Raw genomic sequence first — 144,179 nt, 5'->3', positions numbered from 1 at the left:
TTTTAGCTTTAATAGAAATTATTAATCCTTCTTTAAGTCACTCCTTCACACATAGGGAAGAAAACAGCTTACTCCAAAGTAAGAAAATTAGATAACGCTGTACAAAAGCAATGCATTGTGGAGAAATTGGAGAGGGTCCAGAGAAGAGCAACAAGAATGATTAAAGGTCTTGAGAACATGACCTATGAAGGAAGGCTGAAAGAATTGGGTTTGTTTAGTTTGGAAAAGAGAAGACTGAGAGTGGACATGATAGCAGTTTTCAGGTATCTAAAAGGGTGTCATAAGGAGGAGGGATAAAACTTGTTCATCTTAGCCTCTAAGGATAGGACAAGAAGCAATGGGCTTAAACTGCAGCAAGGGAGGTTTAGGTTGGACATTAGGAAAAAGTTCCTAACTGTCATGGTGGTTAAACACTGGAATAAATTGCCTAGGGAGGTTATGGAATCTCCATCTCTGGAGATATTTAAGAATAGTTTAGATAAATGTCTATCAGGGATGGTCTAGACAGTATTTGGTCCTGCCATGCGGGCAAGGGACTGGACTCGATGACCTCTCAAGGTCCCTTCCAGTCCTAGAATCTATGAAAAGGCATCAGCTTATGCACAAAACAAATCTTTTACCAGGGCTCCTTAGTCCAAGGCTTTTGGGGGATTTGTGTATTTTCCCCTCACCCACTCTAAAACTACCTACAGTTTCTTTCCACAACCCATCCAATGTCACAGTCCTTTGCAGCCACAAACAATTTTGGGATTGAGGTTACAGCAAAAAACCCTAAGGCTGCTTTGGTTGCCAAGGGCAAGGAGCTTGTGTACACATGTGGCTGCAGGTGCTGAGCGGGCTTCTTCCCTTCTCCCATCCTTTGCCAAGCACTCGCCTCTGGGCGAGGCTGCTTTAAAAAAAGACCAGACATCCAGCTGCAGAGACCCTGGAATCCTGCGGGGAGGTGGAAGGGAGGGGCACAGAGCAGCTTTGGGACTGAGCAGGATAGAGGCAGCTGCAGGAGGAGGGGAGACGAAGGAAGGGAAAGAGCCCCCCCGTCAGTCCTCGTGGCTTTTTTTTTTTTTTGGCTGCTTGGGGCGGCCAAAACCCTGGAGCCGCCCTGCTCAAAGAGCTCAATCTATTTAACTTAAGAAAGAGAAGGTTAAGGGGTAACTTGATTACAGTCTATAAGTATCTACATGGGGTACAAATATTTGCTAATGTGCTCTTCAGTCTAGCAGAGAAAGGTAGAACAAGATCCAATGGCTGGAAGTTGAAGCTAGACAAATTCAGACTGGAAATAAGGTATACATTTTTAACAGTGAGAGTAATTAACCATTGAACAATTTACCAAGGATTATGGTGAATTCTCCATCACTGGTAATTTTAAAATCAAGATTGGATGTTTTTCTAAAATATATGCTCTAGGAATTATTGTGGGGAAATTCTCTAGCCTGTATTATAGAGTAGATGATCACCATGCTCCCTTCTGGTGTTGGAATCTATGAAGCATATTCAGACTGCCTGGGTTTTTAATGCGATCAAGTTTGATTGTGGACATGTTTTGACACTGTTCCATTCCAGCACCAGTTTAGGAACTAAACTCTCCAATAGGCTGACATTATTGTATTTTTGTTAGCTCAGGGTGTAATACCAGCATCTTGTCTGGCCTGTGCAAGTGTCAACATCTGGGGACCTAGCGTCCTACATGGGAAAACTAAACAAAACTATGTCTTTCTGAACTGAACATTCAGCTTTTAAATATGCCAGTTGTGAATATAAACAGGATGTTTTCAGGGCCCTGGGGAGATAAAACTGCTCCAACAGTCACTCATTTTCATGTGCAACCATACAGTGCTCAATGGAGGAGGCAAAGAGTATGAATCAATGCTCAAGGTTCTGCATTAGTCAGGTTAGTGGCTACAATAACCATCCAGGTACCAGGACATTCACACAAAGTTAAATCAGGGTTTGGTATCAAGAAATTCAAGACACTTCAGTTTGCACCATACATTGTGTGTGATACACACCCTAAATGGTCCTCCCTTTGCTTCTGTCGGCTACACTATAAGGCTACTGTAGCCATGTGGTTTCTCAGCAGTAATTCGTCTCATGACAATGCCCATCTCTTCAGACCGTTTAAGAGACTTATTTACATATATAGTCAAACAAGAGCATCAATAAATGAAGTTCTACAAACATGAAATACCTGCACAAGCTACAAAGGTTATTCACACAGTAGCTAGAACGCAGACCCACCCATCCCTGTTAAAGTTGGTAGTTGGGGGAGGTTCCCCTCTTTAAGGGTTACTAAATCAAAGCCTACTAGAATTGGTGGAGGCTCATGCAGGGACTAATTTTCATGGATAAACAAGACTCCCGCCCTTGGCTTTGAAAATATTCCCGATGTTTTGGCTAATGTAAAAACATTTCCATCTTTTACTTCTCCAAGGCCAAGGAGGTAAAGGAGGATCTTTTTCTGCCACTACAAATGATTTCCCTTCATGCAGGCTCCCAGGCCACTGAGCAACTGTTACAGACACCCGTGGTGCCTGCTGCTGGTGCCCAGTCTGAGAGCGAGGAAATGGGGGCAGACACCACTAACAAAGAGGAAATGATTTTATCACCATTCACCTATTACTTTCCAGTTCAACTTTCCCTGCTGCTCTGGTCTTCTCCTCCCATGTCCATTTCATTGATCTGCCCCATCTAAATCAGACCTCATCCTTGTCTCCAGCACCTGAGCTCATCTCACAGTTATCTGGCTGGTTAACTCTGGGACTATCTTCTATGCTCTGCCTGCCTGGCCTTCCAAACTATCTGCCCACTTGTCTTCTGTTTCAACACCTAATTTTCTACCTTCAGAGATTCTCTCCCTTAGCGGGTTCCCCTCTTTAAGGGTTACTAAATCATAGCCAGCCAGGTCCAGGAATAGGGTGATGGCTTTCTGACTACTGATCCTTTCGGTTCACTAAAAGACATTCACATTATCCAAACTGCGTAAGTGCTGACTAAGGCTATGTCTACACTGCACTTTTGTCGGTCAGGAGTGTGAAAAAAAAACCACGCCCTGACCAACAAAAGTTTTACTGACAAAAAGCACCGGTGTGGACAGCGCTTTGTCGATGGGAGAGGCTCTCCTGCCGACGCAGCTAATGCCGCTCGTTGGGAGTGGTTTTATTCTGCCGGCAGGAAAGCTCTCTCCTGCCAGCTAAGAGCAGCTACGCGGGAGACTTTACAGCGGCACAGCTGTAGCAGCACAACTGTGCCGCTGTAAGGTATGCAGTGTAACATAGCCTAAGAAACAAACAGTTAATTAAGTCAATGATATTCCATGTCACCCAGAGAGGATGGGAGAAAACTCTGCATTTAAAAATCTGGACAAACTACTTCAACACCCCTTCAGATTACAGATAGGTGGCAACCCGAGGAAAAGCAGAGAAACACAAATCAAACTAAAGAATGTTTCCAAATACCACGACTGGAAAACAAACTGTGGACCTCTCACTTTCTACTGTGTAGACACTTGAACCAGTTCACTGACTGTGTTTAAATATGATCAGCAGCCTTTTGGCACTTTAAGAAACTCCTGCTTCGATTGACCGTCCACAAATGATGTCAGTCTAACTTTTGGTTGTTGATTAAAGCAGACATTTTAAGGTTCTTGCTCATGTAAATAACATGCTTTCTTTAAAAATGGATGGGAGGATAGCTAATTCAAAGTTAGAAAGTGGCTCAATTGTACTTTTTATAGTCAATCTTATTAAGCAATCAGATAGATAGTAGCTGCATCTAGTGTTTTAAAAATAGAACCAAGTTAATTGCTGACATACGTATGCTCAAGTCCTTAGATATTGGATATATTTGAAAAGGGGTCTACAGGTCAGGACACTGGCTTACCCCATACTCAGTGTAGATTTTCAGACACCAGTGATGCGAGATCTAAAAGTGTCATGACAGGCTGTGCAAAACACGAGACACTGTCTCTGACCTAGAGAGCTAACATTATAAAATAAGCAAAATAATGTAAATATATAATGAACTTAGTGGCTAGAAGGAGGATTTCTCTCATAGCAGCATTTAAGTAAGATCTGTGCACTGTAAACCATTTAAAAAATATCTTTTGCTGCTGAATTAACATTGGTAGGCTTGGCAGGAAAAATATTTTCTTTGGTCTCAAATGTTACAGGAGGAGAGAATACATGTAGCAGAGAAAGAGCAGAAAGGCCTTGCCACTGGGAGTCTGGCAGCCAAAAGCCAGAAAGTAAGGTGAAGAAAGACAAAGAAGAAACGTGTGACAGACAAAGACATGCAAAAGGATCAGAGAAAGCAAAGGACTACCATGAGCCCACTTATTCATGTAACACTCATGGTGTTTAGACTTGCCTGCGCCTAACCACCTTGATGGCATTTTCCATTGGGCACATTGCCTTTGGCCCAACCACTTCACATCTGTTTGCTATTCATTTTCCTCTGGCTCATGTATCCATTGAGAGTTTTTTCATACTAGAGGAACCCAACACACACACTCTTTCTCTCTGAAAAAATAAAAAAAGACACACAATGGATCTGGCTTTAACTCAAGAGCCAGGAAAGGCAGAGTGAAGATTCCTTCCTCAACTCACTCCCTTGGTGTCTGGTTATTGAAGGGCAGAGTCCTCTTTAAGAGCTATGAGCTGAAAGAACTTGGCACGATTGGCAAAACTCAGGAGACAGTTTTAAGTTTAATGCTGCATTTCCTGTCTTTTGTGGGACTCAGCCAGACCCTTCAAGTTATGCAAGAGACATATATAAGTACTAGGCCTTTCCATCCCTCAGCATACAGAGACACACCATAGACTTTTATAGCCAGATTGTGTTTGTTAAGATCACCGACACCAGAATGTAAATATTGGATTTATCAGGTTGTTCGATCAAAGCTCTCTGCCTTTGTTTTGTAGACATCTGTCTCTAGAATAATTTGCCTTCTATGCAAATCATTTTTCATAAAGTCATATTGATCTAGGGAACCATAATTAACATTTAGAAATGGAGGGTGGAATGTGTTGTTGAAACACAAAGTATTCTTTGTAATCCAGAATTTACACCATCTCTCCAATGTTTGTCGGTCAGTCCATAAAATACATTTTAATCACCTTAATCTTAATTCAAGTAATCCTGCATAGCAATCAGAGTACAGGCTGCTCGGTCCCTATTAGACATAAAAACTTAAAATTCCTACAATGTGTTTTCCTCAGCAAACAGACAGTCCTTGCTACTCCTAGACACTCTTACTCTTCAACCTCTTCACAATGCCTATTGCTTGCTCTATATCTATTAATTCCTTGAAAAAATTTCCAGAGAGGATTAAAGGCAAATATATTCAAATAAGAACCATTACAATGACTAGAAGACACCGGAGAGCATTCTAGTGGCTGAGGCAGAAGAAATCAGAAAATGTGGGTTCTAATTCCTGGTTCCTCTGACCTCTGTATGACAAATCACTTATTGACTATGCCTCTGTTCAGTCCTCTCTCAAATGACCTCTTTGGGGTGTTGTGAGAACTGTTTTAAAGTCCTATCTATTGGCTGGAAATCACTATGTAAGTACAAACATTAATCAAATGCAAAACTATACTAAATGCAACAGTCTGAGTGCCAAATGGTGTAGTCTAACATCAAGAGTTGAAAAGTATAAATTCACACCCTTAACTCTGTCCCTTGGAGTATGTATGCATCAGTCTTTAAATTCATGATCACAGTTAAATAAATAAATAGAGATATCCTATCTCCTAGAACTGGAAGGGACCTTGAAAGGTCACTGAGTCCAGCCCCCTGCCTTCACTAGCAGGACCAAGTACTAATTTTGCCCCAGATCCCTAAGTGGCCCCCTCAAGGATTGAACTCACAACCCTAGATTTAGCAGGCCAATGCTCAAACCACTGAGCTATCCCTCCCCCCCAAGATAAAACTTTTCATTCACATGTCAAGAAAAGAAATGTATTGTATTACTATAGTGGACATAGCAGTGCATTCTAGAGTTAAGGCTGAAATGCAATTCCTAGTAGAATCATCTTTGTCAACTGCTCACAGTTTTCTCAACACAGGTCCCTTTCGGGCTGCTATTTTTCACGCTTGTCGTCATAAGGTGAAATCAGTTTATCAAATGCTGTTCTTCATATATAAACAAAATGCATTTTCTCGTGTTTTGATGAGGATAATCAGTAGTGCAGCATTATGGCTCAACAGTAAGGCATTATGTGCAGCCAGAAAGGGATATTTCTTGTGCCACTGTCAAATGTGTGATTATTTACTTCTCAAGTGTATATTCACACTGTTAAGTCTATTATTGCTCTTCAAGAAGCACCCACTCCCAGGCACCTTAGGCTGGCCTCAAACCGTTCATCTGCCTCACAGAGTGGCAAAAGGAACAGATACAACATGCAAGGGGACTTTGAAGCCCTTTGCGAGCCAGTGAGACATCTTCGGCTGGCCTCCACAATTCACTGAGGGAGCGGTAGGGAGAATTACGGGCACACCATGTTTAATTAGTTATAACGTGTTTTGGGTGGAAGGCCCCACAGGAGTGCAAAGTATTACTAGAGCCTCTAATTGAAATAGCAGTTTTGTAAATCCACATATCTAAGGAAATTATTTTATGTTTACTGGGATCTCCATCCCCTAGGAGCAGAGTAAACTTGAGAAAGCCATTAATTTTGTAACTTTGAAAGGATAGTTGGATAAATGCAGCTAAAACAGGAGCGCACTAATTACTAACTTTGCCTGTAATTTGAATCTTTGTTTAAAACAGATGTTGTGGGAGGCAACTGTCTGAAGGAAACCATCTGAAGCTGCTGGACTCGCCCAAGTTTTTTTTTTTTTTTTTTTTTTTTTTTTTTAAAGCAAAGCAGCACTGTGCTAATGACAAGGGATTAGTTTTGAACTGCAACTTCTCTTCTGATTATAAAATTGAAACCTACAAGGATTCAGGTAAAAGTGCCATCATGGGACTCCCATTTTCTAACTGTTTGGAACTAAAGATTGGAAGAGTCAAATAAAACTAGCTAATCCAGTAAGCAGTATGGCACTTTAGCAGAATGCTAGCTAACTGTTCTGCTCAAGTCACTACTGCTGGTTGTAATGTGGTCTGCTCACACCTCTAGGATTTATTTTAATGATATCCTTGCCATGCACTGTGTGGCCAGCCAGACCATCTGAGTTTGAATGTGGTGCATAAACCCAAAGTATGCTGCATTAGTGCTAAGAATGTATCAAAAGAGTGACCAGTGAAGTAGTTGCTTTGTGCTGCTGCTGATAAACTAGCAGAGTTGAGCTCTTTCAAGCATGAACCATTCATGATTTGGGATTGAGATTTTCGCATGCATGAGGAAAAGGAGCTGCTGCTCACCTTTTAAAAAGTCTTCAGAAGCGGACAGATCTCACATAACAAGCAGTCATAGCCTAACACAGAAGAATTTGAAGATAAAGCTGGAAGACTTGTGCATGAAAATCTGCTGCTAGTTTATAAGGGAGAAAAGTGCCAGACCCCTTTTGTTTTTTTAAATAATTGTTTTTGAAAAGTCTCAGCGTCATGTGATCATTTGATTGCTGCTTTTTGACTTTCAGTGTTTAGGAGCCTGAGTCTTGTAGAAAAACTCAGCCCACTCTACTAGATTGCTATGAAGCAGATCAAGTTTCCATGTCCCATTTAAACATGTGGTAGAAGACAATTAAGTGAGGAGGAAAGTCACAGAACTTTACAAAATGCTGTGTGCATTAGGGCAAGTACAGAAAAAGCTTGATCTTTGATATATCCAATTTTCAATTTATATTTTAGTTATTTTACAGATAAGGGAGTACCCATCACCTACATCCACTTGAGTGGAATTAGGGAAATGTGTAATCTGACACTCCCAATAAAAGATTTAGTAACACTTCGTTCATCAGGCCAGGATGACATTTTAAGGAGTTGTTCTGACCTGGCCAGGTACACACCCAATTCTAAGCAGAAATGGCTAAGGGTAGGAGAATCCACTCAGATAAAATAAGAACGCTGATTCATACCTATGTGAGGCCAATGCATCTTTCCTGAGGTTTAAATAGTTCAATAAGTATTTGTTCACATTTGCATATCTATGCATTTTCTAGTTTTGATGCGAATCAAAAGACACAGAGAGGCTCTTTCCATGGAATATTTGACTCAGCTGGAAATAGAATGCAAGTTTACACTTAGCCAAGATAAAATTATAAGGGCTATCAGACATGTATTGACTAGTTTGGGTCAAGAAGAAAATTCTTACCAATACAGTTTTACAGAAAACATGTTGTGACGGACTTTTAAATAGCATCTGCTGAAGCATACAGTCCTGGCCATTGCCAAGAGATGGACCAATGGTCTGTTCAGGCACAGCAATTCCTACGAAAGAGATATCTGTAGCCTTATTAACTCTGGCATTTTCTAAACTGCCTCTCTAATAAATGAATACTTATGAGGATGGCTGTAGGTTTATTGAACTAGGAACCACTTCCCAAAGTCAGAGTACCCTGTGCATTCTGGTAGACTATTTAATGCCATTAAATATGCCATGTGCAAAGATTAAATCTGTTTCAACCCCTTTAATGGTATAAAAATAATCCTCTTAGATGCTACACTCTCAGGTCAACCATGAGAGACAGAGTAGATCTTGACTCTAACGAAGGTCATAGATCCTGAAAAAGTTAATACATAGTTGGAGAATCAAACATGGTATATTAAGGCACTATGGAAACCTTTACAAGAAAGAGGGAAAATACAGAAATTCATATGTAGAGTCAGTGGTAACTAGGTAACTTGTATGAACACCAAACAATGGAAATGCATTATATTTCCATACCACACCCCCTGCGCTCCTACTTTGCATTTTTTAAGTTTAAAAACTTTATTCAGCTACTTCCATGATAGGCTACTTGTAAGTATCTTACAAGCAAAATTAAAAACAAAAAAGAGCCCAAAACAAAAAATACACAATAGTTATGAATAGTTCCACATAGAGGAACAGACAAAGGGAACTTTCAACTACAACAGTGGTATTGCTCCTGGCAAAATACCAGATGTGACCCAATAAAAAAGGTGATTATAACTTGGGTTATGATTCTAGCATAGCACTCAATCTAGCTGTGATTGGACTCTGATCACCAAATTGATTGGTCTCACAGCAGTAGGCCCTGTATTGCTTTGTCTTGTTACCTAGAGAGAATTCACCAGTATTTTGATCAAATCTTTTAATTTTTTAAGCTTGAAATATAGGGATCTCTGCTCACTTCAAGAAACTCAGGATCATTTCTAATGCTTAAAGTAATGGAATATGCCTAGGTTGACCATCCGTCTCAAACTGGGCAGGATAGTCCCAAAATGCAGAGTTGAAGTCCCGGTCCAGGGCTCAGTGATTCTGGAACAGCATTTGTCCCGGATTCCTTGCCACATCACTCCATGTCCCTACAAGGATCAGGGGCAGCGGCAGCCTCTTCCTGCTGGAGGAGGTGGGGGGCTGAGGTGGGCCTTAGCTCCCCCTTGCCAGAAGGCCCTGACCTCTGTTTCTCCTCTCCCTGCCGAGGCCCCACTCTCTGGCCAGGCTGGAAGTTGGAGCCAGGCCATGGTAAAAGCCTGGGCCACTGTGGGGAGCCCCTGACCCTCCATCTGCCCTGGGCGCATGCTCTGGGAGGGCAGGGACACAGGCCAGGGGTGCTTTTAGGCCCCCTGGCCTCCCACCAAGGTCAGGTGGAGGGTTCAGGGCTCTCCACAGCAGCCCAGTCTCCCTGGGTGGCTCTTATGGACTGGCTTCATCTTCCAACCTGGCCAGGGAGCAGGGCTCCTGCATATGTCCTGATTTTGTTTTTTTGATATATGCATAAATCAGCTCCCCTCTCTTCCCCCAGGTACAGGTTTGAGGGACTTTATGGTCAGGGGAAAGACTGTTTCACCAAGAGAAATTTCACTGTAGATCATAAGCTCATCAACTCTTACAGACCACCAGCACATGAGGTGCTTACAAGTCTGCTAGCCTTTCTGATGAGTTCCAGGCTGCTACCCCCACTGCACTCCTCTGCTCAGAGGCCACCAAAGAGCACTTCTACCTCCCCAGCCTGAAAAAGAGGGAGGGAGCAACAGGATACAGCTCAACAGGATACAGAAACATGTTTGCTAAGCAGTACATTTCTTCAAAAGTGTGTTATTTTAATAACCAAAGATTTGACACTGACAAAGTTTAATGTCCTTTATTTGAACTCAGACCAAACATCTTTAATTACAGCCCTCCTTGGAGTTTGCTGCTATAAATAAATGGGAAAAGACAGGACTCATGTTAAAAAAAAAAAAAAAAAAAAACCACCATTAGTAAGCTATAGCAGTGAGGACTATTTAGGTGATGGTTAGGACTGGACTCTTGTTTTAATGCAAATTCATTAGGGAACTCAGGGCTGGGGTGGGAGGTGGAGGACTTCTCAGTGTTTGTCTGCCGAAAGAGCTGAAACTTATCACTGATCACACTAGAGTTTTAGAGATGCTAGGAACAAAGGCATAACTGCCTTCAAAAGTGTGATCAGAAACACACACACTTCCATCACTTCAGTGCAAAAAATGTAGCATAAAAATAACTTACTGTAGGATGTTCTTCATTTAATCACATTAGCATCATACTATTGTTGCATTAGGAAACAGTTTCATCTTAAGGCCTTTGCAAGGATCAGTAGCCTACAGTGTACCCCCAGTGGGAATTAATTGACTCACGTTCAGTTACTTTCTTCCAAACGCCAGTGAAGACTCCTGTGGCTAAAGTCAAATGCAAAGCAGATGGTTTCCTTACAGCTAAAGCGCAAGCATATAGGAAGAAGGCTTCTTGCAACCAGAGTTTCTAAGTGTCCTTCTATATCAGGGAGAGACTTCCACTGCCAGGACACCAATAAGTTTTTCCTCCTCTCCTCTTACAGAATTCTCATTCTTGAGGGCATAAGCATGCCCAGCTATGTCCAACCCCAATCTCCTGAATCCCTCTGCGGTGCTGTGAGAGTGGGAGACACCTGTTCATTTCTTGCTGTCAAATTAGGGTTTTAACCTTTTCTTTGCCGAACACTGCCAAATCAGTCCTGATTTATGTCCTTAAGGGGAAAAACCACATTGGATCATTTTTGGTGCTTGCTCTCAGCCCAAATGAGGACTGCTCTGGAAAGTTCTGTTCCACTTTTTTGAGATTTGCAAGTCCATATATATATTTTTTCCTCCACTAGTGAAAAACATTGTATGCATTTTATTTCAACTACTCTGCATCAGCTTCTAGTAAACATTTCTACTTTGCCATGAATTTAGGCCAAAGAAAGGGCAAGTACCTTTGTCATGTTTGAAGACATGTGGTTTAAACATGTGTTATGAAATTGTGCAATTTTCTATTATTTTTTTTAAATGCCGAGAGGTGGAATGGGACAGCTGTTACTCTCGCTAACCAGTGAAAATGCCTATTATGTGAAATAAATATCACTGGCAGCACTGGTGCGTGATGTGTCTATACATAAAGAACACATCTTGAACTTTTAGTCTAAAATTACTTCTATTTTAGAGTATGGAAAACAGGTGAAAAAAAGTTAAATTTCTCTATGAGAGAGAAAAACAGACTCTTGTATTGGAATAAAAAGGCTCCTGGATGCAACATAAATGGAGAGATCTTCAAGTACCTACCTTGCTGGTGAATACTCCAACTCCCACTGAAATCCATGCATGATGGATCAGATCCTCAAAGGGATATGGTTTATTAAGCATAATTTGGGGGAGGAGGAAGAACTAAACAGGAGTGTCCTATAACGGTTTCTGGGTGGTGATGTAACAGGTATCTTGTTGCCTTCATTACAATTCAAGAAAAAGGCGTTTGCCAGAAAGTAACCATTGAGAGCTGAATGTGGCCTCCAAGTTTATCAGCCTTCCATGCTTCAGTCTACCCAGGAAGTGCTGGACCTACAGTATTTTATGTCTAATTTTTCCAACGTGTTGGTTGAAACAGTATTTCTCTAAGCTGAAATGATTATCCTTATAGAAGAGGAAGTAGAGGCAGCTTTATAGAGCAAGTTACCAGGCACTGAAGGTGGTAATTCTTTGTGACGGTAAAGACCATCTACCTTCAGCATGTCTACATAACATTACTTACAAAAAGCTATAGTGAATCACACAGTTTCCTTCCATCCCGTCAAGCACGCTATTGTCACTCTTCTGGTCTTTCAGGAAGAGCTGTAAGAAAAACATCTTCACAAAAGAAGAGCCTAAGAAGCAGCCAGAAGAGTTTCTACTAAGATTGTTATTTATACATCTGTGGATCTATGGTGCCTCCAAGGGACTATAAACTCATCTTCTCTCTTAAATTACTCCCCCCTTATACTGTAATGTAGTTCTAAAATGGTCACTGTTCTAATTTCACATTTTTCTGGCAGATGGTAGACAGTTTTATTTACAGATTTACAAACATTGCCTATTGCACTGGCCTGGGGACAACTTACAGCAATTAAAAACAAAAATAAAATGTACTAAATTTAAAATACCTTGCAGCAGGGATGATATCAGCTAAATAAAGGCCTGGCCAAAACAGGTCAATTGTGCATTGATTCCTTATATTTACCCAAGGAAAACTCTGGTCTATTGCCATAGAGAGTGAGTTCCAAAGGCATATTATTACACTCCTGAAAAAAGATTGCTTTACATAGTGTATTTATACTATACTTCACATCTGATTAGGGTGACCAGATAGCAAGTGTGAAAAATTGGAACAAGGGTGGTGGTGGGGGGGGGGCGGGGAGTAGGTGTAGGCACCTATATAAGACACAGCCTCAACTATCGGGACTGTCCCTATAAAATCAGGACATCTGGTCACCCCGGATTGGGTGCAAGATAATGTTATTCCTGTGGAGAGCTTTCACTCTCTGAACATTAGGTGGCCATATTTTTTTTCCACATCTGGGACATATTCACTATACGTTACAGCTCAATATCAAGTAGGATTTTTGATTCCTTTTATAGCCGAGTATGAAACTCTTTGCACACAGTATTTGCATAGCGAGGCTTAGTCATCGTGCAGAGCAATATAAGTGAGCCTCAATGCTTGAAATGAAGTATGCAAATATGAATGGGGCCAAGAGGACACGCCAGAGAGGAGTCAGAAAGGCAAGGACCGAGATACTTAAGTGTAATTCATTGAATAATGTTCATAGCTGCCATTTTTAGTATCTGAAGTTACTGACTGTGACGATGCTGCCTGTGGGAGCCAGCTGAGGTCACTCTATTAGGGTGAACTGCAAACAAAACGGGGCAGACAAACCCCAAAAGCTGGTGGATATTCCAATACTTAGATTTACCAAGCCAGCACAAAACAGCTCCTGTATTACCTCACTGGTTACTCAGAAGTCCAAACAACACAGTTCCCTTAAAATGCCCAGCCTCAGGCCTCCATCCAGACACACATGTCAGATATGATGATGATTACAGAAAATCTTATCTCATCATATAAAAGAAAACGTTCTTCCAATCCCAAAGGATCAGCCACACACCCAGGTCCAATTATAATTTAGATCTTAACCAAAATACACACTTATAGCTAATTCTTGTTAACTAAACTAAAATTTATTTAAAAAGAAAAGAAAGAGTGTTATACTCTGATATATATAAGATCAATATACATACGGACTTGAATTCAATTCTTGAGGTTTAGATACATAGCAGAGATGAGCTTGTAGTTGCCAGTAGTCCTTTTAGATAAAGTCCATAGGTGATAGTCCAATGTCCATATTCAGGGTGACTCCAGTCAGTGACTGGGGATCTCAATTCTTATGGCTTAAGGTTTCTCCCTCTTGAAACCCAAAGCAGATCTGAGATGAAGAAGGATTGTGCCCCAAGGTTTTTATACATTTCCAGCAGGCTTTTGGCCTGAGAAAACTATAGGCTTAACTTTCCTTCTCCCAAACATCATGGCAATTAGTACAGGGTAATTTATCCATTAAACAGTTCAGCTACAGGTTACCACAACCTTCAAAGAGACATATAGACAATAATACTATTTCCCTCAAGTGTCTTCCTAAATACTAATACTCCTTTTTTGATCTTTGAATCAAAGCTATAATAATAGACAAGACTTGTTTGCTTACATCACAAGACCTGAGCAAACAGCTACCCTTCTATCTCTAACAATGCAGGCTTGCATTTCAAAGCTCTATTCATTTACACATCTTCCTAACTAGTCTCTAAAGTTCAGCCATGGGTCAGGTCAGTCTGTGAGTTAATTAACTCTTCCTGGCCCTGTCACCTTTCAATGAGTTATTATATTACACTCCTAACGTCACACTAACTGCCCAGCAAATATTGACTTGACTGCTTAATAATTGCACTTAGACACAAAACAGGCATAAAATACTCCCAGGGCCCTGAGAAAACAGTATTCCATTGAGTGTTTTTGCCAGTCTGCAGAACCCCATTGTTAAGAGAACTGTGAGTGGCAAAGCACCTCTCTGAGCAGCCCTCCAGGTGGCTCAGTGCTGCTCATGGCACTCAGCTGCACTCCAAAGGATTGAGATGTATAGTGCATTTCAGTTCAGCTTTCAAACTCCAGCAAGTTAAACGCTGCCACAGTGCTTTATAAACAAAAGAAGTAGAATAGTTTATAATAATCACTTATACTTTATAGCTTGCAGTTGTATAGCAGCTTTCTTGATAGGATCATAAAGCACTTTACAAACAAACTGAGCAGACTTCATAACATCCCTGGTGACAGGTCAGCATTAACACCATTTCATGGATGGGAGCTTATGTGATTTGCCATATATCAAAAGGTGAGACAGCAACGGAATTAGGGGAAAAAAACCAAACCAAACCAAACCAGGAGACTGGACTCCCTGTTCTGCCCACTAGAATAATTTACCTCAACAGTGGAGGGAAACAGTTTCCAAAAACTTTTGCAATGTTCCTGTACTAATGCCAAATGGGGGTGTGATTGTTTCCTTAGCTGGCCAGACTCACATGAAAAAAAAAAAAAAAAGTGGGTTTGAGCTGCCAGCCAGTCATCAGTGAAAGTGCCCTTTTAACAGGCTTTTTAAACTTCAGGGTTGCATAGAGGGGTGCACATGGCCCTTTTTGTCATTTTCCTTGAACGCGTTAAGCACAAAAGGTGTGTTGTATAGTATAGAATAAAAATAAATTGTGACTCGCCATGAGATTTCCTATTATTCACCTCTCTCAGATATATTTTAGATTTCATCTACCATCAGTTCCTTATAAACTTACATACAAACTGATTATTTGCAGGAACAAAAGTGCTCTCTAGGTTTCTTGGATGATTTAGTCCTTGATGTCTTTTCTTGAATATTGATGGCCATTCCTTAAATAGGAGCAGAGGAACCGCAAGACTATGTAAATTTCCCACTCGTTGGCCTATACATATTGTCCCAGATGATGTTTTGACTGGGGGCAGGGGAGGAGTTTAGCGTGAGCTCTTAAGAAGCATAAACTTACAGCTAGGGTTCAAAATCAGCAGCCTAACCTGGGTATCCCAGCTGAATTGTGTTCAGAGCGAGGAGCCTACATGTTTTGCCAGCAAGGCATATGTTTCCTGAAAGCTGCCAGGAATGCAAAGCAGTGCTAGATGAGTCTGGACTGATCTCAGGATAAATGCAAGAAGCAATGAAGAAAAGGCCCCATCTGCGTGGCAGACAGACAACATTTGTCTGACAAAGGAACTGTTGCAAGCGTTCAGATTAACAGTGGTCCCAAAAGCACTGCTGGTTCTAAGGAACACTTCAGCTCCAATCAGTGAGGAAATACTGCTTGGCTGAATTAGCTTTAGAATTTTGTGTCAGTTTGACCCGCTTCCCCTATTTCTAAAATCAAACATTTTCAGATGCGGAGTAAGGGCCAAGTCCTGGGCCTAGCCAGTGGAAAGCCTACTGAAAAAGACCAAAACAACCCCCCCCCCCACACACACACATTCTCCTGCAAATATTTTCATCCACTTCTTCTAGAAAGCCTTTATCCAGATTGTCACCTTAACTACTACACTCCCCTTCTCTTGGCTCCTAGACGGCCCACTTCCTTACCTTTCACTCAAATCATCTGCTTTGCCCCCCACCCCATCACATCAGCCTTTTTTTCCCCAAACCCCTCCACTGACTTCCCCCAACCTTCCACTTAACACTTAAAGTCCATCCTTGCCTTCAAGACTCTACATAGCTTAGCTTCTCAGTTCTTTCCACTGTGCACCACTGTGCAGCTTGCTACCTGTGTGATGTCCACGCTGACTGACCAGATGTTCCATTCACATCCACTCATTCAGCTCCTAACCGTCTGCCCCACAACCCCTTGTATCTCGAACAAGGTCCTTGACCGATCTCCCTCCTTCCTTCAAATCCATTCCTAAAGCACAAATTCCTCCATCTTGCCTATTAATCTGAATTCTGTGTCTGATTTGTAGTCTATCTTTATATAGGCAACTTTGGCAGAAGCTCAGTCTACTCCATGTTCAGTACAACTCAAAACATATTGTCAGCACTCAAATAAATAGCATGCAATGTACCAGTCAAAGGGTATTGCTGGAAGGATTTTTGTTTTGTTTTGTTTTTTTCTGTTTTTTTTTGCATTTAGGCACAGGCCTGAATATGACAACATCTCAGTATTGTTAACTCCAAACATTCAAAAAATAATAATAAAAAAATCAAGATCCAGGTCTTAAAAAAAATCATAAGATTAGCATTAAAATCAAGAGATTTTTAATAACAAATTTGGAGTATTATCTTTCCTTCGTTTTTTTGAGCCTTTAGATTACATTCAAGTCATGTTTTCTACCTTTTCTCTGCAACTTTTTGGACATTAAAAACATACTTTTTAACGGAAGTGGAGATGCTCATGACTCCAGGAGCTGGGGCTTTAAGAAAAACACCTAATATTGCAAGACTCACAATAAAATTGCAAGTATTGGCGACACTTGTGCCTGCAGTCATGATAGTGCACTGACTTCTCAGTAGGAATAAAATCCTAAAAGTAATACCTATAAACTTTGTTACCACTGTCAATTTATGCCTTTTTTTTTTTCTTTTTCTTTTTCTTTTTTTTTTTTTGGAGTTGCCTATATGTTCTCTAAAGACAGTTTGATTCTCGTTCAGAGAAGTATATTGTGCCCACCTAGTTTTCACATCATCTGTGAAAATAATTTCCATTGTGTAACACACTGGGCCAAATCCTGCCCACAGCTGTTTGTGGCAACTCCTAGTTAAGTCAACGGGATTTACAAACATGTAGTTGAAGGCAGATTTTGGTCGAGTGATGTTGCAGTGTCTCATGCAGCACCCAATTCTCCCTCGGGTACTTATGTGCAGATTCCACTGACTTCAGCGGAGGTCAAACCTGTAGGGTCCCATTTTCCACAGCGCTTTTTTCTGGAAGAAAAGAGGATTAGCAAAATGCTGGAGTTTACATTGGATTTCAGTAGAAGTAGGAGCCTCAGTACTGTGGTCTGCTAATAGAGAGCCTTATAAAGAGGCAACGTTACATATGGATACAGTCATTGCACAATCCTATACCAAGCTAGTACATTTTTAGAAAGTATGCAGTGTAAAATAAGAATCTGTCCAATATACAACTTCTAGTCCTCTGACAATATACCTAGCCAAAATTCCTTGGAAATGACTGAATTACTGGCTTTCAAATATTTTTTAAACGTGTTTGTTTGTGTAACTCTGGAACAGGCCTGCTATTCCTTGGAATTTAATTATTTAAATGTGAAAGCTACAGGAATGATACTACATGGTAGCAGGATTGTTTCGTGGTTAGCCTTAACTGTACAGTTGCCTATTTATAAGGGTATTGATACAGCAGGAAAAATCTCTCTGAAAATGAGTCCAAAATTATCACTCACAGGTCCCATTTAATCTCTGATGAGTAAATCCCATTATATACTTTGACATTACTAAGAGATAACTACTATGATAATATTTATACCTACCTCTTATATAGCACTTTTCATCTGTAGCTCTCCAAGTGTACTACAAAGGCGGTCAGTAGCATTATTCCTTTTTTACAAAATGGGAAACTGAGGCACGCAACAGTGAAGTAACTTGCCCAAGGTCACCCATCAGACCAGTGGCAAAGCTCGGAATAGAACCCAGATCAAGTGCTAATTTGTCTTTACAAACCATGAGATAAATGGAATTGTATTCGTCTCCCACATTCTAGGCCTATGCTGCCATTTGAAAGATGTCAAATGATTGACATATCTATCGGTGGTGCTAGCTGGCATATTTATCACTTCACTGAATCTATTTGAGGGTGTCTGTATTTGCTGGGTGCAGATTGTGTTTTTGGCTGGCAATGTCACTATTTGAACTGACAATATTTGTGAACTAACTAATACAAGTAGCTAGTTTGGAAAATTAATTTTTGGTAGGGCATTTTGACTCAGTTTTGAATTTTGTTAGCACAATTACAGCCCATCCCTGCAGTCCTTACTCCTAGAAAACACCCACTGATTTCAAACAATGGAAGTTTTGTATGAGTAAGGTCCACTATAGCTCTTATTAACAACCCGTGGACTGGTTTCCTGTTTCACATTTCTGGTGCATTGACTTGCTTGAAGTTGTTCTCTTCTGCATTTTGTTTGCAAAGCTGACAGAGGGCTGGGTTGCTACTGAAATTACTTTGGCAGCATGCAAACAAGTGTACAGGTTTATTTGCAGTGTATGAGGACCTTGACATACTGTACTTTAAAGGGCCGCACACTTTACTTTTATCAGTTTGTCTCTAATCTTCGCCAATTTCTTTTCCCTCTTTCCCCAAACAAAGGTAGGATTGTCAAATGTTGACACAACAGAATCTTAACATCTAGATCCAGTTACTCAGTATATTTAATTTGTCATCACTGAATGAAAAAGAAAAAAAATATATATAAAAAAGTCATCAAGGGCCAAAAAAGAATAGCTTGCAATGCAGACACTCAGACCTAATAGATGCTTTTATCTTTTTAAGTCATTCTCAGAAATACTGCCTCCAAAAAGCTGTGCCTCTAAGAATGAGATCATTGCACTAGCAAATAGCTTTGTCCGATCCAGTAATAACATTTTCAGAGGTAACGCTTTAGTTTGTCTTGGCGGTTTGTGTTAGAAGTTTTACCGGCTTTCTTAAAGTAATTACAGCATTAATACAAAAGGGGCGCTTTGCACGAGAACACACACGATCCATCCCTTTCATTTTAACGTCACCTTGGTAGATCTGCATGACAAGTAAAAGGAAAAGTAGCAGAACTATATTAATTGCTGCATTGTGTTCATCTATTTGGCTGGGGATAATACCTCCCTGCTCTGATGTCCCTTTCTACAGATCCTGTAGGCATCCATGTCCTGTAGGGGAAGGGACTGGAATAGCAGGTAGCTTGTAGGTGAAGCAGAGCAGGAGGCAGTAGAGAGTGGAGGAAGAACTGCAGCAAGTATCAGCTCCCCTACTCCAACCTTTAATAGGCTTGCTAGCCTTTCTCACAGCCACACCCTTATTAGGCTCAGCAGATTTTCCCGAGCCTAAATGAGGTTTTCAGCCCCCTTGAACCTAAAGAGCTGGGACACTAATGATCCTATTTAAACTCATCAGTTTATTGGGGACAAAATTGCTAAAATTGGGGGGTGGAAAGGTTAGAAAGTTTGTCCACAAAGGCCACATTAAGGCTTGTAGATGGGCAGGGGCCAGAGAGACTCCCCACAGGATTCCAAGGGTCCATGGGGATCATGGCAAAGACCCTCCTAACACCTGCAGTAGGGGAGGGGAAGGCAAGAGACCGCTGCTGAGACTCTTAAGGCACCAAATGACTGATGCACCCGCTCAGGTGGAGTTGTGTGTCTGCAGCTCCCGTCATGTGGACCTCTGGAGATCTGCAGGAAGGGAGGGGGAAAAGAATGAAAGAGAGAGACAATGAATAAGTCCGGTAAACATTGCAGCTTTTCAAAGCCGTGAGGGTGATGGTAGCACTGCTGTAGGCATTAGGTAGAGTGATTGAGAGTGTGCCACTTTATTAGGATGTAACTTAATTACCAGCACCTTGACTGTGTGAAATGAACATTGAAAAAAGAAGAAACAGAAAGACACAGAAATGAAAGGAAATGAGAAAGGACAGTAAGACAGAGTCAGAGGGGTTACCAATTGCAAAGCCAATAACTTGAGCTGGGGACCTACAATAAAGTGTTTTTGTATGGGGCTTTTATGGTGTGCTTTGGGCTGCAATCCCCGTGGGGACTGGGAGAGTAAGTTTAGGCTCTCCCACTAAGGCAGTCATTTTTTGACTCTACATTTCAGAAAGCGTCAAAGGAAGGCCACTTACAAAGTCATATTTAAATTAGTAACATCAGGCCTATAAATCTAAAAATCTCCATTATGCAAAATCATCCTAAAAAAAGACCTTGTGCCAGTATTTAGCTTAAGCCATCAGGTCAAACAATGAGAGTTTAATTGTAATAATATATTATGCATTTTTAAAGTTTGATTCAACAAGGTTATTAAAAGACAGTCTAAGTTTATAAAAAACTGAAAGATGAAATAAGGACAAGACAATAGCTCTGACGAGATCAACACGGGATGATAAAATCCTTTGTTTTTCAGCAGAGCAGTTATTTTGTTTAATGGTAGCTAAACACCCCAAATTTAGTGTTTGTTAATATAGGTCCATTGTTAATAAAAAATAAATTGATGAATTTTTAGAATATTTTTAATTGAAACAAATGGCTGTTTAGTTTAAAACATTGTTTCCTGAAACGATTCTATTTTTCTTGGTCAAGCTACATTAAATAAAAGAGGAAATAAAGAACAAAAAATGGTGAAATGCAAGTTGAGTTTCTTATAGTCTACTTTTAATAAATTATTACTAACAACAGTTTATTTTTACCTGAGTATTTGTAAAGAGCTAGCAAGTCCTCAAAAAATTAAACAAAAAATTAAACCCAGAAAAATAACAATAGTAATAAAAAGATACTGAGAGACAGAGAGTATGACTACAACAGTCAAACACAAAGGAGAGTATTCTGGGAAAGGCTCCTATCAAAGGGACGGCTGAAGTGCAAGCTCAGTTATTGCTATGGGTTTCAAAGAAGCAGTAGACTAACCAGGTAACTATTAAAAAAACAGTAATGGTAAATTTTAAGCCATAGGAGTATAAGGTATTTTGAATTTTTGTAAGTAATTTTTTTCTTTTATACGCTTTGTGGTGTACCTTCCAGTGGCGGTATCCTATACATCAAAAATGAGGGTTCCTTTAATTACTAATTCTTGTCCAGGATTGGAGTAATTGTACAAATACTTCAACAGACAATGGGGAGAAAATAAGAGGGGTTCTAGATTTTTGTGTTAGAGTAACAGGATCATGTAGTAAATCTCACTGCTTCCTCCTCAGAAATGAGTATCGTGAAATTATCTATAGAACCAAGAGAAGGAAACTTTACAAAAAGATAAGTAAATATTTATTTTGTAAAAAGCAGAAAAATATTGCTACTATAATTGTAATGGAAAAACAATAACTAATTAACTTTTATTATTATAATCAAGTCCTAGCCTATCACTTATTTTTCCATCAGCAATTGAAGTGACACAAAAAAGCTTATGGATTAAATTTTCAAATCTGGGTGGCTAATTAAGGCTTCCATACCCATATTTACGTCCCAGTCCTGAAATCATTTATGTCAGCCAAGGCAGTCATACCCAGTACATTTGTAAACCTTCATGTAAAACCAGTCATTTGGCTCATGAAAGAGGGTGTGGGGGGAGGGGGAGGATGCATCTGGCTCTCAGCCTCTGCACAGTGCATTAGAAGTTCAGACTCTCGAGAGTAATAGGGAAAAATGCTTCCTTCAAATATGAATAAAGCATTTAGGTCTTAGAGTTTATACCAAAAAGGATCATCATGGTCATCTAGTCTGACTTTCCGCACATTGCAGGCCACAGAACCTCACTCACCCACCCAACCCTGTAATCGTAGGCGCCAACTTCTCCTAGGGCCGGTGGGTGCTCGCGCCCCCATGCCCCGGCCATACCTTGACTCCACCCCTGCCCCATCGCCTCCCGTCCATGCCCCCCCATTCCAACCCCTTCCCCAAAGTCCCCACCCCAACTCCGCCCCCTCCCTGGCCCTATTGGACTCCTTCCTCAAATCCCCGCCCCAGCCTTGCCTCTTCCCCACCTCCCCTGAGCGCACCGCATTCCTGCTCCTCCCCCATCCTTCCCACAGCTTGTTACGCCGCGAAACAGCTGTTTCACGGTGGGAAGCGCTGGGAGGAAAAGCGGGGATGGCGCGCTCAGGGGAGGAGGTGGAGGTAAGCTGGGGTGTGGAGCTTGGCTGCCGGTGGGTGCAGAGCACCCACCAATTTTTCCCCGGGGGTACTCCAGCCCTGGAGCACCCACAGAGTCGGCGCCAATGCCTGTAATAGACCCCTAATCTCTGACTGACTCACTGAAGTCCTCAGATCATAATCTAAAGACTGCAAGTTACAGAGAATCCATCTTTTACTCTAGTTCAAACCAGCAAGTAACTCATGCTGCAGAGGAAGGTGAAGAAACCCAGGGTCTCTGCCAATCTGACCTGGGGGAAAATTCCTTCCTGACCCCAAATATGAGGATCGGTTAGACCCTGAGCATGTCTGGCTGGTGGATCTCGCTGACATCTGGGAAAGAATTCACTGTAGTGACTCAGAGCCCTCCCATCTAGTGTCCTGGCCATTCGAGATATTTACTACTAGCAGTTACAAATGGGCAATCTCATTGTACCTTTGCTTTTTGAGGGAGCTGGAAGTAGAATGATCCATCCAGTACACTGTGTTATCAAACCAGCTGAAGGGACTTCAAGACATGCTATTAGAAATAAGATCTTCCAAAAGGGAGCTTTATACAGGTGTGTTAAAACAGTAAGTTATGACTTAATGTGGATATATAGAATATGCTTTAAAGATTTTAGAGACGGAGGTGGAAGATTACACAGAAGTTAATTAACATACTGCTGTGCTGAAGCTTGTTAACTAATAGTGGCACAGTGACAATAAACAATTATGACAATGAACCATGCCTCTCCCAAAAGACTGAATGGGAAATTTTGGTAGATTGGATACAAGTATCTAGGGTTAAAACTGCTGCTCATGATAGAGGTGCCTTGGTATCTTCAATTACCACAAGTTCTCAGGGATCTTGGTCTTAAATATCCTCTACAAGATAAATCTATCATCTGTACCCTAACACCATGCTGTCCAAGCTGAGTCTTGTTCACTAGTGCAGTGGAAAAAACACACTGGCTGGTCTACACTAGTGCTCCCACTGATGGAAATACAGTGGTGCTAGATTAATAAGAGAAGAACTGCACACGTCTGTGTAGTCAAACCAAGAGAAAGTGTCAGTCACTGCATCCTTCGTCAACTACACTGGGTCCTTGCAGTCCTTGGGTTGATAAGCTCACCAGGGTCTCCAGTCCAGCCCAGGCCTGGAGAACTTGTGACCTGTGGTAGAACCATTGAACAAGGTATGTGTTCAGTGAGAAGCCTGAACTCATCTGGCAGAATATTAACATCTAGAAGCATCTAATTTCTAGCTAAAAAAAATGAGTAAGTAAACGATAAGAGAACCAAAAATATATGGAAGTGATGAGCAAGAAATAAACTGATTATGCTTATTGGCAAGATTAAGACATTTATCCTACAGTGAAGGGAAGAAAGAATTTACTAAAAAGTAATGTGTGGGGGGTGGGGTGGGAGGGGGGCATTAAACAGACTAACTTATCCCTTTTCTAGTCACAATTCACAGCCAGAAATACTTCATTAAAACCACCATGCTTTAAAAAAAAAAAAAAAAAAACACTCTCTCTGAAATACTTTGGTATGCATCAAAAGCATGGTTTAAATGACTTAATTTCCAGCTCTTCAGCCCAAGCAGTCAGCTGTTCACACTTATGCTGGCAAGCACAGCCTTGAAATGAGGGACTGATTTTATTCCCTGTCCCCTTTCAAAATACAGAGGCCCAGCCTCCACTGCTCTTATCCCACAGTTCCAGCTTTTCCCTTCTATTTACCTCTGCAGTCTGCTTCTTCAGGCCCAAGGATATAAGCAACTACCTCTAGATCCACTAGCTAAGGATATTCTTTACTCAGGCTAGCAACAATGCAGTTATTGAAAACATGTTTGTCCTCCCTATTGACAAAGGATGCAATCACTTCAGGTCTCTGCCAACTTCCTCCTACCTAGTAACTTGGAATACATGACTGTACAAAACCTGACGTTTTGAATACAGGGACTGTGTAGGAAGACGCCAGTTCAGGACACTACATTTTTTGGTGAATCACACTGAAGTGACTCATGGACAAACACATTCTAATTTCTTTAGTAGCTAAAGCTAGTAGCAAATCATAAGCAGAACACACACGGTGAGGGAGGATTGCCTGTGTCTGAACTCTAAGTTACTCACAGTGCCCTATAGCAGTGGCTCTCAGCCTTTCCGGAGTACTGTGCCCCTTGCAGCAGTCGGATTAGTCTTGCCTACCCCCAAGTTTCACCTCACTTAAAACTACTTGCTTACAAAAATCAGACAAAAATACAAAAGTGCCACAGCGCACGATTACTGAAGAAATGCTTTATTTCTCATTTTTACCATGTAATTGTAAATCAATTGGAATATAAATAAATAGTGTACTTACATTTTAATGTAGAGCATATACAGCAGTATAACAAATCATTGTCTGTATGAAATTTTAGTTTGTACAGACTTCTCTAGTGCTTTTTATGTAGCCTGTTGTAAAACTAGGCAAATGTCTAGATGAATTGATGTACCCCCTGGAAGACCTGTGTACCCCCAGGGGTACATATACCCCTGGTTGAGAGCCACTGCCTTGTATGTATAATGATCAATAGAGCCCTGGCTTCTCTCTGACTATAAGAGATAAGAGGCATTCTGAATTCTTGTCTCCTATTTCCTACATTTAAACATGAAACACAAGGACCTAGCTACTTAGGGTTCCAGACAGGTGCCGATTTCGTACACAAAATGCCTCAAGTGAAAGGAACCCAATATTCAGAACTTGAGTAAATCCCTACTCAGGTAATTGGGCTGTTAGTATACGGTCTCCAGCTTGTATCCATTTTCTATACTTCCCCAAATTAGAGCAAGTCAGTAGGTTATATGCCAAACCAACTAAGGAAGCCAAACTTGATTCCTTAATGCGTGCAGTAAATAAAATGTTACCCTTTCCAGGGACCAACTTGATGCAGGATTGCTCTTGGCCTAGATGGCCTTTTACTTTGTATCCCAAAAGAGCAGTATAGCCTTCCCTAATGTAGGTGACCCTCTTTCAATAAAATTAATACCAAATACTCAGTACAGGAATCTGACATACCATCAGTTTGCAGGAAAAATGAAAGCATATAACAAACAGACCTAGGTTGTATCAATCTGAATAGGAAAGCAGTTATCTCCAGTTTTGAGACTAGAGTTTTGGTTTAATACAAGAAAGGTGGCTCAAGCAATACCCCTAAATGCTCATATTATAATTTGTTGTATTAGTAGCAGAATTTCCTAGTGTCATGCCTGTGACAATCGAGGATACTAATATTCTGACTTGTATGTCCGAAAGGATGGAAGTACCTTTTCCTATTCAGGTCCTACTTGGAAGCAGATACTGGAGCTCCTACTTGTTCTTAATCATATCTTGAACCACCTTCACCGAAGGGGAAAGCAGAGAAGATGGAGTGGTGTATGGTGGTAAGTTAGCACTTTTCCCTGTTGGACAGAGACCCAATGATCTTGATACCAAGATGGGATGTTAGAAGTAGGCATGCTATTCGAAGTACAGGAAGAATGACTTTAATACTGCCAACAGGACACTATGATTAGTCTTATGCCCAAATATGTGTAGAAGCCAAGTTGCATGGAGAGGCAAGGGTAAGATATTGTACCTTATTGTTGAATATTGCAGAGTTAAATAGACAAAAGAAGCCTTTCATGAGCATACATAATAAAGAAAACTCCAAAAACTGGCTGCGGCTACAGTACAGTCGTCATTTTCAATGCTCCAAGTTAAGGGCTAGCTTTAGCCTGGATTTCACCTCTTCTGGATTTGAACTTTCCTAGTGGATTCTCATTACTGAGATGTAACCATTTAGAGAAGATTGAGGAGAAAGTGTTAATTGAACCATGGTAAAAAGTCTGTACTCCATGGATTCACTGTATATAGCTATGACACTCATGACATTTTGAATATACACCATGTCCAGGAAATATCTTCAGATTTGCTTAAAAGTTTAGTTGGGAAAATGACTCTTATACAGCAACACTGGTATCTCTCCTCGTGCGGTTTGGCAGTTGGCATTACCTGGAGGGAAAAAAACAATTATTTAAAACATGGCACAAAAGTAGTAGTCACCATATTAATGGTATGGTTACAGGAGTCATCACCCCATCTACTAGGTGAAAGCACCAGTGCTTCCTTTCATGCACAGAACCTTACTGATGAAAGCAAGAGATGGTACATCAGAAAACCTGGGTTCTGTACCCCACTCTACCACTCACTTGTGGTGATCTTAAGAGTCACTTGAGCAAACTATGCTTCACTGTCTCTAACAGTCAACTGGAGATAACATTTCCCTACCAGTAATGTACTTGGAGGTGCTCTGATTGAAGGCACTACAATGGCCAACTATTTAGTGGACACTCTAATAGACCCATCAGAATTAAGACATTTCTTGGTGAAATGTCTGAGCCAAGGAACAAATCCTAAAAGCTGATAGAGAGGCTTGGCTCACTTTAACTGTGAATAGTACTGTTCAACATGGTTACAAAGCACCTAACATCCATATATTCCCCACAAGCTTTACAAATCATAGAATCATAGACTATTAGGGTTGGAAGAGACCTCAGGAGGTCATCAAGTCCAATCCCCTGCTCAAAGCAGGACCAATATCAACTAATATTGCCAGGTACCCCGAGGAGGACTGGCCAAGCCTGCCCCGGGCCAGGTAGCCCGAGGAGGAGCCGAGCCTGCCCTCCGCTACCTACCCAGAGGAGCCAATGCTGGTGGAGAGCACCGACGTCACTAAGACGGCCCAGGTACCCTACGAGGGGGAGTGTGGAAGTAGCCTGGGGGCAGCCGACCCCAGTCTGGCTGCTGCACTGCCAGAGCCGATGTCAGTGTGTTGCAGCCAAGATCCCCACTGACAGCAGAGAGTTTCTGTCGCTGCTAGGGCCCCGGGCTGGGACGCAGTGGAGTGGGACGGCCTGCATCCCCCCTGCCACCCACTCCTTGGGTGGCAGACTCCCCCTGTTTCCCCTGGCCTAGAGAGGCTGGGTACCTGATTGACTATTTGTTTGCTGCCCCGCCCTGACCTAGGGCCTGGGCTGCCCCAAACTGACCCAGCCCCTGCTTAAGGGCCTGGGTCCCTGACAGACTAGTTGCTTGCTGCCCCGCCCTAATTTAGGGCCTGGGCTGTTATAGACTTTGCCTCAGCCCTTGCTTAAGGGCCTGGGTTTCGGACCTCTTGACTCAGCCCCTGCTTATGGGCCTGAGCCCCTAAACGTGTGCCTGTTGTCCCAGACTGCCGCTGGACCAGAGCAAGGTGGTGGGACACCCCACAGCCCCGCTGAGGGCCGAACCTCGGCCCAAACCTACTACACATCCCAATATGCCGTTGGCCTTTTTAGCAACAAGGGCACACTGCTGACTCATATCCAACTTCACATCCACTGTAATCCCCAGGTCCTTTTCTGCAGAACTGATGCTCAGCCAGTTGGTCCCCAGCCTGTAGCAGTGCATGGGATTCTTCCTTCCCAAGTGCAGAACTCTGCACTTGTCCTTGCTGAACCTCATCAGATTTCTTTTGACCCAATCCTCCAATTTGTCTAGGTCACTCTGGATCCTATCCCTACCCTCCAGAGTATCTACCTCTCCCCCCAGTTTAGTGTCATCTGCAAACTTGCTGAAGGTGCAATTAATCCCATCATCCAGATCATTAATGAAGATGTTGAACAAAACCAGCCCCAGGACTGACCCCTGGGACACTCTGCTTGATACCGGCTGCCAACTAGACATCGAGCCATTGATCACTACCCGTTGAGCCTGACAATCTAGTCAGCTTTCTATCCACCATTAATTCTTACTTCATTTTTGAGAGGTAGGTGAACAATCCCAACTTGAAACGGAGACATGGAGAATAAGTGTCTTCCCCAAAGGTTGCATAGAAGTAACAGAGCTGGGGATAGCACACAGGCATTTTAACTTCCAGTCCCTTGCTCTAACCATTAGAGGTGCTTCCTCTTTGTGGATGCTTTCAAGCACCGTAACAGTCAGACAGCACATAAATACTAAGTATTGCAGGAGCTGCTCCTTTGGGCAATAGTGGCAAAATATCATTTAAGATATAAAAAGGTCACTAGGGTTGACATAATTGAGCAATCACTGATAGGTGGTTGCTCAATGGATCTATCACTATAATTTATTATGCTGCTTGTTTGCTTTAAATAAAACTGTAAACTTTACCCCAGGGAATTTTTTCCTAAAATGGAATATGGACGATGCTGCAGTTTTTGGAAGAAAAAAACAAAAAACAAAAACAAAAACAAAAACAGTATCCACGTATGCAGTGTTGGTGGAGCTGCATTGGTCCCAGGATATGAGAGAGACAAAGGTGGGAAAAGTTATAGGACCAACTTTTGTTGGTGAAAGAGAGAGGAGCTTCTGAGGACCTGAATAAGGGCTCTGTGTAACTCGAAAGCTTCTCTCTCTCACGAGCAGAAGTTGGTGCAATAAAAGATATTATCTCACCCACCTCGTTTCTCAGAGCCTGTGGACTCTCAGAAAAATAAAATTATATAGCTCCAGAGACATGAGGTAACAGAGTTCCGCTTTAACCTCACTGTGTGGGACCAGACTGCAACCTGACGGACACCCCATATCAGTAGGGGGAGGAAGCCAGGGGTAAATGAGCACATGGTAGTCTATAGTGTTGTACAAGACAGTCTTGCACCAATGCTATTTCAGTTCTTCTTCCCCCTCACTTGGGGGCAGGAGCAACTGATACAACTGCAGCTTCTTCACTCAGGGCCCCCTTCTTGGGTAAGGTAGAGATGAAAGGCTGAAGTCTCATTGGGTTACCTTGCAAGTTGTATCTTTGCTGTGCAGTTGCTCACCAACGGTAGCGGATCCAACACTCAGCAGTACCTGCCCCAGGGAGCTCAGCATTATCTCCTGCCCAGGACAGGTTTTACTTCCTGCTGGGCTGCCCCTGAGACATGCCTTTGCACGCTGTTGCTCCACATGCCAGAGAAGGGCTCTCCCTCCTGCTGCAGCTTGCCGCTACTAGGAGACTCCCTTCTAATCTGCTGCAGCTCCAGCACCAAATCCCGCAGGGGGAGGAGGGAGAAGAGCTTCAGTGCAGCCCCTTTCCCCAGAGGAAGAGGAAGAACAGCAGAATCAATTGCTTGAAACTTAAGAGCACAGCCTCTCCCCTTCCTCTCTCATCCCAGCTCTCCCTTCAGTTGCATACGTGACTGGAAGGGCATAAGGAGGGGGTGGCGGAGTGTGCACTCGCAGATGTTGGAGCTCAGCACAGGCATTCATTCATTCCACACATGGGAAAATACTACTTTCCCTCCCTTCTAATAACAGGTGCATGGGGAGGCCCAGTCAGTCCAGTAGAGGACTGTGTTGGGGGCAGGGCCGGCTCCAGGCACCAGCGTAGCAAGCAGGTGCCTGGGGCAGCCAATGAAGAAGGGGGTGGCACGTCTGGCAGTTCGGCGGCAGGGCTGTCACTCTCTGTTGGAGCAAAGGACCTGCCGCCGAATTGCTGCTGTAGAATGAAGCGGCACTAGAGCTGCTGCCAAATTGCCACCGACCGCGCCCCCCCCCCTCCCCCCCGCTTGGGGCGGCAAAAACGCTAGAGCCAGCCCTGGGTGGGGGAAGCCTTACTGCTGTCAACCCATTATGGCTTAGCTAGACTGGCAACCCCCCCCCCCCTCCCCCGCCACCTTTTGCTGTAAAGATGATGGGAAAATAATACACTTAGGTGGATGAGGCCCAAGTCCTCCCTTCATATGCAAAGACCCCACCTAGACGGAGATGAGGAGCAGAGCTCTGGAGAGGGTTGAGGGTGGGCACCCCACCCTAACAAAAGGAGTGTGCAAGGGGCCAACGTAATACTTTTTATTGAACCATGGTTTGTTGGTGACAGAGAAGCTTTTGAGCCATACAGAGCTCTTCCCGGAGTCTGGGAAAGGTACTCTCAGCAAAATGCAAGGTGGAACAGATTGTTTAGCATAAAGTACTTAGCACATATTGTAAGGGACCATTCATAGAGTAGCCCATTAACACCTCTGCAGGCACAGGATAAAACGAGAAGGGTTAGTGGGTTACAGTTCGTTGTAATAATCCATAAATCCAGTGTCTGTTCAGCCCATGATTTTTAGTGTTTAACATGCTAAACAATCTGCTCCAGCATGCATTTTGCTGTGAGGCTAGCAGCCCCACCGTGACCTGAAGAAAAGCTCTGTGTGGCTTGAAAGCTTGTCTGTCTCACTAACAGAAGTGGGTCCCTAAACCTCACCCCCCTTGTCTCCCTAATTTCCGGGGACGGGCACGACTATAACTACACCGCATGCAAAGAGTAGTGTCAGTCTGCACAGTGGTTGAATCCTACGTGCGTGAGTGGACCCTACCACTACTTCCATCCCAGTAGAGCTAGTGCTACGGTGCAGGGCCCCAGGGGTCTCTGTGTGGCCTTGATCCAGCCCTGGGCCTCAGTTTGGTCCATCAGTGCTTCTCAACCTTTCCAGAATACTGTACCCCTTTCAGGAGTCTGATTTGTCTTGTGTACCCCAAAGTTTCACCTCACTTAAGAACTACTTGCTTACAAAAATCAGACAAAAATACGAGTGTCACAGCACACTTACTGAAAAAGAGTAAGTGTTTTTACCATGTAACTATAAATAAATTGATTGGAATATAAATACTTACATTTCAGTGTATAGTATACAGAGCAGTATAAACAAGTCATTGTATGAAATTTAAGCTTGCACTGACTTCCTAGTGCTTTTATGTAGCCTGTTGTAAAACTAGGCAAATATCTAAATGAGCTGATGTACCCCTTTGAAGACCTCTGGATACCCGCAGGGGTATGCATGCCCTAGGTTGAGAACCTCTCTGTTAAACTGCAGGAACAAATAGTAATTTATCTGCAAATCCCACAGCTTTTTTAAAGGGAAACCTAGGCCCGTGTGCACGGTCTCCCTAATCTCATGGGTGATTATTGGAGCATCCTACCTTTCTAGTCCCTCTTGGATAAAGCCAGTTTATTAGGCTGGCAATAGGGGTGGGGGTGGGGGGGGGGGGAAGGGAGGGGAGGGAAAATCCTTCAAGTCTCAGTGGAGACTGAAATTAGAAAATCTGGTCCTCAGGAGCTGTCTGTGACCCCCACTACAAAGAGTCTGGAAGCCAACCCAGACCTAACTATCTATATGTGTTTGGAGATTGAAACAGGCGGGAAAAGTTTGTTCCAAGTCTCCCCCCGCCCCCTTGCATTTCCAGGCAGTTGAGAGCCTCCTTTGAAAATTATTTTCTTTCCACACCCAGTTTGCTTCTGACATCATTCATCCAGGGAGGGAGGGCTGGAGAGAGCCAGAGTCAGACCTTCAAAACAACTCAGAGTCCTGCAGCATCTTCCCCTTGGATCTGCTTTGCTCGCCACCGTCTCCCTGCTCAGATCTCTGGGCAACTCCTGAGGCCACAATCAGCCCGTGAGTAGCCTCGCTGGTTAGTGAGGGAGGGGTTGGTGGCGGTATTGCATTTTATTTTGAGATAAAGGTTTTGCAAGCAGTGCTGGCTGCCAGATGGGATTTAGTGGAGGGGGAGAGGAAAGGGATCTCTACTCTGCTGGAGGGAGAGGAATTGCTTTTCCAGCAAAGAAAGGGAGAGACCAAGAAAGCAGGGGTTTGTCTAGAACAAACATTTCTAGAAATGGCACATCCACCAGTACTTTTTATTTAGGCTGCTGAGCTGGTCCTTCTAAAGTTGGCACTTAAAGAGGTGTTGCCCTTCTCCTGTGAAACACTGCCTGAGGGGTGCTTGAAAACTATTCACTTCCCCAGAGAATGGGGCAGCACTTTGGAAAGCTTTTAATTTCTCTGTCAAGCTATCTTGCTTTTGAAATTTTAGACTTTTTAAAAAAATAAAATTGAGAGAGTCTTCATCGGAAGATATTGCTCAGCCTATCAAAATCCAGGAGGCACTTGGGGGCGGAGAGGGAGGGCAGGAGAAACTTGAAATTCACTTTATTGCAAGTAACTTAAAGCCTGGACAATACAATTGTAAACTTTTTCTGGGATAGTCTCTTTGTATGGGATTCACTGCGGGGTTTGCTAAACTCCAGCAAGACCTCGGGCTGATCTTGACTACTGTGCCCCCCCTAGTGGAAGCACAAAATATTTAAATGTAATTCAGTACAGATTTTTGGCTTATGAAAGTCTTGCTGGTGTTAAATGTTTTTTCCCCTTGAACTAGACTTTAGCTTTTAAAAGCCATCTGCCTTCCTACAGCTGCATGCTGGTGCCTCTTTCCAGATGTGCTGTCCTCTCTCCTTCAGAGGGACTAATTGTCAGATCCAGGCAAAGGGCCTTTAGTAATTTATGTTGTTCATAACCCTCCGTACTATATGTTAGAGGTTGTCTTGTTTGGAGATATCTGCTCAGAATGTTCCACAGCCCTCCCCAATTCAGCCAGATAACACTCAGGAAGCTAACAACTCTCTGTTCATGCTGCCAACAAGAAATTTTCACCTGCACTGAGGCAGGACCAAGTAAACCTAGACCAGTGGTATGCGTAGCCCTAGGGGTAGACAGAGGTCTTCCAGGGGGTACATCACCTCATCTAGATATTTGCCTAGTTTTACAATAGACTATATAAAAAGCACTAGTGAATTCAGTAAAAACTACATAACCTCTCTTTATTAACAATCACCCAAAACAGACTGCACATGCTACACATACAGTGCTCACCACTCCCCATAAAACAGATGAACTTTTCTTGGTGGCCAGTCAGAATCAGGGCCATCTGGGGGACTCCAGTTTCGGCACAGTGTCATTGGCAGAGTGTTGAGATCTGGCAGCTCTGATCTTTGGGGTTATGTCCTGGAGTTGGTTTATAATTGTTTGTACTGCTCTATATACTATACAGTATACACTGAAATGGAAGTACAATATTTATATTCCAATTGATTTTCTAATTATATGGTAAAAATGAAAGTAAGCAATCTTTCTGTAATACTGTGCTGAGTCACTTTTGTATTTTTATGTCTGATTTTGTAAGCAAGTAGTTTTTAAGTGAAGTGAGACTTGGGGGTACTCAAGACAGATCAGATCCCTGAAAGGGGTCCAGTAGTCTGGAAAGGTTGAGAGCCACTGACCTTAACCATCCTTGACATGTATTTGTCCAACCTGTTCTTAAAAGTCTACAAAGATGGGGATTTGACAACCTTCCTTGGAAGACTATTCTAGAGTCTTTATAATCTTTAGAGTTTAAAAGTTTCTCCTAGTATCTAACCTAAATCTCCCTTGCTGCACATTAACCCCATTATTACTTCTCCTGCTTTCAGTGGACTAGAGAACTGATCACTGGCCCCTTTAACAGCCCTTAACATATTTGAAGACTTATCAAGTCTCTTGAGACTTCTCAAGACTAAACATGTGCTGTTTTTTTAACTTTTCCTCATAGGTAAGATTTAGAAAAATCTTTTTTGTTACTATCCTCTGGACTCTCTCTAATTTGTCTACATAGTGTGGAGTAAAGAACAATTATCTACTGTGTCTTATATACAATACACCCCAGAATGAGATTAGTCTTTCACACAACTGTATCATACTGTTGGGTCATATTCAATTTGTGATCCACCATTACCTGGAGATCCTTTCCAGTTATTCCCCATTTTATAGCTATGAATTTGCTTTTTCCTTCTTTGCACTGGTCTCTTGAATTTCATCTTGTTGAATTCAGACCCAATTATCCAATTTGTCAAAGTTGTTTTGATTCTAATCCTGTGCTCCAAAGTTCTTGCAACCCCCTCCCACCTTGGTGTCATCTGCAATTTTTAGAAGCATATTCTCCACTCCATTGTCCAAGTCATTAATTAAAATTTTGACTAGTACCAGACCCAGTACTAACCCCCTGAGGGGCCCCACTAGATACACCCTCTCAGTTTAACAGAAAACCATTGATAGTTACTATTTGAGTATGGTCTTTCAACCAGTTGTGCACCTAGTAACTTCATTGTTCTTACAGATTGTTTAATAATTGGTTCCAGTATCTTTCCAGGTGTTGAAGTTGGTGAATTCATTAATACGCAGTTGACAGTGACTGCTTGTTAACAGGGTGTATAGAGACTTCCCTCAGAAATTTGATTGTGCATCTCTTAAATATTACATGAATGCAGGTTTGAAAGAAGCACCTCCTGCATTTTGTAGATGCCTGAGCATTCTGTTTATTTGCAACCTGGGTTCTCTGAAGCATCTGATGAGGTAGATACGACTATTACTTAAGAGGATACCAGATACTCCTGTGGAACGGCTGTAAAAATGTATGCCAGATCTTTCTTCCTAAATGGGACTGAAAATCCACAACCTTATTTTCAATCTCGATCAACAATGAAAACCAGAATATTATACTCACTTTCAGACTCATCAGCCCGCATTAGTAGGACAGCTATACAGAATAGGACTGATCATCTGCCTAATGAATGCTCTGTTTATTTGCCAAACAAAATATTTGTAATGCATCTTCTGGAACAGCCTGACCTCCAGCTTTGGCGTCAGATGTTCTGGTGTCCAGGCAGGTGCTGCAGTTAGAAAAAGGAAGACATTGTGGACCGTCTTGGGCCAATAGCAGTCTAACATGACAAATGTCTTCAGAGATTAAATGTGGCATAAACATATACGGTGTAGTAGATCCATGAATCTGAGTGGGGGAGCAAACCAGATACTAGTGTGCTATCTTGGGACTTGCTTTCTGATTACCATTAAAAAATGCAATGTTTTCATGCCAAATGAAATGCCAAAGGAATGCAACAATTGTAGGTTTCCCCACCAGTCAAAATGGGAACAGAAGCAATATGTATCTTTCAGATACATCTTAAATCCCCATAAACATTCACTATTATAAAGTTATCCGAAAACTGACATCCTTGTGCAAGGGAAGGTAAAAATTTGAGACTAGAGAAGAACTTGGAATGAAGAGTCACTGATGCCTTTTACATCACTTTGTGCACTTAATTCTTGTTTTGCTGTTTGGGATACCAAATTCTTGAAGGGGAATTCAAGATTCATGATTGCACAATGCTGGATGCATGCCAAGTTGTGCTTATGAACTATTGTGCTAACTCAGTGGTTTTCAACTTTTTTCATTTGCAGACCCCTCAAAAATGTCAAACATCAGCATGGACCCCTTTGGAAATCTTAGGCATAGTCTGTGGAAGCCCAGAGGTCACAGACCATGGGTTGAAAGCCACTGTGCTAACTGAACAATAACCCCTAAAATACTCCAGGTGAAGCATCAGCATGCCATACGTACCTTTAAAGGATGATCAGTTTCTAGGTCATGTGTCTGTAGCATTTGAGATGCACCACTGGCTGATAGTATTATTTCAGACAGAAGCAGCAGAATGCTGGTAGACAGAACCCTGCTAGTGACACCCTTCCTCTGCAGGCCTAGGAGAGACTTATTATAGGCAATAAAGCAGTATTGATTCACAGATCTACTGTTTGGTAATGTTGTTATGCTGTCAGAAAACCTTGGTGAAAGAGGCTGAGGTTCTACAGACACTCATGGGTCACCATTGAGGGCAATTGGATAATGCCAGTAGACCAGAACTCTGCAGTTAAACTCTTCCTCATCTGCTGGTCAGATCACTGCTACTGTTGAAACCACAGCTGGCTCCATTAATTGAAAGGTGCCCCAGCCCAAAGACTGACAATTCTGTGTATGCCTACATCAGCTTTACTTACTGCACTTTTTACTCCCCCCCCCCCTTGCTGTGTCAGGGACTCCTGCTTCATAGCTCCTTCTGTAGCCATCCCCTCATGCTTCCATACTTTTGTTTGTTGTCCCTACTGTGTAAAGCTGGCATGAGTCTGCCCTCACATCTGTTAGGATACAGAAGGTGCTCAGACACTAGAGTGATGAGGCACGCATAGATACCAGAATGAACAAATCCCTCCTTAAGAAACACTTCTGCTAGACTTACCAGTGTCAGTCCACCACAGCTAACAGTGCTGTTTCCATATCCACTTAAAATGGAGACTGCAGTGTCCAGTGAGGACCTCTATTTGGTCAGCTTGGATAAATGGTTTGTGTTACTTATACTGAGGCTGGCATAAAGTCTTCATTTGTGCCTCAAATAGCACCCAGCACCTTGTTAGTTGTTAAATATCAGCTTTAAATTCACTGGTAATCTTCATGACACCATCTAATTGAAAAGATGGCGGCACAGGCTGGCAGCTGATGTTACTTTGGGGTTAGAAGATCTGAAATATGGTTATTTGACATGGGACCTGTCTTTCCAATTGCTACTGTGTCCTGTACTGCCTTGCTTGAAAAGACCACTAAAAGATCACGAAAAAGACCACTGTAAGACCACTAAACTAAAACAAAAAAATGGAAGGAAATGCAGCACTTTGCAGTAGAATCAGATTAAGATCTTTGGAGGAAAATTTAAGACATCACAATAAGGAATTCCCACTGATGAAGTAATTTCATTCCGGCATAGTTTGTCTACATTTTGTTAACTCAAGTGATGGAAAAATGCATGTTTTTAAAATGAACGCAATATGGTATTTGTAGCTATATTGGTCAAAGAAACGAGTAGGAATGGGAGAAAACATGGCTCCTTTGGAGGTTCTAGAACAATGGGGTCCTAGTCCATGACTAGGGTGCCTAGGTACTGTGTAACAGAGAACAGGGCACACAAGTTTAACTAGCTATGTCTGTATATGCTATTGCAGCTCACCAATGAGGAGCACTGAATCTGTATGTGGGGAAGCTTCCAGAGTACCTGACAGCTGTAATAGGGATATATCTATCATGGGCTAGGAACAAAGTTAAGAGACCCATGATTCAACATTATGGATAGAGTTAACAAGTCTATCCCATGGAAAAGTCCTACTGAACTTAAGTGAAAACCTTTCTATTGTGTTTTAAGTGAATATATAAATATATTTTCTAGTAAAATAAATCCAACAGGCTGAGCTGAGGGTACAGTGTTATTGCTGTGTCCTGCCACAGACAAGAGATAGGCATATATCCAGAACTGCAGTCTGTAGGATGAAAAAAGGTAGTCCCACCTAGTAGTAGGGAAAGCAAAGTGCTATCTGAACAGTTGCATCTTGGTTGACAGTGTGCCCAGTTGTACAGGGAGGAGGTAGTGAAGGAAGTAGGCTAGTTTATTCAGTATCATCCTAACTTAATCAATTAACAGTCCTCATGACACTTTCAATTGCACCAGTTCAAAATCAAGATGAGAGAAATAATCACTAAGAATAAAGCTGCTTGTTCTCAATTGAATTTTAATTTGAATCATATGCTACAATAACTCATGGCCCTGACAGGAGCACTATGGAATGAAATATTAGCAGTTGAAGAATCTGCTATCTTCAGTTTATGGCTGATTATTTTGCAGGTAGTAGATGTATTTATCTCCCTTGTTCTTGGCAGTTTAGTTGTAAACTTTACATTAGCTGAAAGCAAAAATTCTTATCTCCAGAATTAGTGTCTGATTATAGCCAAAATCAAAACAGTTTGAAAATTTTATAACCGTGAGCATCAATATTATATATCATTGGCCAAAGTTAAAACAATTATATCTACTCTCTCTTCTACTGAATTAAATGCATTTTCTTAATTTGGGAAGATAGATTTCTGCCTTTGTTTTGGCTAATTAGGTGGAACCACATAAGTGGTACTAGCTGTTCTAGTGCATCTGGAATAAGAGTTTGAATAAACGGCAGTCTGTTTTCAGTAGAGGTCATTTGTTGAACTGTACTCTTACAAATATACTAATAGGTCTAGAATTAGGGCAACAAAAGGTCAGCCTTTTCAGTAGTATTTTGGAGAGTTCACTGGGCCAGACTGACTCCAGATTTCTACCAGCATAGACACTGCTGGAGGGCCTGACAGAACAAAGTCTGACACTTTGCACTGGGGAGATTCTGGAAGAGGGGCCAATCACACCGAAAAAAGTGGCCAAGCTCTGATGGGAAGGAGTGGGGCAGGACATGCATGGATTCATTCACTCCCTTCATGAACTGGCACTCACAAGGCTTTTCTGGAGCTTTTGGGGAGTTACAGCTACTCCCAAGTTTCCCTGCTCCAACTTCAGTAAAAACTGGCCTCAAGTCTCTTGCTCCTCAATGTTAGAAAGACAACTATGCCAGAAGATTCCAAAAAGAGTCCCACATATTTCTTCATGTGACCAAAGTGCAAGATGTGGAAGGGAATCTTTGGAGCTCCTTTAAAAATGGAGAAGACCCCTCCCCAAAAATATAAACCTAAGAAATTCTACAGTTTCTTTGAGATGGTTGTTTTGGGTTAGTGATCAGTTTTAGGTATCACTCCTCATATTGGCCACCCTGCTATATAGTTCAAAATTGAATTTCTAAGATACTTCGTTTGCTCTTTATAGTAATCAGTGGGACTGTAGGTTGAAGGAGTAGGAATAACATATGTGGTTTCTTCCAAAGATAGGAAGGAATTTAGAGGCCTGTGGGTCACTGGAATACAAGAGAAGGATTTTAAAGCATGTGGGGGTAAACTGCTGGAATAACCTGACTGACCTGCCATGGAACTAAAGTGCCTAGTAGAACTTGTTCTGTCCTTGCAAGATAGGTTGTTTGTGCACTGAATAAATTTTTTTTTTTTGGGTAGTAGTAGTGATTTTGGATCTCATTAAGTTAAAACATCAGTTTTGCTCAATTTGATCATGAAGAGATTTCAATGTATGTGTGACCCAAGAACCTCTTTGTGCCAACTGGCAGAGGGCACAGAGGATGTGTAGAATTTTACAGAAGCCAGTAGCCCACTATTCATCATAATCACTGCAAAATGTGTATATGGATAATATTTAAAAAGAGTTGTCCGTACAGGCAGTCCTCGGACTTACGACACAATTGGTTCCTGAAAATTGCATTGTAAGTCGAAACATCTTAACTTGGAACTGCAAACCACTCCATTGCGGGACCGAGTGTCCAAGTCAAAACCAATTGTTGTTAAGTTGAATCAGGGTGTCAATTCAGAAATGTCGTAAGTGCCGTTCATTGTAAGTCAAACATCGTAAAGTCGAGGACTGCCTGTACTGAAAATTGTTAAGGCAGGTAACCAGGAGGCGACATGTCTCAGACAGGACGCTTCTCTCTCTCTGTCCGGTAGCATGTATTGGACATTGTATGTCTGACAGTGAATGCCTGTTGGCATACTGAGCCAAATGCTAATCAAGAGATTGTGAAATCTTTAAGAGGAAATTTACAGGGGAAAAAAAACTGCAGGGAGGAGTACAAGTAAAGACAATGGATTGTTGGGGGGGTATGTCTGACTACTGAGGTACACCCTGGATCCTTCACTAAGGAGACAAGCTAATAGTGTGTTTGTCTTATGAACAGAGGGTCACAGCCAAGCCTGACTATAACACACTGGAAGGACTTTGGGGGAAGCAATGTTCTGTAAGACACAAAAGTATCTAGTTAAGTCAATCTAGGTTCTAGAATGGATATTTCATATGTAACCATTTGATACTTCTACTTGCGATTACTTGAATCTCTACACTTTATTCAACGAACTTACTTGTTTTCACTATAAACATAAGTACTCTGCATTACGTGGCGTAGTGATCTGAGGTGAAACTGCAAGCTGAGGTGTACTGCTTCTTCAGTAGCAGCTAGGGTGACCAGACGTCCCAATTTTATAGGGGCAGTCCCAATATTTGGGGCTTTTTTTATACATGGGCTCCTGTTACTCCCCACCCTGTGTCCTGATTTTTCACAGTTTCTATCTGGTCACCCTAGTAGCAGCAAATATGTGAATACTACGAGTGTCCAGTGGAAGAGGGGTTGGACACTCCAGGGATGCTCAGGGGTTAGAGTGTGCTTATCTCTAACCTATGGGGAGGGGAGGCGGGGGGCTGCATAGGCCTACAGGGCAATACGTGTGTTGCCAATGGAGTTGGGAAGCTGACCCCTGGCAGGCACAGACAAGGACTTCCTCACACTAAGGGCAGGTGATAGCAAGGTGCCTCACAACCCTGGGAACCCCCAGGAAGCACCACAGTACACACCGAAATAGTCTAGAATCTCTCTCAGGACTGATGTGTCCTTTTCTGGCTCGAAGTATTATAGTTAAACTCATTCCACAGGCACTCTTAAAAGTGCAAAAGTCACCAGTGTTTTGCAGGAGATTGTAACTTTTGCCAGTGCCAGTCAGGCCACGTAAGGAACTGAGAACTACAGTACAATACACTAATTCGTATGCTACTGTGAAACTCTCTTGAAGTAGGACTATCTGGAGCAATATCATGCAAACTGATCTTGCTCCATATGCTATGCCCTATTAAGACTAGCTCCCATTAGCTTCTTAAAAAAGGCACGTGACTCCATTTTGAACACAAAGAGAAGAAGCATGTGCTAGTATTGGTTGTGCTGAGCAACATTCTCTGATGAAGAGGCTAGAGGTTTTTTTTTTTTTTTAAAAAAGGCAGGACTCTTACATGTCACAAGGGATTCCTTGCATAGGGAAGAGTCATCTTCCATACTCACTGCAATTAACGGGCAAGCACCTCACCGGAACAGGCCTACCACCACTAACTTCTCCCAACCTCAGGCTTCATTCCTTTGCATGTACTGTTACAAATATACATACAAATAACGAACTACCTACTAATATCCTTGCCAGATAGACACCAATCTTTAGTACAGTAAAATTCTTGACAGATTCAAGGTAGCTTAGCATTTGGAGTGACCAACATAGGATCCTTTTCAGATATTACTTGAGATGCATGAGCCATTTGGAGTTATATCCTGGCTCATTTTGCTTGTGTAGATCTTCCTGTAGTGAATTGGCCTTTCCTCTGAGATATTGTTTGACAATAAGGATCAAATAAGGCCCTGATTCTGATTGGAGGGCTCAGAATGCTACTGGCATACTAAAAAACAAAACAAAAAAAAACACAAAAAAACACACCACACAGGCAAGTGATTTGAGGACATATCTGAAGTAAAGGATAAAAAGTTATGGGATCCAGGCCTATGACTAGGGCTTCCAGGCACTACAGTAATAAGACTATTCAAATGTCAAGAGGCTCTTGAGATACTATGGGAAGAAAGACTAAGTTTTCAATATGTCCCTTTAAATGAAAGCTCTCTGGAGCAGTAGAATATTCTGTTCAACTAAGTAGTTCAAACTTCTGATGTGCTTTGTTGTAACGGAAAAGTGGAGACTGTCCTGCGCCAGGGGGCCAGTGCGCACACACCACAACTTCCTTGACCCAAAAGAAAGCTCTAAATCAGAGCGTCTTTCTCCAACACTTAAGAGGAAACCTCCCTAGATTTCCTCTTACCTCTATCTAACTGAGAAGTCAGAGCTCAGTACCTTACTTGGCCCCCAGCTCACACACACACACACACACACACACACCTTAGTTTGAAGATAGGAAACTCAGGTTTAATGAGAAGGTTAAACTTGTAGCCCTGAGTAAGTAAAGCTAGTTACAGGCGGATTTAAAGAGAGAAATCTGCAGACAACTCACTGCTGAGGGAGATTTTAGTTTGTTCTGTTTAAGGAGCATAAGCACGGTCTTCTGGACAAACACAAACCTTCAGTAGTGGTCACCAGTGTATAGAAAGGACTAAAACTGGACACAGTACTCCAACTGAAGCCTCTGAGCAAGTGGGACTCCTGGGGCCATCTACACTTGGAGCTAGGGCTGTAAGTCCCAGCTTGCATAGATATACCCATGCTAGCGCTCATCATCAAGGTAGCTCACTAAAAAACAGTAGTGTAGCTGGAGTAGCATGGGCTAGTTGCCACAAGTACGCACCGACTAGGTCCAGGTGGAGTTGTACTCAGGGTGGCTAGCCTGTGCTGCCATTCACCGCTGCCCGTGGTACTGCAGCTGCACTACTGTTTTTGAGTGCGCTTGGTTGATGAGAGCTACCATGAGTAGGTCTGCAAAGCTGGGAATCTGCTCCAAGCGTGGACATAATCTTAGTGAAAACAATCAGAGGTGCTGGGTCCTCTCAAGGACAGAGTGCCCACTGCTGTAGCACTCCCTGATTCAAGAGCAGCAGTAAGTTTAGGACCTGGATTTATAGAGCCTGCATAGGATAAGTTGTCCTACATGCTTATGCCACTTAGTACCACATGGGGAGATGCTTCCTTCCAGGACTCATCTCCTGCACAGACCTTGCCCAAGGATCACCCTCACTTTAGCCCTGTTTTAGCACTTTAACATCACGGTCCATTCGTTGCCATGACACTTCTAGCTGCAGACAAATGGCACTCAGTATCTCCCATGGTAGTTTAACAAGCTGAAGGGATCACTACTGTGTGGTAAAAAGCTCTCACTACACCTAGTTCATTTCTTGCATGGCCCCTATCACTGAGCACCCAGACAAGCCAGGATTGAGCCTACACACCCATAGCAAGGCCAGAACACCAGAAGAAAAGCCTTTGAGTCTGCTGCCTTAGACTATCAGCCTACCCTCTCCCCTTGCCTCAGCCCTCCCAGCTTAATGAGAAACGGACTAAGAATGAAATCCAGATCCCCCTTTCAGCTGTGTGGCATGCAATCACTAAACCAGAATCACTTCAAATCAGTCAAGGTACAGGGTTGCGTGGGTGTTTGACAGTTTTATGCACAGGGTTACAAAGTTAGTTCCAAATATGGTTGGCATGTGCACCACATTTAAACCATTCACTGTTCCCAAGTCCTCCAGTAAGTCCAATTCTCTGGGAACCAAGTAGGCATAAGGAAGATTATAGAAGTGGGAGTGTTACATTGGCTCGTAAACAGGAGCAGCAAACTGGGAAGTTTTGCAAGGGAGTTCTCCAGGCTAAGGAGGAGGAGAGACTAAGTGACCCTCCCCCATCTGTTATTAACTCCCCACTGGTCTAGTGAGACTACGATTAGAGTGTTCCTTCTTGCACTTTACTTCCTGGTTTTATACTGCTCAGGCTTCCCCCTGCTGAGTGGGGCTTCAACATCAGTTAGATCAGTGTTTCCCAAACTTGGGATGCTGCTTGTTTAGGGAAAGCCCCTGGCAGGCCGAGCCAATTTGTTTACCTGACGCGTCTGCAGGTCCGGCTGATCGCAGCTCCCACTGGCCACGGTTCACCACTCCAGGCCAATGGGAGCTGCAGGAAGCGGCGTCCAGTATGTCCCTCGGCCCGCGCTGCTTCCCGCAGCTCCCATTGGCCTGGAGCAGTGAACCGCAGCCAGTGGGAGCCATGATAGGCCGGACCTGCGGCAGGTAAACAAACCGGCCCGGCCCACCAGAGGCTTTCCCTACACAAGCAGCGTCCCAAGTTTGGGAAACACTGAGTTAGATCTTATCAGCCCTGACTCTCTTCCAGTGGCAGCCTGTCTCAGGATTAATTGGCTTTTTTTTGCCTCCTCAGGCCTTGTATGGGAGTGGGGGACACACATCACATCCCCCTCCCCACAAAAAGACAAAAAAACCACCCCCACCCCAAGAAACCCTTGTAAGTGTAGATGTGCAGCCAGAAGTCCAGCAGAATGGAGGCTATACAGGGCTGGGCTACACTAGAAAATTAGATCAATTCAGCCACATCACTCAAGTGTGGAAAATCCACACCCGAGCCACATAGTTCAGCCAACTTAAGTCCCCATGCTCCGTGTATCCCAGAAATCTCTGGCTGCCAGAAACTGGGACTTGGTGACAGAGGAGGGATCCTCAAAGTTGTCCTCTTCTGTTCATTCCCTCTGAAGCATCTGGCACGGGCTACTGTCAGAGACAAGATCCTGGCTTAGATGAACCATTTGTCTGACCCAGTATGGCCATTCTTATTAGCGGTAAGGACATTTTTAATTTGTCAAATGAGACTAATTGCAAAATTTCTGTAGAACATGAAACTACACTTTCTATAAAGAAGTGATGAGCAAGTTGCTACAAACCTAACAATAGCAGCTCACTTCTTTGACCAGAGAACTATTGATACAAATACAGAATCCAGCTTGCAGTCTCTTGGAAATGTCTTTACATGTGTAATCAGTACATTGTATTTATTTCCCTGACAACTTTACATATCCTCAGGGCTAATAGTTTGAAGAGTATTCAGAGGCCAACATGTTAAAATCTAGTTGCCTTAAGTAAATTTCCTAATTCAATAGTTAAACACCTAACCTGTTTGTTTTGTTCCTACCCCCTTTATCCCTACCTGCCCTTGTACTCCAAAGGGCGAACATCACCCCAGTGAAGGACTGTGTGGCAGGAGAAGGAGAATGCAGCAGGGCCCGCCCACCCACGCATCCTCCCAAATAGACACATTCTGCCTAAGGGGGTAGGTATGAGGCACAGAGTCCTTGATGCAATCACTGAGTGGAGGTGGGACCCTGTTGTCACTAAGTGGCAGACAGAGCCATTGAGGGTATATGTGGTTTGCCTTATGTAGATTAATTCCAGTCAGGGTTAGATTAAGGTATTCATGGGTAAGGGTTGCATGACTGAGCAAAAGAGTAGATATGAACTTTGGTCCTGTTAAGACACATTCCTGCCCCACTCTGGAATACTTAGAAATGGGTCAAGGGGCCAAATGCTTCTGTTACTCCAGTGTAAATCTAGCATTCTGGATTCACACCAGCGTACCAGGGAGAGGGGAGGGAGAATTGGACCAGAATTTCAGTCTTCACTAAATTCCTCCTAGTAATTATGGATTTAATTTACAGTGTTAAAGTACTAATGAGTACAAATAACTACACATTCAGTCAAATTTTTAATACCCTTGAAGGTTAGTTAAAGTAGAACCACTAACACTTCAATCCCTGGCTTGTTCAAAGTTATCATGGAAGCTGTCAAGTCTAATTCCCGACTCTGGCACTTCAAGTGCAGAAGGTTGGGGCCCGCAAGGATTCTAAAAATTAATATTGGCCACTCCAGGCTTGTATTAAACTCCCAAGGTTACAGGTTCTCTCTGACCTTGGATTGGTAGATGCTGCCACCACCAAATGCAGAACCCCTTTGAGAGCCCAGGAAGGTGCACTTGGGAATTCCTTCCTGTGGGGTACCCTCAAGCCCTTTCACCCCCCCTCTGGGGGGGGGGGGTGCTAAAGGAAAAAAAAAAGGAAGTCATCTGTTACCACCAGCTAATTAAACAACATATGCACAAACCTCTTAAGACACAAAAATCCAATTCTGTTCTTAAACAGGGTATTTTCTTTTTTTTATTAATAAAATTTACACCTGGGAACTCAGGCTATTGCTAAATTTTAAAAGAGGAACTACAAGGATTAAACACCAAGAATAGCTTTCTTGAGGTCCAGCTTAAAGGTTACAAGCAAAACAAAAGCACCTGGGGTTAGCACAGAGGAATCCACAAGCCATAATGAAATAAAAGGGATAAACCTAATCACATCTTCCTAGACATTTCCTGACCTACTTACATATCTGGGGGTTTAAATACATGGGCCAGGTATGAAAAAATCATCAGTATCATACCTAGGAACTAAGCTTCTTACAGCATAACTGCTGCCCTGTCCGCCTCTCCCCAGGAGAGTGAGACAGACAGACAAAAGGGGCGTCTTTTTTTAATTTTCAGTTCTGGCCTTCCCATTGGCTCTTTTTGCCAGGAGTCCACTCATTTCCTTTTGCCTATGCATAGCAGGGAGACTTTTTAACCTTTTACAGGTAGAGTAATTAGAGAACAGCTACTAAGAGGGATTTTATAGCTACTGTCTGGGTGGGTGTCCATAAAAGGGAGGTTCCCCCCCTTTCATTTATCACAGAAGCCCAACCACAGTTGATACTTGCTAGAATACTTTCAATCATCACAGCTGGCTAATGAACAACTTAAGCAAATAGTAGGCCTTTTTTTTCCACTGCCTGGAATTTGTTGTAGTTGCATACTTTGAAGGAGAAAATAACTGCAGAATGTGCTAGGCAGTGTCCCAAAGAACATCTGAGAGGCACTTCTATTTATTTGGTTTTATGATGCTTATTTTAATATTCTAGCCGGTTTTAAAAGTATGATACATTTATCCAAATGGAAAAGCATCCAGAGTCTCCTATTTATCTGTCCCTCATCTCAAGGAATACACTCAATTTAGTCCCAAAAGAGCACCCTGCAAATGTAATGTTAAATAGCTTCAAATAATGAAACTGAAATTTGTTTTCACTAAAGGAATTAATCTAACAGTATTAAGTTTCCTGAATTTTTGTGTCTTGCACATTGTTCCATGTTTAGGCCTCAGCAGGTTGACAAGTGTGCAGAGAAAGCTTTTGCTAGTTTGAAAAAATAATAATAATAATAATCCACTAACTGAACCAGCTTATTTTACTTTTCGAACTGAAGATCATTGGACATGGAAAACAAGTCCAGCATACTAGATTTTAAAAAATGCAAGTTCCCAGTCTGTTCTTACAAACTGGTGAATTTTATACAAGTTTAGACAAAGGTACAATGAAAACATGAACTGGTTTCTATGTTACCATGTCATATGTCACAAGACGCCATGAGATAATCACAAGAACTTATTTTACTCAGAGTTCTTATGCAACAAGTCAAGAATTTTGTGATACATCATAAGGTAGCAAACCTCTCATGCCAATGCATAATTTTTCTTTCCCTTCTAACTTCAAAACATGTAGCCTTTACACTACTTGGAGTTCCTAAATATGGGACAGGCTTCTCCTGATTTAGTTTTGTGCTACTAATGATGTAGAAAATGCAGCTGATGCTTGAAATCAAATTTTAACTCATGGACATTTGCTCTTCTTCCTGCACTTTAAGAAATCTCAAGTGTGTGGGAAGTTCTTTACCAGATGCTGAACAACAAGTTAGGGTAAGCTCCTCTCCCTGTCTTACACTGAATTCGCTCAGTTAGTCAAACTTATTCAATGTCCCTATGAAATTGGGATAATCACCTTGAATTGGAGATGCTTGGGGATTAGAATTTGAAACTCTGAAAAGACTGCACAGAAATACTGTATCTGTGAATTTTGGATTCTGTGTACTCTAAAAACTCAGAGGGTGGTCTTGCTTTCTCCTAAGTACATAGCCCAGATGGAAATGATATGAAGAGCTAGTTTGTGATTAATGGGCAGAGGACAGGAGTTGAAATTGCAGGGTAAAATTACCGTCACCTAAATGCAGTGAGCACAGGATAAAATAACTAGAACATCTTTCCTCGGTAAAGCTCTGTTGGTCATAGAAAATGAAGAATATACAAATAGTGGAAGAGTTTGACAAGCAAAGGGTGGGATGCTGAAGTTGCCTTCCAGAACTCGGGCTTTATTCAATGAAGGTGGTCAAGGTAGATATGTCCAAGCTTTGAACTTCAGTAAAAAACACTGGCCATATGAAGGGGGAGGAACAGTTGATACAGAGGGAGAAAAAAAACCTAAGTGATAAACATCATGGAGTTAAAATTGTACAGGTCTTAAAAGGGGGTTCCAAATAGGAGTAATGGAATTAAGATGAGAAATTGAGGCTGAATATCAGGAAACATCCTGACAGGGAGAAGTCTCTCAGTGGAAAGCGTTATACCACCAGAGAGGACATCTAGACTGGAAAGCAGTGGTAATTCTTTTGCAGAGAAGTCCTGCGTTAGCAGAGATGAACTCTCTTCTCCTTGCTAGTCTAAACATCAAGCAAAATTCAGTTTTTCCTGTATCGTCTTACACTTAAATAATGGAAAACAAGTCAGTAGCCTAAAGCGGCCTTATTTTCTGAGTAAGAGTAAGGGACTGGTATTGATCCCTATACTGCTGCTAACGTGGCATGCAGAGGCAAGCTATTAACCTCTCCAATAATGTGTTTGTTGAAAAACTGTCTGCTAGTTACAATACAAAACAGTTGGGAGTCCTGGGTTCTCTTCCCAGCTCTGTGATTGAGTTGCCGTGACACCTTATACAAGGCACTAACATCTATGCATATCTCACATGATGCACACCCACTTCTTTAAAGCATATCAAGTGGTGATAATAAATGTCTACCAATAGAGTGTAGAACTGAAAAAGCTAGTAAAAGACAAGGAGAAGTGAAAGCTGTATTTAATATTCCTCACTACAGTAGCAAGCTAATGTAGCAGTTGAGCATATCTTCAGGATGAAACAGGGTTATCTAATTTCATGTATTAATTGGAACTTTTTTGCTGTTAATTTAATAAATGAGCTTCTGTTCTCAGCATGTGTTGTGTCCAGCAATTTACGTGAGTATAGCTATAAAAGCTTCTTGTCTCAACAAATCTGTATAGGTTCAGTAGGATTTTAATAACTCATTATTTTGTGATTAATATATTATACAATATTGATTTCGTTAAATTTTGGCACTCAGTTACCCAATTCTAAGTAAAAAGTAACAGAGGGTCCTGTGGCACCTTTAAGACTAACAGATGTATTGGAGCATAATGCCCACTTCATCAGACACAATTCTAAGTGTTTGTACAGTGATGTTAAATATTAGGGCTTGAAATTGAATTCTGGATGCATATTCAATATGCTGTTCCTATTGCAATCCTAAAACATTCAAAATAGGGAACTGGTTTACAAAATATTAGGCACTTCCTTGGTTTTGGGCCCTGCTACTGATGCCAATATTAGAAGTCTGGAAGCAACTAAACATTTTTGGCAACCTGGCTCTTAAAGGCATTTTGAAGTTTTGGCCAGGAGTTAAAATCCAGAATTCTTTCAGGCTTTTGTGATTCTAAGACTATCATGTAAAATAAACAGGTCCATCTGAAAATGTATATAAATATGAACAACTTTCCAGGTGTAACATGACTCTTGCAATATTAGTAGCTATTATTTTTTTATTTATTTTTAAGTGTCATGAAGTAAATCAAATTTTACCAGCATTAGGGTTTCTCCCCCCTCCCCCACCTCTTGGAAGCTTTGTTTAAGATGGATAGGACTATCTATGTGAATAGCATCACATTAACATATGCTGTATGCTAAAAGCAGGGCCGGCTCCAGGGACCAGGCACCCAAGTACATGCTTGGGGCGGCACCTGGTAAGGGGCGGCGGGGGGAGCGTGGCGCGGCGCGGCATTCCACGGGGGGGCGCTCCGGCGGCGCGGGCGCGGCGCTGGGGTTCCGGCGGCGCTGGGCGGGGGCAGGCTCTGGCGGCTCGGGGGGGTGTTCCGGCAGCATGGCGCTCGGGGGTGGGGTGGGGTGGAGTTCGTGGGGTGGTGCTTTTTTTTTGCTGCTTGGGGCAGCAAAAAAGTTAGAGCCGGCCCTGGCTAAAAGCATACTTGTCGAATCCTGCAAATACTTAGGATCAGTAGCTTTATTTGTGACTATTCCCGGTGAGTTCAGTTGGACTCAACTATTTATTTGTGTTGTGTCCATCTAAAATTAACATGTGCAGGGCTTAAAATCAAACAATGTCAAACAAACCAGTGTCTACATTTTGGTTTTGAACATCTCTGAACAGGAAAACTAGGATTTTAATGTAGTGTTAATTTTGGTGGATCTACAAAATAGCAACGTAACGGGGTGCACTCACCTCATGCAAGCAGCCCCAGGTTGAGTTTGTGTGGGCCTGCAGTTTTTTCTCCGTCTCCTCCACTCATAGTGCCCCTGTCAGCTGCTGCTCTTCAGGCAGGTCTTTGCTGACTCAACCTTCCAGGCAAGTCACACACAGTCCATGTGTGAAACTAAACAAACCCCTTCCGGGGCATACAGTCCAACTGGGCCCATCTCAATGCCCTCAGTAATGTGCTATAGCCCTCCCCAGGCTCAGTCCTTCAACAGTCCAACAGGGGCCATCACGGCACCCCGCAGTTGGGGTCCGGCTAGCTTGAGAGGATTCCTGCTCTGGATTTCCTCCCTGGAGACTCTTTGCCTTCACTTGACTTCCCTTGAGTCCTCAGTGACCCCAGCTCTCTAGCTGAGCCACTCCTCTTGAACTAAGTTCATAAACCCCCAACCCTTCAGCTGAGTCAGTCTCAGTTCAGCCCCCTTCCCTGGATGTACCAGAGTCTAACAGTCAGTCCCTTCCCTGGGCCTGTTTCAATCCCCACTTTCAGATCTTAGCCATTTCTCCAGTTGTTGTTGGTGGGACCCGGGCCCACCCACTACTCCAGGCCCCAATCCAGGGACCCTCTAAGTAGCAGCCACATCCCTTGAAGTAACAATGTTTCCCTGGGCTACTTCCCCATGACCCTTATCTTTCTAGAGTCCCAGCAGCCAGGAGAACTTTCCTTGATCCCCTGGTCCCTGCCAGCCAACTGAACTCAGACTGGCCCTGCAGCTCCTTTTATACAAGCCTGATGGGCCCTGATTGGCTGCTTCCCTGCAGCCTCTTTCTGGTTGGTCTTGGAGGACTCTCTTCTACTGCCCTTCCCTGGGATGGGTGTGGTACGACTGAGAGGCCTCCAGCAGAGGGCCTCTGGGCCTAATACACCCCATTACAAGCAGAACCTAGTTAATTTGTTCCACCATACAATGTCATTAAGTTGTTTGTTATCACAGTATTCCATTTTGAAATAGCAAGGAGAGAGTCAACATTGAATACAGTGCCAAATGCCATGCTGTAGCTCGGTAAGCTACAACGCTAGGGGTTGATCTATTGCTGAAAGATCTGGGTACAATTGTGAACCTGAAGAGAACTCTTGGAAAAGTGTTGGTAGTGGTTGACAAGACAAAGTGGACAACTAGGATACAAAAAACTGGATAGGTTACTGTACTATCTGGACAAGTAAACAGTTAAGATACAGAAGTGTCTGAATATGGATGGATGGAAGTCTTCTCCTCTGAACTCTTCCTAAAGATTAAGAACTACACAACTAAATCACCCGAGACAAAATCCGGTGATGAATGACCTGGCTTCCCCTGAGCTTTAAGTGGCTTCTAGAAGGAAACTGGCCATTGTTTATGTAAATGATACAAATTTAAGGTGGCATGTTACATGCCACGGGGTTTGAAGGATAGCAAAGCAGAAGTAGCTGCTTATAGGAGGGTGTAAGTTAAAGAGCATGTAACCTGTTTTAATCAACCTTTTTGGTCACCTTTGAATTTCAAACCAGCATGTTTTGCTAAGTTAGTCTGTCTCAGACACACAGTAGGTAAATGGACATGTATCTATGAAAGGGATAGAGAAGGATGAGTTATGAGAGAAGCAATATAGGTTGAGGCCTGGTCTACACTACAAAGTTAGGTCACATAAGCTGCCCTCCATAGACATTGTTCATGTGTCTGTGCTTAAATTTGTCTCCCACTGACAAACGCCCTGTTACAGAGATGCAGCAACACCTCCTCCCGAAGCGGCACTGAGCTGTGGTCGATGTACTGAAGTTGACGCAGCGGGAGTGTAGACGCTGCATTACCTACATCGATCTTAACAGTCCACTAGCAGCTGTCCCGTAATGCCTGACACTGACAGCTCTCATCACATTTGTGAACTCCACTGCCCAGGGTCACAGAGACCAGAAGTCCCCCCCTCTCTCCACCCCATTTTAAGCCCTGCAACTTTTAAAATGCCTTTTCCTGATTGCTCAGCTTGGCGAGCACACGTAGCAGCTCTCCATTGTTGTGTGCAGCTGACCATGCCAGCTATATGCTCCAGACACACTCTGGCTTGGAGTAGAGAAGAGATATTGGATCCTGTGGGGAGAAGAGGCTGTGTGGGCACAGCTACAGACCAGTTGTAGAAATGTGGACATCTACTAGCAAATTGCACAGGGGATGCAGGAGAAGGGATGTGACAGGAGTCAGCAGCAATGGCACATGACAGCGAAGGAATGACAATGGGCATATCAGAAGACTGGGGAAGTCAATCCAGTGCTTTACAAAGATCTGCATGTCATACTTGGCAGAGACTCCTCTACCTCCCCACAGACCACTGTAGATACTTCTGAGGATCCAGTCACAGACCTCTGGCATGAACAGTGAGGTGGTGGTGGTGGTGGGGGACATGCAACCATGGGCTCCAGCTACGCCATGCATCAGGACCTGTTTGAGACACCACCACAGTCCAGTCACTCCCGGGGAACGATTCTCAGGTAAGTGGGTAAATGTATTTCCCATTACAGTTATGGTGCTCCTAATGTAGCAGGACACAGTTATTGATCTTCCATTAAATTTACTCATACTAGAAAAGGTAGCAGTACAAGGAGAAGTAGCATTATCTGCTTTTCATTCCCCGTAGAGTAGGGTTACCATATTTTGTGCCTCCAAATGGAGGACACTCCACAGGGCCCCGCCCCCAGCCCCGCCCATGCCCCGCCCCAACTCCGCCTCCTCCCCAAAGTCTCCGCCCCCTCCCCTGCTTCCCACGAACATCTAATTCGTGGGAAGCCTGAAGCAGGTAAGGGGGAGTGTGGGGGGAGGAGGCGCGGCCCAGGCTGGCCCCCGGCGGCTCCAGCCTGGGTTGGCTCGGGCCCTGGGGTGCCGGCCCCGGCCGACCACCCCCGGCCCGCCCAGCACTGCCGGCCCCCAGCGGCCCAGTGCACCCCCCAGCTATCCCGGACCAGCTCCCAGCTCCGCGACCCCGCGGCCCGGCGCACCCCCCCCGCTACCCCGGACCGGCCCGCGGCCCGGCGCACCCCCCCCCCCCTGCTACCCCGGACCGGCCCGTGGCCCAGCGCACCCCCCCCCGCTACCCCGGACCGGCCCGCGGCTCCGTGGCCCGGCGCACCCCCCGCTACCCCGGACCGGCCCGCGGCCCCGCGGCCCGGCGCACCCCCTGCTACCCCGGACCGGCACCACGCCCCCGGCTCCCCGCCCGGCACCATGCCCCCGGCCCCGCGACCCTGGCCCGGCCCCGCACCGGCCAAAGAGGCCCCGGCCGAGCCCTCCCTCCCTCCCGATTTTCCCGGACATGCCCGGCTTTTGGGGATTTCCCCCCGGACGGGGATTTGAACCCCCAAAAGCCGGACATGTCCGGGAAAATCCGGATGTATGGTAACCCTACCGTAGAGTTAGGGAGGGGTGGGGAATGCAGACCATTTTGTTTATGTACACAGGCATGTCCCTGGCATTCTCCTGAGAGATCTTGACACTTTGATGGGGGTACTCTGCAATCCTCTCTGGTAGGTTTCTAGGGGTAGCAGCCTTATTTCTTCCTCCATGGACACTTTCCCACACCAGTCACAGTACACAGGCTAGCAGCATATGGGCCCAGGTGGCTTTAAGATGCCAGCAGCAGCTGTGCTCTCAACTGTGTCACCTTCAGGAGAGATATCAGCTAAAATCACCACTGTTGGTGGAAAATGGTGCCAGTATTCAGTGCCATTGCCCTATACTCCGTTTCATGCAACTGAGCAATTCCTTCCTCATTTCCCTCACCCTTGGCAGGCCATATTCACCCTGCCTGGTGTTGTGAGTGGTGCCGTACTCAAGCACTTCAAGGCAGAAGTGTCAAGAAGCATGTCTTGTTTAAAGCTTTAGGGGAGCATGGAAGGAGTCCTAAATCTTAACTTTCGCTTTCTGTTGTGACTATACTGACAATGGTACCTCTGTGTGTTTTATCTGTAGCTGCTGCCACTGCAGCCTTGAGGGGTTCCAGATGAGGAGAATGAACATGTCATCCAGAGTCCTCTTCTAATAGATCCTATTAGCCAGTGCCACATCAGACTGTGCACAAAGGGCCTGGAGGTTGAATACTGCAGACAGCTTGGAGAAGGAAAGAGTGGATGCCCAGCAGGAAAGGAGACAGAGATGGACCAGGACATGATAGAGCTTCTCTGGCAGCTAACATGGATGCTGCAGACTCTTGTGGACCTATAGGTTCAACAATCACAGGCTTGTCTCTTTGCAGTCCACGAAGAACTTCATTACACCACCTTTCTGCTTCCTCAATATCCCATGTGGCTTCACGGACTGCACCCCTACCCACACCAAAGGACATTAAGGACAGCCACAGCTTCACATAGGCTGAGCTGTGAAAGCCATGGTTGCTGTATGTCTAGGTAAAATGGACATGCATGTTCTTTCCCCTTGTTAAGTTCTGTTTCATTAATTTATTAAATTGTTACTGTACTTGCCTTTAAATTGCACAGATTTTTCTTTGCGCATTGGTTATGTTACTCAAAATTCTATTATTTGGAAAATAATTCATCCTATTAGTTCACAATATATTCTACAGAATGCCTAGTCGTACCAAACACACCCACTTATTTGTCATCGCAGTGTGACAACTCATAGGATCAGTGACAAACAGTGGAATAATCCTAAATATATAGCAAGTGCCACAAGATTAATAGGTCCATTGACAAAGTTGTACACCAATAGATGTACATCACATGAATCCTAACTTTGCCCAAAATAGCTGGGCCAGGAAGAGTACAGTACACCACAAGGCATTACTGTAGCTCCCTGAACAAGGGAGCCGTCACTTTTAAAAGTGGGAAGGTTATGCCCTCCCAGTTTTACTGGCCATGAGGGTGAGCAATGGAAGGGAGAGAGGAGCAAGCAGAGGGTGGGACTTGGGGGGAAGGGGCGGCATGAGGGGGCAGAGCCTCATGGGAAGGGGCCTGCTCTCCACCCCCACATTTAGGGAGCTTCCGCCACTCCCGTTTCATGCTATGTCCCACAGCAATGTGCCCTCCAGGAAATCATCATATTCCCACTGATTCAGTTCTTCTTCCAGCTTTGCAAATTCCAGAGGATTTTGCATTCTGTGCTTGCAATGCTTATGACAATAGTGCGGAGCTGTGCGGACTCCATGCTTCTGTCAAGATGGCAGACAGTGAGGAGGACCATGTGGGTTCATGGGATTTAAAAAAAAAAAAAAAAAAAAAAAAAAAAAAAAGGGTGTGAAAATTATGGGATGGAGACAGTTGCATGCTGGGAAATTGACCCCTTCCTCCCAATCACCCCTGCACAACTTGTTTCTGTCCTATCACGCATTGCCAAAAGACAGTGTTTGGATGATGGTGGATTGTGCACTAGAATACCTATCCATGGTGTACTGTACACAAACACACGCCATAGGCGGCGAGTTATATGGGCCTGTGGTGTCAGTGCTCCACCAATATTCAGAAACGTGGGCCCAGCTCCACAAACGTTTGGGCTCATGTTTTCAGAGCTGTCCTGTCCATAGGATGGACCAGGGCAACCGCCCCAGCCCCGTGCTTTGGGGGGCCCCACGCTTCAGGGGGATGCGGGGTCCAGGGAAGCCTGAGGAGTTAGCAGGGGACCTGGCACCAGCCGGCAACCCAGCCCCAGCCCACTCCTGCTCTGCCCCACCCCTTCCCCCAAGCCCCCAGCCCCGGGAGCCATCAGGGCTGGCTGGGGCCAGGTCACTCGCTGCTGCCAGCGCCAGGCCCCTCGCTAATCCCCCAGGCTGCCCTGGACCCTGCATCTCCCTGAAGTGTAGGCCCCCCCAAAGCACGGGGCCCAGGGTAGTTGCCCCAGTCCATCCTGCTTGGACCCGTTCAAAAATTATACAAACCTGGCGCTCACAAGCACACCTGGTGAATATGTGCAGCACCAGTGCAAGAAGCCAAGTGTGCACATGCACAATGATATGCCAAGTGCAGCAGCTTTACACTCATATTACTTGTGACCACAAAAATTTGAAGAGTAGCATGAATTTCTGACTCAGGCCACCGCAACACAAAGCTAGGAGTGGTAAAAGCTTGTAATGTTAAGCACAACTTGGCAACTCCATGTGAAATGACCATTCTGACCTAAGCACTTTTATCCGGTAAGTTATGCCCAGAGGGGTTTGGAGAGCCAAGGCATGGCTTGCTACAACAAAGTTCCTTACAGAAAAATGGTCCATCCAGTGTTCTGCACCAGCCATTTTCATACAAATCCATCTTTCCCAACCCATTGCCAGATTTGCCTTCTAACTCTACACAGTACAATGCTGTTATAGATAGCTAGGGGGAATCACTTTCCTACCTCTGGCCAGCCCCTCTAATCCACACTTGGGGAATACATATGCCTCTTTCTCCAGAGGAGGGATTTTAACCCCCTCCCTGCCAACTTGTGGACTGGTTTTTTTTCCCCCTTCACATAATGGAATAAGTAGAGGGCCACGTGAATGAAGGGAGAAGAGATTAGTCAAATGATACCCCCCCCAAAAAAACCACACAATTTTTACACCTACTGTCTCCTTCCCTATCCCCACAAAATGCTATATAGAAAAGATCACCACCACCATCCAGGGGGTGACTTAATTTTAACAAAGGCACCACTGCTGTTGCAGCATATTGGGATGTGGTGTGCCTACAGATGCACAGCTGAAATCTATTCATTATTACTTCTATCACAGGGCACACCACTCATGGTGCCTCCTGCTGGTCACTCTGGGGATTAGCTCATTCAGTCAACACCCTGTTCTGTGGTTCGCATGCCACCACTCCAACTCTCTCAGCCTGCAGCCCCTCTTTCTGTCTCAGGAACCGCAGCATCCTCTCTGTGACTCAGCCCTATGGCTAGGTCACTCAAAGTTCCCCCTTTCGGGGTATAGTTCCTCAACAGTCCTAGTCAGTCTTCCCATTCATTACTTTGGTGCCACTCCCACAGTGGCCAGTAGGGGAATCTAGGCCCCCCCTCTTCTCCGGTTCCAGCCCAGGGACCCTCAGCTCAGCAGTCCAGCCTTTTTCTCTCTAGCCTCACTGCTCTTTCCCTGGTACCCAAAACCTCCTTCCTCTCCCCAGGAAGTGACTGCAGCCAACACACCCTGCAGTCTCTAAACTAGGGGTCAGAACGTTCGGCACGCGGCTCGCCAGGGTAAGCACCCTGGCAGGCCAAGCCAGTTTTATTTACCTGCTGATAACCCGCGGTTCGCCGTCCTGGGCCAATGGGGGCGGCGAGAAGTGGCGCGGGCGAGCGATGTGCCGCATCAGCAGGTAAATAAAACTGGCCCGGCCCGCCAGGGTGCTTACCCTGGCGAGCCGCGTGCCAAACATTGCCAAACCCTGCTCTAAACACTCCTCCCCCTACTCCTAGGAGTGTCTACGCTTTCACAGCAACCCTCACTGCTTCTAAATCCCTGTCTTTATATTTCCTGCCCAGCTCATTCCTCCACATCTAGGCTCCCTTATCCACTCAGGGGATTAGGTGCCCACCTGATTCCCCTCAGCTGTGGCTTGTCAGGTTGGTCAGTCTCCTTCTTGGCCCTCATTAACCATAGCAGTCAGTGTGTGAGGGAACACCTCATCACATACCCTCCCCCTCAAGACTGCCACCCAGGGGCAAGGGTGCTAGAACAATTTTTTATATTGGGGTGCAGATGATAGAAACCATGCATTTGGTATTTGTTATTGCTACTTCAAGCCAGGGGGTGTGGCAGCACCCCTACTTCCAGCACCCCTGTCCACGCAGGGAAGGGGGCAGGTACCTCCTCCCCTGGAGCTGTTGCAGTTGGGCCTTGCCTTTCCCACTCCCCTTGTATCAGGGTGGCTATCTTAAACAGTTTCTCAGTCTCTCCCCCTTATATCAGGGGCAATTGCCTGCACAATCTTTCAAACTCTCCTTGGGTCAGGAGTGAGTATCATACTCACATTCTCTGCCATATCGTAATGGGGTGCATCACTCACCGCTTGTGGTACCTCTTGCTGGGGATTAGCTCATTCAGTCAATACCCTCTTCCAGTTTGCATGCCATCGCTCCAACTCTCTGGCTGGCCTGCAGCCCTCTCTCTGTCACTCAGCTCTCCCACTAGGTTACTCAAAGTTCCCCCTTCCGGGGTATAGTTCCTCAGTAGTCCTAGGCAGCTGTGGCCTGTCAGGTTAATTAGCCTCCTTATTGGCCCTCATCAACCCTAGCAGCAGAGCGTATGTCTGGGGTGGGAACAGGACACCCCATCACAACTTCCCATTTTAAAAAAAACTACACAAACTCTGAAGAGGAAGAATGATGGAAAAACACTGCTTCAGAATCAAACTCCCTCTTCCTCAACTGGAACAGAATTGGAGCTGCTCCTCTTAATGTCAGGAATGAGAAAGTCTGGCCTCTAAGAGTATGACTATGTGCTTTTAAACATTCACAGCTGCCTTGTATTAGCTGATTCAGGCATGTGGGGCTATACAACTGCAGTATACAATTCCTCTGGGCTTGAGCCAGAGCCCAGGCTCTGGAACCTTCAAGAGACATCTACATTGCAGTTTTATAGCCCTGCAGTTGAGTTAACTAATATGGGCCAGCTGTGGGTGTGTCTACACTGCAGTATAAGCCCAAGGTTCAAACTCAGGTTTAAGCCTAACCCCCCATTCCTTCTACACATAAAGCATGTTAATCCAGGGTCCCAGGATCCCTCGGGGGTGGAGGGTCCAAGCCTGAGTGAAGCTGGGAACCAGAGTTCAAGCTCTATTGCTTTACAATGTAGACACAGCCCTGTGGGACTTGTGCTCTGGGTATCTACCAAAAGTATTCCACAATTCCATGAGCCAATTTTCTTTGTCCTCTAGACAATCAAGTTTGATGGACAGTCAAGTTTTCCTACACTGCCCCACATATAAAAGGCTAGAACAGCCACATTTTGGGAGGATGCTAGGAAGTCTGGGCTATGGGTGGTTGGACTTGGGCCCATATAAAGCAATATGGACCCTAGAGCCACAGGTTAGGACCCTGAGTTCAACTATTCCTAACCTGGGGTTACAAATTAGTATAGCTCTCAAGCCCTAGGTTAACAAATCCAGGGTCTGCTAACTTGAATGCTGCTAACTCTGGGCTTACATTGCAGTGTAGACATACCCTGAGGATGTTTTTGAGATGAGTGTTGTGCCTCTTGCCTTTGAGTGAAGAGAAATGAAAAGAACGGTTCCTTTTGCTCTGTGCTGATAGGAGAAGTGCACAAAGCTAAGGGGATCTTTTCCTCAAAGGTGGGGAGAGCTCTTCTGCATTTCTTTGAGGTGCATCACCAGGAAAAGTATCTGAAGACAGGCCACCTTAGGGCTGTGTATGAACCATGTTGGACTTCACTGGGCAGAGGGAAGGGCTGAGCAGAGAAAGCTAGCTTAAAAGGCACAAACCCTCCAGAAGGCCCCTAGTGAATCCCATCTTCTATTCCCTGTCCATAGGTCCTATCCTTTTCTGACCCTCACTGTTTTCCTCTATTCCCCACTGCCTCTTGCTGAAGGTCCAATCCTTTCTTTTTCCCTAGCTCAGCCAGGGAAGGGGAGCTGAAGCTGCCTACTGCTATGAGAGGGAGGCTACCTGCAGAGGAGGTGAGAGGGAAGAATACTTCACTCACGATCCCAGTGCCCTAGAATGAGACATTGTCCAGGCTAAACTAGCTGTTTGCAGTGTTGAAGAAGAGCTCAGTGTAGCTCAAAAGCTTGTCTGTCGCAGCAACAGAAGTTGAGAGAGCAGTGACCTGCTGCTTGGGGGTGTTCCCTGTGCTGCAGGCTGGCCTCAGAAGGGAAAGTAGCTACCTGCTTCTGCCAGTAGCCATGTTCTATTGCACTTAGGTAGAACATACATCCTGACTGCTTCTGTTACTTTGAGGGCTGGGATACTTCTGCTCTTCTCAGCCTTGAGGCAAAGGGGAGCGAGCTGTTGCTAGTAATGTCTGGGCCATACAGACCTCTTCATTCTCTTCCTGGGTTTCTGCCCTGCTAAAACATGATGGGATGGCAGGTTTATTCCCACTGCTGCTTCTGTATTGGGCTAGCACTTGAGGCATCTCCCTCTCTTCCCCAATAACCTAACGGGCCAGTCTCCTTGGTTTTCAGCAATGCATTCTGGGGGATTCTCAAAGGAGGAAGTTGAGGAAGCATTGTTTTTTTCAAACCTTAAAAAGACAGGCAGCCTTATATTGAAACACAGACATCCTACTTTAGTCAATCATGCCTCAGTATGCTTCATTATGAAGGGCATGTTAGTCCAGAAATTATTTGTATTCTACCCAAAATTGCTGACCCTGGCACATCCTTAACCAATCACTCCTGCAATTAAGAATCATAAAACTGAAGATCTAGAAAGCTAATTGCACTAAAGACTTCAAGCATTCTTCAAGAGGGAAAATAAATTCCCCTCATTGTAGGTCTTTGTTATGCATTGCATCCCATCCCAAGTTTGGGCCTTATTAGTTTGGAGGTATGATCTCAGTTAATGAAGCTGTAGACTTCCTGGTACCTCTTTACCAGCTCAAACCTGGAGAAAGCGCTTTAGTATAGCTCTGATTTCAGACTTTATTGGCTGGCTTCCAAACAGCAAATTGGAAGATTTGAGTCTATGTTAATTACTTGAATTTAGGTAGAAGTTCTGATGTCATAAAAATGTAATTTATAAAATAGGTTAAGCTTGTCACTGCTGAAGAAGTTGCATTTTTCATTGACTTCTGTGTTTAATTGGATAGTTGACAACAGGTATTGGCTTTTTCATGTTATCTTCTAGCTGCCACGAGGAGAGGTCTCCCTTCTTGGCCATTGCTAAATTCTTAGTGCACCCAGGTGCTGAATTTGACAGCTGTACTCTCCTATCAATTAAATGTACCTCACCAGCAGGGTTTTTAAATGTCTGATTCTTTGAGCAGGGGGTCTTGCAAACATCTCTGTGGCCAGGCTGAATAATTTGATAGGTAACTAAAATCATTAGTAGTTTCATTATTTGCATTATAAGGGAGCTGTTGACCAGTGGATAGAGCACAAAAGAGCTTAGATTCTACTGGGTTGCTAATCTACATGTGGTGATTTTTCTTCAAGCTCTGGCTCCTGGATTCAAGTTATTAGGAGATTCCAAGCCAAATTTCATTGGCATAAAATCATTTTTTGTTAAAGATTTTTTTTTTTTTTTTTTGAGGACCTGATTGAAGTATTTTGAAAGCTTAAGGTTGGCAATATTGACTTAATACACAATGTCTAGTTCCTCATGACCCATTCTGTGAAATAAGGAGGATGTTTATCTATAACTTTCTAAAGTACCTTAAATCTATAGTTGAAAATCAGTAAATCAAAACTGTTAACTTGGTAAAGATTTTTTTTCTTCTAGGCTAGTAAAACTTGATTTTACCAGGCTGATTTTGATTTGATCAAATCTGGTTAGTTTGTACAGCAGGATAGGAGAGATGAATTAACCTCAAAATTGCATCATACTGCTTTTTCTACTGTAATACAATTTGCTTCTCTCCTGGTGTGGCAACTGACCTGTTGATACCTGATTAAGTTCTTGTTTGGGCACAATTTGTCCAGCAGATGAAATCTTAAACTAGGGAGAGAGTGTGCTCTCCATTCAGTATGGAGATTAGTGGTATGGATGGTTTGAAACTACCTTTATAAAAAATCACAAGATTTATACTCTTCATTCAAGGAAGAATCTGGATGACATTAATAGGAACAAACATGACTAATGGCTTCAGTTATATAATAGCCATAGATTTGTTGGTGAAAATTAGCATACTCAAGGCTAGAGGTGGAAAAGGCAAAGTTTAACCGTGAGTAATTAGACAGGCATACACTGTAAAGTAGTTTCCTTTAACTTAAAATCCAGATTTAACTTTGCAATATTCCAGTAGGATTATGCCAATTACATATGAAAAAGACCTATCAGATCAGTGTTTTTTGAGAAAAGCTTTGTTAAATGGGTTCACACATCTTATGATACTCCATAGTAGACTCCGCCCATTAGTCTGGAACTTCTAGTTTTCATACAGTATGTCTATATGCTGTTAGCTTTTTGTTAAACTTTTGCAGAGTAGTTGTATTTTGGAAGAGGGGAATGCCAGCAGATCCATTGCTTTTTTAAAAATGCTGTCAAAGTAGTCTTTTATTTAGATAAACTCACTGTCTGCATTGCTGTGTGTACATGTAGTTCATGAGTCTAGCAGATAAGGCTGGGGTTGAGACACGCAGCAACTTGGTTGTGGTAAGTTTGTAAAAATAGACTAACCATTAAATTAAGTCTGTTATGTGAATCTGGTCATTTGAAAAAACCCTCCATAGTAAAGAAAATGGAGAAATATCCATTAACATAAACATCTTAATTTCAATCATGCATATCAGTACTCTCATAATGGTATATACAATGGCCTTATACTGAAATATAAAGAGCTTGAAACAGAAAAATACACAACTGGACATAAGTAAAATACACTCTCATTGGCAAGCATTCTTAAATAGTAAGAGGAAAAAGGTAAAGGATAGCAGGCAATAACACAAGTTTAAGTATGTTAAAGACAATACTTTTTCCCCCTGTGTTTGGTGACTACCCATACCTCTTTCTTAGTGGTCCCTTTCTGATTGCTCTTGACATCAAGGGGGGGCTGACTGGGCAGTAAGAGAAAGGTGGACTGGAAAAAGAATTGTGACTGAGGGTAAACCGGCTACAATGAGTATGACCAAAGCTACACTTTCCTGACTGAGTGTTACTTTATCCTCCAATAGATAAGAGGCCTAGAACAGTTTTTCCTCAAACAAAAACTAAGACCTTTTGTATGGTGTAATATAATATAGTATACCATAGTCCTTGATAAACCTAGCAAATAATTCCTGAACTGCTTAATCTTCTCCCAGTTTCATTGGCAACAGCATCCTTTTGAATCCAGTATTTCTTCCTCCTTGAAGATTTAGGGTGAAATCTTGACCCTATTGTAATCCTATTGCCAGGACTCCATTGTTTTCAGAGGGACCAGGATCTCACTCTTGATCTTTAAAACACTAACTTTCTTAAAAGTAAAGACAAGCTATCCTAAACCCCATTTCATTGCTGGAGAGGCTCACAGTAAGAAATGTATGTGCAGCTAGGAAATTCTGTAGAACTGTTTGTCACCCAACAAGGGTAGGACAATGCATCTGTCTGTAATTGACATATTACAAAAAGCAACACTCCCATTCATATATATATATATATATATGAATGGGAGTGTTGCTTTTTGTAATATATTTTTTTTTAAGTTGTAACTCATTGCAACAGGAAAGGACATAAGGAACTCTCTAACTAATCCTGTATATCCAGTGAAATTGTTGCATTATGCTATTCTATACCAAAATTGACCAAAGCTACCAGAGAGCCTTCTATCTTTATAAAAGGAAGTGCTCTGACTTCCTGGCTCAAAATATACAGAACAGTAACATTTTGGCAGATACAGTATTTCCTTACTCTGAAAATAATTAATACTTGCACCTTCCTATTCCACAAGCGATTGAGATCATATCCATGTTTTAAGATGTCAGATGTCCGCTATTCAGTTTCACTACATAATCTAATTTATATATATACCTTGTTTTTAAACAGCTTTATCTCACGTTAAACCTTCACGGAGCAACCATGTTGATTCTTCTGGCTTTCATTATTGTGTTTCACATAACTTCAGCAGCGCTGTTGTTCATCTCAACCATTGACAATGTAAGTTTCATTCCACCTAGAAATTCTAATTCAGAGCCATACGTTTCTCCATGTTCTACTGACTCGAGCTTCAGATTATGCATTTTCTAGCTGTGTAGTCACAGAAAAAGCAGCTTCCCCAGCTTGTAATCTGGGCACAATCATAATTGAAATATAAATGCACCTTTATATAAAATGTGAAGAAAAACATTTCCTGGTCCTAGAGTCTAGCTGAATATTAAAAGTACAGTCAGATCAAAAATTAAACCAGCAGTTGTTCCTCAGCCAACCCAAAATGTAACCAACTAGCATATTTAACCTAAACAATGCCCCTCTCTGCTGAAGTAATGCCCTTTTTTTATCAGATCCCTCACTTCCCAACTGACTCTCTTCTCTCTTGGTTTTGTGTTTATTTCATACACTTGTTTTTTTGAGTTCTCCGAAGCATTTGACAGTGTTAGGATTTAGTACACTTGATCTAATTAATGGGGAAATTCTCGGCTTCTTGTACTTGCTCGTAAGACCTGAAACCTCCTGCTGCGACTGTGTCTGGAAGAGGCTATCCAAATCAATGCCACGCCATTACGTTTCACAGAGCAGCATTCTGGAGCAGGGCAGGGGGATGTGACCTATGGGCCTGCAATTACATGTATCTACTGGCCAAGAACCTACAAACACTGTAGCTTGGAGGCTGAAGTTGTGGCTCTGGGTATTGCTGAGTTTGGGGAGAAGTGAAGATTTTACTGCACTCCTGCCAATGTCACATACACAGAACCAGTTAATTTATGATTTTTGTAGTGGGAGACTTTCAGCCCAATAAGCCTTATTAATACATTTGTGCAAGGCACCTAAAACAGTACTATGGAAGACACACTAGAAGTTGAAATACGTTACAGCTTCTGTGCTTGCTTGGAGTCAATTGAGCCACAGAGTTTAGAAATACTTTGGTGTTGGTTGGAAAGGTTAATTTTCCCATTACTGGCCTTTTGCTCTTATATAAAGGAGTTTTGCTCTAGCAATATCTGTACATGTCTGGCTCTTCACCTGGATCTTTTCCTTTGCTGAACACCCTTTGTCCCACTGTTGCTACTGCAGTTACTTATCAGGGTACACTCTTGCTAAGGCAAATGTACACACAGGCTTTTAGGATACTGAAAACACAGCTTGTATCACCATCTGTTTTTAACTAGCTCAGCAAAACCTCCCCCTTTCCACCCCCCCCCCCATTAGCAGAAACTTCATTTGCAAAACTTTGACTTTTTCTTTGATGGGGTTGCATGAGATAGCAGGGGACTGGACTCTGACACAGGAGGTCCCTTCCAGTCCTACATCCCTATCTTAAGAACTCAAGTTCTATCAGTTGTCTCCTTTATAAACACTTTAGGGAAATACTGACTGAAAGACAGGTTAGGCAATATGTTAACTTCAGTGCAAATATTATACACTAGTGTCCAAGCAAATGAAACCCAAGTAACCCTAGCTATACAGAAGTATGCATTCTTGATCATCTAGTTGCATTGTTTAAAAAAAAAATGAAAACTATAGGTTTGTAACCACCTTCTCAATATTTTTTTCTCATTGCCTGAATTGGTTTTGCACAGTGCTGAATATGATGATAAATTAAACTGTATTAGAAATGGGTGTACAAAATGCTACATTGGTCTGAAACACTTGTTTGTGCCATACTTAAACTGCCAGTTTAGTTCATCTTGAACAAAGGCCAAGAGTACAGATTAGTCAAAAACCTGATAGACAGTTTCACATGTGAAACTGTCTATCTGTGTCTTCCTTGAATTAATATCCAGTATTTCAGGATACTATCCAGTCTCCTTGTAAAGTAACTAATTCCAGAACTGCTTTCCAAACAATTTATAGCGTTAAGTGGCTAACAATCTCACAACTATTTCAGTAGCAGGCACTACTGTAGGTAATATTTAAATGGCATATTTTTCCAAGCCCAGCAGAATAAAGGTCTGGGTAGTTATTTTAACTGGTCTGGATTTCCTCAGGAAATATGCTTGGCTGTATTTGTAGTGTTGCTATGTAAGATGCATTCAGTCACTACAGTGCTATTTTGTGCTAACAGACGGTACACCAACAATAGTAATATCACAAGTGGATCTTAATGAGTCACTAATCGTTTCCAGTCTGATGTCCAGTTGGACATTGTACCAAGAGTACAGACAAGTCAATACCAACTTTGCATGATGTTTGACATTAAATCAGTCAGGAAATTCATGCACAAGGTTCCAACTTCCCAAGGTTGTAGTTTTACTCCCTTGCTCGCATGTATTACAAGAGCATCTTATATCTCACATAACATCGGGCCCAAGCTGAATGTACAAGGGAAGGCTTCACTTTTGTTCATTAAAAGAACAGACACTGTCATTTCTGGCTGGTGATCTCCTACTTCTGGCTAGGAGTAGCAGATGCAGCCATTGGCTTCTGTTTTATAGTTCTGGTGGCTGTAGTTTTGTGCTGTGTGCACTCACCAGTTAATGCAGGAAATGTATATTTATTAATTGCAGAAGCTGTTTTTATTCATTTGTATCCTAGTGAGTAGCAACTGATTTTTGTGATCAGTTTCTTGGTGCTACATAAATGTATCTTTTAGACTGTATCACTAGGCTGAAACCAGGTATATGCCACTTCCAAGTAATTTAAGTGGCTGAAGATGCTGCTGAGAATGCTGCTATTGTACACCGATGCCAACTTGTATAGCTGTGAACAAGTGCACAGTACAGTTTTTGGACACAGTTAACATATTTAAGCCAAACATTTTTATAAGACAATTTTAAGAGGTTGTCTAACTTTCCTGGTCTGAATTTTTATACATTTCCTTTATACTGTTTTACAGGCCTGGTGGGTAGGAAAAGACTTTTCTACAGATGTCTGGAAAGTCTGTATTAATATCACCAACTGTACAGCCATTAATGAAAACAACTCAGGTGAGTTTCAGTACTTACTATTAAGCTGTCAAACTAGAAGCTGCTTATAAGGAGTATCGTGTAAAGACACTATACAATGTTTCAAGACAAATACTTATTTCTCTGCCTCAGTTTCTCCATCTATAAAATGTGAATGCTATTGCTTCCTCTCCATCCTACAAAGGAACTGAGAATTAATGTTCATAAAGTGCACTAGAGTGTGTTTGAAAGGTCTGACATAAAATACACACCCTATTTTCTGGCATCAAGAGTCCAAAGCAGACTAGTGAGACTAAAACTAAACTGGGTTAAAAACTGTGGTCGCATGTGACTGCAATGAAGGGCATTAAATGCTAAAAATAAGGTCCAGTTTTCAAATTCTAATTTAGAAGAACCTGCTAATAGTATTAATGGTAGTTACCAGAAATACTTTTGAGGAATCTAATTTAAAGATCAACAAAACAGAACACAATCCAAAATCTTAACTAAGGGAACACAATGTACAATATGGACTCAATTTATCCCATTTTAACATGAGTGACTTCACTGGCAATAAGAGATGTATTTCAGTTATGAAACAACAGTAGTAACAATTTCTCTTATCCCACCCATTCATTCTTGGTCTATATCCAAGAGGTGAACAATTTGACCAGTATAATCATGGATGGCTAGACAATACAATGATTTTCTATCTACAAGTCCATTTAGTGAGGAGGTATGAAGATTATTGAGGTAATTTATGGCCTCCATCAGGGTATGGTTATAGTAAGCACCTCAAGTATTTAAACACAACAAAACAAAACAAAACCAAAAGTCCCCACACTCTTTCCATTTCAGTTTATAGAGCAATAGCTGGATTGACTTACAGGATTGAGACTAAACTGAGGAAAAGATTAACGGAAGTAGAGTTTTGCACTGAGTTTTGAAAGCTGGTAGGTCCATGGTCACTTCTAGGTCTGCGGCAATGCCCTGCTCTGCATTCACGAGCCATCTCCCAGTGGCTGACAGTTTCACTGTGCTGGTGGAACACAGCTGGTACAGGAGGACATTATTTTGGAGCAAGACACACTGTCTTTAATAACTAAAGTCAGTTCTATTGAAGGCTTTGCGTATCAAGACAAAGGGTGTCTACACTGCAGTTGGAGGTGTGACTGCAGCATGTGTAGATGTATGTGAGCTGGAGTTAATCTAACTAGGTCAAGTATCAATAGCAGTGAGCTAGTTGCCTGAGTACATACCCAGGCTCCCTGGCAGGCTTGTACTTGGGCGGCTAGTCTGTGCTGCAGCACATGCTGCCAGAGCTTCACTGCTGTTGGTACCTGAGCTAGTTAGATTAAATCTAGCTCAAGAATGTCTACATCTGCTGCAGTCACACCTCCAATTGCAGCATAGACATACCCCTTCACCTTAAACTGTATCCTGTATTATAGGGCCACGGTGTAGAAAGCGGAATAGTGATCCATTCACACTGGCCTGTGTTACAGTTGCCCAGATAGCTTAGTCGGTAGAGCATCAGACTTTTAATCTGAGGGTCCAGGGTTCAAGTCCCAGTTTGGGCACAGAAGCTTTGGGGGGAGAGGGATAGCTCAGTGGTTTGAGCATTGGCCTACTAAACCCAGGGTTGTGAGTTCAATCCTTGAGGGGGCCATTTAGGAAACTAGGGTAAAAATCTGTCTGGGGATTGGTCCTGCTTTGAACAGGGGGTTGGACTAGATGACCTCCTGAGGTACCTTCCAATCCTGATATTCAGTGCAATGCTAAGCAGATCATAGTCCACTCTTCCTTATTTAAGACAAGGCAACCAGAGAAGCATTAGCACAGGAATCCTGAAACATCTGACCTCAGATGCTTTCTGAACGACAGCACTGCTGGAATTCATGTTCCTGAATACTGTAGCTCACCCTTGCATTGCTATATCCTCTGACTTTATCTCTGTACAACAGATCAGAAGCAAGGGATGGAATTGGGAAGGTGTAGTGTGACAGACTGGAGAAGCGCCATTTGTGCATTGTGGTTGCAGGGCTGTCAGATGCTGTTTAAAAAGCTGCCTTTAATCGGAGATCAGTAATAGATTCTAAGACCAGAAGGGATCATTGGGATCAGAATGTCCCCCATGTAATTCCTACAGCACATATTTTAGAAAAGTCAGTAAGAGAGGAAGGGTGAGTGGAAATAGGAAGGTGGCACAGAGGCAGTGGCTTAAACAAGAAGGGGAAAGCTGCAAGGAGGGTAGCCAACAAATCCCATTAAGAACAGACTACGGTTGGGAACAGGTAAGGGTTGATGCTAGTAGGGGAAGCGGCTGGGGAGGAAGCTGCCTTTACAATAAAACCTGGTTTTATTTTCACAGAATATCAGTCTGTGCAGGCTATTCAGGCCACCATGATCCTGTCTACTATTCTGTGTTGTGTTGCATTTCTGGTTTTCATTCTTCAACTCTTCCGCCTAAAGCAAGGAGAAAGATTTGTGTTAACTTCTACTATCCAGCTGCTGTCATGTGAGTAGCTCTTTGACATGTCTCACTTCAATAGCCCTTACATTAAAAGTGGGAAATAGGGTTCGGAATGGAGCTATGGTACAACACAAAGCAGAAGCTGAAAAATGTTGTACATAATTGGTAAGTTTGTACAAATAGAACAAGTGCAAGACTAATTCTAAAAACTAACCAGTCAGTTAGCACAGGCTAAAACTTAGTATCGCTAACCAAAGAGTTCGTTTAAAAAGCAGACTACTTTATCCTTGCTCTGAGGTATATGTTAAAATTTTGAAGGAAAACCCAGATAAACTTCTTAAATGTACTAACTTAGGAACATACTTGAATAACTTTCCAAACTTTGCAGGCAAATATTAATTTTTACTTTCACCAAGTACAGATTTAGAACTGCCCATATGCCTGGAACCATCCTATTTCCCTTCAGACTACCATGGTACTTGACAGAGTTAGACAAATAAGTTTCTTTTTTTGGGTGGTGGTGGGAGGAACTCTTAATTTTGAGAAGTTGAGAACTTCCTTTTGGACTGATCTGATTTTATTTATTTTTTATTTCCAGCAAATTGAAAGGTTGGGAGAGGGGAGGAAACGGAGTGTTTTTGCCAAACATTTTAGTTAGATTTCTAGCTTAACACAACATTTTAAATAATTAACAAGTTTTAAATGTTCTGATTTTTTTTTTTTTTTTTTTGGACTTTGTTTAAAAAAATCCGTCAATATTCACAACATTTCAGTATCACAGAATCTCCATTTTCTGCCAAAAATGTTTCGATTGAAAAACTTCATCCAGCTCTGACAGCACTTTAGTAACATGACTATTTAAACCTGGCTTAAGAAAAGGAATCACTCTAAAGACAGTTATGAGGATGAAGAGTGATTGTGAAAAGCAGCATCTGGGCAGGGGATAAATAGTGGTTGAAGAACTACACACTGTGTGCCTGTAGAACTGCTTTAAATCTTTTAAAGAGTAATAAAGACGTTGTTTTAATGCCTTCTTTCTCTTCCAGGTCTCTGTGTTATGATGGCAGCATCCATTTACACAAATAAGCATGAAGATCTGCACAAGAGTAATGGATATGAGTTTGATGTTCCTAGTGGCCAGTACGGATATTCCTTCATCCTAGCCTGGATTGCATTTGCTTTTACTCTGATCAGTGGTGTCATGTACCTAGTATTAAGGAAACGTAAATAAATGTGAGCATCTAGTTATTTTCTGTCATTGCAGTACAGAAGCAGAATTCCAATAACCATTTTGTATATAATCATTTGTGGTTTTGTAGTAAAGGTATTGTTTCTCTAAAAATGTAGTGTGTTCTTGGTATGAAAGACTATGGAAAAAATGATGCAAGTTTACTGGAACACTGCCAGCTGGGGTCAAGAGTCTGAACAAGCCAAGGCCAAATTAGATTTCCTTTGTATGTTTCACAACTTTAAATGGCTGCCATTAAACTAGGCATTAACAAGAGTTTGATCCTGCCCTCTAAATGGTTCACACCATGCATAAATGTACAGATGTCATTTAACTTCTGTTGGGGATGTTTAAAGGAACCTAAACACACCTGCTCAACACACACGGATGGGGTCTTCCTAAACCATTTAGCCCTGTTTACTTAAACTTCTTCAAAATGACACAGGGATTTTTCTATATGGAAATAACTGATATAAACCTGTACTAGGCTATTAGACTTAAATGCTCTCTACTGTAAAATACAGTTTTGGTTAATGGTGATTTAAAGGTTGGTTAATCATCCTGGATAAAGGTTGTGGTTTTTACTCATCTATTGTAGCTTCAGGGTTTAAAGTAGCATTTTATAGTTTGGCATACTTAATCATGGCCTTTTTATACCTACCATAGTTGGACAAACCCTAGGCCTAGAAAAAGGAAAGCTAGTAGGTTTTGAATAGGCCTGTAACTAGTTACACTTGAGTCAGATCAGCTAATGCAAAATAGCATAGCTCTACTGAAGTCGGAGCTACACCCTATAGCTCAGTTAAATAGTTGACCTACACAGCTTCAGTGAGAACACTTGTTTGATTACTCACAAGGTAGGAATGGATGCAACTCAGTGAACTATCTCAAACATGGGAATTGGTCTTGCTCTATTTCCCAAAGTGGTGGTGTTTATGTATTACTTGCAGGGGGCAGGAAAAAACTACTGGCTTAGAGAACAGATAGAGTAAGAGGGAAACTAGATCTAAAGCAGTCCTAGTACTATGCATTTTTGCCCTTGTAACATGACACTGCTAGTCTCTTATCTGCATTATTTCCCTTCTAAGTGTGTCCTAACTTGTGAAGTTACCAACTAACACTCCTTTAATTTGTAAAATGTTTGTCCCCAAATCTTCACTCTGTTAAAGGAATAATTGGGTACACAAAGAATAGAATTTGTTCTGTATATAAAAAGATGTACTATAAGGAAAGGGTTAAAGATGACTTCACCCCAAGAATGAGATATCCTGGCTTACATTTCATGTAATGAACAGTAAAATGATCTAATGAAATTATAATATAAAATACTTGGACCAAAACTATGTAACTGACTTATGACTAACAGGCCATACATTACAGTATAAATACTAACTGGCTACTTGACAGATACTGAAAATAACTGAAGTAAATCATTTTGCCTGGGTCATTTTATAGTTTGAATATTTAAATATGTAAGATACAGCATGCAAATATGTACATACATGTATACACAATCATGCTTTCATAATGAAAGCCTTAACCCCGTAAAGCAAATAGTATATGCTGAAAGAGTACATACAGCCATCTATAGATGCTGCCATATTTTAGTTAGTCCAAGTGTGAATCTTTTGTACACAAAGAAAATGCCAAGAAAAGTTTGAACTCTGCCTTGTGACAGGAAAACTGTATTTTTAGGATTTTTTTTACCTCCTCGGCCTTGAAAATATTTCATTTTCTATGTTTTATATACTCTGAAATTGTACATGAAAATAAAGCAGAAACAACTACTGTACTGTAACAGCAAGCTTGATACATTTGATAGCCCTTAAAGTTCTGGACCCATTTAAACATTGTGTGTGAGTATTTCTGTGCAAATAAGTAAAAATTAATAGCTCTTTACTTTCCCTGTGAGATCCTCATTAAGACACTATAAATAAAAACAAGTAGGTGGTTCACTATGGGAGAAGTAGCAAGAAGTATTTGGTCAGCTAAGGAAGCTTTTCCTTAGTTGTCTCTAGGTGACTGGAGGTAGCTAAGTAGCTGGAACTTCAGGGTCTCACTGTGTGGCTATGAAGAGGGACCCTTTGCTGAAGGAGCAGGCTCCACTTTAATCAAAGTAAAACCATTTTGCTAGCATATACATTTAATAAGGTTTTGGCTGAGTGTTTAAACTAGAAGGTAAGGGAAAGATGACAGAAATTACATCAAGGATGTAGGTAATACTAATTTCTGTATCCAGTGAAAGGAAGGACCCAAAACACAAGGCAGGCCAGGAAAAGATCACAAGCAGTGTGTGTGCCATCAGTGAAGTATAAGGAGATAAATGAACAAGGCATCTGTTAAAAAGTGAAAGTGAAGTCTATGTACAAATGCAAGAAGCTTAAAAGCAATATTAAAATGCCTGGCAATGGCAGAGGCCTTTCATATAATAAGTATTACTGAAACAGGACACATCACTTAGGCTAGGACTTGACTATGACCTACACAGAAAAGATAAGACACTGCCAAAGAGGTGGCTGAACAGCACATTATTTAAAAGATTCAATCTAATCCACTGAGCAGCACTGAATGGAGAACACCCCATGGCTGAATATGGATGGATACAAAGCTTCTGCAGTCAGAATTTAAATATATTAGGAGGGTTACACTACTAGTTTCTAATTCAAAAGGATGAGCACACAATACTCAGTGGTCAAACTACCAGCCAAGTCTAGAACAGTGACATTGCTGGGGGAACTCTGGATACCCATGTGCAAACTGATCCAATGGCACAACAGGACAAAGTTTTGTTTGAAGAAGGAATCATTTAAATTGTTTCTCTAAACAACTAGTTCTAAAATACACAAGAGAAGAGGCTTTCTTCAACTCCGTCTTATACACAACAGAATAGCTACTGTTAGACTCACTTTTGAGAATTGTGTAACAGTGACCACAATATACAGTAGTTAAGTTCAACTTCTTAAGGGGAAATAAGATTCCAGAAATTGATACAGTAACTCTAAACTTTAGAAAGGGAGATTTCAATATGGAGAGGGCTAGTCAAAGGACTAAAGTAAAATTAATGGACTATCTTATGCTTTTCTTAAGTCAAATCCATACCACATCTAAGAAGGCATGCACACTACTAAGCAAAAAAGAGACAGCCACACAAGAAATATATAACTTAATGGCAAGATTGAAAAAGCTATTCAAGAAAAACAGATCTTTCAACATTTGAAAATCAAATCCTAATGAAGCTAATAAACAGGAACAAGTTACAGCAGACAATACGGTATCTCAGAGGGAAGTTGGGAGGTATAAAATAGATTCTGAAGAATAAACAGCTAACACTATAAAATAAACAAGAAATTATTTAAATATATCAGAAGCCAAGAGCCTGCAAAAGAATCAGTACAGCTGCTGGGTTTGCAGGGGTTAAAATTAAGGAAGCTAAGGACCTAGCTGCAAAGCTAAATGTTATGGGTTGTTTTGTTTTGTTTTGTGCCTGTCTTCACCACAGATAATGATAGGGAATTACCTACCCAAAACTTTTCTTTGTTGGTTAGTAAGGAGGACCTGGAACAAACTGATCCAGATTATATGTATCCAAGAGTTGTGAAGGAGTTAATCTGTGAAATGACTGAGTTGTTAGCAAAGATATGTCATTAAAAAGAACTTCTATGCCACAGGAGTGGTAAAGTAGTAAGTGTTGTACCTGTATTTTAAAAGGTCTCTGAGGGTGTTCCAGGGAATTGCAGAGCAATAAATCTTACATCTTTAGCTAATCAACTAGTTAAAATGATGATAAAAAAAATTCAAAGGGACACAATATTATGGTAAGGTAGGGTCTAACCAGTATGGTTTCTGCAAAGGAAAATCATGCCTCACTAATCTGGTAGAATTCTTTTAATGTGTCAATGTAGTATATAAAATAGAAACTACTGATAATGTAGACTTTCAAAAAGTATTTGACAAGGTCTCTCATAAGAGACTATATAGGTCTGAGGTGACAAGCAAAGTATTGCGAGATAAAAACAGAAAACTGAACAGATGCAGAGAACACCCTCAGTGTAGCTAGAGCTCTATCATTTTACCTGATCAGGCTGAAGTCATTCAGGAGCAACCCTAAGCTACTTCTTGTGTTGAAGACAGAATGAGGGATCAAGCAATGCCTACCTAAATACTGTGTTAATGGGTGCTTACTTGTATTAAATCTTGCTATGAGTTAGCAAGATTAGATCCACCCATGCAGTTTAAAGTCCACTCCACTAGGGAGTCAAGCAGCTTCTGCAGCTTCCCAGGAAAGTATACCAATCTCTGAAAACTGCACGGCAGCTTCACTGTGATCTGGCCACACATCTACACAGTATTATTCCCTAGCCACAGTATTGGGATCCAATGTCTGGTTTGGCAGAAATTCAAATAAATTGAGCACCCATTTCAAACCTACAAAATCATTGCTTTTGAGTCATTAGAAGTGGAATACATGCAAACAATCACCCAAAAGAAAATGACTGTGAGCTGTTAGGTTGTTGAAGCAAGCTCCCCATCCCAGGGTGGGATGTGCTGCAGCCATGAAGAGATAGAAACACCAATTTTGGGAGAATTAGCTTTCATGTACGTGTTGTCTGAACTTGACAGGTAATTTATTACCAACCAATGTTCTAGTGTTCTCATTCTGAGATAAGCATATGGAAGAATATATTACTGAAACCATAAGGCCTATCACTGAGGAAGAATATTACTGTTGGTTGGAATTATCTTGATGTTTGAGAATGGCAGACTTGCCTTTGGAAGGAAAACCTTTCTTGCTTGAGAATCTAAAAATCACCCAGATAAAAGACTTTCTATATAAGGTAAGATTTCTTTCAATTTATTCTGAGTCCCACTTTCTCAAAACTAAACATATATGAGGACTTCTGTAAGGCCTTTGTGAGCCAGTCATACAAATAGGGATAAATCTAAATAGTCTGACACTCCCCATGCACTGCCAAATTCATTGCTGGATTTGACCACATTGTTCTGGCAGGTTGTAAAAGTCCTTTTAATGCTGGTAGAATGATCTTGGAATTAGAAGAGGTTCCCAGAATATCGAAGTCAGAATGAGCGATAACATCAGTTTCTGTGGAAGTAATCTTTTCATTTAAGTAGAAGCCCTTCTAGATACCATCTCATGAAATTTTATGGCATATTCAGACAGGGAAGATGTTGCAGCAATTCCACTGTCATCTGGTGATGTCTGGTCACCAGGCTTTAGATCAATGTCCTGAAATTCCACATTCCATAGATGGTTATTCTGATAAAATGTCTGGGACAATCAAAGGAAAACATTCTAGAGCATCGGATCTGGTGAATGGGGCTTCCCCTGAGGTCTTGGGGGGAATAACTCCTCTATAAAGGCTATTCTCAACCTCCATATAGTATCTCAAAGAAATAGTAGACCCATCCAGACCAAGGAGGAAACTGCAAGACACCAGAATCAGGTTCTCTGTCATAGAACCTACCATGATATAGGCACAGTCTGTGTCGGTTTGGACTATGTGGAACATTGGTCTAATATCTGCTCTAAAACAGTTTTTTGTCAGGTGACTGGAACTGAGGTGGTAGAATAACTTGCCTGTCCCTATCTGACTAATCAGACCTCAGATCAGAAGCAGCAGATAGTGGTGAAAGGTCTTGGCAACCTTAAAACTGAAAAGGGGGAAGTAATTTTCCCTTGTGAGTCCATAGAGATTTAGGACAGGGAAACTGGAGAAACTTGAATATGCTATACAATCTTTTCTCTCTCTCCACCCCACATCCCCCACAGGAGAAGCTACTGTCTTTCTTTTATCACCTATATCTTTCCCTTCTGGAGATACCGTAGTCCAAGTATTTTCTGGATCAGTTACTAGAGGCTGAACAAGCAGTGAATTTGTGCTACTGCTCCTACTGTTAGTTGGCGCTGGGGTGGAGAAGCTATAGGATCCGAAGAAATTGTATTTATTTACAACTTTGAACAAAACAATACAATTAATCCTAGCTAGCTAACTATGACTAAAACTAGCTAATGATGCTGTCTTGCTTGAAGAGGTGGTTCCGGAGAGGTTCTAATCTAGTCCATCCACAATCCTGGCTGGAATGAACTGAAGTTTCCTGAATGCCATGCTTTTATATAAACTCATCCTCAGAATGCTCAAAAACAGTGAGGGAAAAGGCAGGAGAGCACTCCAACAGGCACTGCTAGAAAACATTCCACCACTCAAGATGCACCAAGGGCACAACCCAAGAGTGGGAATATGTAGAGGCCATTCAAAGAACAGCAAATTATTGCAACAAAATAATCTTTCAAGTTGTTTTGTTAGAATTTTGCCATCTTTTAAAATACCTGTAGGTATATATGAAAACTTTTAATATTGAAAGAATCAAACTTATTGGGGTTTTTAAATATTGTGAGTAACCTACATAACATGATTTAAACTGTACAAGAAAAACGTACGTTGCTTGTAGTTTATTACTAAATTTAAATTAATCCAGGAATTGACTATTTCTTTATATACTTGCTGTAATGGACACACTACAAATATCACTGAATTCATTTCAATATGCATATTTACATAAACAGAAAGCCAACTGTCACCACACTGTTTTTGTAATTAATAATTTTGTAAACTAAATATTCTAGAACCATCACTAACCTAAGTAATGGGTCACCTACCTCTTTGTGGCATTCTCAAATGTCTGTCTGGATGAGTAATAACTACCATAGTACCACACCTAAAGGCAAGTGAAGCCTCTTTAATACCAGAAGATACAAGCAGGTGAAGTACTTATACAGCACTGGAAAACATTTATTTATAAACACTTTAATCAACTTCCCCAGAAACTTAATTCTTGCCCAAAATGGGTGACAATGAAACAATCTCATTTGGTGTTCCTTTACAATGCAGCATCTCTAAAAAGATAATGGTCCAGCTGATTATCTCAGGTGATGGTAGTATTTAAACACTATAGTTCCTGTATTATCATCATCCCCACTACAGAAACTTTCATCCTTACAAGCATTTTTCAGAGGCTTCAGAATAATGGAGATGCTCCTGTAGTACTGTATGAGTACACAAGTACAAGAACTAAAACCTTCCGAAAGCTTGTGCACCATTTAGTGAAGGAAATGGAACACAAAAAACCCACTATCTTCCCCAAAAATACAAAAAGGGTGAGCAAAACACCACAAAAAATTCATGACATATTAGATTTCTAATCTCATGATCGTCATCACAATTCATAGTTACCAAGTAGAAACTTTTATTCCTTTATGTCCCAAGTACATCCTACATGAAAGGAATGGGAGGGGAAGGATTGAGAAGGAAAATAACTAAACTAAACCCAGAACTGAAATTAGTTTTATAAACAGAATTCTCAGTGTCAAGTTATTAGAAACAACTTACAAAATGTATAGAACAATGCTCAGAATATAAATAACTGATAGTTGGCATGATAGATAAGAAACAGAACTGAGTGAATACAGTCTGTGGTACAATTAATTCCTTGGCTCTGGATTGTTTACAAGTAAAAATACAATATTTCAAATTGAAACAACCGTGTAACAGTTATTGAGGTAGCTTATGAGTTTTCCAGAGAAATTAAAGTAATTGATTGTATATCACAAAACGGTCCATAACGTCCACATACATCTTTTGATTGTATAGTAAAGTAGTACTTCTTGGAGGCTGTAAATTGTGATAAAGAACAAGCCATTGGTAGGGGCAAAGCCTTTATTTCTCCTATTTTCTTCCAGTGTGGTACAGTACTGTTATTGGAGTGTTCATGGTATATGAACAAGTGATAGCTCTCTACAGGAGCGCACTTGGGATCAATCTCTGTAACAGTCCATGAGAGTGCAATACCTTTTGGATTTTGCACCTGAGCCAGTTTTAGTTCAGGCTTCTGAGGTGGCACAGTGTCTCTGAATCCATCCTTGAGTTCTGGGTATGGAGGTATCCTTGGTAGCGGAGGAGGATGTGGAAACTGTTCAAGAACCTAGGGAGCATTAAAAAAAGTGAATAACTTAGCATTACTGTAATATTTCTGTAATATGAACAAACCAACCAGAGTGTGCTAACTTTTGATTCAGATTAAGTGTTCCCATTTTAGGAAACAGTTTCAAAAGTGTAAAGGAGTTCATTGTATCAGCTCTACCAAACAAGGTTTTTGTACTGTGGTAAAGAATGCTGCATTAGTCTCATTTTAGGTATTTCTTAGTTCAGTAGTTCTTAGAATGACTCTATGGATAAGAATACTAAATTCAAAACAAACAACAGTATTTTGTTAAATTGTTTTGTTTTCTGGTATGTCATGCTGTAATGCTTTATTTACTGAATTTATGTTACTTTACCACTTTTAAAAAAAATCCTTCCAAAGACTCCCTCTAAACTAGCCCTATTTTACAGTCTCTAAAAGGTCAACAGACAAGAACAGTCACAGGAAATTATCTATCGCTGCTACATAAACGTTTACGTTTTGCTAACAGATTTTATTTTCCATAAATCCAATATTCTCCCCCCGCAAAAAGCAGAAGACACTACTAACAAACATTGTATTAAGATTATTTTTGGTTGTCCCAAAATGAGTGCTGTAGAGGTCAACATTATATCTAATTGAATTGTGACGATGCAAATCTATCAGTGTTCTGTTATTGCACTCTGATAAAATTTCCAAAAAATACCTAGAGATTCAGCCAGACAGCAGCACATCCATAGGATGGAAAGGTTTTAAAAAAGTAAACTTCACCAATATGAATAATACTATAGGTATCTTGATCAAGTTTAATTATTTTTAGGGAATTTTGACAGCCATCCTGCAATCAGATTGTTCTGTACAGATATCATACAATGTAAGACGCTGAAAGAAAGAGATTATGTTCCTATCTCACTGGCAATTATCAGAGCAGAAAGCTTGCACTCTATGTAGGTCTTCAAAAAGAAAGAAAAGTTAAATTGACCGATCTTTAAAAACTGCTGCTTAAATTCGATCTCAGAAGAAATCCAAGAAGGCAGCTGTGAAGAGAGTCTGTCATAGCTATTTTAGAAGATTCATTCTGGTTTCATAGCCTTTTGAACATCCAGAAGAACAGAATAATAAAAAGCAGGACTGACATAGGGGTTCCACTCTCCTCATAGTACTATAGTCAGTTAAAAAAATCCCAAACCATAGAACTGTCTTCTTCCTGTACATTTTTCTTTTTGATAGTCAATTACCCCTGAGGATATACTGTAGACAGTTCTGTACATCTATTAACAAAATATTTTAGGCTGAGAACAATTCACTGCTCCTGGAAGCATCTGTACTGTTCCACTAAAGATTTATAGTCCTGACAGGTCACAAGATAGATCATAAAATCCTGTTACCACATTTGGTTTTATGCTTTTAGCACAAGACGTGCAAAAATTTCTTGGGTGGATAGAAACAGATTTTTCTCACACCCGGATGTCCCTGGCATTAGTCAATCCCTTCCCTACTACCATCAAGCTCTTCCAAGAATCACATTACCCTTTTTTCTTCCCCATGGTGCTTCCTTAGAAGGATTCTGGCCAATCTCTTTGAGGTGAAAAAGACAGAAAAATGATTGGAGTCTCCCCTTCACCATGTGCTGGCACCTTCTGCAGATACCACTTTCCCATGGCTCCCAGCCCTAACCCAACGGAAAGCTCTGCAAGTCATACAAGTCACTTTCTCAAAAGCAGGGACATCATTTCAGAAAAATTCAAGGGAGCAAAGCTATGTCAGCATATACAATATTATATGTGACGATTGTGACACTGCACTCCATATTCTTCATAGTGATATTATGATAGGATTACGATGTATTTTATGCAAGATAAGTCATGGGAGGGGTCATTGGAAAAGTTATGATTTGCTGAATACGATTATCCTATTTGTATGCATGTATCATTTTTGTATCTGAAGTTATGAATATTGGCTATGTATCTGTATTTCAAATGTAGTTATACTTGGGTAACATCCACTAGACAAGATGCTGTCAGTCTAGATAGTAGGTGGGGAAGGACCTATTCAGGGCAATGGCCCATTAGGAAAACAATAGGCCTTAGGAGAAGCTTATCTCCCACCTGGGGAGCTTTCCTGAAAATGCTACAGACAGCCTCCAAGTAATGCTGCTGTGACTATACAATGACATGTGATTAGACCACATGTCTCTGGACTCCATCTTGGGATGTCAGTATTTTTCCACAGACTAGTCTGGGAACTAAGCTTTCGGAACAAAAAGGTTCCCGCCACATGCGAAAGCTATATAAGGCGGGGAGTGACGTCATCTGGTGTTCTTCACTCCCCACTCAAGAAGACTCCTAAAAACATCCATGGAACAAAGACTGAACGGAGGGAAGTGCTGGACCCAGGCTAAAGGGATTTCTAGCCTGTGAATGAAACACTTGGGGATTCCAAGTTGTAAAACAGGTGAAGCTTGCCCCGTAAGAATCTGCAGCCTACTTGTATCATTTTAGGGTGAGAATCTGCTAGACATGTCCAATATATTTAGTATATTAAGCTTAGTTTGCATTTTTTGTTTATTTGCTCAGTAATCTGCTTTGATCTGTTTGCTATCACTTAAAGTCTCTCTTTTGTAGTTAATAAAGTTGTTTTTGCTTTATCTAAACCAGTGAGTTGAAGTAAAGTGTGTGGGAATCTTAACTCAGGGGAAAAAGCTGTATCCCAGTTCCAGGTAGCACCCTGGATGGAACCCATCACAATTATTATATAATATTCTAAAAAATCAGGGAGGGGACAAAAAGAGAGTGAGATAATGGAGCATATAGACCTATGGGGGGGTGAGGCGGAGGGGAAAAGAGGCAACTGTCACCGCTGTCCTATAACAAATGATGCTCCTGTCCAAGAAGGGAGCGCTCCATCCAGAGTTATATTTTCAGTCTCAGTGCTCAGAAGCCATCCCCAAACCCGTCAATAGAACTGAACTAATATTATTTGTTTTAAGATAGTGGGCAGAATATGCTAGGCATAAACACAAAAGAAGACAGTACCCGTCCTGAAGAGCCTGTACTCTACAGAGCCAGGCTTCCTTTCATCCATAATGTGATGCTGCAGTTAGGGAGAGGCTCCAGCCTCTCACTTGTCATACTTCTTGTCCAGCTGCTGTTTGGGTTCCCTATAGATATTTAGATAGTTTTGTGTCTCTGCAGTGGATGGATGGGTGGGAGGCAGATGCTCAAATATTATTAGGAGGTAAGAAGAAACAGATGTCCCTTGCTGATGACATTTTGATCTGTCTTGCCTTTACAAAACTGAAGGTGCTGTGTGGTGTACCCTTTATAGTGGCATGCCCAGGGTTCAAACTGGGCTAGTATGCAGCAGTATGGTATACCAGCTCCTCTCCCAAGTTGCTATTACATATATATAATTTAAGAGACGAGTTAGCGGTTATGGTTGAAGAGAACCTTGAAAACGAGAAGTAACCAGTGACACCTATCTGTGTCTGGAATAACAACTCCAAGAAATGTGAGGTGACCCATACATCTCAGTGGGATGTTAACTCACATGCCCAATCATGATACTTTAAAGTAAGTATACCATTGCTAATTAAAGCATGCAAGATAGAAGAATGGGGTGGGAGTACAGACTGCAGATTTGCACTATCCACAGTGAATGATCTCTTGTTTTGGTACCATGAGTGGGTGATGTTTTAGAGATGCATTGGTTTTTTGGTTTGTTTGTTTTTTGGTCCCCAATCAAAGAGGAGCCGAGCACAAGAAGCATCACAGAACCCAGCAGGGCACCTGAGTCCCACCACGGCTAAGCCAAGCCAAAGCAGCTTAGTAGAACCCAATGGAATATTCAAATACCCCATATATGAGACAAACTCCTGGACCCCAGAGACCACACATGATCATGTTTTAACATTTGCACAGTCGATTGTGAACAGTACTTCATTCTGGCAACTCACATGAGTGGAACAGTAATAAAACATGCACATTTAGATACTTGACCTTTAAATTACTGGTTCCTCATTCTAGCACTCATTTTTAGACACTGGAGCAGAATACAGAAAGTCTTGGACCCCCAATGGGTGAAATTTTCAACCCCCTTTTCACTCACTCAATTTCAGAACGGTTCCCTCCCCCACCCCCGACTGAAATTTTCCTTGCTGGTCTTTGCCCCCACGATAGATTTTCCACTGCAACATTTTCTACAACAATTTTTAGAAAAGTTAATTTTAGCATGTAGCAATGATTGATGTTCTTGCTTCAATACTGCTTCTAATAGTTAGATTTTTGTTAGAATCCCCACCATTTTAGGAGCCATTATTGCAGTAAAAGTATTTCATGGTCACTGAAGACTTTACTACTTTTCATAATACAATACTACCTCCTTGTGGCTCAAAGGAGTAAACTTACCTTTGCCAAGGAATCTAGTTTAAAACAAATGTAATGATAATGTCTTTCACCGAAAATGTCCTTTAAAAGTCTGTTTTAATTCCCATTAAGTTGTATATCATAGATTCATGAAGAGCCAGTCAGTTGGAATTTGTAAACACTCCAAATTTAAAAATTGTAAAGAGCTTAAGAAAAAAAAAAATTACCTGATGTGATGCTTGTGCTGGTGGCTCAAGGCGATTTGATTTGGGGCTTGCTTTCTTTGAATTACTTTTGTTTGACACAGAATTTTGGTCTTCTTTTAACTTACCTGTAAACAAAATGCAAGTTTTAAATACTGTAATTTTCCAACTATTGCAAGTGAACTGGGTTAAGAACCTTATTTCACAGATTTGTGGTTTATGTTTACATACTGAGGATTTCTCAGGATTGTGCAAGGTTCTAGACCAGGGGTAGGCAACCTATGGCATGCGTACCAAAGGCGGCACATGAGCGGATTTTCAGTGGCACTCACGCTGCCTTGGTCCTGGCCACCGGTCCGGGGGGCTCTGCATTTTAATTTAATTTTAAATTAAGCTTCTTAAACATTTTAAAAACCTTTACATACAACAACAGTTTAGTTATATATTATAGACTTATAGAAACAGACCTTCTAAAAATGTTAAAAATGTATTATTGGCACCCAAAACCTTAAATTAGAGTGAATAAATGAAGACTCAGCACACCACTTCTGAAAGGTTGCCGACCCCCGTTCTAGACTGAGGACCCTGGAGAATGAAATCTCCATTTACCTACAAAACACACAAACAGTAGAGTGTAAACTTGTTCACACTGTTAAAGTGCTTCAGCTGGACATGTACGGGCTAATTAAGTGAGAGTAAGGGAGATAGTTCAGTCTTCATTTCATTTAATTGTCCAGCTTGATATTTTCATCTTGATCAAAACAGAATTAGATAAGTTAATGGAGGATAGGTGTATCAATGGCTGTTAGCCAAGATGGTCATGGATACAACCCCATGCTCTGGGTATCCCTTAACCTCTGATTGCTAGAAATTGGGAGTGGATGACAGGGACGGATCACTTGATAAATTGACCTGTTCTGTTCATTTCCTCTGAAGTATCTGGCACTGGCCACTGTCGGAAGACAAGAGATAGTGGGCTAGATGGACCATTGCTCTCACCCAGTATAGCCACTCTTATGCTCTTACTTCCTATTCACACTAGATGCAGACCACCAACTCAGTTAACAGAGTTTTAGCTGAATATTTCTAACTAAGATCTTACATTAAATACATCATCTTCATCCATTCCAAAATGATTTCTGAGTTTCACATATTTTACAAACTACTACACAAATATCCACCACTAAAATGCAACATTCTCTTGGTGGGATGCAAGAGCCTTTTAACAGGACAGGAACACTAACATGGCAGTTTAGAAGAAGAACAAAAAAGAAACCTGCAGGAAGAATTTAGGAAGCTGGAATTTTTTCCAAGATACTGCCTAACAGCTATTCTATTGCAAAAAAGTGGCATGTGATCTTAAATTATTACAAAGATTCTGATCCAGTTTTAAAATTCATACAAAACACAACATCAACAACAGTACAGTGCTTTTTAACTCCAGGATAGAGCATTAGTTTTGTACACAGAGAGGAAGAAGGTAACCTACCAAGCCAGCCACTAATACTGTTTCCTGCAGCACCCTGAGTTCTCCCATCCAGGTCTTGACCTAAATCTAATACTGCTTAGTTTACAAAAGTTTATGAGATTACAAATCACCCCAAGGCAGTATATCGCCAAGTAACAACTATTACTGAAACCAAACTACTTGAGTTCAAATCCTGAAGCTGGACAATTATAGATGATTTATAGCAAAAAGAATGTTATTTACCAGCAACTAGAGTTCTCCAAACATATGACCCATGAAAGTCCATATTATGTCTCCCTTATCCTTTGTTACCACACTTCATCCTCACCTAAACATAAAACACTCTGCACCTAATTGGGGTCTTCTCATTGCAGGAGCAGTGGTAGGCAAGTAGCCAGCTCATTCTGTGGTGGGGAGCAAGTCTTCACCCACACATGGATGAGGAACAGGAGTCTCTCCTCATTATGGGGAATATTTAAGAAGGCAAATCAGGCTGTATTGTGACTAATTGGCTCTGGGTTCCTGGCTCCTATTTCAGTTATTAGGCAGGTGGGAAGAGAGGGACTAGGAACAGTTGCAGTAACAGGGTTTTATATCATTACAGCTGGGACACTGGATCCATGAGTCAATAGGCATACATCCCTAAAAAAAAAACAAACTACTTTAGAACTGTTCTTGGATTGCAAGGTACTCTACTACAGCGGAGATATGCAGAAGCAGTTCCTTTCAGGAGAAAGTTTTTTCTTTTAAGGAATGGGTCCCAATCTCACAACTCCACAAGATTATTTTCTCTTAGGTTTAAAATGAATTACTATCATTCATTCATACTAAATCAAATCATTCATACTTACACCTATTACATTTTAAGTTCTCATTTTCAGCATCTCTATAAACAAAATTATTTTTTCTTTCACCTTTATCAAAATTGTGCTTTTCTTCTTCTGTTAGATCAATCACTGCAGATTTTGTTTTTTCTTCAGTGCACTGTAAAAACAATGGCAATTCCAATTAAATTTTTTTTACAATGGCTTAATTATAAATATGTGTATAAATACTTCTGTTAAAATTTATGAACTGTCAGGATGCAAACTTACTTGAAAATTAAACTACCAGAAATGCTCATTTTTATATAAAACTTCTTGTAGATGTGAAAAACAGCAATAAGTACAGTGTATAAGTGTCAGTATCTGTAAGAACTCAGACATTAAAAATATACTTGATAGATCACAGTAGATCACCTAGCCAATCAATCAACAGTACGAGGACAAACTATAAAAGATGGATTTTATAAACATTAATGCATCTCAATGGTAATTATACAGGTCTTGGCTCTCTAAGAGCAAATCTACACAGACAGTTTTTCACTAGTTTCCTTCTAAGTAGAAATGCTTTAGGATAAGTTTTCAGATAGCTTGCCAACGCACAAGACTGCCAGTAAACTTCTTATTTCTAGGATTGTCTGAAATAAAGCCTTTTTCCCCTCTTGCTAAGGGAAGATGTAGAATTGTTTATTATTTTATTAAATATAGTTATTCAATTGTAAACTTAAGGAATCATTTAATGTAACTAAACAAGTGTTTGTATAGTGGTTTTGTACAGATTTTAAACAATTAGGTCTTATATACACTATCTTCCCTTCCCCTCCACTAATTCCTGCAGTTGTTCCCACTGGTGCAGTTCCACCATTGGTAGCAGAAGTATAGTGGGAAGAGAGCAGTTTTTCCACCACCATCTTGTCTAAATATTCCCGAGCAGGCTTATACTACATGGTAGCAAAAATAAACGCCAGGTGCCCCATATATACCAGTGTTTGCACTTTTGATACCACCAGTCCCACTTTTCATTAACCAAAGCAGGGATTTTTATTTTATTTTTTATTTATTTATTTTGGGGCGGGGGGGGGTGGGTGGGGGGGAGAAGAGAGTCCGGAAGCTTTGTGTGTAAACTGACCATTAAAGTGATTTAGAACAATCTGGACACAAACCATCAAAAAAAAAATTGATATAATTTGAACATGTTTTGTTGCTAAAGTCTAACCACAAGCTTAGCCTGCTTAAATAATATAATTTACAAATTGGCTTATATAAAAATATTCTCTGATTTGAACTAAATAAGAAATGTGGTTTTGAATAGCATTTTCAAACTATGCTATGTGAAAGACTGGGTGTAACATTTAATCTACATTTTGAAAAGTTAATGTTAAATGAAAATCTTCAGTGATGAACCCAACCTAAAGTACTTCTCTACACAGTGGGGAAATGCACTCTAAGGAGATGTGATTTCTAAAGTGCACTAATGTACTGATCGTTAATTGGTTCACATAGACCTGCTGGTGCACACTAAAGGTTCCCTAGTGTGCTTTAACGTGTTTCAAATGGCACTATGTTAAAGAGCATTAGGAAAGCTTTAGTGTGCAACAGCAGAATCTACACTGACCAATTAATGCGTACCACAAATGACATGATTCAACCATATTAGTGTAGGAAAAAATTCCAGGAAAAAATGGCTAAGGTGAAGTTAAGGTTGAGACTATATATCAGTAATGTAAGAGCTAAAGTCCTTATGTTAAAGTTTTTGAAGAATAAGTTCACAGGTCTGCTTTAGACTTTAGAGACCACTCTTGTTGACTTTATCTTGGCAAACAATATGGTTTCCTAGCCCAAATTTTGCCTGCAAGATGAGGGCCTTTTGTTGGGTCACCAGTCCCATAGGAACACAGCCTCCTGACAAAGTGTTTGAGATTGAATTTCACCTTGCTTATCAAAAGGGACCAAAACATGAAAATATTTAATACTTGTTACATAGGCTTGGAAGAATTAGATTTTTATTGGTAAATGTCAATTTCATCGTGTACACACAAAAAGATGAAAAAATATTTCCATTGATGATGATCAAAATTTATTGACAGGAAAACAAAAATGCTGCTTGAAAACTTAGTACAGTTTGATTTAAAGATATTTACTTTGTATATGTTGACATGTGATGTTGACAATTTGTGTTTTAATGGGGGTAAAGCTTTAACTTTTTGAATACCAGTGTCTACTATTATTAAAGTGTCAAATCCCCTCCATAAAAAAAAAAAAAAAAAGCTTTAAAAATAAACATAATTATCTGTCAAAATTATAAACAGCATCTAATTCTGCCAAGTACACAGGAAAAGAGGAGGGTCTGCTTCCCCGATCTTTTCCTTCCTTAGCCTGCTTGTACAGCAGATCTCCTAGGAATTTCAAGAATAGATATTCCATCTGATGAGTTTTGGGTGTGTGTGTGTGTGTGGGGGTGGGTGAATGCAGAGTCCTTAGAAGAAAGCAAAGAGATGAGGGACATATTTTCTGTGTGTTCTATAATCCAGTTGATGTTAAGGGTTATCTTTTTTAAGAATGCTAAAAGCGACTGCTACAGTTTTATGTAGGGAATACTTTCTGCTTTTAAAAGGTGACTTGTACATAATTATTTTAATTGGAATTGCACTTTATTTTGTTTCCTTCTGATGTATGAAGATGGCGTAAAAAAGTTCCGCTTATTTTTTCCACATTAGAAATATGAATAATGTCAAGCCTCGTCTTCCCTGATTTTGCTTAGAGATCTTAAAGTATGCTAATGGTGAGCTCTTACTTCAGGGATGGCGGTGCGGAATTTTTAAAAAGTTATCCTTTACCCAAACTATTATTCACTGAAGTTGAATAGGTGTTTACAAAAAAACAAAGTTTTGGAACAGAGAAAAAATTCCTTCTCCCTTTCATATGCTGAACTTTTCTGTCTCTTGTGATCTCATCATTTCACCAGTTCTCCAGGCATTAAAGTCTTCCGGAGTAGACAAGAACTACAGAGAAGTAGAAGGCAGCACAAACCCAATATTGTTTTCATTGGGGTTCACCTTTAAGATGTGAAAATGAGATAACAGCAATGGGCACAACAGTCCCTCCTTCTGCAAGGTGCCAAAGAGGAACCAGAATGTGCTGTATCTGCACAGAATGGTAAATGATCTGAAGTAACGACCATCACCACACCATATTTGAAAAAACAGGTTTTGTTTCATTATTTTATGTACAAACAATTAAATGTAACTTTAAGTTTTAGCAGATGTGCATGAGAAAAACTCAACCTACCTTGTTTTTGGATTGAGCTTTAGTGGAAATTTCTGCTTGTGTAGAAACTAATTTTTTTTGAATATCTGAAACAATTTTTACAAAAGATTAAAAAATTCAACTTTCAATTAATAAACCTGGTTGATGCAGGATACAAAAATGTCCATCTAATAAGTGGAATGCCAGAAAATTACCAAATAGACTTGTAGGCATACATGCGGCAATCAGCCGTAAGTGAATGACACAGGGACTCACTGAGAATGCCCAATATTACCCTCTCTGCCCCAATGCAATGGTCTGGCAATCAAGTCAGACAGCCAAGATTTCTTCTAGAGGGGCCCCTGAAGTCCAAAGACACCTCTGTAAGATTAGGGAGAAGCCTCTACACTACGTATTTAGGAATGCTCACAGACAGTGGGCCAGCACAGATGTTAAACTCTTTTTCGACTGGATAGTGCTCTCAAAAAGCGCTAATTGTTAGTGAGAAAAATTTTCAAGCATGGTTAGTGAGACAGGTAAAGCAAATGGAAGTTTTAATCATAACTGATGGGTTGCTCTTACTCTTCTTAAACAGCAACCAAGGAAAATTATATTTTGATATAATTAAAAAGAGTAAAAGCATTACTTGTAGGCTACTATGGTAGTTTAATTATAGTAATCAAATCTGTTTGGATTAGGATGTATACATGCCAAGGTTAGTTTTGGATACCTGAATTGTTTGCAGTTGTTACTGTTGTTGAATTTCTGCTTTCCACAGAAATCAGTATAACTTCATCAGAGCTGACAAACAAAACAAAAAATTTATTCACCAAAATCAAAACGTTAGAGATGCATGAAAACAGGCCCCCCCCTCTCCTCTAATGTAAGCTATCAAGAACTAGCTACAGCACATTTAAAAGCCAGGAAGTTCAGATGGTTGATTTAACAAGAAATCAAAAACAAAATAAAACAAATGCATTTTATAGCACCCTGGCTAGCTGTAAACTCCAAAATAATAGAATAGGAATCATTCAAATAAAGAGCTCTCCAAATACCATGACTCAATATCTAATTAGGCAGAAACTTTTTAAAATCCCTTCAGCTTTGCATTTCAAAGTACTGATCTGACCATTACTGTATCTCCATCACATAACAGCAGAGAAGGTAAAATACTTCAAAAATGTTCATGTTCTAAGATCCCATTTTCAAAAAAAAAAACAAAAAACACCCCTGGTTGTTTCATCTTAGAAAAACTAAGAGATTGGAAAGTCTATCCATTTCTTTATGGCAACAATCACCCTAAACGAACCCACAACAGAATAAATGTGCACATGCACAGACGTGTGGGTATCTGAAATTTGCTTATCAATTAGACATTTCTATGTACACTTTGAACCTGTAACCCTCAAGCCTCCCACACTAAAACAAACAAAAAAATCAAACACCTTATTATCCCAAGGTCCTGACCTATGATATATATCAAATATCCATTGTCCAAATCCCTTATCTCAAATCCCAGAGTCTTTTGAATCCCCATTCTAGAATCCTCTTTGCTTCTTTTAGACAAGGATGAAAATGCTGTAATACATTATTTATATCCATTTTTCATTTTGCCATAAAGCTGAAGTAGAAAAACAAAGCTAAATATGATAATTTCACATGTAAAAAGAAAAAAGCATCATTTATACATTCATATTGAAAATTTCATGAGTTGCACATTTCCATGTGTTTTGAATTCCTGGAGGATTACTATCAACCTAAATAAAAGTCACACTTGTCTGAAAATGTTAGAACAAAAAGTATTTAAGATTACTATAAAACTGAAGGAATATGGAGAAAAATGTTTGTTTTTTCAGGTTTACTGCTTTCCTTATATAGTCAATTAGTTCCCTGTGTTCTTTGTGTTAATCTTTTATGTGGCACCAGAGGAGAGAGAAAGAGTTTTAAAAATAAAAATAGGATTTTAAAAGCACAAAGATCAATATGGGAACTCAGAAACATGTATAGTACCTAAAACTACTATTCATGTTTTTTCAAATTTACTACGTTTCATGTTGACAGTGTTGCGTGAACACTGGACACCATCCAACAATATCATAAGTAGTTTTATGAAGTTCATATTAAGATCTATATTCACTATGAAACATTTCTTATATTACTATTTGGATGCAGATTATCTGTTTGATATTACATACAGTAATCAAAATATTACAAGAATATATTAATTCAATTTCACTTACCTGATATTTTCACCTCCTGTGACTGGATCAATACAGAACAATCTCTGGGTCTGCCCCTCCTGCCTGGGAAAGGCATGCAGGATTGACCATCAATCAATCTGTAGCATGCTAAAGCCCTCTACACTCTCTCTTGGAGATCAGTGGTTTGTTCTTCCCCCCACAGTGAAGGAAAAAATGTGACTATCTTATCTCCTTAAATTATACAAAATCTCCCTCCAGGAATCAAAATCCATGGGGGGGGGGGGGGAGGGGAAGGAGGGTTTCTGTGCTGTACTGACCCAGTCATGGAAAGCAAATTAGCACGTAAGTGGAATTAAGGTTTGCAGTTTATAACCCCATTTATTATAGCACAAGCTTTGTGATCTGAAAAGCAATACCTCAGCTAGCACCCTGAGTGAGAAGGAAAAGAAAGACTCTAAGTAGTGAAGAAGGGGGAAGCCTCAGGAATGTGGGAGGAGAACTCCATTTCCCAGTCACTCCCTTTGAAAGATGTCTAAGTACTGATCCAATTACTTTGCAATTAAACGCTGCCTCAGCTGACAATTTTGCATTCAGATGATGACACTTTCTAAAAGGTACGGAGAGAACACCACGATTCCTTTGCAAAATCATCCAGTGATTCTTCCCCTCTGTGTCTAGAAGACAGAACTGTTCTAATGTAATGGCATGATTCTATATAACAAGGGATTCTGTATGCCCCGATGCAGGATTTATTTCATTTGCCAGAGACAAATTTTTGAAACATTTTAGATTTTTCAAACATGATGAAAAGAGACTACTTTCCTGATGTTAACAGCTCTAATTAACATGGTGCTTACAATTATGGTGGCATATAGTAGGGCTCCCAACTTTAGTAACAGTAAGAGCTGAACAGGTGATAGCAACAATGGCATACTTTTAAAATAGTTACCAGTGGAGACAGGTCCAAAAGGTTAATGGTCTAGAGGGCCAATGATAACCTGTTAGAAATATGAAGGAGAAAAAGAAAAAGACTGCCCTAAGAATTCTAGTGGGGATGCTCTCACTATTTCCACCGATCTATGGAAGGCATTAAAGGTTGATGTTTGTTCTGCCATTAAAGGCTACAAGAGTCAGATATCAACAATTTTCTCTTGGAAGACATAGAAAGTAATTAAAACCTTAATTTAACACTTCTCTAAATCCCTGGTAGAAAGCTAGCAGAAACAGTCTGGCTGAACTTAGCTTGAGGGAGTTTATAAATAGTCCTTCTCTTCAGAATGCAGCCCCAACACTTACAGGCTGTACACACAGCGCCCATCCATTCAGACTTACACCAACTATTCAAAGATTATAAAGCTGAAAGGTACCACTATGATCATCTGCTCAGACCTCCTGTATAACACAGGATATAGGGCTTCCCTCAATTAATTCCTATTTGAACTAGAGCACATCTTGATTTGAAAATTGCCATTGATGGAGACTCCACCACAACCCTTGGTAAATTTTTCCAATCTGTTAATTACCCTTACTGTTAAAAATCTGCATCTTATTTCCAATCTGAATTTGTTAGGCTTCAACTTGCAGCCATTACATTATGTTATAACATTGTCTGCTAGATCGCAGAGCCCATTATCAAATTTTTATTCCCTGTGTACACTTTTAAGCTTCAAGTCACCCCTTAATGTTCTCACTGATAACTTAAATAGATTATGCTATGTGCATCTTTCACTATAAGGCATGTTTTCCAATTCTTTTCTCATTCTCGTGGCTCTTCTCTAATTTACCAACATCTCTCCTGAATCTATGACACCAGAGCTGAACAAAATATTCCACCAGCAGCTGCATCAGTATCAAATACAGAGGTAATATAATCTCTGTACTCCTACTTGAGATTCTCCTGTTCATACATTCAAAGATCACATTAGACCTTTTAGCCACTGCATTGTAGTGGGAGCACACATTCAGCTGATTATCCACCATGACCCAAGTTATCACTTTGGATCCCCTGGATTATAAAAGCTGCCAGCGTACAACTACTCTATCCCCAAAAAGGGAAGTTAGAGGTTGTTGATTACTCTGCATTATAGAGATACATTAGGTGGGGGAAAGAGTTCACTGTAGAAGTTGTTAGCATTTAGGCCAAATTTCCTAAAGCTTTGCGCAAACTGTGCTAAATGGAACAATAGAAAAGTATTAGCAGATAAATCTTATACTGCTTGTAGAGTGAAAATCTATCTAAGAGCGTGACACATTTTCATAACCTATTTTTATGGCTGCTTAAAGGTATTTTTAACTGCATGTCTAGTTGTTGGATAAATGTGACTGGGTATAAAAAGCTATGAAATTGCAACCAAAACCAAAGAAAGGAGTATAAAGGGAAATAGACCATCTCACAGGTGCATAGGAGAAGCTGACATTATTCTCCAAGTGTGTTTCAAACTGCAAAGGGCAAAATTAAATGATTTATTGAGAAGTATTATGCCGTTAACAAAGACAATAGGTTATGTGTTTAAGTTTGGCAAAATATAATGACATTGTTTAAGTATGTCAAGGTGAAAAATTAGGGTGTATTAGTTTATGATTTACTCTAGCCTGCTGACCACAAAATAGATATTTGATGGTGACTGGATAGTGCTAGGTGAACGGCTAACCTCAACTGTAGAAAGTAAAGTATAAAAAAACCAAAACATGAAATGATGACCAATTCAGAACTGTGCAAGCTACAGGCCTGGACTGATAAGTGTATTAATCTGTTTCTGCTGATTAATCTTACACATCTAATCTTTGATTAATAAAAACTGACTGAGCTTGGCTAGTTCATGTGTCACTGATTAATAATCTGAACTGAACCCATTCTTACAAAGTCATTCGATAAGTAGCAACTTTGAAGCAGTCTTTGTATTGCTTCAGAGGGCTAAGAAGCTGACTACATTTCCAGGGTAAAGTACGTACAAGAATTAATCACATGTTATTCTAATGATCGAGAATCTCCAGGTTATAGTCAGGAGCAGAGGATGGAAGAGAATAAAGTAGGGGCCAGATCAGATGATAAACATTCACATAAAAAATAATCTCACACGTCAGAAAAGGGCAGACAAATAAACAGTGACAAGTTTTTAAAGTGCTTGTACACAAATGCTAGAAGTCTAAATAATAAGATGGGTGAACTAGAGTGCCTTGTGATAAAGGAGGATATTGATATAATAGGCATCACAGAAATCTGGTGGACTGAGAGCAGTCAATGGGACACAATCATTCCGGGGTACAAAATATATCGGAAGGACAGAACAGGTCGTGCGGGGAGGACAAAGGGGGGTGTAGCAAAAGAAAATGTACAATCAAATGAAGTAAAAATCTCAAGTGAATCCGCATGTTCCATAGAATCTCTATGGATAGAAATTTCATGCTCTAATAAGAACATAACATTAGGGATCTATTATCGACCACCTGACCAGGACGGTGACAGTGATGATGAAATGCTAAGGGAAATTAGAGAGGCTATCAAAATTAAGAATTCAATAATAGTGGGGGATTTCAATTATTCCCATATTGACTGGGAACATTTCACTTCAGGACGAAATGGGGAGATAAAATTTCTCGATACTTTAAATGACTGCTTCATGGAGCAGCTGGTACGGGAACCCACAAGGGGAGAGGCAACTCTAGATTTAGTCCTGAGTGGAGCGTAGGAGCTGGTCCAAGAGGTAACTATAGCAGGACAGCTTGGAAATAGTGACCATAATACAATAGCATTCAACATCGCTGTGGGGGAAGAACATCTCAACAGCCCAACACTGTGGCATTTAATTTCAAAAGGGGGAACTATGCAAAAATGAGGGGGTTAGTTAAACAGAAGTTAAAAGGTACCGTGACTAAAGTGAAATCCCTGCAAGCTGCATGGGCGCTTTTTAAAGACACCATTATAGAGGCCCAACTTCAATGTATACCCCAAATTAAGAAACACAGTAAAAGAACTGAAAAAGAGCCACTGTGGCTTAACAACCATGTAAAAGAAGCAGCAAGAGATAAAAAATACTTCCTTTAAAAAATGGAAGTCAAATCCTAGTGAGGCAAATAGAAAGGAGCATAAACACTACCAAATTAAGTGCAAGAATGTAATAAGAAAAGCCAAAGAAGAGTTTGAAGAACCGCTAGCCAAAAACTCAAAAAACATTTTGTTACTACCTTTGAAGTACATCAGAAGCAGGAAGCCTGCTAAACAACCAGTGGGGCCCCTTGATGATCAAAATACAAAAGGAGCGTTTAAAGACGATAAAGTCATTGCGGAGAAACTAAATGGATTCTTTGCTTCAGTCTTCATGGCTGAGGATGTTGGGAGATTCCCAAACCTGAGCTGGCTTTTGTAGGTGACAATTCTGAGGAACTGTCACGGATTGAAGTGTCATGAGAGGAGGTTTTGGAATTAATTGATAAACTTAACATTAACAAGTCACCGGGACCAGATGGCATTCACCCAAGAGTTCTGAAAGAACTCAAATGTGAAGTTGCGGAACTGTTAACTAAGGTTTGTAACCTGTCCTTTAAATCAGCTTCTGTACCCAATGACTGGAAGTTAGCTAATGTAATGCCAATATTTAAAAAGGCTCTAGAGGTGATCCTGGCAATTACAGACCGGTAAGTCTAACGTCTGTACTGGGCAAATCAGTCGAAACAATAGTTAAGAATAAAATTGTCCGACATATAGAAAAACAAACTGTTGAGCAATAGTCAACATGGTTTCTGTAAAGGGAAATCGTGTCTTACTAATCTATTAGAATTCTTTGAAGGGGTCAACAAACATGTGGACAAGGGGGATCCAGTGGACATAGTGTACTCAGATTTCCAGAAAACCTTTGACAAGGTCCCTCACCAAAGGCTCTTATATAAATTAAGCTGCCATGGGATAAAAGGGAAGGTTCTTCCATGGATTGAGAACTGGTTAAAAGACAGGGAACAAAGGGTAGGAATTAATGGTAAATTCTCAGAATGGAGAGGGGTAACTAGTGGTGTTCCCCAAGGGTCAGTACTCGGACCAATCCTATTCAACTTATTCATAAATGATCTGGAGAAAGGGGTAAACAGTGAGGTGGCAAAGTTTGCAGATGATACTAAACTGCTAAAGATAGTTAAGACCAAAGCAGACTGTGAAGAACTTCAAAACGATCTCACAAAACTAAGTGATTGGGCAACAAAATGGCAAATGAAATTTAATGTGGATAAATGTAAAGTAATGCACATTGGAAAAAATAACCCCAACTATACATACAATATGATGGGGGCTAATTTAGCTACAACAAGTCAGGAAGAAGATCTTGGAGTCATCGTGGATAGTTCTCTGAAAATGTCCACGCAGTGTGCAGAGGCGGTCAAAAAAGCAAACAGGATGTTAGGAATCATTCAAAAGGGGATAGAGAATAAGACAGAGAATATATTATTGCCCTTATATAAATCAATGGTATGCCCACATCTTGAATACTGCATACAGATGTGGTCTCCTCATCTCAAAAAAGATACTGGCACTAGAAAAGGTTCAGAGAAGGGCAACTAAAATGATTAGGGGTTTGGAATGGGTCCCATATGAGGAAAGATTAAGGAGGCTAGGACTTTTCAGCTTGGAAAAGAGGAGACTAAGGGGGGATATGATAGAGATATAAAATCATGAGTGATATGGAGAAAGTGGATAAGGAAAAGTTATTTACTTATTCCCATAATACAAGAACTAGGGGTCATCAAATGAAATTAATAGGCAGCAGGTTTAAAACAAATAAAATGAAGTTCTTCTTCACACAGCGCACAGTCAACTTGTGGAACTTCTTACCTGAGGAGGTTGTGAAGGCTAGGACTATAACAGAGTTTAAAAGAGAACTGTATAAATTCATGGTGGTTAAGTCCGTTAATGGCTATTAGCCAGGACGGGTAAGGAATGGTGTCCCTAGCCTCTGTCTGTCAGAAGTGGAGATGGATGGCAGGAGAGAGATCACTTGATCATTGCCTGTTAAGTTCACTCCCTCTGGGGCACCTGGCATTGGCCACTGTCAATAGACAGGATATTGAGCTAGATGGACCTTTGGTCTTACCCGGTACGGCCTTTCTTATGTTCTTATGTTATGGAAACTTCATTATTCAAGTTTGGGCTGATGGTGTTAATGCAAGAATATAATCAATCGTTGATTTCATTCCATATTACTGGAAATTTATTAACCAAATTCCAAATATGATTTTGATTTGATAACTGTGTTGTTTAAACTTAGTTAAGATTTGTAATAGTTTTAGTTAGAAGTTTGTCTTTCAAAATTTCTTAAAATCCATAAAAATCATAAAGCCATTTTTTGAAAGAAAAATAGCAACAAGGGTCACAATATCCTCAATCTGGGGCTGAAGGTCATTTGGTTAAATATCTCAAAGCTCCTTGGCTCTGTTCCTAAATTAATACCGTTATCCTCACACCTAATTTTAGGAGACAAACCAGTTGTCTTTGTGGAAGCCAGCTTCAAGTGTGCGGACATGCAAACTCTTTTTATGTTTATTTGGACCAACAGATGACCCCCCGCAAAAGTAGTTTCTTGGCTTTCCAGTCTTAAGAACAAAGGCAACCCATTAGTATCCAAATTATTTGGTATAATCTCAAACCAAGCCAATATGACATCAGTTATTCCCAGTCCTCATGATAACCCTTCTTGCTGAGTCAGGTGGAGGCACTATAATGAGACAGACTTTGTCCTTCTCTAAGAGACCAAGGGTGACAAGAAAGCTAAAGAGGACATGAACAAGGCTTAGCCTTCATACAGAGGCTTCCTAGGAAGAGCTTTATGGAATACTGCAAATAAGCCACTAAATGCCGTAAAAGTATAATTGTGAGGAGACTCACAGGGAGCTTCTCTCTGGCTTTAGCAATCTTCAGAAATCAGTCCACATCCTACTTGTCCATGTTTTCATGAAGTACTGGCTTCAGGAAGCAAGGGATGGGCTATTCAGGAGAATCTGCCCCAGCGTCCAAACACCTCTGTCCTCTTACGCCTGAGCTATTTCCAATTATGTGCCACAGTGTTTCAAACTGCAGCACTATGGCATATGACATGCAGCAAGAGCAAAGAAGGCTCACAGTACACACAGAATGTGTCCTCTGTACTGGAAACACAGCACTCCGTAATATGGGTGACCAGATAGCAAGTATGAAAAATTGTTGCCTATATATGACAAAGCCTTTAATAGCGGGACATCTGGACACCCTACTCTGTATTGCAGAAAGTGGAGGTTTTCGTAAAAAAATTTTATAGTCTCCAAATTCATGCTGCTTGAAGAGACAAGGCAGCAAATATATGAGGCCAAATGTCTTTCAATTCCATGAGAGTCAGGAATCAACCTGGGAGCTCAAAGGGGGCAAGTGTAATATAAGCTGGCCATTAAGCCTGCCTGCCTGCTTGAGAGAGGAGGTAAAAACTCTGGGTATGTGCTATGGCAGATATAGTCACAGTAATATTTAATTTTTTAAGATATGAGAATCCCAAAAGCTAGTGGGCAAAAGTCAAAACATCTACCTACAAAACTATCCACACAATGTAAATACAATATCTGTGTATGCATTTTCAGAAGCTTAACCAAAGTTTTTTAAAATTACATATTGAACTACTGAAAAGTAGGTGTATATGTTATATACATTCTACAACACAGAAATTCAAAATAAATTGTAATAAGGTGCCATATATTAAAAAAACCTGGCCAGAGCAGCAATTTACTTTTAAAATGGTTATTTTCACAAGCGAAAAAGACTAGAAACAAGTTAATATTGTAGTTTCGGTTCTTATTGAACTAACAGAACCTTATAGAAAGATTCATGATTAACAGAACATTTATAATCCCCCCCTGGCATGATAGCTAGAGATTGATGAATTTTAGAATAATTTGATTATTTCAGGACTACTGACTCCTCCAACCCCTTCACCATTATTTCCTGGCTTATACAGCTAGGCAAATGTTACATGAACAGATACTAATTTTGTGAATTTCAGAAAAAACATTTCAAATATTTTTATTATTCTCCCAGCTCTAATTATGAAGAAAGATGTGACCTGTTACATTAGCTTATTAGTTGTTCCTTCACTATGTATATCATACATGAATTTCACACAGCAGATATGCCACAAAACACTCTGACAACAACACAGGAGGTGTAGATAGATATAAAAATCAAGTAGCAGACCAGTAAAGAACAAAATTATTGTGCATAGAAAATTAAAGTTTTGGATGCAGCATATATCTGCCCACGTCCAATGCACGTACATTAATTGCCATATATTAAAAGACACCAATGTACTCAAATTATAGCAGAGATCGCAAAACAGGAAAAAATTCCTGATCGATGCAAAAGACTTTCTAAAACTACAAGCACAGAAACTCAATGTCAAATGTAAGATAATCTTAAAGTTTTCAACTGGAACTTCACATCTCTGTTTCAAGTCCTCCAGTTCAAAATGTCTGGTTGATTCTGTTTGTACCCAACACACAGTGAAAATGTAGCCAGCTAATTACTGCTGCCCCTCTGTAAGAAGAGGCCCCACTGACCCTCATTTTCCCATGAAAAGGGCTTTCCTAGTTACCAAAAACTAAAGTTTATAAGGCAGACTTTTGGACTGGTGGACCCAAGAAAGACAAGACAAAAGATTAATCTACCCTTCCTAAAGCTTTAACCCACTGTTCTGCAGTAATTCATCACAACCGGGAGGTGCAGGGCCACATAGTGATGAGGGAGGGGGTGCAGAACTATACAGGGACAGTGAAGTGACTGGTTGGGGGCACAGAGACACATGGGGCAGGGGAGAGGGTACAGGGACACATGGGGATGGGGAGTCTGAGTGGGGGTGGACGGACACATGTGGACAGGGGATGTAAGAGCACATGGGGGTGCAGAAACACATGACTGAATGGCAGAGGCTAGGGGTCAGCCAGGGTCTGCCTGGGAGAAGCTTCTTAACACTCCCTCCCCGCCCCCCCAAGAAAACCTGTTCCGTACTTTTTTCACCCATACCCAACAACCCTCCAAGTTCACACCCAGGCTCCTTCCCAGCAATTTACTTCCCTCTCCCTCAGCTCCTCTGTTACCCCTGACTCCCCCAAGCCTTTGCACTGCTTCTGAGGAGTGCGGGAAATAAGGGTCTGTATTGTAGTTTAAATGAATTACTCAGAGTTCTGTATTATTATGTCTAGTAAGGAATCTATTTGTCAAAAAACATTTCCTGAATCTTTTTTTGTTGTCTGCATTGTTACAGACATACTTGCTGACAGGTATTTTGAAATAAATACCCAAAAATAATTGAAACTTGTGTGATTATACTGTGTTATTTTGACAAATAAAATATGCAAAAATTTTAAAATACTGAGTGCAGAATTTTTAATTTTTTTGGTACAGAATTCCCCCAGGAGTATCCTTTTTGTATATAAGCAAGATCTTCACTATCCTGTTTTTCTTGGAAAAACTTTATGGACTGGAGACCTAGTCATTTGCCGACATGGAAATTAAGAAATGGGTGTAGTGTGTGTTTTCAAATGGAAGGAGGATCAGGCCCTTGATAAGAAAACCACAGGAATCTATACTATTGACATCCATTAAACTAAGTCTACTCAGAATTTAGAGTCTTCAATGAGAATGAGTCAAATATGTGAGATTGCCTTGAGAAATTTAAGAATAGTAGAGCGCTTACTAGAAAATACCAAAATATAACCGTTACCTCTTAAATTAGTAGTCAAAGCAGAACCCTCAAAGCTCTCATTCAATCTTTCTTTAAAATCTAAGGGCAGTACTATCGGTCTTCAACTGGACAGTGAGAAGTGGATCTGCTCTACACCAGAGATTTAAAATAATACTTATTCAGTTGGTTTCACATTTTGCCTGCCATCATTCTGCAGATTTTTGGAGTTTACAAATGCACAGACTAGCTATAACCAACACTACAGAAAAAACCCACAAAAGACAGGCAAGCAGGGTTGATCCCTAAGAGAATAAAAGTTGCTGTCCCTGTCAAACTCATTCGTTATGGATATATGGACTGAAGGAACAAGCACAGCAATAGTAAGGGCATATAGACAATAATTCAGTTTAATCTATATATAGATGACCCAATTACTAAACCAATCTAGCACCTTTAGGAAAAGTAAAATTTGAAGAAAAAAGTAGATTCTTCCAACTATACAGAATTTGTGGGTTATATTTATTGATTTTTTTTGTGTGGTCATTATAGACACCTACCTTACATTTTCTTCTGCAACACATTCAGAAGTGGAACCAGTTTGTCTATGGGATGATGATAAATGTTTAACTGAAGAAACTGATTGTCCATTTATGTTATCAGGAAGTGGTGGAACAGATTTGGTTCGATTAAGTATCGCATTTTGCGAGTTTGCACCTGGAAGATTTGCCTGAGAAAAAGAAAAGTCACAAGTCATGGCAAAGTCGTTCGTGTCCAAAACCAGTGCTGAGTTAGTCAGATGTCCTGGATTTCATGCACACCTTGTTTTCAGAGCAACAGATGGCATTTTTTGCCTCTGGGTGATTTGTGCCTTTTTAACCTCCCCCTCCTCTCCATAATTTACATTATATATGTAATTGTTAAACCAGGGCCTATCTTTACAATAACAAGAGATTACTATTTACAGATTCACTAGACACAAACAGCTATTAAATGGAAGAGACACTGATAGGAAATTAAAATTAAATAATAAATTAACATGACTGTCAAATATCTAAACCACACAAAACCTACCAATCCCTTCTTATTCTGTGAGAAATAGTTAGTTCCACTATCGCCAATTTTGAGCTTGTATGAATCTCAAAACTGCCCTTGTAGACCAGACATTGAGGGCACGCAGACACACACACAAAAAAATAGAATTACAACCTTCTTCCTGAATACTTCCCACTCCCTGCCATGGGGACTGGGTGATAACTGTCATCTTATTGTTGGATGATGTCACCTTTCATCACTCTCCACACCCTGCCACTGTGTGTTAGTAGCTCACACAAGCAAAGCACTCATTTCTTTCCCCAACCTAAACATTCCATTGTCTTCAGAGCAAACACTTAAACATATTCTGGGCCTAAGTTCTATTACACACATTGGTTCCTTTAGTTAATTAGAGAAAAACAATCTAGGTCAAATGTAGTAGGGATATAAGCATGGAGTAGCAGCAGACAATTCATCTATCAGGAGAATGTAAGAAGTCAGATTTTCAGTATCCATTACTACCAGTTTTGCTATTTTCCTGCTAAACTCTCTTGTTGTGTAGAGTTACTTGTTTCTTATACCCACTGAATGTTAAGTCAGTACAGAAACACTACTTCATTGTTCATGAACTTTTCCAATTAACATTACATTATTTGCACATCCGGTCTTACGCTATGTTTGAATAGCTGACCTCAGTAAGGTATAGCATCTAATAATAATTTGGTTTGAAGAAGTTATCTGCTGTAATCTTCAGTAATCACTCATAAGTACCTTACTTGTAAATGATGATTTCCCTCTCTGCCTGAAGAATGTAAAAAATGCCAGACTGTGACGTGGTGCAACTCACCACTGCGGTGCCTCCTCAGTGACACTGCCCTCTGGCTGTGCTACACTCTATGCTCCCCTACTTCTGGGGGTCCTGCAGTCTACTGTCCGGCCACTCCCTTACGTGGCAAACTGCAATCCACAGTCTAGCCACTTCCCATGTGGCTCCAGCACCCTCTTTGCCCTTGCATCAGGGCCTCAGACTGCAGATCCTTGCAGCCTGCCAAGAGCTGCCTTTAGCTCTCTGCCTGCAGCACTGCTCTGTCCAGGGTGCTTGCTGCCCTCTGCCTGCAAGGCAGCCAGTCCTCCTCCCTTCTCAAGCTCCAGGGAGTGACTGAAACTGTTCTGTTCTGCAGCCCTCCTTATATGGGCCAGCCTGGCCCCGATTGGCTGTTCTTATAAGCCTGTCTGCGATGCGCAGCGTCCCTAGGGCTGCTTTTAACCTCTTTTCTGCCAGTGTGGGGCAGACGCCCCATCACACAGACATAAAACCAGTTTTACAACACATTGGAATATTTACAATAAGAGTGAGATCTTATATTCAATGTACAAACAATTCTTACTTAAATTAGACTTTTGCATGTGGAAGAAATGTAGACTTGGACCCAGAGTTGGTTTCAGAAACCAGACCTTTTCCTTTTACACAAGCACATTTTCCCTAAAAATGAATGTGATTTCCTAAAAGATGCATTATACAGAGAGTCAATATAAAGCAAAGGAAAAAAAAAAGTGATATTTGCTATTCCCTTCTTCCCAAAGTTTAGCAAAAATCTTCAGCATGACACACACTATTTTGCTAAGTGGTAAGCATTTGGCATTAAGGAAGTTTTTTTATTTGTATATAATATTTAATCTGAGTTACATTTTTCTAGAATACCATTGTGTAACAAAACAGTTTCTGAAACTTTTTCAGAAAAACACAACCGAGAAGCAGAGTAAGATATTTCTGCAATGAGACCTTTAGACCATGATTTTTAACATTTGTCATTGCATAAAGTTAATACATTTAGATAAAAAGCCAATTGTTTTATCAAAGAAAAAATAACTATGGCTCAGGTACATTTGACTAGTCCTACAATCTTTACTCAAATCCTTGGGACAAATCCTCATCTGTTTTAAACTGTCATAGCCCCACTGCAGTCAATGAAGCTATGACAATTTACACTAGCTAAAGAGCTTGCACCCACCCTTAACTTTAAAAGCCTGCTAAGGGATCTCAAGCCACCCCTGAAAACAGTCTGAATTAGCATCCCAAGCAGGTTTACACAAAGCTTGGCACAAGTCTAAATCGTGGGTTTTCTTGGCCAACAAATCTTCAATTTTATGCCAAGAGATGTTGTCCATGAGGAAGCAAAAATCCCCATACCTGATATTTTCTTAGGCTATCATTCTGGCAGTATCATATCCAGCTCTCCAAGTGAAATGCTTGTGTTTTATTGACTATACTATTGAGGGTCTAAAGTACTCAATCATCTATGGGAAGGGATGTCAGCTGATACCTCAGAGGCTGCTCCTCTTGTCAGAATAGAGGCTGCTTACCTATGACCTCTGAAGCGATACAAAAGAAAAAAATAATTGTATTTTATTCTACTGAAAAACAAAATTTCTCAATGTAACAGCTCAGTTGCAAGTAAATAAAATTCTTTTAACATTTTTTGAGTCCCAGTACCAGGTGTCTGTAGGAGTTCAGGTTTTTCTCTGAGTTGCTATTGTGTAACATAATACCAATACAATACAATCTCCTCCAAATCTATTTTGTTACGTTTTCATCTTGCACGTATTTAGTATAAATTGTAACTGCCCATGAGTTCATGACTAATTGCTAATAGAATCCCTACGTTGAAGTATTACGTATTATACTATACCTTACTAGTGACCATTTTCGATAATATTTTCTTCTGAAATGCTATCACAGTATTAATACGTCTCTCAAGCTTAGACACTTTCTTCTACAAGGAAAGAAAAAAGAGCATCACTAAGTGTTAACCTGAAATAGTACACACATTTATACATTTCCTACTCTGCACATATGATAAGCAGTAGCAAAACACCCCCAAACTGCAACTGAGATTTGCGTGCCATAAAATAAAAAAGTAACAAAACGTGCAGCCTCCAATTCATATTTTTCTATGAACGAACAGAAGTGTAATCTTTATGCCAGTGCAAGCAACTCCAGGGCAAGTTATGCACACAATGTAGGTGCGATTCTGAAAATTTAAGATCTTCAGCAACAAATAAATTCACACTTTTAGGATACGCACAATGCAAAGAAACTTACTAGAAATGTAATAGCTATTTCTTCATGTTTTTTTCGACATTGTGTTTGATCAACTCTTCCATTTAAACTTTCCAGTTTATGGTTAAAGACATCATTATTTAAAATATCCACACGCTTTTGAATCAAGTGTTTGACCTATAATGGAAAAAAAAAAAGCTACATTTCAAATCTAGAAATCATTCATTGCTGAGGTAATGAAAATATACAAATAAATTAATTTTTTTTTATTTTAACAGTTTTATTTTTAAAAATATTTATAAATTTAACTGGATTCACCAATCTTCTGTGAATTATAAATGTAATTTGTAAAATGTAGTATTTTGTGCTTTGGCATTCCCCCTACCTTATAGCTCACCCAGTCTAGTGCAAGTCAACTGTTTGCAAGGACAATCATGCCTTCTGAATCTTAAGATACGGTTTATACAAAATTAATGATTCTCAATGTGGTAATGGTAACTTATTGTAAATATTTCTCTAGTTCAGAGATAGCCATGGTTATAGTTGAATCTTACATGGATCTAGAAGAATAGTTCTCAAATTGTTTTTTGTAGTGCAATAGACCATCATATTTGGGTCATAATAGGATTTCTCCCCCTCCCCCCTTTTTGTGGGTTGAGGATCAAAAGTGCTGAGGGGCTGCTGCTGCTGTTAGGTAAAGAGAATTGATACTGCTCAGTGAGTGAAGATTGTATTCCTGGGAAACAAGCCTTCCCCCCACATCTACACATTTTACATTATATTAGCTTAGATAAGGCCAGGTTTACACTAAAGAGGTTTGCTGGTACGGCTATTCTGGTAAACATTTCTAGTGTAGAAGAGGTTTATAACAGCAAAAAAATGCTTTTGCTGATACAATTTACAGCTTCCACTAACAAAATGTTATGCTGGCAAAACAACTTTTATGCCAGTATAACTGCGTACACACTAATGACATTTCTATACCAGCAACACACTAAAAAAATTACACTGACATTATTACAGTGACAAAAAGTTTCTAGTGTAGACTTGGCCTGAGTATGTTACCTGAATCAAATTTGTGCAGAGAGTAAGTCACTATATTTACGACGACAAATTAAACATTTGTTTTTCTTGCTATTACCAAATTGTAAATTCATTATTAACATCCTAAACACATGCAGTAGTCACAACAGATAAGTGACAATACAGCAGAGAGAAAGAAAGAGATTTAAATCTCTCCTTGATATTCTATTCCAGGACAAAAAAAAAAAAAAAAAAACATTAAAATAGGGTTAAAGCTGAGAGCATGCATCAGTAAGGTAGGGTAAAAAAACCCTAAACTTTATAAAAACGTAAGAAAGCAATGAAGCTTGTCTGGCAAAAATCTGTTACAAGCCCGTGCTGATACTAATTTTATGACTTAGTATCAGCACGGGCTCGTAAGTACCAGATTTTTACCAGACAAGCCAGAATCACTCTTTTTCTTTAAGATCGGTACTGAATCACTTCTGCTTTTCTTACAGTCCTGCCAATTCCTCCCTCCCTTTTCAACGATTCTATTGCAATTGGTTTGGAAAGTTCCTTTAACATTCGAGGATGAACTTTACTGTAAATGCTGATTTTCTTAGCAGATCTTTATCAAACAGCTGTTTTAGCCCCAGAATCAGAAAAGCTTAACTTGAAGTCAATGGAACCGCTTTACTGAATTAGAGCTTTAATATCCTAACTTAATTGTCCAAACTCTAAATCATCTTGTTGCAGTCAGATAAGAAAAAGGAATACCATTTCTCAGTCATTAATTTTATCTCCTGTTTATTAAGAAGTCTACTTATTCCTTTAGAATTTATTTGTTCCTTGACATGATTCTAATACAGTAACTCCTCACTTAAAGCTGTCCCGGTTAACGTTGTTTTGTTACGTTGCTGATCAATTAGGGAACGTGCTCGTGTAAAGTTGTGCAATGCTCCCTTCTAACATCATTTGGCAGTCGCCTGCTTTGTCCACTGCTTGCAGGAAGAGCATCCTGTTGCAGCTAGCTGGTGGGGTCTTGGAACCAGGGTAGACTGCCAGCCTACCTATCAGCTCCCCGCTCCTCTAAGTTCCCTGTGCTGCAGCCGCCCAGCAGCCTAGCAATTGCAGCTATCCCTCCCCCCCACTGCCATGTGCTGCTCCTGCCCTCTGCCTTGGAGCTGCTCCCCGAGCCTCCTGCTTGCTTTCCGGGGGGGAGGGGAAGGGAAGGGGAGCTAATGTCAGAGTGTCCCCCTCCCCCCTGCTCCTACACCCTGCTTACCCGTTCTCCAGATAGAGCAGGGTGGGGACACTGATGGAGAGAGACAGAGAGCCTGGGGCAGCAGCTGCTGTCTCAACTTCCTGATCCACTTAAAAAGACAATGCATTTAAGAGTGGGTCAGCTTACTTAAAGGGGCAGTGTGCATTTCTCTCTCTCTCTCCCACATACAAGGTGTGTCTCTGTCTGCAATGCTATCTCCCCTCCCCTCCATTCCTGCTGTCTTGTAGAGTGAGAGGCTACATTAACAATGTGTTAACCCTTGAGGGCTCAGCCGAGTGCTAGTTCATCATTTAGCACAGGTGTTCTCAAACTGGGGGTTAGGACCCCTCAGAGGGTCACGAGGTTATTACATGGGGGGTCATGAGCTGTAAGCCTCCACCCCAAACCCTGCTTTGCCTCCAGCATTTATAATGGTATTAATATATATAAAAAAGTATTTTTAATGTATATGGGGGGGGGGGGTCGCACTCAGAGGCTTGCTATGTGAAAGAAGTCACCAGTACAAAAGTTTGAGAACCACTGATTTAGCAGCAAGACATTCCCTGGGAAATATCCCACCCTCTTCCACCCTCTAACTTCACCACCTCAACCAAGCTTCACAATCATCATAGCTGTGAACAGTATTAAATTGTTTGTTTAAAACGTATACTGTGTGTACATCTATATAATATATAGTTTTTTGTCTGGTGAAAAAAATTTCCCTGGAACCTAACCTCCCCTATTTACATTAATTCTTATGGGGAAATTGGATTCGCTTAATATCGTTTTGCTTAAAGTCACATTTTTCAGGAACATAACCACAACATTAAGTTTTGTTTCCCTTAGTCCCTTTGGATAGTATTAACTTATTCTGCACTTTTGCTGCTGTGACCCAAGGACCTCTTGGTGCCAACTGGCAGGGTGCACAGGGTTTTCCTGGTATCTGCAGTGTCAGATATATGAATAGCTGTTCACCAAAGGGTGGCATGTGATGTTTCTACCAAAAGCCAATAGCCCATTAGTCATTATAATCTTTCCAAAATGTATGTACAGATAATATTTAAGAAGTTCTGTATCTGTAATATAAATTATGTTCTTAAGGATTTGGAGTTAAGGCTTGGTACCAGGTGGTGACATGTCTCAGACACAGCCTTGTCATGCAGGAAGTAATTGTCATTACACTGTATTTCATCTTCCAGCAGACCTGTGTATAGCATCAAGCAAACAATTTGTTTTGTAACCACTTAGCTTTCAGCTGAGTCCATTTTCAGTAGCGTCAAACATAGGTGGTTTAAAATGTTTTGATCAATTCACTAGATTCAGACAGGAAGTATAGTTTCTTGGAAGCCTTTTCAGTTTCAGATTTCAAAGCTTAATATGCAGTGTCATAAGTAATAAGGTATCTGCATTTTCATTTTCCAGTTACGATTATAACCAGAGTGGATTTGATTTAAAACAAATTGATTTAAATCACTAGTCAGGAAGACTCAATTTAATCATGGTTTCTACATAAAACTGCATTCTTGTTGGTTGTTATAACCTTATTACATATTCTTCACAACTCAGAGATAGATGTAGGTTTCATTTTTAGAAGGTACACACTATACATTTTTAAACAGTGATTTATTTTGAAATTGAAGCAGATATTTATGAAGTCATTGGGAGGTGAACTATCTCCAATTCAACAGGTTAATCATTAATATTTGGAGGATTTTCTTGCCATTCTGCATTAGGAGAAGAACATCACCAGACAGACATTTAAATTGTTTTATTTAACTAAAACAACAACGTTAAGTATTCTGGATTTTTTTCTTCAATAGCAAACATATAATATTTTAACAAAACAAGCACATGTCCCTCACTTCTCACATTTATCTCAAGACTTCTTCTCCTTGTCCACATCTATTCCAATCCCAATAATCTTCTATTCATTGAACTTTTTGAAACTTTGCACTTTTGAGAGAGGTAAGCGACTGACTCTGTGTACACAAATTTGCAGAGGGACAATAGAGTTGAGGTCTGTTATTTCTTACTTCTATATATTATTTATTTATTTAAAATATTTTTGCTGCTAACAAGCATGTTACCTCTGGAGACACAAATTCACAGTTTGAAAACTGCAAAACTAAGCATCTCTGATGGTATCTTCTAGATAGAGCACTGAGTCCCATTGGGTAGATAGAAAGATTAACCTAAATAATTTATACAGAAGCCAGTGGAACTCCATAAGATTGGGTCCCTAATCCATGAACTATTGGAACTCATTTACAAAACTTTTCTTAAACATTACATGAATATATTGTCTCATACTATAGAATTAGAATTTATAATATGCTGTCTCATACCATGATGAGATATCTTTGAGCTATAATGTATCTTAATTAAAACTATCTTTAGATCAGATTTTTTTGATAAAATGCTTTTTGAGGGGGAAAAAAACCTATTTAAATAAAAAAATTGGATTTTTTTTTTAAATCATTGATTTTTATCCACCCTGATTAGAACAGTTAGAAATGAGAATTCCACCAGCTATGTCTCATGTCGTTTAGTTATGTGGAGAAACAAATGTTACAGAAAGCTCAAGGTTTTCAAGCTTTTGCCATTAGAAGCAGCTTTCCTTGCTTTCACATTATGTTACATCACACTAGCAAGGCAAAGTGCTCCTCAGTCAGTTTTCCAGACACAACTTTGTCGCTTTCACAAATTAATTCGTACAAACCAACAACATTTTCATTCATATTCTCTCTATTCTCAGGTTCATACCCAAAAATCTCAGGCAGTCTCTATTTTTCTTTTGTGTGTTCTATACCATTCCTGAGAAGAGTTCAGCTACTCCCAGTCAGCAGAGAGGCAGAACACAACCATTTGAGGTCATATTTTCACATGTAAAGGTCTAACTGTTTCTCTAGCAGGAAGAGAACACAATCCCGTTTCCACTGAAACCAACGGCAGGTTCCAATTAACTTCAATGATGTAAGATTGTGTCCCGAAATCCTATGGTATTTGAAAAAGGACAACACATGAAAATAGCTGGAGTTCAAACCACAGTTTATGATTTTTATCTGTTTTCTTTGAATTTCATGAAACTGAAAGTGTCAGGTGAAAGTCTACAATAAGAATTGGGGTGAAATCTTGGCATCACTGAAGTCAATGGGAATTTTACCACTGACTTCGATAGAACCATGATTTCACTCTGGGTATTTAATTGTCTAAATACATAAATACATACATAAATAAATAACTAAATAAATGACCTATCATGTTCTGTCTGAGCCACTTAAATTCAAGAGATGACTTTTTCTTGGTGGGAGTCGACAAGAGTTCAAAGTGAGCAACTTAATATATCTGAGGTTCTATGCTTTAAATCTCTAGCCCACCAAAACCTAGCAGCTAACACGGACACATTCAACTAAAACAGGAATGAAACAACTCAGATGAAACTTTCAGTTAGCAACTCTAATGGGAATGAAGTCACAGCTCTGATCAATTCTGACCACAATTTTTATCTTCTGGAAGATAGGACTGTGCCAATTTGTCTAAGCTATTTTAGCAAGTGAAAAAGGAAACACACTATCTGAAGTGTTCTCAGGTCACTCAAGAAGTTGAGTAAACACTGAGTTTAAATGAATGTTACTTCATCTACTAAGACGTGCAAAAATTGGGTGTATTTATAAAGTAATCCATTTTATTTATTTGTCTTTATATGGCAAGGAATAATTTTCAAATTTCCAGCCTAATGGAGGAACCAATTTAGAATTATTAAAGTTCTTCTGAATTCTGTCTAGAAAGACAATTATTCACATCCATAAAATTTGGCTTAAGTAGTTCAGCACAGCTGACAATTATACTGAAGTTAACATAAAAACTACTTTCAACAGGACAATAACTAAAACATTTAATGCATGAAAGATTTCAGCTTTAAGCATATAAAATAAAGCAAGTTACCTTTCCCAAAAATTTTTCCTCTTTTTCTGGCACTGTACAAATATTCTCTTTTTTGTTTTCATCAGCAGTTTTGAAGCGTTTACAATGACTGTCTTCCTTGCTTTCTGAACATACCCTCTTCCTTTGAACATTGTCTTAGAGAAAAAAAATGACAAACATTTACCTCACAAATTAATTTTCTTAACACTGCTATGTGAAGAAACAAACTTATAATTAATGTCTTGGTAAAGTACAGTACCATTCAAAGCAGAGGTTAAATTTGTAAATGTGGTTCTATTCCTTAATTACATTACACCATAGTTTGGTCTTGGCATTGAGTGGGAAGAAGAATCTTACTACTTTTTTATGGGAGTGAGGGGGAAACCATGAGCCCAAGTAAAATGGAAAAGGCAAGGTCACTGACAGGGTGCCAGACAGACACTTTTCCATAGCCAAGTGCTAAGATCATTTTTAATTCTCAGGATGTCTTGCACTGGGACAACTGCCAGGAGCTGGCTACATCTCTCTTTCCCCAGTAGTGATAACATGCCGTCTGCTACTCCCTAGAGACAAACAATTCAGAGAGAAGAATATGCTGCTCCTATTGCCATAGAAAAAAGGTAGATGAAGGGCCACTTCAGGTGACCAAAGGCTCTTTTCCCCTGCATTACCCTAGATAAGTGACAGACAGGCTGTTATCAACTATACTATCTCTACTTCTCAGACAGATGATTCTTCTCCACAACAGCCACTGGACCTCCCTACATTTTTTAAGTAAAGAACTCACTTGCTTCTCCAAGCCAGATTAATTAAGAAATGAGGCGTGGGGGGAGAGAGGGAGGAATTCTGAAGCGTTTCAGTGAGTAGAGTAGTCGAGACTTATGAGAGTCTCTTCTTTAATTACCTGGAATTTAGAGGTGGATCTTTGAGAGAAGGGATCAATTCTCCTCTGATTTATGTGATCGCACATGGTGTAAATAAATGTAGAATTTGCTTCAGATGCCTTGGAATTTCCATTGAACGTCTCCTATCTTCGCTTTGTGGAATTATAATGGCCCCTCTTTTTTTAGTTTCAAGATAACCAAAGGGAGCCTCTAGCTCAGCCTGACCTTTATTATATTTTCACTCTCAAGCTATACAGAGTCTGGGTTTTGGAGACAATCCTCCTGGAAATGTTGAGTGGAGTTGGGAAATATACATTTCAAATTTAGATCATAGACAGCAGGCTCCATCTTTTAAGGACAATACTAAAAAAGTCAACATTTTTCCTGATTTTCCTGTTTCTTTCTATCTCCCTGGATAAACTCAAAACATTTTCTGTCTCTCAGATCCCATCTCACCTAATAATGCTAAAAATAAAGTTTTTTTTCCCCCTGGCAATTTTTTCTCCTGAGTGCTATAATTAACATACTGTCATTTGTTCAGCAGCTACTCCTAGACTTTATACCAGAACACTTGGAGAGAGAATTTTAATAAGTGAATTCTAGCAAGTGTTGAGCGCTTCCTTTTTAGTGTGGGAGAGGCCCACAGACAAAAGGGGAAACTGACTTACTAGACATGGGAAACAGGGAAAATGATGAGACACAAAGTGATGTCAAATAATGAAACTAAAAAAAAAAAAAAATAATAATAATAATCTTCTGGTTTGTTCCTCTGAACTTTCAGTTACAGCTATATTAAATGTTCCTTCTAATCGGGGGGGGGGGGGAGGGAGGGAAGGGGGCGGTGGGGGAAAGGGTACAGATAGAATTGTGATTAAGTTGGCAATGTCCTTGTAAAACAACAGACACCCATTTTTCTATTTTCATACATTTTAAGCCCAGAAGGAACCATTTGATCCTCTAATCTGACCTGACACATAACGTTCCAAATGTGACATAACACAGTACAGGTTTCCTGAGTCTTCAGAGACTGCCTAGGTTTTCCCAAGCTGAAGCTAAAATTTAACCAGAGTCTGGTCAGTTTTATTGGTGCTATTCTGAACCTTGACTATGAGGTAAGAATTGTATGAAGTGTTGTTGTAGCCATGTTGGTCCCAGAATATTAGGGAGACAAGATGGAAGAGGTAATATCTTTTTATTGGACCAACTTTTGATGGTGACAGAGACAAGCTTTTGAGCTTACCCATAGCTCTTCTTCAGATCTAGGAAACTTTACACAGCTAAATACAAGATGGAACAGATTGTTTAGTGTAAGTCGTAAACACATATTTCAAGGGACCATTCAAGGTGAAGTGGTCTATTAACACCCCTTCAGTCATAGGGAGGAAATTGGGGGGGGGGGATGGGAAGAAGATGGGGAAGTTGTTAGTGGGTTATAACAATCCATAACGCTCTATTTTTCTTTTTCCCAGCGTAAACAAGACTCTCTAACCATGTTTGTGGACCGGCCAAACGAGTTACCTCATCCTCCCAGCTGTTTGTTTAGTACACTATAGAGCATACTGCCTAAGAGGTTATTAATTCTGCTCTGTGTAGGTGTCCTCCAACCACCTTACAATTGCTGAAGCACTATCAGACAAATCCCCAAATATTCCCCAGAATGCACCCATGCGAATATGGTAAAGCAGTGGGCTAGATGCAGATGTACAAACAAGACTGTGATGACAGAAAAGTTGCTATGTGAATACAAAACTAAACCGTGTTATCTGTAACCAGTTAAGAGGACAATGCCCCTAACTGTCTTCTTAACTGGTTACAAAAATAAAATAAAAAAAATGTTGAAGTGACACTTGCGGAGGTGGCTTTAGTTTCACCTGAAAAATTTCCAAATAAGGATCACATAAACATATTCAATGGACAATGATAAAGGATTTAATATTGATTGCCATAGGCCTGAGGGAATCTTGAGCATATTAGTAGTCATTATAGTTGTGAAATAACTGATAAGCAGTTCTAGGAATTCCATCACAGTTACCTATTCCATACAAGCCCCAGAGATCCAAGCACCAAAGCCAACAGTTTATTAGGCTTCTTTATTCAAAAATTCTGCATAGGGCACCCTAACACAATCAGGGTTTAATCACAATTAGTTGACAATACTTCAACACCATTTATCCTAGTCTATGTGTTCAGCATCATGTCAGCTAACATGGTTGTTAAACATGTTCAGACATGGTAACACTTCACAGTATAGGCCAGGCCTAAGTAGACAGAGTGAACTGGAAATGAAATAGTAAAACTGTTTGGTCACAAGAGGCAACGCGTAGCCTGCAAAGGTTTAAAACAAAAAAGAAATAAAGAAAAGAGGTGCCTATGAAGTTGATTAGGCAGGATCACCTAACAGTTAACAACATACCAGTTGGATGATTTACTTAAGAAAAAACGTCGTAACATTTTGATACATCCTCCTCTTCACCTTTGTTTCATTCTTTTCCCCTCAGCCCAGTGTATTCACCTTGGATAAGGCAGGCCAACCTCACTGCATTGTTTTTCCCTTCCACTTATTGATGCCTGAGACTGCTTTTCTCGAACAATTACCTGTCCTATATTAGACAGCCTAGAATAACTGCTTCAGAATGGACTTGCTCATTTTCCTGTGTCTCTTGTTTTCTAGTCTCAGTTTTCAGTAACCATTTAGTTCCATTCCTTCTCACCATTATCTATCTTATTTTCTTTTTCCATTTATTCCAGCCTTCCACTTGTCATTACTTAATTCACTCTTTGGTTTGGGAAGAGGGGAGTGGAAGAGAGGAGAAACCCAATCTCCTTCCTCTACTGCATATCCTAAATCTGTTACATTTCTCCTCCTGTTTCAACACAGTGTATGAACACTTCAATGAAGCAGAGAAAGTGGAAATGCTGCATCTGGACTAGTAGTGCTTAATCTATCCAAGATGCTTCAGCACTACACACTAGCAGGTCAGACAGACTAAAACGGCACCAAGAATGGTGAAAGAAGAGAGAATGTGTTTGTTCAAACACACACCCACACCCATGACCTAAAGAATTTTTATAACAAGATTTCTGTAAATTTAAAAGCTAAAATTTAAGAAGTTATCTTGGAAACAGTCAAATTTATCAATCATTAGAAGAAGAGAGTGCTTACCACCAATGCTATATCCAGGCGATGTATCCTGCAGCATAACAGCAGCTTCCACATCTGGTGAAATATTTGGACTACCATTTCCATAGGATGTTTTACTCTCCGAACCATCAGCTATTCTATCTGTCCCAGGCAGTGTGGGGGTAACTGAATTAGTAAGGTTATATTTGTGCTTCACATCATTTGAATCAGATATCACGTCTACCTTTTTTAATATGGGAATAACCTCTTCTATTGCACTATTTATTTCTGTTGTTGTGTCTATCTTTTCTAAAATAGGAATAATCTTGTTAGTTCTTTTTTCATCCCCAGAATCACTGTTAACTGGATCGTCTAAACAAGCATTCTCTTTTAACTGGTCAACAGGTAGGTTATTTGGTTTTGAATACAAATGCACTTCAACTGGCTTGGAGGATGGTGTATTTAGTTCATTTTCATACCATTTATGCAGTATATCTTGTAAACACCCAGCATTTAGGAACTGTTTTGCATCAGAGTTTTTGTTACAAGATTTCTCATGGAGAGGTTCTTGGGATTCTTCTTGACAGTTTTGATCAAAATTTTTGTCATATGAGCATTGTTTTACTTCTTCATTTACTTTTGAGTTAACACTGAACCCCTGTATTGAGGCTGTTAATTTTTGAGGTAACATTTCACTTTTTTCAGGGAACGTATCTGTTTTTGATTCAGTTGGTGAGTTTCCTTTTACAGAATCATTACTTCTGCAGTTTATGTCCACCGTATTTAACTGAACATGGTGATCCTCAGTATGCAAGCCGTTTAGAATCTTTCCTTGTCCTGAAATATTCTTCGTTTTACTCAGCATTTCCACTTGTTTTCGACTACTTGGAGTCATTGTTTTTCTTGCTCTCAAAGGCTTTTGGATGATTGTATTTGAACTCTCCATCTTTCATGCCTTAAAATAAGAAAAAAAAAATTAAAAAACAAGAATCAATCCTCTATCCAATGTCAACCTGAAGCCACAGGAAGACTTTTGGCAGTTCCAGCAGTAAGCACAATAGCCACCTCTACAGTACTGTTCATATTTGGCACAAAGGAACTACCTCCCAGCTTTTTCAACATGTAAGTGAAATGAGAAGCTGGATGAAAAGCAGCAGACTATACTTAAACCCAGGTAAGTCCATAGTGATGCTAGTAGGAAAAGAGAAGTACTTTGAAGAACGGAACTCTCTGCAATATCCCCCATTATGAAGGCCATCTGCCCCCAGATTTTTAAATCAGTCCATAAGCTAGGATTTCTTTTGTACTCTTCAATGCTACTGGATGTCCGAACAGCAGGATTGGCAAAGTGTATTTCCTTCCATCTGTAAGTGGTTGGGAATTTTTATCCCATCCTACTGGATGCAGCCATGGCTATGTTGAGCCATATAGTCAGAACCTCCAGGCTTAAATACTTGGTACATGCCCTCCAACACAGACCTCTCTGAACAAGCTCCTATGCTTCAATCTCTAAACTGGTTGCCCACAGAATATAGTCTAGTTCAAAGTCTCTGACCTGATATTCAAAGCCATCCACAAAATTGGCCCTAGCTATCCAAAATATCACTTCTCCCTCCATGACTATGGATCTCCCAGGACAGTTACATTTCCCTGGAGCAATGAAACTGAGTCTCGTGAGCTTGAGACACAGAATTTCATGGGAATATGACTTTTAGACAATGGATTTCAATTCCACAGATTACAGCCACCACAGGTGTCATTTCATTTTATGAAAAAAACAACTCATTTCTTATATTCACTTTCCTTCAATAAGTTTTTCACTCTTTCCTTCATCACACTCGCTTGCATACAAACCTAAAAATCCTTTAAAATAACTACTTTATCCTATGATCGGAAAGGGAAAAAAAAAAGACATATATATATACACACACAATCAGAAGAAATGAGAAGGCTCTTAGGATCAATTTCTAAAAACTTTTATTCTGAAAACAGTACACAATTTGTTATATTACACACACACACACACTTACTTCAAACCCAGGCTTAAATCAATATCTTTAAACATTTTCAAAATCATAAATTATGTACTCTGTTTTCAGAATAAAAGTTTTTAGAAATTGATCCTAAGAGCCTACTCATTTCTTCTATGATTTTTGGTTGGGAAAAAACGTTCTCAGACCTCCCACAGCAAATGTGTACAAAGTCAGTAATTGACTTTTGTTATACAGAGCAGTGTGGGGAAAAAGAACCAGGTGGCCTTCTTTAGGACAGCCAAAGTAACACCGAAGGCCCAAATTCAGGCCCTCTGACAGAGGCTGACTATATAAACGGCCTTTACATAGAACAGTACAGGCCAGGGCCTGAACAAAACTAAGCTGTATAATTCCCTGCCAAATACGGTCATGGGCTATGACCAGAGGAGGGAGGGAAAGAAAGCAATGCGAAAGGCCTTAGCAACATGATAACCGCTTGTTGATGAAAAACATGATAACCGCTTGTTGACGAAACATAATAACGGCTTATATGAAGAAATTACTTCTAGTAAAGGCCAACTTCTCCTATAGTTCCAGCTATCTGCCAACTAGCTAATCATATATCATCTTTGGGCGTCCCGTAATAAACCCCTATGATCCCGGAAAAAAAACAATATGTACCCTGACGAGAACAACACTCCAACTGGTGCCAAGTACCACCCATGTCGGAAACCACCAAGTAACCCCCCACCCAATAGGCACCCAATTCTTGTAAATAATGAGGAAACTGCCAGGAAAAAGGGACAGACCCCCAACTCTTATTTTCGCATAAATGACGTATTATTTGTACTATACTTGCGGTTTGACGGAATAAAAGCAGCCTGAGTGCTGTGCTAGGTGTGGTAGTTTTCAGACTGCTACCCCAACGCGTTGGTATGTATTGCAATAAACTGGCCTCAAGCTTGAGTCTGTGAACTAAAATCAATGCGTGGGTGACTTTTTCCACGACAGCAGCTACAAAACATAGCAGTCCCCACGTTAAGAGAAAAGCTCAGTTTCCCTGTCCTATGCAACCAATAAGGCAATACCTGCCTCCAAACCTAAAAAGTCCTATGCTGATACCTACAGCCCATCAGAGGACACACCTTATCACCAACATCCTCTTTTCTTCATGTCACTGAAAACATGCTAGCCAAGTCTGCTGAAAATTAACAATTAGCTACTTAGACCACAGGCTGAGATGATCTTGATCATAATATGGAGTGAAGTTTAGAGTCATACTGAGCCCAATTCTATTGTCCCTATTCTGTTGGTCTACAGCAGACTGGGAAAAATCCAGAGTTTTGGATTGATTAGATGTGCCAAACACTACCAAGAAAAGAATTAAGGCATTAGAGGTTTAGATCCATACACCAGTACAATAATTGTGGCTTGAGAAAAAAAAAAAAGAAAAGAAAAAAAAGCCGGTCTGCTCTGTGATACAGTGACTATTTTTGGTACAAAAAGCAATGCAGCACTCTCACTGACAAATCTGCAAGTGTATTTAAGACCAAAGAGAAACCGCCACTACTGGAGGTAGAGGACAGTGACAGCAGTCATGACGTGGATCATGTTATCAAAGATCAATAGATTTTTTATTTATTTATTTATTTATTTTTTAAACACACATTTAAATTTACTTAGTAATTAAAGAGACCTCAGAAAACTCAGCTTAACTGAGTTTATTAAACAATTGTTAGTCAGCAAATAACAAAGATATACTTTTCCAAGACGTATAGAACTGAGCATGCAGCCAATGACTGTTTGACTCTGATGCTGCCTGGTTGTTATAAGCATATTAAGCTGTAAGTAAATACTAGATTGTTCAGTTTCATTCTCATTATTTCCTCTTTTTTCCATACAGACATCTCTTATTTTTGGTATATTTATGGGTTTCAGTTACATAATCAAACATCTGTTATTTACTTATGTCTTATGTCTTTTTAGCAGGTACATCATATGTTGCTAACTTAAGGATTTGTTACTTCATCACTAGAAGTATTAACAATTCTTGCAAAGGTTCCATCTTTCTGGTAATTCTAACAAGCTAATATTTTTCTTCTTCTTAGAATAATTGCAAAGCATTATGGAGTCTGTCTCACAGACAACCTACAAGACTTTCACATCAGGTTTATAGGTCAACAGTATCAGCCTTGTCACTTTAAATTTATTTATGGTGATACTTACTTAATTATGAGCAAAGAAGCTATAAGTAAGGCATCCATGAGTAAATTTCTAACTTATTAAAGTCATATAAAGGTAGCAAATAAAGCATCATAGGACAACAATTAAGAGGAGCAATCATTTGCAAAAAGTTGTTGGTTCAATTTAGATTACTGATCAGCAAGACATCAAACCCAATTGAGCTTAGTTATCAGTCAGACAGACCAGCACAAAATAGAAAGGTAAAAGTTAATACATCACCAACCTTAGGAACAGGTTGCAGCTTCACTTCTGTTCCAGCTTTTTCTCTCTCTAAGCAGGGTTTTTGTACCGGCTTTTTTACAGTATTTTACTTGCCGTACTTACATTATCAATTCCTACAGTGTCAAATTTGAAGGTAATATTTCCTATTTGCCAGCAAGATGATTCATGTCCACAGCACATTTCCATTTTATACATGATACAAAGCTCATTTGTGAGTAATTTTCCATGAGCTGGCTTAGCATAACTACACAAAGCTTTTGGGAGTCTGGTTCAGGTTTGGTACCTACTTTAGTTCCTTCAATTATGTTTACTACAAATCAGACTTATTTCTTTCTTGTGGTTTTGTTTAGTTTCATAATTTGTTATTCAGGTAGCAGAACCAAAACACATTTTATCTAACAAACACATTTCTTATTTGTTAGACTGTGTCCACGTGGAGGGCCACTCACCGGTTTGCCAGATCTTGTTGCAGATCTTGGTGAGTACATCTATTACTATTTCTCCTCCGAATTTCATTAGTTCGGCTGGGATATTGCCAATACCTGTAGCCTTTCCGTTCTTGAGTGATTTCACAGCTGTCTCCACTTCTTCACGCATTATTGGAAAGTCATCCTCCTCTGTTGAATCTGGGCTGTCTAGGACACAGGATCTCCATTTGTCTGGTGGTTGAATAGATCAGAGCTGTAATTTGTCCACCTATTGATGATGTCCTTTTCTTCTGTGAGACTGTTCCATTCTTTGTCTTGAATTGCGTTAGCTTTGGTCCATCTCTCCTTTGTCAGATCTTTTACAATCTGGAAGGCTCATTTACTATTTTTATTATTGACACTCTTCAATTTTAGAGCATTGTTTTTCGATCCATATCTTCTTGGCCAACTTCATTCCTTTCTTCATCTTTCCGCCAATTACTCTGTATTTATCAGCTCCCTCCATGTTGTTCTTATCTCTCTTGAGTTCTCTTCTAATGTCACATATTTGTAGTATTTCATTTGTGACCCAAGTTTTTGTCTTCTTACGGTGTTTCCCAAGGATGTCCATTGCTGCCTCTTTCATTACAGCATTAAAATTGTTGGTCATTGTTTCTACGTCTTCCTCTAGAGCAAGCAGCGGAGCAAATTTTCCACCAATCATTGTTTGGGATGACTCCGCAATGCTCCGGTCTCTAAGTCTTCCTAAGTCAAACTTGATTCTGGTGAACTTTGGCCTGACAATTTTCTTTAGACGCAGCCGAAAGTTTAGCATCACAAGGTCGTGATCATTTCCAATATCAGCACCGGCCAAGTTCCTTGTTTTGCACCATGATGTAGTCAATCTGACTGTGATGTAAACCATCAGGTGCATGCCACGTTGATCGTCTGGATGCCTTATGTGCTCCTAATGTGTTTGTAAGAACCAGATTGTTAGAGCTGGCAAACTTCAAAAGTCTCAGTCCTCTCTCATTGGTTACTACATTACAGAAAGGGCCTCAATAACCTCGCCAATCTGCCTGTGTGTCAGTACTCACTTTAGCATTCCAATCTTCCTGTACAATCAGGATATCTTTCTTGTGTACCTTATCAATGTCTTGGAGCGTTTTTGCTTTTTCAAATGCAGTCTGTCTAGACTTTCTGTCATGTCTAAAAATGCACTTTACACAGTTTCCTGTCTGAACCACAAACACCAGAGGAAGTCCTCACTGATGTGAGGGGGCTTGCTTAAAGCTATATTACCAACTGTATTCATGCTTATGAATATGTAATCAATATGTAAGGAATGAGTGAGATAGTGTGAGTGTAAGAAACCAACTGCAAGGCTTGAACCAAAATATTACCATGTAAGGATAATCATGGTGTATATGGGACTGTATAAAAACCTACGTCAGTAGCAGCCAGAAAGAGATGTAATCCACGACAGCAAGAACTCAGGACCGGACCAGAAGCAGTAGAGTCCTCCCGCAGACCCGAAGGGGCTTCGGGGACTCTCGTTGCCTAGCGGTTCAATCTCTAGGAAGCTGGAACCTGGCCAGTCTCAGTCACCTAAGATTGAAAGCAACATCCTCACCTGCAGCCTGTCACCAGTACGCATGGAATGTGTGTGTGAGTATAACTGTGCAAATAAGAAAAGCAAGCAATAAATCAGCCCTCAGTACTGCTTTAATTCAACCTCTGTGTGTGATTCCAGGGAACTGGCAACAATATCTGCCTAACCTGTGTAGCCATACACAACATCATGATTTTGAGGTTTCATCTGCAGTATACAGTGTGTGTCCAGAGTAAGCGGACAAAAGATAAACATTAGCAAATGGAAAATGAATGTAAGAATTTAAAAGCTTGTTCAGCCCTTTCAGTTATCATGTTACCTGTCCTTGGGACTGGCCAAGGAATGAGTCCACGCAAAAGGTGAACTTGAGGAGCACTGAGATTTGTTTATTGGTGTGAGCTGAGCTTGTCTAATACAGCTATACTCTCACACATATCACATTTATGCTGGCCGGCTGCAGGTGCGGGCGTAGATGGATTTAGATTTAGCAGGTGGCTGAGGCTGACCAGGCAACAGCTGCCCAGAGACCGGCCGCAATCCGCGGAAGGGCTCTACTGCTTCCAGTCCGGTCCCGAGTTTAGTGTGCTGTTACATTTCCTTATTGGTACCCCTGACCTGGCCGCCCATCTCGAGGTTTATACCTTCACCAAGATAATACCATCGTTCCATAAAAGGGGATATTTGCCTCTTTGTTTTGCCATTGGCTGTTACTCACACTATCTCACTCATTCCTTACATTAATTGATTACATTCATAAACATGAATACAATTGATTATATAGAGCAATGCAGCTTTAAGCAAGCATCTAACATTATTGGGAACTTTCCGCTGCTTGTAATGGCATAACAGGAAACTGTGCAGACTATACTCGAAAGAGCAAATTGGGAGGGAGGGGCACGTCCAGCTACAGGGGATGGAGGGTCTCTTATCTACTAATCTAGTTTCTTCAAGCCCCTTTAATTCGACAAGCATGAAGTCCCCTCGGGAGACGCGTTTAAAAATAAGGCTTTTTAAATGTAACTCCAGGGGACTGGTTATCAATAATCCCTGACTGGAACTTGACAAGAAATAACAATGTAACCCTTCTGCTGATTGTCATTAGCAGGAATAAGGGCCAGGTAAATAAAATACTTGGCTTGAGCCCCAACCTAAAAACCTTATTCTTTCCCAGGCATTAGGAACTTAAATTTAATCCCATCACCTTTGCAGCTATTTCTTCCTGCTCACAAGGACTCAGGAGTCCCTGGAAATATAAAACCACAAATATTTTTTTGTTTTGAGGGGGGGAAAAAAAACCAAAACATTTAAATAGTTAGCCAATTGCATGTATTTCCTCGAATGTCTTGTACTCATGCTAAAAGTTTTATTTCAAAAGTTGAACTGTTGTAGCTTTTGTTCTTTTTATGTGCAGAATATGTCAAAAACAAGATATGCTGTCTTCTGTTGAGGCTTGCCAAATACGAACTGTGTGCTAGTTATAGTTACCACACATGTGTCTACAGTCTACTGATATCTGAAATGTTATGTACAAAACCTAGATAAGAAAAGATGTGTAAGGGTAATAAAAATATGAGCAAAACTGAGCTCAAAATTTGGAGCAGAGTGAAGATATAATCACTGCAAGATTGTTCTCCAGATGGGTAATTTATTAATTTTGCCGCTCTAACTTTCATTAATAAACTAATTAATTCTGGTTATCTGACATCTTATCAATAACCAAAACCCTCACACCTTAAAAATAAAATTAGCAAAACCCAAATAGTATATGAAGAGGTATCGCTGACCCAGTTATTAGTTGTCTGGCTTATTGAGGCAGCTCTGGAGTTTCTAGTAATACTGCTAAACCAAACAACTCACTACAGCCTTACCTTAGATCTTAGTTCCTCTTTGCTGCTCACACATTGGGCACGTTACCCCGGATTTTCTTAACACAAAAGTATGGTACCTTATATTTTCCTATCTCCAGGTGGATTCAGGAAATAAATCAATGGGGACACAGCTCTTCTGTCTGATAAATGATTGGTACAAAACAAGAGTGCTTTCACCCAAAAATCTTTTTTATTGAGTCTAAAGCACACATCTAAAATAGCAATAGTCTAGAGAAACCCAGATATAGCAACCCAAAGTCCGAGATGCTATTGAATGGTCAGTGGCAGGTTTTTGGTGGCCAGCCTTCCTCCTAGCCGCTGGGGAGTTGGATGTCAGCCTCCTATCTCAGAGAAAAGCTCTCCGAACTTCCCCAAAATTACATACTCTGACTAATCTTTTTATAGGTTGCTCAAAACAAAGCTAATAACTCATAGTAACCCCTTGCTAACAGTTTTCCTAACATCAGCAAGCAACTCCTAATCATAAAATCAGTAAAAACTCAGAATCAGTAAAACCCAAATCCAAGAGCAGCCATCCACGCTTCCACCCATTCTCATGAGTCTTCCAATTTTACTTTCCATTCTTATCAGCAAAACTGCTGCTATTTCATATGCTTATATAAACCTCAAGTTATTTCTACCTACGTGGTGTTCTCGCTTCCAGTTAGTGGTGGCTGAGTGCACAAAATGGCTGTGGTATTGTCAAAACAATTTCTCTTGCAACAGGCAGTCCAGTTCCTTCACTGATTATGGTCACTCACTACGTATGGTATTGCTTCCCAGGTGATGCCAGCTCATTCAGTAGCTTCCATGGTGGTCTTCTGCCAAATTTTTTTTTTTTTTGGCCTTCCTTGCTTTCTTTTACTTTCCTTGAGTAACCAATTTAATGATTGCTTAGCATGTCTCCCATCTTCCATACAGTGTACATGTCCTGAGCACCTGAGCCTGCTTTCTTTAATAATATTCTCTAACATGTCCTGCTCTGTCATCTTCCTTACTCTCATGTTATTTTGTTGTCTTTCCAGGAAATGTGTTGTAGCTTTTTCAGCCATCTGTGATGGACAGCCTCCAATCTCTTTTTTTGTTAGCCAGGGTCATCGGCAAAGTGTCTACTCTGTACAATAGCATGCTCAGGGATATCATATGGTGTAATCTGACCTTTAGTTTGGTGTGGAAACTTCTGTTTGACCAGATGTTGTTCATCCTTCCAAAAGTGGTTTTTGCTTTTCTTAATCTTGTATGAATATCTTTATTGCAGCCACCTTCAAATGCGATCATACCCACAGAAAGCTCTGCTATCTTTGTGATTTCTTTTCCATGCATGTACCTCTTTGCATCTGTTGTCCAGTTTCTTATCTTAACTGTGGTTTTCTCTGCATATCCTGTAAGTCCAATTTTTGCTGTTTCCTGTTCTACCTCTGATGTAAGGGCAGTCATTCCTAGCGCAGGAGTGTGGCTGGGGTAAAACACTGAGAGGAAGATGTCCTGGCTCATGTGGAGTTGTGAGATAACCTTAGGAAAAAAGGCTGGTTGAGCTCTGAGTTGGACCTTGTCCTTATGAAAAACTGTGTAAGGGGGCTCGGACACGAGGGCCCTGAGCTCCAACACCCTGCTTGCTGAAGTTATTGCCACGAGGAATGAGACCTTGTACGAGAGATGGAGCGGGAGCACGTCGCCATTGGTTCAAATGGAGGGAACCAGATTAAGGTCCCAGGCCGGGACAGGCTGACCTGCTTGTGGGAAGAGCCTGCCCAGGCCTTTGAGGAAACGAGTGACCAAAGGGTTTGCAAAGACCGAAAATCCACTGGTGCCCAGATGGAGGGTGGAGAGGGCAGCTAAGTGGACCCTTATTGATGACAGGGACAGGCCTTGTTTTAGGTGCAGGAGGTAGTCCAGTATGAATGGTATGGGGGTGAGCAACAGCGACTGACTGCATTGCTCCACCCAGATGGAGAACCTTTTCCACTTGGCAAGGTACGTTTCCCTGGAGGAGGGCTTCCTACTTCCAAGGAGGACTTGCCTAACTTGATCAGAGCAGGACAGCTCCACGGTGTTTAGCCATGGAGCATCCAGGCCATGAGGTGGAGCGACTCTAGGTTCGGGTGCTGCAGTTGGCCATGGTCCTGGCATGATCAGGTCTGGGACCAAAGGTAGGGTGAGCGGTGCTGCCACGGACATTTCCAGGAGAGACATGAACCAGTGCTGGTGCGGCCACGCCAGCGCTATCAGTATGACTCGGTCCCGGTCCCTGCAGATCTTGAGAAGCACCTTGTGGACCAGCGGTATTGGTAGAAATGTGTAGAGCAGACTCCTCCCCCCCAAAGAGAAGGAAGACATCTGCGATGGACCCTGGGCTGTGATTCATGAAGGAGCAGAACAATTGACATTTTATGTTGCTGCGAGTGGCGAACAGGTCTATCTGGGAAGAGCCCCAGAGATGGAAGATTGAGCTCGCTATGTCCGGCCAGAGGGACCACTTGTGGCCGTGAAAGGTCCGGCTGAGACTGTCTGCCAGCTCGTTCTGCACTCCTGGGAGGTACAACGCCTGCAGGTGTATCGAGTGCTCTACACAGAAGTCTCACAGCACGAGGGCTTCCCGGCACAGGGGAGAGAAGCGTGCACCCCCGCCCCCCACTTGGTGATATAGAACATCGCCGAGGTGTTGTCCGTGAGGACTGAAACACATCTGCCTGCTATGTGGGTTTTGAAAACCTGGCATGCCAGGCACACCGCTCTCAGCTCTCTGACATTAATATGCAGAGCAAGGTCCGCTTGAGACCAGAGGCCTTGAGTCCTGAGCTCCCCTAGATGAGCTCCCCAGCCTGGATCCAAGGCATCTGTCACCAATGAGAGAGATGGCTGATGGCTGGCAAAAGGCACTCCCACACAATTCACTTGCGGGCCGAGCCACCACAGAAGGGAGTTCAACACCGGGTGGGGCAGAGTTATAATGCTGTTCAGAGTATCCCAGGCTGGCCGATACACCGACACCAGCCAAGACTGGAGTGGTCGAAGTCTGAGTCTGGCATGCTGCACTACGTAGGTGCACGCAGCCATGTGCCCCAGCAGTTTCAGGCAGTTCCTTGCTATGGCCGTGGAGAACTGAGGCCCCATATAATGTCCCCCAGTGAGTGAAACCTGGTTTCCGGGAGGTACGCCCCTGGCTTGAGTTGAGTCTTGGACTGCTTCTATGAACCCTATCCTCTGCACTGGGGACAGAGTGGATTTGGCCTCGTTGAGGAGACGACCTAGTTTGAGGAAAGTCCTTCTTATGAAGTCGACCTGATCCTCCACTTAGGCTCTGGAGTGGCCCTTGATCAGCCAGTCGTCAAAGCAAGGGAAAACCTGTATCTAGCACTTGCGCAGACTGACATGCATTTGGTGAACACTCGAGGAGCTGCTGACAGTCCGAAAGGGAGGATGGCAAACTGTCAGTGGCCGCTGCTCACAAATTTGAGGTAGCGTCTGTGATGTGGGACTATTGCAATGTGGAAATCTGCGTCCTTCAAGTTGAGGGCAGTGTACCAGTCTCCCGGATCCAATGAGGGGATAATGGAGGTTAGCGAGACCATGCGGAACTTGAGTCTCTTTATAAACTTGTTGAGCAGCCACAGGTCCAGGATGGGTCCGAGGTCCCCCTTGGCCTTCAGTATTAGGAAATACTGGGAGTAGAACCTCTTCCTTCCCCCTTAGTTCCTGAGGAGCCTCCTCCACTGCCCCCACCGAGAGGAGGGACTGCACTTCTTGAATTAGAAGTTGCTCGTGAGAGGGGTCCCTGAAGAGGGATGGGGAAGGGGGCTGGAGGGGCGGGGGAGGGAGCACAGAATTGGATGGAATATCCCCTCTCTACCGTGCGGAGCACCCAGCGGTCTGAAGTAATTTAGGACCAGGCACAGTAGAAAGGGGGTAGACATGATGAGAAGGTAAGATGGGAAGGATACAAAGTCCGTACTGGTGAGCCATCCTCGACCACACTTTCAAAAGGATGGCCTAGGCCTGGGCGGAGGCTTGGGTTGGCCAGAGTTTTGCCCTGAGGAGGGATATTATCTCCTCCTACCACTTCTGCTCCACCTACGCGGAGCGTCCTGGTGGTTCTGCGGCTGGTAAGGCCAAGGGGCAGGCTGAGGCCTAAAATGCCTGTGCTGGGTAGCCGGTGTGTGGAGCCCCAGAGAGCGGAGAATAGCCCTAGAATCCTTCAAACTGTGAAGTCTCTTATCAGTCTTTTTCCAGAGAAGAGGGAGGACCTCTTGAAAGGGAGGTCCTGTATGGTCTGCTGGACCTCGTGGGGCAGACCAGAGACCTCCAGCCAGGAGCCTTGCCTCATCATCACTCCTGTGGCCAGAGTGCGCGAGGCTGCATCTGCCACATCTAAAGCCACTTGCAAAGAGCCCCATAAGAGTCTTGAGGCAGGAGCTCTGCAAACTTAGCTATCGCCGAGCAGGTGTTATGTCCGTAGCGGCTTACAATGGCCTGCTGATTGACTATGCAGAGTTGCAGGCCCCCGGTCGAATAGACCTTCCTGCCAAATAGTTCCAGCTTTTTGGCGTCCCTGTTTTTAGGGGTGGAGCCTTGGAACCCCTGCCGCTCTCTCTGATTGGCCACATCGACCACCAAAGAGTCTGGGGGATGGAGTGGGTATAAAGGTGTTTGTACCCCTTAGACGTAGGAAATAGTGCCGTTCAGTCTTCTTGGCCACAGGGGTCAGAGAAGTGGGGGTCCGCTACAGATTTTTGGACATGTCCATTACGGTCTTAATCAGTAGCAGAGCAACCCTCGATGGGACAGAGGGAGCAAGGATGTCCACAATAGGGTCCAAGTCCTCCTCCACCTCCTTGGCCTGTATCCCTAGGCTTTGAGCAGCCCACCTCAATAGCTGCTGGAGAACATGATTGTCCTCAAGAGCTGGGGCCATCGATGTACCCGCGACCGCTTCCTCAGGCGAGGACAAGGATGAAAGGACCGGCAACAGACCCTGCTCGCTACCCTCAGCTCCCTTGGGGCCCCTCGGCACATGGTACTTGAGCTACGGTGCCGGTACTGATGGGGGATTTGGCACTGCAGCCGGTACCGGGGCTGATAAGTCTGGCGGTGCTGAGCCCAACGGCACTGGCAGGGTCGAAGCTGAAGCCCTCAGCAGCATCGTTGCCTGAAGAGATGGTGCCGGAGCTGGTCGCGCCAACAGAGCCGCTCCCTCGGACGACAGTGCTGGTGCTGTCTGTGGCATGAAGGATGCCGAAGACACCAATGCAGCCCTGGACCGCGGACCGTGGAGTAGACCCTGGCTCTAGTGGTAAGTCCAGGGTGTCCAAAAGGGCCATTGAGCAAACGGCTGCCACTGCTGCGGCCCTGGTGCCGGGTATGGCTGGTGACTCCGTCATGACTTGGACCTCCTGCTCCACGATCTGCTGGAGTGATAAGAGTCCACCTCCGACGTCTCAGAGTAGGAGGACCACTGCTCACCGGCGAAGCCGGGGAACAGTGCAGCCCTTCTATCTGTGTGGGCGGTGCCGGGGATGGAGAGCAGTGGGCCATCATGGCTGGTTTGTCCCTGGAGTGGAACGGGGGACGGGTGGTCACCGGCGACTTCTCCTTCCTCTGGGGGGAGGACGGCACCGGGAGGCGCATCAGGTCTGTGGCCGCCTCGAACGCATCCGGCGTTGACGGGAGCTGTATGTCCCCCTGGTGACCGAGGAGGGTTAGGGCTCAACCGGACCCTGGCTGGAGCAGGAGTCAACGAGACCACGGGAGGCTGCAGGAAGGAGGCAGTCTGTCTCTATACACTCGTGGATGCCACAGACCCCTTAGGTTTCGAATGAGGTGAACGACCCCTCTCCAGCCTCTTCTTCTTTACCAGCACCGGGGATTGAGAGAGGTGCCATGCTGAGGCCGACTTTTTATGGCCCGAGCCGTTGCAGTGCTGGGGGGCCTTAAGAGTCCTTAGTTGGTGCCGTTTCAGCTGCCACTGGCACTGGAGCACTGCGCACCGATGAGGATGTGCTCGGTGCCGGTTCGGCTGGGGCCTCAACGCCGCCTCCACCAACAGAAGTTTTAGCCTCTGTTCCCCGTCTTTGAGGGTTCTCGGACGGAAATCCTTGCAGATACGGCACTTTTCCTTCTGGTGACTCTCACCAAGGCACCGCAAACAGGAAAAGTGAGGATCACTATTGGGCATAAACTTGCCACAGTCCTCGCAGAGCTTAAATCCTGGAGACCCAGGCATACCCCAGGAGAAGAAATGTTGTTGATGGGGGGGGAGACCCCTCCCCCCAACCAACTAACTACAACTATAAAGAACAACTATTAACTAACTGAGAAACTATATACATGGTATGCTATCAGACACAGCTAAAGTGTTGCTATAGGAGTGAGCGAAGTTCCAGTTTGCCGTCACCGGTAGTAAGAAGGAACTGAGGGGGTGGAGGGTCAGTAGGGCCCTATATTGGGCGCCATGATGGTGCCACTCCAGGGGGCACCCACACCGACACTATGGACACTGCTAAGGGAAAATCTTCCGGCTGGCATGCATGCGGTGCGCACACACCTGGTTGGAATGGACATGAACAACCACTCAAAGAAGAACCATGTTTATCTTGCCTGCATCTCTTCTTTGTCTTTTTGTCCATATATTGCATATGCCTCTAACACTTCTACCCGCGTTTTGCACTGTTCCTTTTTTACCTTCAGTGCTGCCCATTCATCGATCACTGCCTATGTTCCAGGATGTAATCCAAGCATCTTTCTTCTGCACTCTTCAGAGGACCACTACTTCCTCTGCTGTCTCCATACATTTTTCTTCCAGTTTGGTCCTCTGTCTTCCACACTTTTATCAACCTGGTCCTGTAAAACACTGGAACAGTTGCTAAGCGCAATCTGATCTGCATTTCTTTGATTCTGAACTTATCTACAGCTATAACACTAAATAATAATGATCTGAGCCAACATTGCTTCTCTGATGACTGAGACGCCCCACAAAAAAATTCCACCTCTTAGATATACACCCAGTTGCATTCACTGGTGATGTCCTTGTGAGACTGTAAAACCTCTTGCTAGAAGAAACTGCCTCTTATCTTTAGAGTGTTTGTACCACAGAGATTTATGAGCCATTATCAGTTCAGATGCCTTCCGCTGCTGAGCTTATCACTCTTTCCCAGTCAACAGAGTTGTTGCCAATTTGTGCACTGAAGTCACCAATCATCAATTTGATGTCATGGTTAGACATGTCATCCAATACATTCTATGAGCAGGTGCAGCAAGTATCCTTTTCAGTGTCATCTACTGTGTTTGTTGGTGCATAGACAAGGATTATTGTATATTTGAAAGGCCTTATTTGCAGCTGGCTGGTACTATTCGGTCATTCACTGGCTCCCAAGTCAACACGGTCTTCACTGTAATGTTATGCAGAATAATTCCTATACCTATTCCTCCTCATCAATATGATTATAGTGCCATCAGACACCATCTTGCTACTCTCTGACCTTTTCATCTCACGGATGCAAAGTATCAGATGATATTTTTTCAATTCTCACGTAACATGTGCCAGCTTTCCATATATTCCACGTCCCTATTCTTGTTAGGGACTTGGTCTTCAGGATTTGATGTCTCAAGATCTCGGCTTTCATTGAGATGTGACTACTTGGGTTTTGAGCTCTACCTGCACCTACTCCCCTCAACTTTTGGTTTCACTGAACTGTTTCTGGTGCAGTAAGGTTTTACATGAGTGGGTAGCTAACCCAGCTGCAGAATCCTCCTCTTGTATCTGGGCTTGGGTCTGGCATTGTTGCTAATCATGGCAGCTCTTTAAAAAGTAAAATACAAATCATCCCAATTCACAAAATACAGAATGGGATGTTATCGAAAGACTGACAACAAAATAGTAGGTAAAAAACCTACAGTAGAATTTTATCTGTATATTGTTAACATTTATAATTTGCACACAAATTACCTTTTCCCTTCATTTCTCTAATATTCAGTAGAAGTCTCTGAGGTCTCAAACTATTAACAGTTTACTATCTTTAAAATAATGTGCTTAAATTTACTTGTATATTACAAAATATCAAAATTAAATTGTGCCATGACTGCCAAATTACTGAATTTTGTGAACAAGGAAGTAAACAAGCATGTTTGTTTTCTAGGGTTTTCCAGTCAAAGTGCATTAAGAAGATTTTACTATGCCATTCTCTGAACCAGCCCGGACACCGAAAACACCAACAGTACTCAGATACACAGAACTGGTACCCCCCACCCCCAAAAGGCTAGTAGTATTAATGAAGCACAATACAGAGGACTGGCTGGCCAAAACTGAAATCCCTGTCAAATCTGTAACAATGTGAAATGATATAAGAGAACGTCCAAAGGGCTGCCTTTATAATTTCACAGAAGTTGGGCATCCTTTTCTCAACCCAAGTTGTGGAGAATGCACTTGAGGAACAATCATCAATGGAAGTCTTTTTTAGTCCAAGCAACATAGATTTTTAATGCAGTCTTATACCAAAAGACACGGAAGTCTCAGAAGCTGTCTATTCCTTGCATCCAACTGTGATGTTCTCTCTGGTGTTATCTGGACCTGTGATCTGCCATGTCACTCCAATCCTTGACTCTGGGAGCCAGCCTTACCCTGCTCTGCTGTGAGAACCCTACTCCTGGGCTGTTGATGCACAGCCTCTGGAATGTAAACTGCTCCTAACTACTTGCAACCGAATGATACTAGCCAGTATCTTCTGTCCCTGACACAACCCTAGGAACCTGCATCTTTGTAGTATCCAGTTATGCCCTCTGGAGGCTACAAACTTATATAAGTTTGTCAATTTAAAAAAGAAATTGATATGTCCCAGGCTTGTTATCTCAAGGGGAGTCACTGACCAAACACACAGCTTCAGGTAGAACAAAAACAAATTTATTAACTACAAAGATAGATTTTAAGTGATTAGAAGTCAAAACATAACATGTCAGATTTGGTCAAATGAAATAAAAGCAAAATGCATTCTAAGCTGATCTTAACACTTTCAATGCCCTTACAAACTTAGATGCTTCTCAACACAGGCTGGCTGATTGCTCTTCAGCCAGGCTCACCGCTTTGATCAGTCTCTTGGTGTGGTGTCTGTAGGTGTAGGTGGAAGAGAGAGGAAGAGCATGGCAAATGTCTCTTTCTTTTATCATATACTTTCCTCCCTCTTGGCTCCCCCCCACCCCACCCCTTTAGAGTCAGGTGAGCATTACTGAGTCTCTCCAAGCAAGGTTGAGCAATTCCCCAGGTGAGTCATTGCATTGTAGCTCCCTTGCTGGACAATGGCTGTTGATGGGTTGTTTGACACCCCATCCAGGCATTGGTTACTTTCCTTGCTGTTGCCTCTGGGGAGCCAATATCTGGCTGATTCCCCCAACTTACAGCATGTTTCAGTGACAACCGTATTACTCAATTCTCATAACTTCATATGCATTAATGATATATCTATATGGGTAGAGAAATGACTTTCAGCAGATCATAACCTTTCTCCGATACCTTACAAGGCATACTTTATACACAAGATCACGATTATATGAAAATGAGGAATATGGGGATTACAGCACACTTCCCCAAGGTATAGAATGTCACACCAACCCTAAGAAAATCAGGGCACTATCCTGTAATGCTTTACAGAAAGGAGAGGTAGCATGTTTAGCAGATATGCACAGAGCAGCAATAAGTGGGGCAATACATTCTGGATGTCCTACCAAAGAGGACTAGTAGGAAAGTCAACTTGCCTATCTGGTTATGTAGGCAGAAGTAGGAGCATCATTTACGCCTCAAAGTAGGTATGATGACCAAGTTACTAGCTAACAACCATGTGACAGCCTAGGACATTTGCAAAGTAGACAGGAAATTTTCTAAAGTTAATGCATATTAGCCAGGTGGGTGGCCATAGACTGTTAGTTGACAACAAATTATTAACTGGTTACAAACCCTAAGGGAATGAGGTGCTCAACTCCCACTTATTTCAATGGGGTTTGGACACCTAAAGCCCACAGGCTACTCTGAAAATCCCAGCCTAAGAAATTGTCTCTCATTATCCAGAAGACATTCCTCCGCATTTTGCTGTGACAAAGGTAACCACATAAGAGGAATGTGGGGGAGAGGAAGGAAATATTATTCTAGCTCATGCCATTTTAATTCATGACGTAGTATAAATAGGTTATGCCACCTATAAGCAAATCTAGATCTAGATTAAACAGTCATTTTTCAACATGTTAGACAGCAAGTTAAGTTTCAAGGAAGAATAAAGATCCATAGATTCCAAGGATCACCTACTCTAATCTTCTGTCTAACACTGGCCAGAGAACTTTCCAAAAAAAATTCCTAGAGCAGATATTTTTAAAAAGCATCCAATATTGTTTTAAAAATGGTCAGCGATGGAGAATCAACCACCACTCTTGGTAATTAACTGTTCCAATGGTTAATTACCCTTGTTACTCTGAAAATGGATGTAGGGTCCCCATAGAATATAACTAAATCTGTTCTCATTAGGTATGGGTCTCCAGGAAATACTTGGAAGACATGGATATAGCTTTCCGATAAACGACTGACACAAACAGTCACCTTTTTATTGGTGTAAACATCAATCCCTGACACAATAATAACCAAAAAACAAATCCCTTAAAATAAATTATAGAGCACCCCAAATAGCAACAACATACAGTTGAGATTATCCTAGGTAGCTGCATCTCACTTCAGATAGCCAATCTTTCATTGGTCACTGAGAGCAGTTCTTATATGTTCTTTAAGGCTTATATATGTAAATTCTTCCCACAATTAACACACATTCATACAACTTTATTAATGCCCTCACACACACATACACACTAACACTATACTATAACAATGACTAACTTCGTCTGACAGACTTTCTCCATTTACTGACTATGCTGCAATGTCTCTCCTGTGCTCGCTCGCTCTCTGTGCTACTGCACATCTCCAATTAGTGGTGAAGCTGAGTTGGCAACGTTCTGTGCAGGTGATCAGTCTCCACAGGACGTTGATGGCAGCAGTTCTTCTCTCTCTCTGCTCAACTCCTGTGACAGGTCAAGACTCCCTCTGCTGCTGTTTTTCCAAGAGTATTCTCTTCTTAACTGTCAGCTATCAACTGACACACTGACCTTTATACCATTTCTCAATTCTATTTTTAGACACATGATACCATCCTACTTGTTTACCTTATTGTGCTGTCAGTTCTATTTTTTAGCCTGCCATTGTTATTTACCTCTCAGTGGCATGACCTACTCGATCACTGGTTGTTTCACACCTTTTCCCTCACCAATTTGGTTTTCCTGCCAATTCTATATCTAGTGCTCTGTGACCTGCAGCTTCCATCTACTAATGGAATGACTCTTGCTTATTTAAAATGGAAACTAGGGATCTAGGGATTTTAAAATAGAGTTTCCCTCGTATCGCCCTCACTGTCAATAATTTACGACTGATTTCCAGTCTGAATTCGTCTAGCTTCAACTTCCAGCCATTTGATTGTGATACAAGAATAGAAAACTTAAATCTTGGGTAGAGTGCTGCAAGGTGTACTATGACTCACTGTATTTTCTCATGGCTTTCTCATAACAATTCAGCAGATCACGCACACACACACAGATCTAAAGAGAATGTTCCTCCTTGAAGGCGAATAGGAGTCAGATAATGTGGCTTCTATTTCCTAGTCTGCCAATTACTTGCTACTTTGACTTGGAAGTCTATATTAGTGACTTAATCTAATGTGTCCATGTTGGAATTATTAATATTTGAAATTAGGGCTGTCAAGCAATTTAAAAAATTAATTGCGATTAATCGCACTGTTAAACAATAATAGAATACCATTAATTTAAATATTTTGGATGTTTTCTACTTTTTCAAATATATGGATTTCAATTACAACACAGAATACGAAGTGTACAGTGCTCACTTTTTATTTATTTTTGATTACAAATGTAAAAAAATGAAAGAAACAGTATTTTTCAATTCACCTAAGTACTGTAATGCAATCTCTTTATCATGAAAGTTGAACTTACAAATATAGAATTATGTACAAAAATACTGCATTCAAAAATATGAAAAATGTAAAATTGTAGAGCTTGCAAGTCCACTTAGTCCTACTCCTTGTTCAGTCAATCATGGCACTGTTAGCTGGCGTCGCAAGATAGTTACGTGCCAGATGAGCATGCTTCAACCACCATTCCAGGGGACATGCATCCATGTTGATGACGGGTTCTGCTCGAAAATCATCCAAAGCAGTGTGGACCGATGCATGTTCATTTTCATTATCTGAGTCAGATGCTACCAGCAGAAGGTTGATTTTCTTTTTTGGTGGGTCAGGTTCTATAGTTTGGAAGGCACTTCAGATTCTTAAATCTTGGGTAGAGTGCTGCAGCTATCTTTAGAAATCTCACATTGGTACCTTCTTTGCGTTTTGTGAAATCTGCAGTGAAAGTGTTCTTAAAATGAACAACATGTGCTGGGTCATCATCCGAGACTGCTATAACATGAAATATATGGCAGAATGTGGGTAAAACAGAGCAGGTGACATACAATTTTCCCCCAAGGAGTTCAGACACAAATTTAATTAACGCATTTTTTTTTAAACGAGCGTCATCAGCATGGAAGCACGGCCGTTGGAATGGTGCCGAAGCATGAAAGGACATACAAATGTTTAGCATATCTGGCACGTAAAGACCTTGCAATGCTAGCTACAAAAGTGCCATGCAAATGCCTGTTCTCACTTTCTGGTGACATTCTATATAAGAAGCAGGCAGCATTATCTCCTGTAAATGTAAACAAACTTGTTTGTCTTAGCGATTGGCTGAACAAGAAGTAGGACTGAAGTTTTACGTTGTTGTGTTTTTGAGTGCAGTTAAGTAACAAACAAAATCTACATTTGTAAGTTGCACTTTCAGGACAAACAGGTTGCACTACAGTACTTGTATGAGATGAATTGAAAAATACTATTTCTTCTGTTTACCATTTTTACAGTGCAAATATTTGTAATCAAATTACAACACAGAATACAAGATATATACGAAAATGTAGAAAAACATCCAAAATATTTAATAAATTTCAATGGGTAGTCTCTTGTTTAACAGTGCAATTCAAACTGCGATTAATCGTGATTAATTTTTTTGAGTTAATCGTGTGAGTTACCTGTGATTAATCAACAGCCCTACTTGAAACTGATATTAATATGGGAAACCACCAAACTCTAATGTAACCATAAATTCCTTTGTTAAATCCAATTGTTCTAAACATGCCCCCAAAGCCTAAATAATAAGCAATTTACTACATCCAAACAGTAATAAAACATTTATAAGCATTTGATCAAGATACTTACGAACAGCCTAAACCCAGGGCTGCTTAGATCCATTTTGGTTGGCTCCCAAACAGTCAGGTAGGTATTAGCAATGAACCCTTTAAGAATTTACTTTTTATACCCTTTAACAAACGATGTCATTGCCAATTACTGGCTTCAACTAAAAACCAATGTGAGACAAATAACCTTTATTTCTAATCTTAATCCAGATAAGATTTACAACCTCCTTTCTTCCCAAGGCCTTTCCTCCCTATCTCTTCCCCTCCTTTTTGCTGACCAACAGAACAGTAGGAAAGTTTGTGCTTGTTTCTTTTAAGACAGTTTTTATTTGTCTTGTTACTCTAGATCTTTATTTTACTAGTTACTTTTTGAACCAACATCCTTCCCACACTGCAAGTAATACTACTTATTATTCTCTCGCCTTTCTTTTACTTGCTGATTGGGGCTTTTTCCTTACAAGCCACAAACAATAAGCAGACATTATTTTCTTAACCAAATTTAAGATAACTTTAGTTCTTTTAATTTCATAACTATCCTTAGAGTCAGTTTCTCCATCTGTTAGGATATGGAATAATAATATCTAGGCACTTCAGAAGAGTTTGTAAAGTACAGAGATCGGGGAGATGAAAGGCACTACAGGAATGAAAAGTATTTTTAAGAGTGGAAACCAATGCACACCTGTTCTTACATAAACATTTGTTATGGTGATTGCATGGAAATTATTAAAACATTTCACAGGCTCTTCTGGAATAGGCTTACATGAGACGTTTTGTTATCTAACACTCCAAATTGTAGTCTAATCAACTTCAAGTGCTACACCTGCTGCTGAGCCCCTGTCAATTTTAGTCATTTGAAAACCACATTTTTAATTTCCTCATTCTGTGGAAATCCTATGCACGCATGTTGACACATCTGTTAACTAACCAACTATCTATGGCAGTGCTGCTCAAAGTCAGGCCACCGCTTGTTCAGGGAAAGCCCCTGGCGGTCCAGACCGGTTTGTTTTCTTGCCGCGTCCGCAGGTTCGGCCGATCGCGGCTCCTACTGGCCACAGTTTGCTGCTCCAGACCAATGGGGGCTGCGGGAAGCGGCGCGGGCTGAGGACCTTCCCGCAGCCCCCATTGGCCTGGAGCGGCGAACCACGGCCAGTGGGAGCTGCGATCGGCTGAACCTGCGGACGCGGCAGGTAAACAAACCGGCCCGGACTGCTGGGGCTTTCCCTGAACAAGCGGCGGACCGGCTTTGAAAAGCACTGATCTATGGGGATGGGGAGGGAAATCATTGAAACTAAGTATACATAAAGTACTGTCAAAAGCAAAAATACCAAAATAAAATAAAATAAATAAATAAATTCTCTTCTAATCTTAGGTGCTACCTTTAACATTAAATTACTCTTGGGGGAATTCTGCACCACTGCACATATGCAGAATTTATGTCCCCCACAAAAGCAGTGATGCAACCCTCCCCAGCAGTATGTTTTGGGTGCCCAGGGCAGCCGGCAGAGAGGTAAATGACTGCGGGGCGGGGATGGGACTGGGGAAGACACGGCTGGTGTCTCCTACCCTGTGCTGGGCTCAGCTGCTATTCCCGGCTCGGCTGGGGAGGACGGGACTTCCTCTTCCCCTGCACAGCATCCAGGGCCGGGTCAGATCACACCCAGATTTCTCCCCGCAGCTGTAGAAAGCTCTGCAAATTCTCCCCCCCCCCACATACATATCCAGTGCTTCCTGCATCCATCACTCCTCAGCTGCAGGGGGAGGGATCGCTGTACAGGGAGCTGCTCCCCCATCCGTCCAACCCCTGTGCATCCAGACTTTCATACCCAGATCCTCCGCCGAGCCACACCCACCCCACACCCAGAACCCTCCCGACGAAACCCACTCACCCTGCACCTGGACCACCCCAACAAGCCACCCACACCCAGATCCCCACCCTACTGAGCCCCAACCAGCTGAACCTGGAGCCAAACCCCACTGAGCCCTACTCCCCCAGCATCTGGCTTCCCCCACTGAGCTCCCCACACCCAGACCCCACTGCTGAGCTCTATTCCCCCCACACTCAGACCCCCCTGTTGAGTCCCAACCACCTTCACCTGGACCCCCTGCAGAGTCCCATTACCGTTGCACTAAGACTCCCCCCAACAAGCCCCTGTGCAGCCACATCCCCCACACACACTCAGATTCCCCACTGAGCCACCCACACACAGAACTCTCTCAACCCACACCTGGATTCTCCCCACACTAAGCCCCTCCACACTTGGATCCTGCCTTGCTGAGCCTGCCTGTCTGCGCCTGGTGTACCTGGCACCGAGGGGCATGGCTCTGGGATGTTTCTGGAACAGGCCCAGTCCTTGCGCTGTTTCAGGGTTGGGTGCAGCCTTACTGCTGAGTCCATGTCCCGGGGGGTAGGAGGAGCTGCACAGTGATCTCCCACCTCTGTGCTCCCCAGTGCCATGCTGAAACCTCCACATTTATTTGACAAATAAAATTTGCAGAATTTTTGCAGAATTTAAAATATTGTGCATAGAATTTTTAATTTTTTTGGCGCAGAATGCCCTCAGGAGTAATTAGTATGTAAAAAATTTCAAACCAAACGCTAGTTTTAACTAAAAGCTGGTTCCTTTTAAAATAATACCTTAGGCCCTGAACCAATGAAGTGTTTGAGGCTACCATTAAGGTTTTGCATTAGAGAGCAAGTTGTCTTCACTGATGTAATAAAAATCGGTAACTTGTGAAATTGAAAGCTAGAAAAGTACTTATCAGATGCAGAGTAATCAAATCCCAGGATCTTATAATTTCCCCCCCCCCAAAAAGTATTTTAAAAAAAGGAGAGACTCCCAGCCAAAAATTTAAAAAAATGGTTTTTTTGTTTTTTTTCATATTATTCTGTATGTACCACCTCAAACTGCATCAATCCAGTGTGAAAATTTAAACTATCTGAATTTTAATTTTTATGTTCTCTTTTGTCACATTTATTTCATTTCCAAAAAATAAAAGTTTAAACACTCTTGTCAAAATGAAAGCTTTGCTTTAACTCTAAGATCACTGCCACCATAATGGTTACAATCAATTTCTATCAATTTGAATAGATTTTTTTCTGCAGTTAGTAATGTAAATTCCATGAATTCTAACTTGTAGAAATATGTGCTCTATTAATAAAAAAATCCTGAATGAACCTAAAGGATCTACAAACTGTATACCAGAGGTTCTCAACTGTGGATAATGGACTACCAGTAGTTCACATTGCACTAGCTGTCTTCCTTCATACCTGCTTCCAAACTGAATGGATACAAGCAAAAATGCCTTAAAAACTTAACCTTTCCATGTAAGCAATTAAATCACTTGTCACAGAAATGTGGTATAATCTTAAGTAGGAAGAGAGATGGTCCTCCACAATCTCTGTATTAAAATGCAAGCTACATTATGAAAAAGTTTGATAATTGCTCTATAGAAGTGCATTGAATTGTAGTCACATGGAGTGGTGAAAGCTAGCCAACTGGTACATCTTGGGGAGGGGAAATTTTGTCTGAAGACAACAGGGCACACCAGTCCGCTTATAAAAAGTGCTATTGGATGTTTAACATCTATACTAATCAACCGCTCAATTCAATGGGACTCTGACATTAGACAATGATCTAAGATGGACACAGGAGTACACAAGAGTTTCCATGCCACAGAACTATTTGAATGTGACCTGCAAAGTATTAAAAAAATAAAATGGGGCTTGTACCTTACTTGCTTCCTTATGACCTAAAAAGAACAAAAGTTTTATATTGTTCTTTAAAGATAAAAAGCAAACAGGAATATCAAGTTTAGTTTCCCACAATTTTAAGGAAGGACCTCGGGAAAACCCTACAGATGATTGTAACTTCTAACCCATTAATTTAAAGAGCAAGGGAGCTGAATCTTTAACACACGCTATCATAACCACAATAAGAACAGTGGACTGTAGTCCACGGGCTGTAGTCCACAAAAGCTTATGCTCTAATAAATTTGTTAGTCTCTAAGGTGCCACAAATACTCCTGTTCTTTTTGCGGATACAGACTAACACGGCTTCTACTCTATAACCACAATACTAATTCATTGCTGAAGTTAATGGTTATTATTATCCAGATCTGTGAGACCAACTGGAGTCACCAAAAATTGTAGGTATTTATTATATTAACCATTAATATGGGTTAACAAATTTTGTATCATTGGGAGGAAGTGTATAACAATATACCCAGTTAAGGAGCAGATAAAATACTAATTAGCACAACATGATGTCATTTGAAATAGGATACAAAACTGCTGTATGAGTCTCTGCTAAAGTTACATTATTGTTTGATTAAATTTCTGGATTTAACATGTCTAATGATCAGGTGGTGGTTTATTAGTGGACATTAAGTGATTTATCGGAATATAAGGTTGAGAATGTTGAGATAAATATCTAAAGAAGGGCTCATATCTGGCTCACAGAATTTTTAGCAAATGTGACCTAAGACACCGTGATTTTTCAGAATGACTACACCTGGATATTATTGGACACTTGAATGGGTCTATGACAGAAGTTATGCTTCTTCATCCAGGACTCTGGAGGAGGCACTATGGACAAGCAACAGAAATCCTCATGGATAAAGACTATTTCCAAATGCCAAAACAATGCACCAGGACATCGTGTCTTGAGCTAAACACCAAGATGTTGCTGTGGTCACATCACTTCTGAGCCAAACACCCCAGAGAAAGATTGGAATCATAATTTTGGATGTGACCCCTGAAGTATTATTAATCCTTTCTCTCAATGTTCTGCATGGAGGAAGTCTGCCAAGGAGATCCAGAAATAACACAGCATAAAAAGATGTTTACAGAACTCTGAACTGAGTTTCTACAACCAATTACTGCCAAACGCCCCCAACTTGAGCTGGAGAATACACTTCCATGCCGCTTTTGCCTGGTAAGCAGAGATGCTCATATATGTACTTTCTTTTATTAAGCAACGGCTCAATTAACTTAAGTTAAATGTTTTGCAGAAAGTAAGTCTGTGCTTGTCTATAGCAAAGATAGTTTTTTTGTCAATATCTGCAACTTTGGGTTCCATGTGTGATGTGCCCAAGTGAGAGAGTAGAAAGGCACGTCTATGAAAATTGTTACCTGAAAGAGGTAATTCTGAATAATAATATTTTTAAAAAGTAAACAGTCTACATTCCTGATTACAACTTTGGAATTGTTTGGTTGACGTAGTGCAACCAAACTTTATTAGTGTGAATGACAGGCTAAAAAGAACCTGTCAGAGTTTATGTTGATAACAACATTCCCTTTTGTAAATATGTTAACGTGATTCAATAAGTTACCACTGCATCCAATGATAAGAAGTATTGTGATAAGACATCGATAAATTAAACTAATAAATCAATTCTCAATAACATTTCTGTATTTCCTTATATTCATTCTGCTATAAACACTATTATTTAAACCATCTTTATTTTCTGTTCTGTAACTTCTAGAAGTATCATATTTGCTTTTGTTTAATAAAATGTATAAATTAATAAGAATTGTCAAGTCTGTACTTTAGCTAAACCAACTGAGATCTTCAATAATAAATGATAAAGGTAGTTTATTTGTTACTTTACTTAACCAACATTTGTTCAGTCCCACATCTACTCTATTGGTTCTTACAAAAAAGAAACAAAACAAAAGGTTATAAAAGTCTGGCAAAAAACAAAAGCACCCTGCCCTTGTCAATTTTATTTTTTGACTCTTGTGACATCACCATTTCACTAGCTCTCCTGTATTCAGAGAATCTTTCTGGATATACAGGACCTGAGGCCTGGTAAAAGCTCTACTGTGGAGGCAGTTATACCAGAACAAAGGTGACAAAGGCCTGGTCCCCACTAAGCCCCCACTTCGGACTAAGGTACGCAAATTCAGCTACGTTAATAACGTAGCTGAATTCGAAGCACCTTAGTCTGAACTTACCGCGGGTCCAGATGCGGCAGGGAGGCTCCCTCGTCGATGCCGCGTACTCCTCTCGCCGAGCTGGAGTACCGGCGTCGACGGCGAGCACTTCTGGGATCGATTTAGCGCGTCTTAACCAGACGCGATAAATCGATCCCAGAACATCGATTGCCTGCCGCCGGACCCTCCGGTAAGTGAAGACGTACCCTTAAACTGTTAATTCCAGTACAGGAATAACTACGCCAATGTACCTTTATACCAATGTAACTGTGTCCACACTAGGAAGGGTTTTACTGCTTTAGCCATAGCTAGTACATGGTACAACTTGCTAGTGTAGACAAGCACTTAATTTTGAATGTTAAATAAATACAACCCAAATCCCTTCCCCTCACTCTCTCCCTTTTGGGGGAAACAAATAAAATTCAGGCCTTTGCACTTTTGAAAACAATGAAACCCTGTGGCTCTTACCGTGGCAAGCCACCCATTTACCACTCTATGTATGGTGCCCCCCATTACAGTATCTTCAATTGTCACCCTGAACAATTTCACTCTCACAATTTCGAGTGGCGATGATTTGCAGCGTAGGAGGGAGCTCCAGGTGCACACAAGGCAGGAGGAAAACACAGGGAACAGTTGTGCACGCTGCAGCCTGGGCATCACGCCAGGGGGCGGAGGGAGGGTGCTCCCCCTAAACACACCTAAGGAGCAGGGCTACACGTGCGCCCCCTTGAAACACCCCGTCCCTGCAGGCATCCACTCCCCATGGGGGCGGGGCACAACGCTTCGGAGCGAGGCTGTACCATGGACTCGGAGGCCAGTGGCTGCCCGCGGGGGGCAGGGCCCGAGTCAGCCGGAAGGAGGGAAGGGGAGGAGCGGGAAGGGGGTTCACACGCCCGAGAAGGTTTAAGCTCCCCCAAGGCCGGCGAGCGAGGCCCCCTGCGTGACCCACGCTGGGAAAGCCCCGGGGAGCAGCCTGGGCCGGGCGCTCCCCTGGGGAGGGAGAGAGGTCGGGCGCCCTCCAGGGACACCCCTCCCCCCGGAGCAGGGACGGGCTCTGCGCTGCGCTGCGGGCAGCCTGATCGGCGCACTCACCGGGGAGGGGCGGGGGGGCAGCAATGAGCCGCTGCTCCGGAATCGCCGCACAGCCCTGCACCGGACGCTTGCAGCAACACTTGACCGCCCCGCAGCGCGCGACCACACGGAAGGGCAGGATTACCGAGTGCGGGGCACGTCAGGGTGCGCCGCCGGCCAATCAGGGCCTAGCGACCGCCTGGAGCGGACCCCAGCGCCTCCGAGCCTGCGCCAAGCTCGTCCCGCTCAGGTGGCGGCGGGGACTCCCGCAGCAAAGGGAGAGAAGGTTCCACAGCCCTCAACGCTTACCTCAGTGGAGAGAGAGGGCGGGAACTCCCTGCCAACTTTCGGGCAGTAAACAAACATCCTGACTTTTGCAATAATCCCCAAATCAAGCTAATCCCATTTCAAAACAAGCCGATCCCTAAGAACCCCAAGGCTCTATGTGCAGTCTGGTGTTAGAACAAAGGCCATATACTCGCCTATTATCCCAGCTGTTCCCCATGGCTATAAACTCCCTTTCCCATATATGAACATATAGCACGACAATCAATCAAAGAGGCTCAACAAATGTATCCTATTTACAGCCCCAACAGATGTATTCTATTTACCCCTAAAAAGGAATTTAAAAATTCCTTTGGTCAGCAGAAAGTATTCACGTTAAGTCATTTGTTAATGGGTATAAAAAGGCTTGCTCTACGCTTGTAAGGTGTGCTCCTCCCTCTGGCATGAGTCGAGGGGGACACCCGCTCAGCTGACTGATCAATAAAGAACTTGAAGCTGTCTTCTAGACTCCCGTGCCTCCTTGGGGTAATTGGGCAGCTCCAGGGGGAAACGAGCCCATTTGGCTAACAAATGGCGACCACGAAGGGACTTCTCTCCCTGTAGAGGGCACTGACCGACGGCCGAGGGCGATTCCGAGGAGTGGCCACCTCGAGCGGTTGGTTTGCTCGGGCCTCGGATCGTCACAATCGGCCGGGGCGGCTGTGTCCTCTCTAAAGAGAACTCTGAAGGACACGGAAGCAAGACGGCTTCAGAAGAAGGGGAAGTCTGACTGCCGGACGCGGCCACTTCGGGCGGTAAGTGCGTTTACCTCCTGGGTTTGAGGAATAACGCCCCCGAGGTGTGGGTTGGACAGTGGAAATCCCCTAGGCAGCCCGTATAAGGGAAGGTATATTAACATTGTCGTAGTATTATAAGTGTATTGTCGTCGTGTTTGTAAGTAAAGGGAAAGCAGCCAACGGCC

At 41.5% G+C, this 144,179-nt stretch overlaps 2 protein-coding genes and 1 non-coding gene across 5 annotated transcripts; 2 read left to right on the top strand and 1 right to left on the bottom strand.

Moving 5' to 3' along the window:
- The first annotated feature begins 31,606 nt into the window (after positions 1 to 31,606).
- On the top strand, positions 31,607 to 71,930 carry EMP2 (epithelial membrane protein 2). Of its 2 annotated transcripts, XM_054042195.1 has the most exons (6): positions 31,607 to 31,736; positions 44,444 to 44,547; positions 63,330 to 63,440; positions 66,277 to 66,367; positions 68,697 to 68,843; positions 69,845 to 71,930. In XM_054042195.1, exons 3-6 carry the CDS (start codon positions 63,363 to 63,365, stop codon positions 70,027 to 70,029), a joined length of 501 nt encoding a protein of 166 aa, XP_053898170.1. In that variant the 5' UTR covers positions 31,607 to 31,736; positions 44,444 to 44,547; positions 63,330 to 63,362; the 3' UTR covers positions 70,030 to 71,930. The 2 variants fall into 2 exon arrangements, with proteins under 2 accessions (XP_053898170.1, XP_053898169.1); XM_054042194.1 differs by lacking the exon at positions 44,444 to 44,547 and having other exon boundaries at positions 31,608 to 31,736.
- On the top strand, positions 67,833 to 67,905 carry TRNAK-UUU (transfer RNA lysine (anticodon UUU)). Its single transcript has one exon. It is a non-coding gene; the product is annotated as a tRNA-Lys (tRNA).
- A 4,550-nt stretch (positions 71,931 to 76,480) lies between the features above and the next one.
- ATF7IP2 (activating transcription factor 7 interacting protein 2) lies at positions 76,481 to 143,741 on the bottom strand. 2 transcript variants are annotated; one of them, XM_054041848.1, is made up of 12 exons: positions 142,955 to 143,741; positions 114,326 to 115,238; positions 110,300 to 110,433; positions 104,128 to 104,262; positions 103,715 to 103,798; positions 100,550 to 100,719; positions 88,836 to 88,906; positions 88,148 to 88,212; positions 84,953 to 85,022; positions 84,060 to 84,119; positions 82,595 to 82,698; positions 76,481 to 78,024 (listed from the first exon to the last, which is right to left on the bottom strand). In XM_054041848.1, exons 2-12 carry the CDS (start codon positions 115,227 to 115,229, stop codon positions 77,608 to 77,610), a joined length of 2,214 nt encoding a protein of 737 aa, XP_053897823.1. In that variant the 5' UTR covers positions 115,230 to 115,238; positions 142,955 to 143,741; the 3' UTR covers positions 76,481 to 77,607. The 2 variants fall into 2 exon arrangements, with proteins under 2 accessions (XP_053897823.1, XP_053897826.1); XM_054041851.1 differs by having other exon boundaries at positions 143,079 to 143,741.
- Positions 143,742 to 144,179: the final 438 nt, after the last annotated feature.

Source organism: Malaclemys terrapin, chromosome 10 (genome assembly GCF_027887155.1).
Source record: "Malaclemys terrapin pileata isolate rMalTer1 chromosome 10, rMalTer1.hap1, whole genome shotgun sequence".
NCBI classification, from domain to species: domain Eukaryota; kingdom Metazoa; phylum Chordata; order Testudines; family Emydidae; genus Malaclemys; species Malaclemys terrapin.
The sequence above is the reverse complement of the archived record's forward strand: the minus strand, read 5'-3'. Positions and strand labels throughout refer to the sequence as shown.

What these genes read in the sequence shown, in the direction of transcription:
- EMP2 (XM_054042195.1), top strand. Translation starts at nt 63,363, where the DNA reads ATGTTGATTCTTCTGGCTTTCATTATTGTGTTTCACATAACTTCAGCA. An exon ending in TCATCTCAACCATTGACAAT is followed by an intron (nt 63,441 to 66,276) that starts GTAAGTTTCATT and finishes ACTGTTTTACAG; the next exon opens with GCCTGGTGGGTAGGAAAAGA. An exon ending in TACTATCCAGCTGCTGTCAT is followed by an intron (nt 68,844 to 69,844) that starts GTGAGTAGCTCT and finishes TTTCTCTTCCAG; the next exon opens with GTCTCTGTGTTATGATGGCA.
- ATF7IP2 (XM_054041848.1), bottom strand. Translation starts at nt 115,229, where the DNA reads ATGGAGAGTTCAAATACAATCATCCAAAAGCCTTTGAGAGCAAGAAAA. An exon ending in GCCTGGATATAGCATTGGTG is followed by an intron (nt 110,434 to 114,325) that starts GTAAGCACTCTC and finishes TTTTTCTCTAAG; the next exon opens with ACAATGTTCAAAGGAAGAGG. An exon ending in AAAGCACAATTTTGATAAAG is followed by an intron (nt 84,120 to 84,952) that starts GTGAAAGAAAAA and finishes TATTAGATTTAG; the next exon opens with GTCAAGACCTGGATGGGAGA.